This window comes from Bos indicus x Bos taurus, chromosome 17, assembly GCF_003369695.1.
Source record: "Bos indicus x Bos taurus breed Angus x Brahman F1 hybrid chromosome 17, Bos_hybrid_MaternalHap_v2.0, whole genome shotgun sequence".
Lineage (NCBI taxonomy): Eukaryota > Metazoa > Chordata > Mammalia > Artiodactyla > Bovidae > Bos > Bos indicus x Bos taurus.
The window spans coordinates 28,696,939-28,841,117 of NC_040092.1; the positions used below are offsets into that span (position 1 = coordinate 28,696,939).

General features: G+C 41.0%; 2 protein-coding genes across 22 annotated transcripts; one reads left to right on the forward strand and one right to left on the reverse strand.

The window, feature by feature from the left end:
- Nucleotides 1-14,651: 14,651 nt before the first annotated feature.
- LOC113907654 (zinc finger protein 26) lies at nucleotides 14,652-85,496 on the reverse strand. Of its 9 annotated transcripts, XM_027567186.1 has the most exons (8): nucleotides 85,415-85,496; nucleotides 79,733-79,883; nucleotides 79,516-79,568; nucleotides 78,832-79,076; nucleotides 61,113-61,239; nucleotides 60,780-60,875; nucleotides 57,555-58,634; nucleotides 16,904-20,237 (listed from the first exon to the last, which is right to left on the reverse strand). In XM_027567186.1, exons 1-8 carry the CDS (start codon nucleotides 85,416-85,418, stop codon nucleotides 18,778-18,780), a joined length of 3,216 nt encoding a protein of 1,071 aa, XP_027422987.1. In that variant the 5' UTR covers nucleotides 85,419-85,496; the 3' UTR covers nucleotides 16,904-18,777. The 9 variants fall into 9 exon arrangements, with proteins under 9 accessions (XP_027422978.1, XP_027422980.1, XP_027422981.1 ...); XM_027567177.1 differs by lacking the exons at nucleotides 57,555-58,634; nucleotides 60,780-60,875; nucleotides 61,113-61,239; ... (2 more) ...; nucleotides 79,733-79,883; nucleotides 85,415-85,496 and adding exons at nucleotides 22,143-22,238; nucleotides 23,506-23,632; nucleotides 37,383-37,575; nucleotides 40,733-40,845; nucleotides 42,429-42,661 and having other exon boundaries at nucleotides 14,652-20,750; XM_027567179.1 differs by lacking the exons at nucleotides 57,555-58,634; nucleotides 60,780-60,875; nucleotides 61,113-61,239; ... (2 more) ...; nucleotides 79,733-79,883; nucleotides 85,415-85,496 and adding exons at nucleotides 22,143-22,238; nucleotides 23,506-23,632; nucleotides 37,383-37,575; nucleotides 40,733-40,845; nucleotides 42,449-42,655 and having other exon boundaries at nucleotides 14,652-20,750.
- A 99-nt stretch (nucleotides 85,497-85,595) lies between these two features.
- ZNF605 (zinc finger protein 605) lies at nucleotides 85,596-117,874 on the forward strand. Of its 13 annotated transcripts, none has more exons than XM_027567167.1 (8): nucleotides 85,675-85,863; nucleotides 88,511-88,543; nucleotides 90,151-90,225; nucleotides 90,327-90,448; nucleotides 91,230-92,496; nucleotides 108,948-109,068; nucleotides 109,306-109,398; nucleotides 112,819-117,874. In XM_027567167.1, exons 5-8 carry the CDS (start codon nucleotides 92,293-92,295, stop codon nucleotides 114,612-114,614), a joined length of 2,214 nt encoding a protein of 737 aa, XP_027422968.1. In that variant the 5' UTR covers nucleotides 85,675-85,863; nucleotides 88,511-88,543; nucleotides 90,151-90,225; nucleotides 90,327-90,448; nucleotides 91,230-92,292; the 3' UTR covers nucleotides 114,615-117,874. The 13 variants fall into 13 exon arrangements, with proteins under 13 accessions (XP_027422969.1, XP_027422968.1, XP_027422975.1 ...); XM_027567174.1 differs by lacking the exon at nucleotides 90,151-90,225 and having other exon boundaries at nucleotides 91,230-91,465; nucleotides 92,336-92,496; XM_027567176.1 differs by lacking the exon at nucleotides 90,151-90,225 and having other exon boundaries at nucleotides 91,230-91,253; nucleotides 92,336-92,496.
- Nucleotides 117,875-144,179: the final 26,305 nt, after the last annotated feature.

Sequence of the window (144,179 nt, forward strand, 5' to 3'; positions counted from 1 at the left end):
ATCTGAGGTTACTGACATTTCTCCAGGCAATCTTGATTCCAGCTTGTGCTTCTTCCAGCCCAGCATTTCTCATGATGTACTCTGCATAGAAGTTAAACAAGCAGGGTGACAATATACAGCCTTGACGTACTCCTTTTCCTATTTGGAACCAGCCTGTTGTTCCATGTCCAGTTCTAACTGTTGCTTCCTGACCTGCATATAGGTTTCTCAAGAGGCAGGTCAGGTGGTCTGGTGTTCCCATTTCTTTCAGAATTTTCCACAGTTTATTGTGATCCACACAGTCAAAGGCTTTAGCATAATAATAAAGCAGAAATAGATGTTTTTCTGGACCTCTCTTGCTTTTTTGATGATCCACCGGATGTTGGCAATTTGATCTCTGCTTCCTTCAGTCGTGTCCGACTCTGTGCGACCATAGAGACAGCAGCCCACCAGGCGCCCCCGTCTCTGGGATTCTCCAGGCAAGAACACTGGAGTGGGTTGCCATTTCCTTCTCCAGTGGGTGAAAGTGAAGTCGCTCAGTCGTGTCCGACTCTTAGAGACCCCATGGACTGCAGCATACCAGGTTCCTCCGTCCATGGGATTTGCCAGGCAAGAGTACTGAGATGAGTGCAATTGTGCGGTTGTTTGAGCATTCTTTGGGATTACCTTTCTTTGGGATTGGAATGAAAACTGACCTTTTCCAGTCCTGTGGCCACTGCTGAGTTTTCCAAATTTGCTGCCATATTGAGTGCAGCACTTTCCCAGCATCATCTTTCAGGATTTGAAATAGCTCAACTGGAATTCCATCACCTCCACTAGCTTTGTTTGTAGTGATGCTTTCTAAGGCCCACTTGACTTCACATTCCAGGATGTCTGGCTCTAGGTCAGTGATCACACCATCGTGATTATCTGGGTCATGAAGCTCTTTTTTGTACAGTTCTTCTGTGTAATCTTGCCACCTCTTCTTAATATCTTCTGCTTCTGTTAGGTCCATACCATTTCTGTCCTTTATCAAGCCCATCTTTGCATGAACTGTTCCCTTGGTATCTCTAATTTTCTTGAAGAGATCTCTAGTCTTTCCCATTCTGTTGTTTTCCTCTATTTCTTTGCATCAATTGCTGAGGAAGGCTTTCTTATCTCTCCTTGCTATTCTTTGGAACTCTGCATTCAGATGCTTATATCTTTCCTTTTCTCCTTTGCTTTTTGCTTCTCTTCTTTTCACAGCTATTTGTAAGACCTCCCCAGACAGACATTTTGCTTTTTTGCATTTCTTTTCCATGGGGATGGTCTTGATCCTTGTTTTCTGTACAATGTCACGAACCTCTGTCGGTTCATCAGGCACTCTGTGTATCAGATCTAGTCGCTTAAATCTATTTCTCACTTCCACTGTATAATCATAAGGGATTTGATTTAGGTCATACCTGAATGGTCTAGTGGTTTTCCCCAGTTTCTTCAATTTAAGTCTGAATTTGGCACTAAGGAGTTCATGATCTGAGCCACAGTCAGCTCCTGGTCTTGTTTTTGCATTAACAACTTGTTTTGTATTAACAACTATTGTTAGTACAGGTTTATTTGTTTTAATTTTTTTTAACTTACCACAAGAAGATATCTTGACAAGAACAAAAAAAAATTTCAAAAAAATTAAAAGACTCGTTTCCTCATCTGCCCATTTTATATCAAGATGGGTTAAATAAACAATGAACATCTGAAAAATTAATCTTACAGAAAAAAGGGTATGCTATATTTCCCCAGATAGATCCAACAAACTCACATGGCTTCCTCTTCAAAAGATATGACCCAAGGGGTTCCCGGCTTTTGAGATAGAGGCAAAACAACAACCCCCCTTCAAAAAAAAAAAAAAAAAATCCAATATGGGCCATGGTGGCTCTAAAGATCTCCAAAAAACACCACCCTTGGTGATATCAACCTTATAATCTCCCCTCTTGGAGACAAATAAAAACCCTTACTAATCAAACTAAAAATCTGGTTTCTCAACAAAAAATGCCTCAAAGTCCTAAAAGCCTCACTATGCTCACTTTGCTTGCTTGCGCCTCCTCTGCTCAAACTGAACCGATTAATCACACTTACTGGACTTACATACCCACCCCCCCTTTACTTCAGGTTGTAAAATAGACAGAAAAAACTCCAGTCATATTAACCAATGACTCCATACATATGCCGTCACCCTAGAGCCTTAAAGGGCCCTCACACCCTATAAAAACAAAAACAAAAACTAATTAATATCTCTCTAAGTTATAAAGTCCTTTTTTTGTGTATGAGCCCAACAAAATTATACATAAATGTTAGCCGACAAACTTGGGCTTTCGTCCTGTCTCCAAAAAAAAGACTTTCAGACACTATACTTAGATTATTTACTGCCCTTTCTTTGTCCATAAACCATGTTTATACTACTAAAACTTTAGAAAAAAAGTTAGAAAAAACCCCCGAAAAACACTATACAAAAAGTTTACTAATAAAAACTTTAAATATATTCCTGTTCATTGGGACAAATGTGAGGCCAAATCAAAAAAATTAATGTTTGTGGCTAATTGTACAATTGTCAATTGGAGACCCCATGGTATGTGGTTATCTAACTGCTCAGATGATATTGACAGAACTATATATGATTATGTTACTCAAGTAACATAAAAGGTTACTAATACTACAATAAAACATTACCATGACAAAAGACTTCTTAGATGGCTTGATGGTAAAATGCACCCCCCCCCCCAATCATTCTTGATAAACAGATTGGGCTTGAACAATGAGACATCTAAAAACTTGCTACAAACACTGAAAAACTTGAGACTTAGACCAGACATTTCACAAAAACTGCTACTGCTGCTGCTAAGTCGTTTCAGTCGTGTCCGACTCTGTGCGACCCCATAGACGACAGCCCACCAAGGCCCCGCCGTCCCTGGGATTCTCCAGGCAAGAACACTGGAGTGGGTTGCCATTTCCTTCTCCAATGCATGAAAGTGAAAAGTGAAAGTGAAAGTGAAGTCGCTCAGTCGTGTCTGACTCTTAGCGACCCCATGGACTGCAGCCTACCAGGCTCCTCCGTCCATGGGATTTTCCAGGCAAGAGTACTAGTCATAGCCATAAAAATTATTTCTTTTGCTATATTCAATCATATTTTATACAAGCCTGTGTTTCACTTCCTTTTGTTATAGCTATAAAAATTTTACAATTCAATAAGACTTTATGTTCTGTAACTTACATAAATTGTAAATTATGTACTTGTCTTAACTCCTCTATTTCCTTAAAAAATGACTCCCTTTTGATTCTTCAATCTCGACATAATCTGTTCAGTTCAGTTCAGTTCAGTTGCTCAGTTGTGTCCGACTCTCTGCGACCCCATGAATTGCAGCATGCCAGGCCTCCCTGTCCATCACCATCTCCCGGAGTTCACTCAAACTCACGTCTGAGTCGGTGATGCCATCCATCCATTTCATCCTCTGTCGTCCCCTCCTCCTCCTGCCCCCAATCCCTCCCAGCATCAAGAGTCTTTTCCAATGACTCAACTCTTCGCATGAGGTGGCCAAAGTACTGAAGTTTCAGCTTTAGCATCATTCCTTCCAAAGAACACCCAGGACTGATCTCCTTTATAATGGACTGGTTGGATCTCCTTGCAGTCCAAGGGACTCTCAAGAGTCTTCTCCAACACCACAGTTCAAAAGCATCAATTTTTTGGCGCTCAGCTTTCTTCACAGTCCAACTCTTACATCCATACATGACTACTGGAAAAACCATAGCCTTGACTAGCCAGACCTTTGTTTTGGTTACCAATAAATCTCCAGCGGCCCTGATAAAAAGGTCCCATGGCTAGACTTGCTTCCTGGTTACTTACTAAATTGCTCTGATGATCTAAACAATTCATTAGATGGCCGATTTTGACATTTTGAAATTAATAGCCATTTACACCACTGCTGCTGTCACTGGTGTTGCTTTACAAACCTCAATTCAAACACATGATTTTATTCAAAATTAGACTAAAGATGCTCATACTATGTGGGCCACTCAGGCTCAAATAAATAAAGATATTAAAAAAAACAAAACTAAACTAAAAACAGCTATCACATGGGTTAGTAATCAATTAACAGATATACAAAAACAGGTGATGCTAAAATGTGATTAAAATTCTACTCAATTTTGTGTTACTCCTATTCATTTCAATAATGGTGCCTACAACTGAAAACAAAGCAAATTTCATTTACAAAACATACATGATAATACCTCTCTAAATATACAATTGTTACAAAAAAAATTAAAACCTTTTCTAATAATCTGCCCTCTTCCACTAATTTAAAAACTCTAACTAAACAACTAACTGATCAATCATAAGGGCCAGACCCACACAGATGGTTTTAAAACATTACTCACAACATCAAGTCTTAATTTTAGTGATTGTCTTGACAATTATATTTCTTATTTACCGTTGCCTTCATACAAAGATTGTTAAAACTAAACAAACTCTTATAGCCAAAACTCTTTTTACAAATATTATAAATAAATTTTAAAAATGGGTAGAAGTAAGGGTAAATATAATGGGCTATTCTCATGTGTTTTAAAAATCACATTTGAATGTTGAAACAAAAAATTACACCACCATCTGATATGGAAATCCAATGTATGCACTTCACTCAAATGGGAAAATGTCAAAAACCAGTAGACTATGTTAAGTTAGGGTGTGTAATATCTAATGAAACCACTAACAAAAAAAAAAAAAAAAGAAAGAAAGCTGTAAAGAGACACTCAAAAATACTTTCAATAATTAACAGTAGAATTCTAAAAAATATTCAAGTAACCCACAGAAAAGCATGAAAATTGGAAAAGAGGTATGATAAACAAGGAGCAAAAAGTTTTAAAGTCCCAACTCATGTTTATGTACAAAACCAGTACACATTCATATTTAGCTATGATTATACTGTATTTTTGTTGCTATTTTTCTTCTGTTTCTCAAACATACTAAGATAATTCTTACCGATTTCTCTTTCCTCTGCCTATGACATTCTGTGGTCTCCACTCAAATTTATCTTCTCAAAAGGTTCTTTAAAACTACTCCAATCAAGAGCAGCTTCTCTCATACTCAAATTATTCTATATCATATTGACCTGTTTTGTTTTTATCATAGCATTTATTTATACTAGATAACTTCTTCTGTTTTTAAAAATTTAATGATTATTGTCTATGTTCCTTCATTAGAATATCAGATCCTGAGAAGAGAAACCTTTTCTGTCTTATTTGGACCTTTACCTCATTGCCTAGAACTGTGGTAAATGGTATGTATAGGCTCATAAATTTTTTTGCATAATTGAATATATTCAATAAGTATATTTTTGTAAATGTGCATTCCTTCAATGTATCAATTTACTGTAAATTAGTCAAATAGACAAAAGATTTAAATGTTAAAAATAAAACCATAGTCAAGTAATAGAAGACAATTTTATAGCCTATGACATTGAATTTGTGAGGTGAAATCTATGCTTTTTAATTGATCTCCTTAATATGCTTTAAAAATCTTTTTCATCCATAATATTATAAGTATCCATATGATTGTATATGATGCTTTTGTTGTTTCTTATATTGCAACTACAAATTACACCTTTTGGAATTGATGTTTTTTAGTGTAACGTAGGGGTGCAATGGGGCTTCCCAGGTGGCTCAATGGTAAAGAATCCTCTTGCAGTGCGGGAGACATGGGTTCTGTCTCTGGGTTACGAAGATCTCCTGGAGAAGGAAATAGCAACCCACTCCAGTATTCTTGCCTGGGAAATCCCATGGACAAAGGAGCCTGGTGGGCTACAGTCCATGGAGTGCAAGGGTTGGACATGAATTAGAGACTAGATGACAACAACAGCAAGGAATGCAATGCTGTTATTTTGTCCAAAATGTTTGGCTGAAGGTCCCAACAACATATATTTAATGAAACATCCTGCTCTTAATTTTTAAATTTACTTTCTAGTTGGAAGAAAATTGCTTTACAATGTTTTGTTGGTTTCTGCCATACTATTTAAATTTAAGTGACCCAGAGATTACATAAGGACACATCAGAAGTCTTATGTTCACATGGGCTCCCAGACTCTGTCACATGAAGGTAAACTCCTGAACAGATTTTTAAGAATAAGAATGTATAGGTACACCCCCTCTGGTTTCTCCTTGTATTGACTTTTTCTTATTCTTTGACCTTCAGATCATAGTTTCAGCAACAGAGACCAGAAGCAAAGACAAATCAAACCTTCATTAAACTGATCTTATGAGCAGGGTATACAAGCTTTTATGGATATTTTCATTTCCCTTGGCCATATAGCTAAAAGGAGAATTGCTGAATCCTGTGGTCAGTTCATGTTAATCTTTTGAAGAAACTGCCAAACTGTTGTCCACAGTGGTTGCATGTTGTTTTATATCCCCACCAGCAGTGTATGAGGGTTTTGCTTTCTCACACCATTGCCAACATTTTGTCTTGGAGTCTGGCCATTCTGAGTATCATGTTGCATCTTTGGTTAATTCTTAAGAGTTGAAAACATGAAACAGTCCAAATGTCCATCGATAGGTGAACGGATGGACTAACTGGTGTAACCATAGAATGAACTACTCAGCAATAAAATAACAGGCTACTGATGCCCACAAATTTCAAAAACATTCAGCTGACACAAAGGATTACTTATTGTATAATTCCATTCATATGAAATTCTAGAAAAGATAAAAATAATCCACAGGGTTGAATGTGAGATCAATGGTTGCGGTTAGCAGTAGGAGTGAGATCTGACTGGGAAGAGGTATAGGAAACATTTTGAGTGCTGGAAAGTTGTACATCTTGGTAGCAGTGGTGGTTATATAGACTCAGACATTTATCAAAATGCATGGAACTCAGGGCTTCATGTGTTCCAGTGGTTAGGATTCCATGCTTCTACTCCACGCAAGGTGCACAGGTTTGATTCCTGGTCGAGAACTAAGATTCCACATGCTGTGTGGTGAGGTGCCTCCCCACCCCCCAAAAAGGCATGGAACTTGAACTTTATGTTAAAATAGATATATTTTATCAATAAAATTTATTTTTTAAAATGTGGTTCTGAAGAAAGAATGAAGATAGGTAGACTAAAACTTGTTAAAGGAACAATTTAAAAATTTTCGATTTATTTTTGGCTGTGCTGGGTTTTCATTGCTGTGCAGGCTTTTCTCTAGCTACAGTGAGCAGGGGCTACTCTCTAGTTGCAGTGCATGTGCTTCTCATTGCAGTGGTTCCTCTTGTTGCAAAGTAGAGGCTCTAGGGCTCTCAGCCATCAGTAGTTGGGGCTCCTGGGCTCTAGAGCACAGGCTCAATAGTTGTGGCTCAGGGGCTTAGCTGCTCCATGATATGTGGGATCTTCCTGAATCAGGGATTGAACCTGTGTCTCCTGGATTGGCAGGCAGATTCTTTACTACTGAGCCTCCAGGGAAGCCCTTAAAGGAATAATTTTTAAAATAGCAGGTCTAACTCCATTAGAAAGCAGCAATTGATCAGAGCCTGGGCCCTGTGGAGGACAGCTCTATCACTATTTTGTAAAGGGTAGCAAATACAGATGCACTGGTAACACACATATGCCCCAGAAGTGTAAGGCAAACCCCACAAAGATTTAGAAGCCTGATATCAATGATGTTTTTAGAAGTTTAGTGAACTAGGAATGCTGAGACAGCCCTGTAAAGTAAGGGACAAGTTATTTAAATTCACACTTGACACCACAAAGAGGTATAACACTTAGTGGAGCTCTCTGCATTAGGAAGGCATTTTGGAACACACTTGAAAATTCTACTGTGAACAGTTTCCAATTTTGAGTGAAGCTCAAATCAAGAGCTTGGCAGCAGGCCCAGCGCAGGTGCAAGATTTCCTCCAGATGAAACTGTGAGATGCTTCACTCTTGCTGTTAGGACAGGAGGGAGATGGGATACTGTGTGGAGTGGACTTCAGTCTCTAATAAATTTACAAAGGCCTCAGATTTGGGAGGAAGACCTTGACTTCTGTGGCAGAGAACTATTTCACTATATCACTGGAGAAATAGATTCTGTGGCAACACACTCTAATAGAGATCAACCTTGTCACCACCATGTGGTCCTTGACCAGTGAGAGCCATCCTCAGATGGAGTATCAGGTTTGTTGACTGCTGCTACATCTCATCATATTGTGGAAATGATCTATTTGGAATTGGGCCCTGGAAAGTCCATAAAGTAAAATGGATAAATGGGGAGTCCAGAGCCCTATGTCATTCATGGGGACCTCCCTATGACCACTGGCTGAGGAGGAGACAACTCAGGCCTGGTTCACAGATACATCAGCACCATATGAAAGGCACCACTGATACGTGGAGCCCCCATTTTGTGAAGACCTTCCTAGTGGTCAAAGCTATGAGCAAGATACTTGGAAATCTGCTTTATGTAGGAGGAGGGATGCCTGGGAACATGGATATGAATGTTTCTTGGCAGAAGGAATTCACTTGTCTGGTTGTTAGAATCCCAACAGGACACAAAACTGGGACACCAGCGACAAGAAAGTGTGAAGGAAAGGTGATGTGGTTGAACTTGGTACTTTGGTCATGGACATGAAGCGTGTGGAGTTTTGTGTTTCACACTGATGCCTAAAAGAGACAGAGAAAGCAAACAGGACAGAGAGGCTCATTTTGTGCAAATGCAACAATATATTTTAAGGCAGAGAAAGTGTAGTGATGGAATCATGATCATGGGTAAGTCCACTAGTATTAACATTTATCTGCTACCTAGAAGCAGTCAGTCTGACACACAAGAAAGAGGCCCGTTGACTGTCCCTAAATTTTACTGTATGTACTTGTGAACCAATGACAGGGTCTGTCCTCAATGACATCCAACTTCTATATTTTTGATATTACAAAGATAAGTCCTTCATAAGTTGTCCCTCTATTTTGGTCCTTAAGATCCCATAATCAATTAACCACTTCCAAAGACTTCTGTAGGTCAAGCAATTCTGATTACCACAATGACCTTGAGCCCACTGTAGTTGTAACAGATGAGGTAGGTGGACGGCCACCGGAACATGATCATTACCACAAGGCCCTTAAGGAGGGACCATTAACCCAGCAGTTAGAAGTCCTACTAGGTCAATAGTCAGACTTGCAGGGGTCCTGGGTCAGAGGGAGTTCGGTGAGAGATGGATTGGTGGCCTTCTCCCTGGGGCCCTTCAGACTTTCTGGCCTTGGGACAATGGGTGAAATGGGGAGCCCAGGGACAAGTTGGGGGCCAGCTGGGTCCTGGACACCTGGCTCCTTCAGTGATGATTGCTGGACAAAACCTGGGGACCTGACTCTAAGGGCCCTTCCAGCTGAGATCTGCCTCCTCAGTCAGGCATGGGCACTGGTGGGAGGACCCAGACTAGATGCTGGACAAAAACTCTCAATCAGGGTGACCAGTCCACACAGGGAACCCCTGTTCTTAAGCAGGGTCTGGACCTCAGAGGGTGAAAGTCAAGGCTCAGGACCTTGAACAAATAAAGTGAGGGATAATGATGCTGCTTTGCTTACAGGGTTTGCCAGTGTTAAAAGCTGCAAGGAGGAATGGAGACAGAACTAAATGCCTCCTCTTTTCTTTCTTCTTAACAGAAAATAACATTTAAAAACATATATTTATTTGTTTTTGGCTGCTCTGTCTTTGTTACTATGTGTGGGCTTTGTCTAGTTGAAGAAATCAGGGGCTACTGCCTAGTGGCAGTGTGTGGGCTTTCCATTTCAGTGGCTTCTCTTGTGGAGCACAGGCTCCATGATACATAGCCTCAGGAGTTGCAGCTCACAGGCTTTAAAGCACAAGCTCAGTAATTGTGGTGCTCCGGCTTAGTTGTCCCAAAGCATGTGGAATCTTCCCTGACAAGGGATTGAACTGGTGTCCCCTGCATTGAAAGGGAGATTCTTAACCACTAGGCCACCAGGGAGGCCCTAACATTTGTTTTGTTAGACGTTTATAGGCTCATTGTGACCTGACCATGATCTGACCATGATCTGACCTCAAGGACTCACATTTTCCTAGGATGCTGGGGATCCCATCACCCAGCAGTTTCTCAGGGCCCTGGCAGAAGTGTCTTCTAGTCCCTCTTGGAGGTCAAAATTGGGGAAATTGGTGAGTAAATTACTCATGATAAATCTACATCAACAACCATATTTCCTTCAGTATTTATATTATGGCAGGGCATTTCTGATATCTTAGTATTGGCCTCTGCCCAGTTCAGCTTTCAGCTAATTAACTAAACAGAAACAAAGGTACCAATAGATCAACAAAATCAAAATATTGCTCACTGTAAAAGCTAATAGACATACTTCTGCCAAGATGGAATAAGAAAACAGAATTTATTGATATTATTAATGAACAATTCAATGTAAGCACAGAGAAGATTCCAGTTAGTAAGAAAATACCTATAACTTGATGTCAATACATCATATAAATTACTAGAAAACCAGCCTACTCAAACTTCCTGGATAATCTATGAAGCAGGGGCTTCCCTTGTGGCTCAGTGGTAAAGAATCTGCCTGCCAATGAAGGAGATACAGGTTCGACCCCTGATCCCATATGCTGTGGAGCAACTAAGCCCATACACTACAACTACTGAGCCCGTGCTTAAGAGTAACTCTGAGCCTATTAGCCGAGGCTACTGAAGCCCACATGCCTAGATCCTATTCACCACGAGAGAGGCCACCTCAATGAGAAGCCTGCGCACGGTAACTAGAGTAGCCCCTGATTGCCACAACTAGAGAAAGCCCATGCAGCACTGAAGACCCAGCACAGCCAAAAATAAAACAAATGAAATTATTTTTTTAAAAATTTAACAAAAACCTATAAAGCAATGTGCAGAAATGTGAGTCCTATGGTATCTTCAGTGCTGCTACTGCTGCTAAGTCACTTCAGTCGTGTCCGACTCTGTGCAACCCCATAGATGGCAGCCCACCAGGCTCTGCCATCCCTGGGATTCTTCAGGCAAGAACACTGGAGTGGGTTGCCATTTCCTTCTCCAGTGATGAAAGTGAAAAGTGAAACCGAAGCTGCTCAGTCGTGTCCGACTCTCAGTGGACCCAGGGACTGCAGCACCAGGCTCCTCTGTCCATGGGATTTTCCAGGCAAGAGTACTGGAGTGGGATGCGAGTTGCTAATCTTTTTCAGGGTGTTGCCTAGCTTCTGGAATGCATGTGGTGCATCAGGTCTCCAAGCTACTGGCAACTTCCTGCACAACTTGTTTGACTGGCATGATTTCACTGCTGCGGTGGAGCATGCTTCTGTGCATGTTCAGATAGTCTGGATCTCTTCAAGCTATATTATAACAATCCAGGAGTAAAACTGAATGTGTAGTGCTGTCTGCTCCATGGTAATGAAAATTTTTCCTTTTTCCTAAGAACGATACAAAGAATGCATTTGTGAAATCAAAGGCTGCATATTATGTATCTAAAGGCATGAAAATCTGCTTTAGAAACAATGCCACGTGTGCAAATTGGATCACTACTTGACTGAGCTTGTGTCCAGTCTATAGTCATTCTCTAGGCCTCGTTAGGCTTCTACACCATCTATGCTACCTAATTAAACAGGATTATGATAGGAATGGTCACCTTGCCAATCTTTAAGAACACACTAATCTCTGCCACCCTCCCTGCTGAGCCCTTTACCTGGAATGCAATATATATATATTCATTTACTATCTTATCTGGGGAGTAAGTTTCAGAGCCATCCATCTGGCCTCCTCACCATGGTGGCCCTTAACCAAAGACCAGGGATCCAATGCAGGGGTTACTCTAATGGCCAAGAATGTCAATCCTGTCCAACAGCAGTCTCTTCCACCAGGGCTGATTTGGCCACTATTGAACATCTAAAATAAGAGACGAAGACTGAGTCCCCAGTATAGTACCATTACTAGGAAAGACCAACTAGCACTTGACTATTTTGGCCCTCAAAAGGCCAGTGTTTGTCCTCACAGGAAAATCTAATATTCCAGGCATGTGTTTTCTTTCCTGCCCCCAGGGCCTCAGCCAGCACCACTATCCAAAGGCTTACAAAATGTCTGGTCAGCCAGTATGCTATCCCACATACACTGCATCAGTCCAGAGGACCCACTTTGCATTAAAGAATGTGCAAAACTATGTCCAGCACAAAAGGACCCACTGCATGTACCAGAAGCTGCTTCTGCAAGAGAGCTTTGGAACAGCCTAGTGAAAGCACAGTTGAAGCCCCAGCTCAGAAGCAATATTTTGCCAGGACAGGGTGCTGCCCTTCAGAGTCCAGTCTACGAAATGGACAAAAGCCAGTGCTGTGTTCTCAGAGTGGAAGAACCCAGCAGTGAGGGTAGGCCTCACCAACCACCACTACCAAAGGCCCTCCAGGGGCCCTTGTGCTTCCTGGACACCCCACTCCAGGCTGCAGAGTTAAGAGGTCTTGAACCCCACAGGAGACATACATTTCACCAGGGGCAGAGCGTTTTCCACTTAATTAATAAAGACAGAAACGACTTGAGGATTGTGCTCCTTATAACCAGGGACCAGCAGGAAAGAGGAGCTGTTGTCTATGCAGGGTGTCTGATACATCATGGGGAGAATGGGCTGCCATCATACACAGGGCAGGGAGTCTGAGTTGATGCGGGTAACACACTGAGATCCTTCTTGGAGTTTCCTTGCCCACTTGTGATGGTAACTGGAGAAACACAGCAGCTTGGGTGTGTGAAGGGCATGGTGACCAGGGCTCAGAGCCCTTAGGAATGAGGATCTGGCTCACGCTGATGTCAGCAATGGTGGTAGCTGTGAGAATCTGGAATGCATAAAAGGTGAGAGCAAACAGTTGCAACAGGAGGGCTGTAGTTCTTCCTGATTTTCCTCTTCTTAGTCTCTCTCTAGGCAAACCCAACCTTGGAAGGGATGCTCTGTGCAGTTGTGGAGCTGAACCACCCAGATCCCTCTTCCAGGAACAACCTGATGCCCAGAGGCAGGGACTTCCTCCACTTGCCAGCTTATCCAGAGTTGGTCTCAGGGGAAAAGGGCTGCTTCACCTGAGATCACTCTCTCCTCAGGGCAGCCTGCCTCTACTGACTGACAGCTCAGGATTGTAAGGGCCTGAATGTCATGGCCAAATATGTGACACTTTTACGAGTGATTCTCTTCAGAGCCTTTGCTGGTCTGGCCAAGGTCTCCACAACCTACAGTGCAGTTGTGATTTTCCTCTGACCAATCCATTCCTTTCTCTTCTCCCATTACTTCATGTTGATTCTCAAAACACATCTTGCACCTCAAAGTTCACCTCTGCCAGGAGCCAGCGTGAGGAACTCCGCCCATGGCAAAGGTCATGAGGAAGGAGGCTTGACATACGTAAAGGCAGGATTGAGCTTCAGGAGTCCCCCTGGAAATTCTTGAGCATCTACCTCCAAAACCAGAGTCTGCCTACTTTACTGCTTTGTGCTCTCACCTCTGACTTTACGGGGGGCTATCCCCCACCACCATCTCTCTTTCTGAAAAAGAGTTAACTTACAGCTCCAGTTAATAAAGTTCCTGGGCGCGACAAGAGTGTTTTCGTTCACAAACCCTTCAGATGGCTCTCTAACTTGCCTGACAGGCTTACCCGGACTCCTACAGCTATGCATACAATTGTTTACAGTCTCCCAGCCGCGAGAGGCATGGGAAGCTTAAGATATTCAAATAGTATAGAGCCTCTTGGAGAGTTAGAAATTGTTAGAATAGAGCTAGTAGAAGATTTCATTGTTGAGCCAATGCTTGCTGCCAAGCTTCCACATCCCCTGTATTGTATCCTTGGAAGTGTATTAATTAATATAGTTGGTATGTAGAAAAAATAAGTAGTGGCCTTGGTGTTAACAACTTTATACCCTTAAGGTAATAAATTCTTTCCTTTGTTGTAAACCCACTGCACATCTGCCCTGTAGGAATGCAACTTTATCTAACACCTTCGGAGGATGGCGCCAAACTTTAAAATAATTACTCTTAGAGAAAATAAGTCTTATGGTTGACAAACCTTTATCAGAGTCATAAAATGTTAACAGGCCTTCTGGCCAGAAGATGATGTAAATCACAGAAACTATTTGTATACGATAAGTTTGCAGAAAAGAAACACTGGTTTCGATAAGGATCAAAGACTGCTGACTTTGCATGATTTCACACCCCCTATTATCCTCTATGTGCAACTTAGGGTATAAAAGCCCCTGTTGAAAATAAATCTATGGGCCTTGCTCACCGAAGCTTGGTCTCCCCGTGTCGTTCTTTCTTGTTTCCTTTTCCTCCTTTTCTCCTCTGTTCTTCCTTCATGCCAAAATAATTTGGAGCACGGGGGTCCTCTGCAACCACTTATTTGCCTGGGCTTCTAAGACCCACTCGAGAAGGTGTCTAAGGTGGGGCACCTTCCGCTATTTGAGAGGGCGCCTGCAGCCTCTGTGGTCAGAGCAAGTTTGGTGTCACGAACTTTATTGATTTCCCGTGTAAACCAGTTATTATTGAGCATCTAATAAATCTCTCAGCCTTTGCTATACCTTAATCGCCAACGCCGTCATCCTGAGGGAATCCCTGGATCCAACCGGGGCTGGACCCCGGCACACCTCAGTATCTGCTTCCAGAGGCCCCAACTTATGATACAGTCTGATCTTGCTGTCAGTGAGGAGCAGCACTTGGGTTGTAATAATGAACACAACTTGAACCAGCTGAAACAAACATGGGGATTTATTATAAGGATATTTGGGATATCTCACAGAAAAAAATCCAATAAGTCCAGGCAGGAAAATGGCAGAGATGAACCCAGACTTCAAGACAAGAACCAGATCCTGGAACCCAGCCAGGATGCTCATGACTTGGCTTCCATGGTGGCTTCACACTTCTCTCATTGCAGCTATGCCTCCTCATGTGGTAGAGAACACAGCCACTGACACCACTCACATTTATGTACCAAAGCTTCAGTTGTTAAAATTATATAGACAAACAAGAGAGTCCTAGCTTTCCAGAAGCTTCCTAATGGGAAAGATAAAACATGCAACGATTTTATCACCAGTGAAATACATGTACAGGTTCACATAGGTTGAATAGGTATTTAACAAGGAACAAAGGCATTTCAGTGGCAGTAGATCGACAAAAAAGCACACACACACAAAAGTGTAAAATGAGAGATTGTAGAACTCTCAAATAGTTTAAGAACGCAAAAACAAAACAAAACCAAAACTGTAAGAGGAAAGATAAAGTATTCAGAAATTATGAACAGGTATGGTTTTGTATAAAAGTCCTCATATACCATGAGGATATTACAGCTTAAGTCCACAATTTGTGTGTGTGTGTGTGTGTGTGTGTGTGTGTGTGTGTGTGTGTGCATGCACACACATGTGCTCAGTCATGTCCAACTCTTTGCAACCTCATGGACTGTAGCCCACCAGGATCCTCTGTCCATGGGATTTGCCAGGTAAGAATACTGGAGTGGGTTGCCATTCCTTCTCCAGGTGGATCTTCCTGATCCAGGGACCAAAGCCATGTCTCCTGTGTCTCCTGCATTGGCAGGTGGATTCTTTACTGCTCAGCCACTTGGGAAGCCAAGTCTACAATTAGCCATATGGTATTTCAATACAAGAGTGTATAGTCAGAATTGCATCTTAAAATAACTAGTATATATATAAGTGCAAAAAATGGACTGAAAGGATGAAAAGGGCAAAAAATATGCATACAGCTGCAAAAGTCATGGATGAATTAGTTAACTGGCATGCAGGCCAGCACTAGGTGCTCAGCATCTGAAAACTTGTTGGTATTATGTTTGTAGGCTAACAAACTCAATGAAATTGACAATCTGGGCACATACTGGAGTAAATGACCAAATGACTGAGATCTTGAGTGTAGAGTTCAAATATCTATGGATGTATACTTTGCTATGTAATGCAGATATTGGTAGATATGTCTGGTATTCTTTGGGTTCATTTCATCTCAGGGTTATACATGTGATCAAAATGTCAAAGGAAATCAAAATATCAGGAACATATAGACCCATACAGATAATGGTGTCTGAAAATATCAAAGCCCACAAAGAAAAACTGAACACAAGGCAATCCTGGTATAGGTCTCAGAATTCATAGATAGGACCTCCAGAAGATCCAGTACTTAGTGTAAGGAATATAATAGAAAGTATGCCCTGCAGGATTGTTTCCACACCAGGGGAGGAACCTGGGTGGTGAAAGAGGAAAGGGAAAGAGATGCTCCTCCTCTCAATTATTGAGCTTCACAAAACCATAGGTAAATCCAGCCTAACTTTAAAATTGGCTTTCTTCTTGATGCAGCATTTGTAGTAGAATCAGTGAGGAGAAACATATTTTTGTGGTTTACCAAGGTGTCTTAAAAATGTAACACTAAGAATCTCTAATTTCAGAATCAGAGGCCTCTTGTGGCCCTTCAGAAGACAAAATGCCAGGTGAGTTCTACACCACACACTTGGGATGTGGAACATCAGGTATTTTGATAAACAAAAGCCCTGCTGCCAGCATCAGCCCTGGCACGGGATGACTGACATCAGACCCTTAGGAATCACATTCGCCCTTGGGATTCAATCAAAAGGCCAGTGAAGTTTCATCATCTCATAAAGGAAGTTCTACGATTAACTGCTTAATAGTTCAAAAATAATCTAGAACAGGAGTGAGAAAAACTTGGAAGTTTTTAGACAACAGACTCCTGGGCCCAATCCAAGACCCAACAAGTCAATCACTGGGCTGAGGAAAGAGACCCAGGATAGATGGAAAAGAAAAAATGGAAAACAACAACAACAACCCACAAAGTAAAACACCACACTGTAACTACTTGTTCTTTTACATAGGTCTGTTTCACCAACCTGGTAAAATGACCTTAAGGTATTAGTGAGAAAAGTCCATACATTTATGTATGAATAAAAATTTGGGAAATAGGATTTTGTTGAAATTCTGGTACAATAGTTCATGAAATTACCCTCATTTATTTAATATTCCAATTTTACAACAATGATGTAAAATTGTAGGTAAAGAAAAAAATGCTGCTAGAATCAAAGTTACCAAACACCACACTGTTAAAACGACTTGCACATGAGAGAAGACCTGATTTTTCCAAGTGTGGAAACTAGACTAGACTTTTCTGATTTTCACCATCATACAAAAAACATAGTTGATTTTGTCGAACAACATTATAGAGAAATTACTACAAAAGTCTAAATAGACGTAGGCATGGGTCATGCATTTCCAGAAGGAACACCCTTATAAAATGGTAAGCACACATGGGAACTTTCTCTTGTGCATGATATGACAGTTGAAAGGCAAGTGAAACACAAATATTTCCAATGATGAAATAATAAAAAGCTTGTTTTCTGATACCTGTCTGGTAATCACAGAAATCTGCAGGAAGGCAAAATAGGCTTCCTGGGATACATAAAAAATATGGTTCTCACCACAAAATCTTCTGTCCTTTATATTCTCTGGATAGTGACTCTCAAATAACTAGTTTCTTCATCTAATTTTTACAGGATATTTTAGAAAACACCAAAAACATAATAGCAGCACACAATATTCATGACAATTCATCACAGTAAATTAAAATACAAGTTGTTCTTGGGTGACATAACACTTAAGATACACACACTGGATGCATGGAGGTACCTCGTTACACAAGGAGGGCATTCTGCTCCAAGTTAATGCCACTGAGCAGGAGTGCAGAGCCACAGTGCTCACTCCTCACAATTCACTCGTACCATTCTGCAGTTCTACACTAGAATACTTATTAACAAGGTTTTATATAAACTGTTTCTCAGAGTCTAGGATCCAAAAGACTTTATATAATGTTGGCTTTTGCTACTAAAGAGAAAGGTCACTGACAACAATAGAGCCTTTTATAAACTAACAAATCATAAGGAAATGTGTTGATATTACATGCTACTTACTGAGCAGTAAGACATGTCCTATGAGTTACCATTTTTATAGTATTATTAAAATAGAAAAACCAGTGGCACATAGTATGTCTTGATAGACATCAGAGGCACTACAAGGCATGTACATCTCATGCTCCCAATTACATTACCATCTGTAATTCCAAAATACAAAACACAACCTGTGACACAGGAAAATAAGCCATAATTATATACCATGGAGAAATTTTGTATTCCAAAGACTCAATTTATTGACGTTTTTAGAAACTTCATACTTGAGCCTTAATATAATTTAGAACCAGTTATTTTTGGTACCCATGTCTATAAAGAGTGCATGGCTTTCTATTATAGCATTATTTCAAGGGGCATGTATTTCTAATGTCTTTAAACTGTTAGGTACACCCACAGGACACAATATGGTGGGGTTACTTGCCGAAGATTGTCCTATATTTAGTATTTTCAAAGAATTCATTCCTGAGGGCATCTTCTTATGTACAATGAGCTGTTATTTCTTGATGAAAATATCACCTCACTTGCTGTATTCATGAAGTTTTCCTTAACTCACTGGAATAGGGTTCATTTTCAGTGGTAATTTTTCCAATGGCTAATGAAATTTGATCTCTGGAAAGCTTTCTGATAGTCACAGTATTCTTTTGTACTGTTAATTTTCTACTGTAAAAGGTTTGATGACAGTTTGAAAGCTTTCTGAAATCCACTGCAATTCATAGGGTCATTCTCCCTCTAAGGAGTCTAATATAATAAACACATTAGTCTGCTGAAAGCTTCCCTGACATAACCTATTTAGAGTTCCTAACTTAAAAGTGTATTCAGACATATAAAGTGATGTAACTATTATCTGAAAGATTTACCATAACTGATGAAGATCTCTGTCAAAGACTAACATTAACACCATTCTTAGGATTTCTTTACTGTATGAGTTCTCCGATGATTAATGAGCTGTGACTTTTGGGAGAAGGCTTTCCCACATTCACTGCATTGAAAAGGTTTCTCTCCTGTATGGATTCTCTGATGATTAACAAGCTGTGACTTCTGAGAGAAGGCCTTTCTACATTCACTGCAACTGTAGGGTCTCTCTCCCGTGTGTGTCCTCTGATGTGGTATGAGGTGTGACTTCCTAGAGAAGGCTTTGCCACAGTCGTTGCATTCAAAGGGTTTCTCTCCTGTATGTGTCCTCTGATGATTTATGAGACTTGACCTCTCCCTGAAGGCTTTCCTACATTCACTGCATTCATAAGGTTTTTCTCCTGTATGAGTTCTCTGATGTCTAATTAGTTCTGATTTTTCAAAGAAAGCTTTTTGACAAAGACTGCATCCATATGGTTTCTCTCCTGTATGAATTCTCTGGTGAGTATTGAGCTGTGACTTCTGGGAGAAGGCTTTTTCACAGTCCCTGCATGCATAAGGTTTTTCTCCTGTATGGGTTCTCTGATGTGTTGCAAGGCTTGACTTTTCACCAAAGGCTTTCCCACATTCACTGCATTCATAGGGTTTCTCTCCTGTGTGTGTCCTCTGATGTGATATGAGATGTGACTTCTGACAAAAGGCTTTCCCACACTCACTGCACACATACGGTTTTTCTCCTGTATGAATTCTCTGGTGATTAGTGAGGCTTAATTTTTCACTGAAAGCTTTCCCACATTCACTGCACTCGTAGGGTTTTTCACCTGTATGAGTTCTCTGATGCCTGACAAGCTGGGATTTCCTACTGAAAGCCTTCCCACACTTAGTGCATACAAAGGGTTTCTCTCCTGTGTGTGTCATCTGATGTGATAAGAGGTGAGATTTCTGGGAAAAGGCTTTCCCACACTGGATGCATCCATGAGGCTTCTCTCCTGTATGGGTTCTCTGATGGTTAATAAGACTAGACCTCTCTCTGAAGGCTTTCCCACATTCACTGCATTCATAGGGTTTCTCTCCAGTATGAATTGTTTGATGTCTAATTAGCTCTGATTTCTCAAAGAAGGCTTTTCTACAATCGCTACATCCATAGGGTTTTGTTCCTGTGTGGGTCCTGTGATGTGTGACAAGCTGTGACTTCCTGCTGAAGGCTTTTCCACATTCTCTGCATTCAAAAGGTTTCTCTCCTGTATGAATCCTTTGATGATTGATGAGATTTGACTTTTCACTAAAGGCCCTCCCACATTCAGTGCATCCATAGGGCTTCTCTCCTGTGTGTGTCCTCCAATGTGATATGAGATGTGACTTCCGGGAGAAGGCTTTCCCACACTCACCACATTCATATGGTTTCTCTCCTGTATGTGTCCTCTGATGGGATGTCAGCTGTGACTTTTGGGAGAAGGCTTTCCCACACTGGCTACAATTGTAAGGTTTCTCTCCCGTATGAGTTCTATGATGTGTAATAAACTGTGACTTCTGGGGGAAAGTCTTGCCACATTTACCACAGCCATAGGCTATTTCTCTTATATGTCTGCTCTGATGTTTAATGAGACTTGATTTCTTACTGAAGCGTTTCCTACATTCACTGCATTCATAGAGCTTCTCCCCTGAACGACTTCTGTGATATATGATGATCTGTGACTTCTTATAGCTAACTTTATCACATGCATAGTATTTTAACCAAGTATCAGTTTCCTCAGTCTTGGTATGGAGAAATAATTTATCAAATATGTTTAAGTCAGCTGGTTCCATTCTTCCATAGTTTGCTTTCGGAATAAGAAAATCTAAATGATGTTTTAAAATTAATCCATCTATGTCACCTTCTTTGTTTGATTTCCTTAAAGGAATAAAGTTCATGCTCAGATTAAACTTTTTTCCAAGTGCATCACATTCATGATCTTGTTTCATATTTTTAAACTTCTTGTTATCCTTGTGCCAAGTCATGTGACCATTTACTTGAAAGACTTGATCTATGAAGGAAAAAAAAAATCCCATAAGTCTTTCCATAGTCGTGTTTATTGAATAAAAACCTAGAAATGCTATTTGAGGGAACTAATGCCTTTTAATGTTTAGTTTCCTAGTATGACTGCAATGTCTAACCTCTAGGTATTGAAAAACACTTTAAACACTGTAAACAAGAACAGAAAGCAGACAGTAGATTAAGTTTAAATGAAACTGACCACCAACTTGGAGCAAAGGGAGTAACTGCTGAACAGGCTACATGGGCTCACTCCACAGGTCCTCAGTGTCATCTGCCCCCCTTCAGCCACACTCAGAGGACACTGCAGCTCAGGCCAATTGTGGGGCCCAACCAGCGTGCCCACATCGCTCCACCATGAGATGGAGAGATGGGCTGCAAGTGCATTTTGGGGCCATGTGCAGGGATGCCAGATACTCTGGAGCCCTAATATTCCCTGGGGCAATACTCAGTCACTGAGGGACAGGAGGCAGAGTGTGGTACTAGCTTTCTGGTTCCTCAGAGGGTTCCCAGAAGCACACTGTTCATGCATTCCTCTCTCACCCCATCTCACTTCCCCTTCTCCCACTAACACTGTGGAGATCACAGTCCCACTAAGTATCTCAGGGTCTGCTTTTGAGGCACCTTGAATTAAGTCAGTGTCACACAATAGGAAACGAGGAGGAGGGCCCAGCTGATCAGAGCAGTGCTGGATGCTTGGTGGTGCCACGTAACTCACAAAAGAAGGTGAGAACTGGGATCTACACTAGCTAGTAATTTGGGAAGTTCAGACTAGCCTTAGTTTTAAGTGGGAATAGAGAAGTCTTTCAAAAGATGTTTTCCAAAGGTAAAAAACTTAGTAAAAAAAAAAAGGTAGAAAAGAGGTAATTCCATATACTCCATGTCTAAGCTACAGAAAAAGCACAACAGAACTTGACCAACTAGGGGAGAAGTGGACCAACAGTTTGGGAGGAATGATAATCCACTTTCTGACATAATAAGGCTGAACAGAGAGGGTTTCACATCAGAGACACCCAAAGCGAGGAAAAATAAAGCCCTGATGGTCAAGCACAGGTGTCTTTGACCACAGAGAGAAGGGAGGACAAAAGGAGATTAACCACATCAGGAGACAGAATACCTAACAAGAAGTCAAAGTCCCAGATGTGAAAGACTGGGAATAACGTCATGGGCCAAACCAGCTGGAAACATTTCACTTCAAGCTACGAGCAAAGAAGCCACATGTAATGTGATTCACTTCAGTAGCTCATGTTAACTGTCCTGAATCACCGCTAAGGGTTTGAGATTTTGAACAGAGCCCTCTAAGGCACATTTCAAGGATGCCAACCACCACCCTGCTGAGAATGACTTCCACCTTCTCTCCTCTGTCTGGTCTTCATACACTCACCTATTGAGCCTGAACTTGGAATTTCTCCATCTCCTGTCCATGGGTCTTCTCCTTGCTCCAATTTAAGGATGACACCAGGTTTCATAACTTCATACCCTGTTCAGGGAAAATCACAAAGACCTTGGCCCCTACTGCATGGCCTTTGAGGCCTCTGAAGAAGGAGCAAGGTTTGGAATTAGTTGACCCAGTGAAGCCACCCACATGAATACCAACAAAGTAAACAATCCTCAGAGGAATGGTAACAGTCTTCCCAGTGGATAATATGGTCTAAGAATCTTTGATTTCTATAACTCAAGTCCAAAACCATAAACCCTTCAGAGTCTCTGTAGTTGGTCTGCTCTGGTTCAAATTCAGGCTCATTTCCTAGCTGTCAGGCCTTGGGAAAAATACTTAACTTTTTTCTTTGTCTCAATTTCCTCATTAGAAAAAAAAAAAGAAAAAAAAAAAAAAGAGTGCAACACATCTGCCACACAGGATTGCTCTTACAATTGAGTCAATATAAGAACAATATGTGAAATTCGGTAAATTACATGCCTCAGGAGCTTTGTTGTTGTTCAGTCACTCAGTCATGTCCGACTCTTTGTGACCCCATGGACTGCAGTATGCCAGGCTTCCCTGTCCTTCACCATCTCCCAGAGCTTGCTCAAACTCATGTCCACTGAGTCAGTGATGCCATCCAACCATATTCAATCTTTCCCAGAATCAAGGTCTTTTCTAATGAGTTGACTCTTCACATTAGGTGGCCAAAGTATTGGAGCTTCAGTTTCAGCATCGGTCCTTCCAATGAATATTCAGGATTGATTTCCTTTAGGATTGACTAGTTTGATCCTCTTGCAGTTCAAGTGACTCTCAAGAGTATTCTCCAACACCACAGTTCAAAAGCATCAATTTTTAAACACTCAGCCTTCTTTATAGTCCAACTCTCACTCACATCTATATATGAAAACTAGAAAAACCATAGCTTTGACAATATAGACCTTTGTTGGCGAAGCCTCAGGAGCCTAACTACAACTATTACTATTAGCTTCAGAGGCGGCACAATGAAATTAAGACTTCATTATTGGAAAGTGAGGTTCAAATACTTTCCCTGGGACTGTCATAGTCCAAGAACTTTGATCTCTAAAATTTAGGTCCAAATCATTAAAAATTTTGCAAGTCCCAGAACTCTCAGAAACTAAAGAAGAACAAGCAAGGTACTAGATACAATATGAGGTCTTCTGGGAAGTTTTTCTTTTTTTGGCCATGCCACAAAGCTCTCAGGATTGTAATTCCCTGACCAGGGATTGAACCCAGGACCCCTGAAGTAGAAGCACAGAGTTCTAACTGCTGGACTGCCAGGGAAATCCTGGGTAGCTTTTCTTACCTAGTGACACGAGACTGCTATAATTCTCCAACATGACATCCTTGTATAAGTCCTTCTGATGGGGGTCCAGTAGCTGCCATTCCTTCTGGGTGAAGTCCACAGATAAATCTTCAAATGAGAATGACCCCTGTAAGAGCACAATCCTAGTGAATCAGAAGCAGGAATCACCAGGTGATGTAGGAAACAAGTACCAGAGCTTAAACACATCATTCTTATCATGGCAAGTTACAGAATGTCTATTGGGTCCCAACTTTTGCACTCTCTTTTGTGAGATAAAAGGCAATTATGCATTCTTTCATCCTCTCATTTACATGAGAGCTGAAATACATGACTTTAAATTTTCCAAACCACCAACAAAGTTTTCATTGAATGTCAAATTTGGCACCAGAAGAGGCAGTGACAAAAGAAAGATAATAAAACAATATCCTCAAAAACTTCTTAGGTTGTAGACATACACAAATATGTACACTTATAAATAAAGCAAGCTGCTTTAAGAGTTGAGGCAGAAAGGCCAGTGAGGGCATGACATGGGTCAGAGAGGGAGCCCAGCACTCCATCTATGGTCATATCAGTCTCTATTGAAGAGATGATACATGAAATAAAGTTTTAGGAAATTAGTAGTGGTTTCCAGAGAAAAGGGGGTACAAAAGCATTCTGAGTGACAGCAGATCCAAAATGGGGACCCAAACTGCTAGGGGTAACACAGTATAAACAGTTCAGTCAGACAAGGTCACAGGGTACATTGTAGTGACTGGACTGCAGGCCACAGTGGGAGCAAGGCAGATGTGGTTACCACACCTTATCACTGCTGACAATTAGCCATTAGAGCTTTTACAGGATGGAAGTGATATAACTTAATTTAGGTTGCAGAAAGATATCCAGATATTTTAAAAATTAATTTTATTTATTTATTTTTATTTTTGACTGCTCTAGATCTTTGTCGCTGTGCGTGGCCTTTCGCTTGCTACAGTGCACAAGCTGCTCAGTGAGGTGGCTTCTCCTGTTGCAAAGCACAGGCTCTAGGGCATGGGCTTTTGGTAGTTGTGGCATGCAGGCTCTAGAGCAAGCAGGCTTAAGTAGTTGTGGCTCGCAGGCTCTGGAGTGTAGGCTCTGTAGCTGCATGGGCTCAGTTACCCCATGGCATGAGGGATCTTCCCAGATTGGGGATCGAACCCCTATCTCCTACATTAGCAGGCAGATTCTTAACCAATGGACCACTAGAGAAGTCGTGATATCTGGATTTTAAATCAAGATGGATTTCTGTCCCAAAGTCTTCTAAGATGACAAGAAAGCATAAACATACTCTTTTAAAAATTCAAAATACCACCAGAAAATAAGAAACCTGACTGTAAACAGCACATCACACACTTTGAGAGTGATGAAAGGGAAAAATCTACAATCAAGAATACTCTGCCTACCAAGGAATCTTGTTCAGATTTGACAGAAATCAAAAACTTTAAAGACTAAAGAAAACCTAAAAGAATTCAGCACCACCAAACCAGCTTTACAACAAATGACAAAGGAATGTCTCAAGGTGAAAAAGAAAATTAAGAAACGAGAAAGTCCACCAGTAAAGGCAAACACACAGTAAAGCTGGTAATCCACACATAAAGCTGGTAAGGTTAAAAGACAAAGCTTAAAATCATTTATCAATAAGCAGTTAAGGGATCATAAAATAGATGTAAAATATGGTAACAACAGTAATTGTGAGGGGAGGAGAACACAAATGCAGGCTTTAAAAAATGCATTTGAAATTAAAAAGATGAGCAACTTAATCACTTATATATACAGATTGCTATACAAAGACCTCATGGTAACCACAAATCAAAACATCTGTAATAGATATACACACCAGAAAAGAAAAAGGGATACAAGCCTAACATTAAAGAGAGTCATCAAATCACAAGAGAAGAGAACAAAAGACAGGAAAAAGGAGACCTACAGAAACAAATCCAGAACTTCTGTGTCACAAAAGAGGGCACTATATAATAATTAAGGGATGAATCCAAGAAGAAGATATAATAATTGTAAAAATGTGCACCTAACATAGCACCTCAATGTATAATGCAAATGTTAACAGACATGAAGGGAGAAACTGACAGTAACACAGTAATGTGCTGTGCTGCTGTGTTCAGTCACTTCAGTCATATCTGACTCTTTGCAACCCTATGGACTGTAGCCCACCATGCTCCTCTGTTCACTGGATTCTTTAGACAAGAATACTGGAGTGGGTTGCCATTTCGTTCTCCAGAGGATCTTCCTGACCCAGGGTTTGAACTTGCCATCTCCTGTGTCTCCTGCATTGCAGGTGGATTCTTTACTGCTGGGCCACTGGTTTTATATATTACACACACACACACAAACACATAAAATAGGGGACTTTAACACCCCACTTACATCAATGGACAGATCATGTAGACTAAAGAATCAGTAAGGAAACACTGGCCTTAAAGAACACATTAGACTAAACTGGTTAATATAAACATAGAGAACATTACACTCAAAATCAGCAGAATATACAATCTTTTCAAGAGCATGTGGAACATTCTCCAGATCACTGCAAAACAAGCCTACATAATTTTAAGAAAACTGAAATCATATCAAGCATCTTTTGCAACCACAACATGGTTGAAGAAATCAACTGCAAGAAAAAAAAATGCAAAAAATACAAGCACATGGAGGCTATAATATGCCAGTGATTTAATGGACCACTGAACAAATCAAGGAGGAAATAAAAAAAAAATACATAGAGCCAAATGAAAATAAAAACATGATGACCCCAAACCTACGGGATGCAGCAAAAGCAGTTCTAAGAGAGAAGTTTATAGTGATACAAGCTTACTTCAGAAAACAAGAAAAATCTCCAATAAACAAGCCAACCTTACATGTGAAGCAACTAAAAAAAGAAAAACAAAATCCAAAGTTAGTAGGAAGAAATCATACAGATCAGAAGAGAAGTACTTGAAATAGAGATAAGGGAAGAAAAAAAAAAGGAAAAGATCAATGAAACTAAAAATTGGTTTTTTGAAGAGACAAAACTGACAAACTTTTAGCCAGACTCATCAAGAAAAAAGGGGAGAGGGCCCAAATCAATAAACTCGGAAATGAAATTACAACAAACACTACAGAAATAGAAAGGCTCACAAGAGACCACTACAAGTAACTATATGCCAATAAAATGGTCAACTTGGAAGAAATGCAAGAAAAAGACATACAGAAAGGAAAAATGGTTGTCTGAGAAGGCCTTACAGATAGCTGAGAAAAGAAGAGAAGCTAAAGGCAAAGGAGAAAAGGAAAGATATACCCATCTGAATGCAGAGTTCCAAAGAATAGCAAGGAGAGATAAGAAAGCCTTCCTCAGTGATCAGTGCAAAGAAATAGTGGAAAACAATGGACTGGGAAAGACTAGAGACCTTTTCAAGAAAATTAGAGATACCAAGGGAACACTTCATGCAAAGATGGGCTCAATAAAGGACAGAAATGCTATGGAACTAATAGAAACAGAAGATATTAAGAAGAGGTGGCAAGAATATACAGAAGAATCATACAAAAAACATCTTCCTGACCCAGATAACCATGATGGTGTGATCACTCACAAAGAGCCAGACATCCTGGAATGCAAAGTCAAGCAGCCCTTAGGAAGCATCTCTACGAACAAAGCTAGGGGAGGTGATGGAATTCCAGTTGACCTATTTCAAATCCTGAAAGATGATGCTGTGAAAGTGCTGCACTCAATATGCCAGCAAATTTGGAAAACTCAGCAGTGGCCACAGGACTAGAAAAGGTCAGTTTTCATTCCAATCCCAAAAAAGGGCAATGCCAAAGAATGCTTAAAGTACTGCACAATTGCACTCATCTCACACGCTAGCAAAGTAATGCTCAAAATTCTCCAAGCCAGGCTTCAATAGTACATGAACTGTGAACTTCAAAATGTTCAAGCTGGATTTAGAAAAGGCAGAGGAGCCAGAGATCAAATTGCCAACATCGGCTGGATCATCGAAAAAGCAAGAGAGTTCCAGAAAAACATCTACTTTTGCTTTATTGACTATGCCAAAGTCTTTGACTGTGTAGATTACAACAAACTGTGCAAAATTCTTCAAGAGATGGGAATACCAGACCACCTTATCTGCCTCCTGAGAAATCTGTATGCAGGTCAAGAAGCAACAGTTAGAACCAGACATGGAACAACAGACTGGTTCCAAATTGGGAAAGGAGTATGTCAAGGCTGTATACTGTCACCCTGCTTATTTAACTTCTATGCAGAGTACATCATGTGAAATGCTGGGCTGGACGAAGCACAAGCTGGAATCAAGATTGCAGAGAGAAATATCAATAACCTCAGATACGCAGATGACACCACCCTTATGGCAGAAAGTGGAGAGGAACTAAAGAGGCTCTTGATGAAAATGAACGAAGAGAGTGAACAAGTTGGCTTAAAACTCAACATTCAGAAAACTAAGATCATGGCATCTGGTCCTATCACTTCATGGCAAATAGATGGGGAAACAATGGAAACAGTGACAGACTTTATTTTGGTGGGCTACAAAATCACTGCAGATAGTGACTGCAGCCATGAAATTAAAAGATGCTTGTTCCTTGAAAAGCATCTTTTCAAGAAAAGCTATGACCAACCTAGACAGCATATTAAAAAGCAGAGACATTACTTTCCCAACAAAGGTCCATCTAGTCAAAGCTACAGTTTTTCCAGTAGTCATCTATGGATGTGAGAGTTGGACTATGAAGAAGGCGGAGCACCAAAGAATTGATGCTTCTGAACTGTGATGTTGGAGAAGACTCGTGAGTGTCCCTTGGACTGCAAGGAAATCAAGCAAGTCAATCCTAAAGGAAGTCAGTCCTGAATATTCATTGGAAGGACTGATGCTGAAGCTGAAGCTCTAGTACTTTGGCTACCTGATGCAAAGAACTGACATTAGAAAAGAGCCTGATGCTGGAAAGATTGAAGGCAGGAGGAAAAGGGGACAACAGAGGATGTGATGGTTGGATGGCATTACCAACTTGATGGACTTGAGATTGAGCAAGTTGCAGGAATTGGTGATGGACAGGGAAACCTGGAGTGCTGCAGTCCATGGGGATGCAGAGTTGGACATGATTGAGTGACTGAACTGAACTGGAAGCAATGGACAAATTCTTAGAAAAGTATAATCTCTTAAGACTGAACCAGAAAGAAATAGAAAATATGAACAGATCAATTACCAGTAATGAAATTGAATTAGTAATTTAAAAACTACCAACAATAAAAGTCCAGGAGCAGATGACTTCACAGGTGAATTCTACCAAACATTTAAAGAGTTAATACCTATCCTTGTGAAACTATTCCAAAACTTGCAGAGGAACACTTCCAAACTCATTCATGGTGCCATCATCACCCTGATACCTAAACCAGACAAAGGTATCACACACAAATAAAGAGAATTACAGGCTGATATCACTGATTAACATAGATGCAAAAATCCTCATCAAAATACTAGCAATGTGAATCCAACAATATAGTAAAGGGATGGATCATACACCATGATCAAAAGGAGTTTATCTCAGGGAGAGAAGGATTTTTCGGTATCTGCAAATCAATCAACATGATATACCACATTAACAAACAATAGAATAAAAACCATATAATCATCCTAATAGATGCAAAAAAAGCTTGTGACAAAATTTAACACCCATTTATGATAAAAACTCCACAAAGTAAGCATAGGGGGAACATACCTCAACATAATAAAGGCCATATATGACAAACCCACAGCTACCATCATATTCCATGGTGAAAAGCTGAAAGTATCCCTTCTAAGATCAGGAACAAGACAAAGATGCCCACTCTTGCCACTTTTATTCAACAGTTTTGGAAGTCCTAGCCATGGCAATCAGAGAAGAAAAAGAAATAAAAGGAGTCCAAATCTGAAAAGAAGAAGTAAAATTATCAGTTTGCAGAAGATATAATACTATACATTGTTGTTTAGTTGCTCAGTCATATCTGACTCGTTTGCAACCCCATGGACTACAGCCCACCAGGCTCCTCAGTCTGGGACCACATGGGATTTCCCAGACAAGAATACTGGAGTGGGTTGCCATTTCCTTCTCCAGGGTATCTTCCCAACCCAGGGACTGAACACTTGTCTACTCTTAAGTCTCCTGCAGTGCAAGCAGATTCTTCACTGCTGAGCCACTGGGGAAGTCCCTGATACTATACACAGAAAGTCTTAAAGATGCCACCAGAAAACTACTAGAACTCATCAATAAATTTGGTAAAGTTTCAGGATACAAAATAAATACACCAAAATCCATTGCATTTCTATATACTAATAATGAAATATCAGAAAGAGAAATTAAGGAAACAATCCCATTTACCACTGCATCAAAAAGAATAAAATACCTAGAAATAAACTTATCTAAGGAGGCAAAAGACCTGTGCTCTGAAAACTACAAGATGCTGACGAAAAAAATTAAAGGTGCTACAAATAGATGGAAAGATACACTATGTTTTCTTGCATTGGAAGAATCAATACTGTTAAAATGACCATAATACCCAATCTACAGATTCAATGCAACCCCTATGAAATTAGGGCATTTTTCACAGAACTATTAATAGAACAAATAGTATTAAAATATGTATAGAAACATAAAAGACCCCAAATAACCAGTAAAGAATCTTTAATAGAGCTGGATGAATCATACCCTCTGACTTCAGACTATACTACAAAGGTACAGTAATCAAAACATTATGGTACTGGCACAAAAGCAGACATATACATCAATGGAACTAGATAGAAAGCCCAGAAACAAACCCACACACTAGGGTCAATTAATCTTCAACAAAGTAGGGGAAAACATAAAACAAAGAAAAGATAATCTTGTCAATATGCAGTGCTAAGAAAACTGGGCAGTTACACGTAAATGAATGAAAGTAGAACCTTCTCTAACACCACATACGAAAATACACTCAAAATGGATTAAAGACCTAACTGTGAGACTGGATACTATAAAACTCCTTGAGGAAAACACAGGGAGAATACTTTTTGATATAAACCTCAAAAACAGTTTTTTGGATCTGTCTCCTAGAGTAATGGAAGTAAAGCAAAAATAAACAAATTGAATCTAATTAAACATAAAAGCTTTTGCACAGCAAAGGAAACCAGAAACAGCATTTAAAGACAACCTACAGAATGGAAGAAAATATTTGAAAATGATGTGACTGACAAGGTCTTAATTTCCAAAATATACAAACAGCTCATAAAGTTCAATATCAAAAAAACAAACAATGCAATCAAAAAATGGGGCAGAAGACATTAGTAGACATTTTTCCAACGAAGACATATAGATGGTCCAAAAGCACATGAAAAGATGTCTAATTATTTTTTTTTAAAGTGCAAATCAAAACTACAATAAGGTATCACCTCACAGCAGACAGAATGGCCATCATCAAAAAGTCTAAAATAATAAATGCTGGAGAGGGCATGGAGCAAATGGAACCCTCCTACACTGTTGGTTGGAATGTAAATTTGTGTAGCCACACTGGGAAACAGTATGGAGGCTCCTTAAGAAACTAGTAATAGAGTTACCACAGACTTGGCAATCTCCCTCCTGGGCATATATCCAGAAAAGATGAAAACTCTTATTTGCAAAGATACATGCACCTCTTAAGTTCACAGCAGCACTATTTACAATAGCCAAGACATGGAAGTGACCTCAATGTCCATGGAAAAATGAATGGATAAAGATGTGGTACACAGTGGAATACCAGTCACAAAAAAGAATGAAATCATGCCATTTGCAGCAACATGGATGGACCTAGAGATTATCCTGCTGAGAAGTAAGTCAGACAGAGAAGGACAAGTATTATATGACATCACTTATAAGTGGAATCTAAAAAAGTAATACAAATGAACTTATTTATAAAACAGAAACAAACTCACAAATATAGAAAACAAACTTATGGCTACCAAAAGGGAAAGGACGGAAATGTGAAGGGATAAATTAGAAGTTTGGGATTAACATATACACACTACTATATATAAAATCCCATTGACAATCAACAAGGACCTGCACAGGGAGCTATATTCAATATCTATAATAACCCGTAATGAAAAAGAATCTGAAAAAGAATATATATATGCATATAGATATAAACGCTATAACCTGAAAGTAACACAACATTGTAAATCACCTATACTTTGATTAATAAAATACTTATAAGTGATTGTTCATATTAGTACTACTGATAAAAATTATATTTATATAACAAATGTACCAAAAAGTATAAATATTCCAAGTGTCCATCAAGTGGTGAATGGATAAATAAAAAATGATATATTCAACATAATGGAATACTATTCAACAATAAGAATGTGTTTCTGACATATACTAAAACATAGATGAACCTCAAAAATACTATGCTAATTGAAAGAAGCTAGAAACAAAAGATTACACTTTTATAAAAATCCATTTATATGATATTTCCAAAAAGAAAACCTGTATAGACAGCAAGAAAATTAGTGGTTGCTTCAGGCTGGGGATGGGAGGAGGAACCGACTGCAAATGTCACAAAGATTCTCTTGGGATTATAGAACCCTTCTAATACTGGATTGCAATGATGGTTATACAATATAAAGTTACTAAAAAAATTACTGAGTTATACACTTGTCAGTGATGTCAGTGGATACTACTGACATAGTTCAATAAAGGTGTTAAAAAGATAACAATATTAATCAATTTATGCCAACATACATGACAACTTAGATAAAATAGATATATTTCTTGAAAGACAATGTACTCAAAAGTGACAGAAGAAAGAAGGTCTGAATTAGTCCTTTAACTATTACAGGAATTGACCCTCACAATTTAAAACCTTCCTTCAAAAAAACCACAAGTTTTAGATGGTTTCAGAGGTGAATTCTTCCCAACATTCAAGGAATAAATAAAATGATCTCATATAAATTCTTTCAGAGAATAAACAGTGCAAACTTCTCAATTCATTTTATAAGGCCAGCAGACCTCTAATCCCAAATCAGACATGAACACAACAAAAGAACATTACAAGCTCTTAGAGAATCAAAATTCCTAATAAAGTGTTAGCAAATTGAATTTAGCCATGCAGAAAAGGGGCTTCCCTGGTGGCTCAGACAGTAAAAAATCTGCCTGCAATGCAAGAGACCCGGGTCTGATCCCTGGGTTGGGAAGACCTCCTGGAGAAGGGAATGGCTATCCACTTCAGTATTCTTGCCTGGAGAATCCCATGGACAGAGGAGCCTGGAGGGCTACCATCCATGGGGTTGCAAAGAGTTGGACACGACTGAGCAACTAACACACACACATGCATAAAAAGTATAATGTGGCCTGACCAAATGAGGTTTCTTTCAATTATGTAAGATATTGATTCTGAAATCACTATTATATTAACAGAATAAAGGAGAAAAGCCATTATCATTTCAAAATGCAGAAAAGGCATATTGTGAAAATCTGTTCATTGTAAAATACTATCAACAAACTAGAAATAGAAGGAAATTTAATCTGATAATCATAATCTATAAAATATGTACAGCTAGCATCATACTTAATGGTAAAACACTGAGTGCTTGGTCTCTGAGGACTAGAACAGCACTGTCCAACAGAATTTCTTGTGATGACAGAAATGCTCATATCTATACCATCCAATAGGAGAAGGCAATGGCACCCCACTCCAGTACTCTTGCCTGGAAAATCCCATGGATGGAGGAGCCTGGTAGGCTGCAGTCCATGGGGTCGCTAAGAGTCTTACACGACTGAGCGACTTCACTTTCACTTTTTCACTTTCATGCATTGGAGAAGGAAATGGCAACCCACTCCAGTGTTCTTGCCTGGCTGACGTCTATGGGGTCGCATAGAGTTGGACACGACTGAAGTAACTTAGCAGCATACCATCCAATATAGTCACTGACAGCCACCAGTGTCTACTGAATATGTCAAAGGTGACTAGAAACTGACTTTTATATTTTATTTAATTTTAATTTAACAGTATGTGAAGCTAATGGGTATAGGTTATACAACTGGTTTTTGTGCCATTTTTTTGGGATGGCAGATTTCTGTGCTATTAGTGGTGGGTCCCTCCTGAGTTTATGGAACAAGGTAACTCATGGTGGGCTGCTGGAGTCTCCAGGTGGGCACTGGCCATGCTGGAAAACCAATCATTGGATTGGAGGGTTGGGGCTTTCAGAGAGATGCTATCAGTCCAACCTCCATGGAGCAGACAGGGCTGGAGGCTGAGTTCCATCAAATGGCCAGGGATTTAATCAATCACACCTACACAGTGAACACCCAGTAAAAACTCTGGATATTTCTGCCTCAGGTTAGCTTTCTGGCTGGTAATCAGACATAGGCCAGGAGGATGATGTATCCTGATTCCACAGGGAGAGGGCACAGCAGCTCTCTGTTTGGGACCCTGCCAGACCTCACTCTGTGTCTCTTCATTTGGCTGGTCCTAATTTGTGGCCTTGTAATAAAACTAGTTTTAGGTATAGCACTTTCCTAAGTCTTGTGAACTGTTCCATCGAACCTGAGGGGGTCATAGGAACCCCCCAAATTTGCAGCCAGTTGGACAGAAGTGTTGTGTGTGGCCTGAGGACTCTCGAACTTACAGCTATCAACTAAAGTGAAGGCACTCTTGTTGGGGATGGTGCTCTCACTCTGCAGAGTCTGTGCTAATTCCAGGTGGCTGGTGTCAGAAGTGAGCACCTGTGATGTGCTATGTAGTGGACAGTGCAGGCCTGGGTGTTCCTAATGAGACAAGGGTGTTCCTAATGCTACCTCTAGTCTACAAAGTACTGCAGGAGGTCAGAACAATACAATGCGAGGAACAAGTATAAATATTGAAAACAACATGTAAAACTGTCATAGATGGCATGACTGCATAAAGAAAATCCAAAAGACCCTACAACAATTAGAATTAGTTCATTGTGGACATTCTTCTTGGATATCACATCAAAACTAATCAACTGGTCTCACAAAAATGAGCTGCAATGTAGAATCTTCATTCATATTGGTAAACTTTTCACACGGTCACATTAAAATCTACTGTTTTATCTTGCTTCTTAAATGGATCATTTACTCATTTATGATTTTACAAATCATGCATTGGCCATGTGGAAAACTGGTTTCCTGAGTTTAAAACTCACAAAAAAAATGGCTTTACTAGTTAATTTTATAAACATTTAATGCTGAAGTAATTCCAATTTTGCTAAACTCTTATATAATGTGGAAGAAACTTTTGATAAACTTTTTGACACCTGCATGATCTTGATAACAAAACTCAATAGGGATACTGCTAAGAAGGGAAAAGCAAAGGCCAAGTTACACATGAACACTGATTTGAAAATCCTAAACAACATCACCAAAGTACTATACTGAACAAAATATAAAGAGGAAAATATATCAAAAATAAGCTGGAGTTTATCCCCCAAATTCAAGGTTGATTTAATATTTAAAAAATAATAATTGATATTTACTATATTAATAGATTAAGGAAAAACATATCATCATCTCAGTAGATACAGATAAAACATATCTGTAAGTGGAAGAATGTACATCACAGGAGCTACAAATAACAGAAAAATCTAACAGCTTTAAAAAAGCACATTTATGTTTTTCAAAAAGAAGGACTAGATTTCATAAGGGAGAATATAAAAGTATGAAAAAGAACAAACAGATGAAACAACACACCAAAAATTGAAAAGTAATCAACATTTATTTGTTATAGAAAGTCTTAGCAAACTAGGAAGTCAGTGGAATTTCTTTTTATTAAAAAAAAAGTATTGCTGATATTTTTATAAACATGGAAATCTAACCAAATCTAAAGAAAAATGATTAGTTAGTTTAAATGGGCTTATGAAGTTCCTGAATACCAAGACAATATGCAAAAATCTAGTATATTTCTATGTTTTGGCCATACTTTAAAATTATAACAAAATTTTATGATAACTAAATTTTAAGCTACTAATTGTAGGGCAGAAGATGTACAAACTGAGCCTTGATGTAGTTTGTGGTACTAGAGAACAGCATTCTAGTTAGTAAATAAGAAAAATGTTACAAGGAGGGTGTTATCGTTTTGCAGCTTCTAATGAAATGATCCATACAAGCAGTGATCATTTAAAGCCATAGCAAGACAAAGAGAGACCTGTGGGCATCGTGCAACTCCTGAAAGAAGTACCACAACAACTTCTGAAGCATTCTTGCCAAGAAGTCACACTTGAACCTGATCAAACCTCAGCGTGGAACTTGCTGTGATGATGGAAACGTTCTTTACCTGTGCTACCCAGTTCATGGCTGTCCAATCTGTGGCTACTAAGCACTTGAGAGGGGACAACTGTGACAAAAGGATTTAACTGAATTAACTTAAGTTCAGTCGTATGTGGCTGGTGGCTTCAGTACTGGACAGCACATCTCTGAATCTACCAATTTACAGGAAACCCGGGTGACAACACACCAGTAACAGCATGGGGATGTATTACCCACCACATCACTTATTCAGAGCCTTCAGATAGTGAGAAACTACAGATCAATGGCCTGGTCTCTTCAACACATGATTTGGATAGAAAAAAATACGCAGTGTCAAGATTAAGAGACAGATTAACTGCACTGTATGAACTTTACTTGAGTCTGACGCAAACAAATGACAATTTTTATGAGACTAATGGAAACTTGATAATGGCTGGATTTGATGATATTAAGAAGCTGCCTTCAGGGACTTCCCTGATGGTCCAGTGGTTAAGAATCTGCCTTGCAATGCAGGGGACAAGGTTTGAGTCCTGGTTTGGGAACTAAGACCCTACATACTGTGCAGTAACTAAGGCCATACAACGCAACTACTGAGCCCATGTGCCACAACCAGAAAGTCTGTGCACTGCAATGAAAGATCCTGAAAAAATGCAGGAAGAACCTACATGCCACAACTAAACACCGACACAGCCAAATAGATAAACTTTTTTTTTTAAAGCTTTGAAAAAAATAAACTGAGGAAATTGAATGTATATTTCTTGAAAAAGAAGAAGCTGTCTACATTGAAGAGCTTGCAAATGCAATGAATCTCAGAAACAAATGAAAGTGAAAGAAGCAAAACACAAATGAGCATGCACAACAGCAGACAAAACCAACTGCAGTGTTAGCGGATAAACACTTAGGAGTAAAACTAAACAGACAAGCCAGGAAATGGTTACAGAAGCTAGAGTCCTGGTTCCCTCTGTCAGGAAGAAGCTGTGATTGGGATTGAAACTGTGATTTCAATTTCTTGAAATGAAATGGTGGTTTCATGGGTATTCATTTGATAACACATTAAGCTGCACTTTAATATTTTATGAACTTTTCTCCATGTGAATTCTGCTTCACAACTAAAGAGGTAAATAAATAAATAATTATGGTGATTAAGTTCGGCTTTGGCATACTACCCTTGGGTCACATTCTGTGGAAAACCATGAAAAATGGCTACAATACTCTTGTATTTATTACAATGTTTCTCCTGAGGACATTACCACTATATCATTTATTTAAAGGCTTCCCCAGGGAGTGACCAATAAATACTTACTTTCCATGAAGAATTTTGCTTTTTCATTTAGATAGTACAATGCATATGTTTATTACACTTGTCAAGAATTTGAGAAGTTTATAGCTCATTCAATAATTATGTAGGACACTAAGGCTTATAAAAATCGAAACTTTAAGAACTTCTCAAGGCCCTATAGTTATTGCATCACTGCTTTATTTTGTCCCAGTTTGGATCTTCCATTCTGAGGGTATCTTCCCCTGACTTCTTAACAATGTAATATTTCGTTTTTCACTCTTACATACTCCTTCTAATCCCCTGGAAAAATAATGAGGAATAAACACAAACTCACCTGTAACATGGTCATTTCTGCAGCCTGTGTGAGATGGTCAGCAAGTCTGAGTTTTGTTCAGTCCTGTGGCCTCTGCTTCTACCCTGAAGCTCTGGAGTGAGGTCTTTAACACCAGGAATGAATTTCTCTGCTGGGAATGCCTTTCTTGTCTCACACGAGCAGGCTTATTTGTGGGGAACCAGGATCTGTGAACCTGGGGACCAATGCACTTCAATTGGTATATTCATAGTGCACCTAAAATCCCTTCCTTTCTTGCTGGGAAATAGGAATTGATAATCATCTAATGCCAGAGTGTCTTTTCTGTATAACTGACACAGGACTACCAGGGATAGAAATAGAATGTGATACAAAAGAATGGCAGAAGTGCATGTCTCTGCACACAGATAAAGATTACTCAGCAGAAGTAATCCTGAGATTCAGTTAATGTCCACTGAGGACACTGAGGGACAGTGCTGGGAAGGACAAGGCAGCTTTGTGTTACATAGACTTTTGGAAAGCTTATAGATCTAAGTTTTAATCAACTTTTTCCTTTTCCTGGCTTTGTGACTTTGGGTAAGAACAAATAGAAAACTAAGGTTTAAAATCTATAACCTTCCTAATTTATGTCTGCCAATCATATCAATTTCTAAAGGAAGTATGTTAAATTCAGATTGGCCAGTTTTTCCTTGTACTTCTGTTGATGTTTTGATTATATGCTTAAAGTTATGTTGTTTGAAGCACAGAGATTATATATTTCTGGAGAATTAATCTTTAGTTGCTATGTAATGCCATGGGGATTCTGAGGAATAAATGAGATATTAAAGGGAAAGTGACTAGTTTCTGGCAATAACAATAGCTCTCACATCTGAGTGTTTTCAGTATATAAGACAAAATACTAAACACTTTATAACAACCCTCACAGACAACCCAAAAGGCATTTGACAAAAAAGCATTAAAAATCTCCATTTTATAGAACAAAAAATGAAACTTAGAGTGTGCCAATGACTGCACAACTATTAAGTATCAGCAATGAATGCTATTCTCTTTTTTGCTATGTTCAGGGTTGTTGACATTTAGTTGCTTAGTCGTGTCTGACTCTTTTTCAAACTCCATGGACTATAGCCCTCCAGGCTCCTCTGTCCGTTGGATTTCCCAGACGAGAATACTAGAGTAGGTTGCCATTTCCTTCCCCAGGGATCTTCCTGACCCAGGGATCAAACCTGCGTCTCCTCAATTGTCAGGTGGATTCTTTTATGACTGAACCACCTGGGAAGTCCTACATTCAAGATATTTACTTCCAAAATCATACAGTTATTGTGTGTATTCATGTACAGATATGTTCACACACTCACCCTACATCTCAGAATTAGCTCTTATTTCCATGCACACATTCTGTCACCTTAGTTCCACAGAAACACAAATGAAGAACAGCCTGCTCATCCCTATGACACACTAAAGCAGCACTTCAAACACCAGCCTCTTCCCTTTCATGTCTTCCTGTGATTCAGCCCTTGGTATCAACTCAGAAATACATATTGAAGTTCTTTCCAGTTACACAAGAAATGATTCCTTTACATACCCTAAATTGTGAAAATATATTCATTTTAGAACTGGAACTGGCACACATAAGAACTAAACAAAGAGAGTCATAATTATTACAGAAGTAAAATATGATGACAAAACTTAGAAATGTATATAAACTAAATAAGAAAAATTTCTTTCTTGTGACCAAACATAACCACTCTTAAGAGGTGGTATAAACAATCTGGATATTTTTAACAAAAATATAAGGTCACATTTAAAAACTGTTTTTGCTTTCTTCCCACTATGCAAACCATCTTTCCAGGTCAACAGACATAGTACTGTAATATCAACAGCTTCTTATTTAAACAAATAAAAAGGTAGAAAAAAAATATGTATATCAGGAAAAAATACATAAAATATAGAAATATACATGACAAGAAATGTATACAGTTCATAGGCTAAAGCAAACTAAAACCACCGATGGGGACTATAAAAACAGACTTCCTCACACACAAATTGGTCTTTCTAGGACAGAAAAACTTCATAATTCAGCCCTGAATGATTTATATTTTTAGTCAATTCCAATCACAATCTCAAAAAAAATTTTTTTAACAAGCAATTCTAAAGTTCACCTGGAAGAAAAAAAGGTACAGGAACAGCTTTGGACATTTTTGGGAAACACAAGATAATGAGTGTAAATAGGTCCATGTAATATTAACATATATTGTAAAATTATATTAAAAAAAGTATTTCATACTGTCTCCACAAAAGATTTACAGCTAAATAAACCATAACAGCCCCAATATGTAAATCTCTCACGCAATAAATGTGGCACTTCACACCCAAAGTAAAACCCGATTACTTAATGAATAGGAGAAGTGATTAACACTTGAAAGAAAATAAAGCCAGATATCTATCTCATATATTACAACAAACTACAGTTGACCCTTGAACAATTTGAGGGTTAGGGACACTAACCCACCTCACCACCCATGCATTCAAAAATCCTCAAATAATATTATAGTCAGCCCTCTATATCCAAGGTTCATATCTGCAGATTCAACCAACCTCTGATCATACAGTACTGTGGTATTTATTGAAAAAAAACTGCATATAAGTGGACCCACGCATTTCATACCCCTATTTTTCAAGGGTCAACTGTACTTTCAGAGGGATCAGAACTTAAAATAATGAAAACCATGATAGTGCCTAAAGAAAACACAAGTGAGTATTTGTGTAGTTTGGGGGAAAATGTCCCTACACATGCTACAAAGGCAAAAGTAAAAAAATGTTACTTAAAAGCCAATAGATTTAACCATTAAAAAAAAGTAATAACCTCTGTGTGGTTCAAGAAAAGTCAATCATAATACAAACATACACACATACCCCAGACAAGGATGATACACCTCTAGTAAATAAATAGGTCATTTCCTTTGTGTTACACTTTCACTTTATTTCATGGAATAAAAATTAAGCAGGCAGCCAAATTCACAATGTGATCTTTAAATTTCCTTTGTCAGAAACTACTTGGCAAAGTTTAGTTGGGTTTCAGAGAAAATTTATCAAGAGTAGAGAGAAATGTTGAAATGAGGCATAAGAATCTGAGGTGGAAAAAGTGTGATAAGCCATCAGTGTGGTAGTTTTTAAAAATTTGATATTAACTGCTCAGCACAATAGATTCGACCTTATTTTCATTTAATTTATACAAATGTTTTTGCAGGTTGGCTCTTGAGAGAGCTCTCCCTGAGTGCTCTTCCCCTTGACTTCCATGTATTCCTTCAGCAAATGGAAGCCTACCCCCTCCGCTATAGAATTTGACCCTTTTAACTTCATGGGTTTGAGTTTACCTCAGCAGTTTCCTGCACAGCACTGCAGTTCTCCCCATGACATGCTCACGTTCACCTGCAGGAGGAAGGGGCACCTTCATCATCATCCCAAAGTTCCCACTCAGCATCAAGTCCTGTGGAATTACAAGGGAAAAAGAACAACGAAAAGTGACATTTACTCACACCTATCATGTGCCAGGCTTCCCTGGTGGCTCAGTGGTGAAGAACTTGCCTGCCAATGCAGGAGACACAGGTGGGATCCCTGGGTTGGGAAGATCCCCTAGAGAAGGAAATGGCAACCCACTCCAGTAATCTTGCCTAGGAAATCTTGAGGACAGAGAAGCCTTGCCCACCTGCAGTCCATGTGGTCCCCAAAGAGTCAGACACAATGTAGCAACTAAACAACTATGTGCCAGATATTCTATATACCACGCTGTCTTTTTCGATGCATTCAGCATTCATTACAGAAGTAATACTGCACAAAAGTTCATGTGCCCCAAACAGATGATATATGCAAGAATGGTAGATTGGGGCCACTGGTTCCATGCAGTCTACCCCAGGGCCTGTGACCAAAGATCCACAGCAGCAGTAGAAAGAGGGATGGGCAAATGTCTTGGGCGTCCCTGTTTATATTCCCAGTATATGCATGATAGAGTCCCCTGTCCAGGGATGATGGCAGCAGGGCAGACTAAGGAGAAAAATAAGAGAAAGAAAAGATTTCAGGGGCAAGTTGAAAGAACTCCCCCGGAAAGGTCAAACTCCCCACTTGGGACAAAAAATATCCCACTTGGGATCGTAAGGGCTTTAAGCAGGATATGCAGCATATTCCCAATTTTGTTGTTTTTTTCTTAAAGGGAACAAATAAGGTTATTAACAATATACACACATTTATTGACTAAAAGATGTACAAAACGTTAGCAGTGACTATTTTCTGTTGATGGGATCATGAATGATTTTCATTTGAATCTGTTTATCAATACTCTAAACTGACGACAGTGAACATATTTTAAAATCCTTAATCCAAGAAAACAGGCAAGCAAAGTAGTTTCAGTCCAGCACCATGTGGTTGAAATAAACAGTAAGGAATCAATAAGTAATCAATAAAATAATGTGTTTTAATGACTGCAAAAAGCTTCCAAGCTAGGGAAGAAAAGGTCATTTCTTGCCACTCCCTCGGTTTCAGATGAAAAGCCTGAGACCCAGGAACTGTGAGTTGACTGTTTCAAGTGGCAGTTGTGGGTCAAAGTCAGAGACAAGGCTTGAGGCCAACGCTGTCCTCACCGCATTAGCAACTGTCAAAGTTGTCTGGCTTTTTTGTTAGTAGAGACGCCTCGGAAAAAATCCTACTGATAAAAGCAGAGGCAAGCTGGGTGGAGCCGGGATGGAGGCGAACAATCGGGTCGCCCCGCGTACACGCCCAGGGTGCCCCCACGACTGGCCGTGTGTCCCGAAGGTCGCGCGCGGCCGGGCACGCGCGTGGGAGACACCACCTGTACGAGCCGGTCTGGAAGGAAACGTCAAGATGCTCAGCACTGGCCGCGGCGGAGGAAGGGCCTCCCCCCACTGCTAAAGCCCACCGGTGCCTACCGCAACCCAGCCACTGAGATCCAGGCCGAAATGCGGACGCCCACTTGCAGCCCTGGCACGACCCCCAACCCGGCCCCCACGAGCCCTCTCAGCCCCCGCCGCCCGCCCCACAGGGATCCAGCCCCGGAACCTGCAAAAAATGCCTCGGACCACGGACGCGCCGGACGGGGACCTGGACCCAAGTGACCGCCCCGCCCCCGGGCTTTGCGCGACCCGGGCAGATCCGCGGGATTCCCGACGGCCTGGAGCCTAGCTGGGGAACAGCGCGCGCACGAGCACGCGGACACTTGCACAGTGGCCTCTCGCGTGGTGGCGAAGGACAAAGAGAGGGTCCAAGCCGGCTGCAGAGGGTTGCGCGTGCGCGCGGGAAAGGCCCTGCCGAACTACACTTCCCAGGAGGCCCTGGGACACGCAGCGTCAGGAGTCGCTGGAACGCGGGTCGGTCTTGGAGAAAACAGAAAAATAATTGTAACACATTTATGGAAAACAGATAATAAAGCACAAAAAAAGCGAAGTTAATCTATAACTCAAGTGCAGTGGGGTAGGTTATAATTTTCACTATTTTTTTTTTTTTTTAAAGAGAGTAAAAGGCAGGATGAAAAAAGAAAATGCAGAGCCACAGACACTTAAGAGATTGAGAATCCACTCTGTATTAATAAATTCTAAATTCTTTATGGTTCTCAAGGAGTAGATGTGTCAGATTTGATCCGAGAAACGAGAAAACCTGGACGTGAATAAAAATGAAGACAGTATCAGGGAATCTGTGCCGAAAAGTATCCATTATTGCGTTTCCAATGAATTCTTTCAAACATCCAGTGATCAGAGAACTCTTATATTTAAATAGTTTTAGAGGAATTAGAAGAAGGAGAAGTTTCTATTTATTAAATAGCATAAAGGTACCAAAATGGACAAATCATGATTTAAAAGGAAGCACAGACAGAACTTGATTATTGCTGCCCATGCAAAAATACTGAGAAGTTATCAACAGATAATTTTTTGTAGGATATTTTGTTAATATTTTGTAGAAATAGAAATATTTTCGTAGACTGGAAACCAAGTGGATTCTATTCTAGAAATATAAGGGTAATCAGGGTATATATTAACATAAGTAAATAAGTTAAAGGGAAAAACTGATATTACCTCCACGAGATGAAAAAAATGTTTAACTGAAAAAATACATTATAGGTTTTAAAATATAAATTAAAAAAATTGTTTCCTAATTTAGCCTAATTGAAAAAATATCCATTTCAACTATTAAACCACTATGCTGCTTAAAGGTGGAATATCATTAGGAGTTAGGAACAAGGGATCCATACTCAGGATTCAGATTTTTTTTTTAACCAGGCTAATACTGGTAATTTCCTGGTGCTCCAGTGATTAGAACTCCTTGCTTCCACTGCAGGGAGCTCGGGTTTGATCCCTGGTGGGGGAACTAACCAAGATCCCACAAGCCTGAGTGGCATTGGGAGCAACAGAGTCTTAATCACTGGACAGCCAGGGAAGTACCCCCTACCATGCTGTTCTGAAGAGAAAACTATTCGAACTAATAAATGAATTCAGTATAATTGCAGTAGAAGATTGTAGATATCCTTTATCACCTTAAAAGGAAGTTACTTTCCATTTTGAATTTGTTAAGGACTTGGTCCTGAAGAATGGCTGGAATATATTGAATATTTTTCTTTAGCTGTATAGGTAAATAAATATGTATTTTATAATAACCTATTTCTGCTTTAAGATTAATAAACTTCAATATTAAATTATCTTGTGTTGGGAGCCGCTTTAGGCATTACTGACAAAATGGAGGCACAGCCCCAACTCCCTCTCCTTGTCCCGCAGGCATGGACCCGGGATGAAGGAGTTAGGCCTTGTGATCCTGACTTGTTTTTTCCTCCCCACAGCTGAGTTGACTGAAAAGAATATTAAGGTGCTTATTGTTCTTGAGAGGAGCATGAGAAGGCACAAAGCCTTCTGCAGCTGTGCTCAGAGAATAATTCATAAAGTTAATCTTTGACATTCGTTCAAGGACCTTTACAAAAGAGTGTTCCAGGATGAGCACGTAGGCCGCAGCTTGAGGCTATGGGAGGGATTGCTATCTGAAACCTATTTGTGAGGGAAATGTTTATGGCAAAGGAGTTTGCTGAATTTAGGGCTTAGGAATAATTAAAATAGTTAGAAGCTAAAGATTTAAGGAATGTTGTAATGTTAGCATATTTTACTATAGCTTCTAGAGATTAGGAATTTTGGAGATATTAGTGGTTAGAAGCCTTTTAGAGAAAGTGAGCTCAGGATACTAGGGGCAAACAGGATTTAGAAAGATAAGAAATAAACTGAGGAATGTGGTATGCAGCTCAGACATTAGCATGAGTTACTATGTATTCACAAGGACACATGAGAAGTAGATAAGAGAATTGCTGAGGCAGGAACTCCTTTTGAGGGGCAACAATGATTTATGGAGACAACAAATCTGGGTCAGGGGGAACTGAAAATGTCAAACCTCTGACCTGATGCTTTTGTAAAAGTATAAAAGAGAATCTTAAGCTTGAAATAAATATGCAGTCTAAGAAAACTGAGAGGCTGCTTCGTTTCTCGCCGACACCGCCCATCCCTTCAGGCCGATTCCCTGGCTGCTGGAGCTGGACTCTGGCAATCTTGAACATATTATTTACTTATAAAGTTGAACAATACTGTCCTTTTTTGTGTTGGTCCAGTTGTCGTTCAGTTGCTATGTCCAACTCTTTGTGACCCTATGGATTGCAGCATACCAGGCTCTTCTGTCCTCCCTCCAGTATCTCCTGCAGTTTGCTCAAATTCATGTCCATTGAGTCAGTGATGGCATGCAAACATGTCATCCTATGCCACCCTCTTAAATCTTTCCCATCATTAGAGCTTTTTTCCCCAGTGAATTGGCTCTTATTGGAGCTTCAGACTCAGCATCAGTCCTTCCAATGAATATTCAGGGTTGATTTCCTTTAGGATTGACTGGTTTGATCTTACTGAAGTCCAAGGGACTCTCAGGAGCCTTCTCCAGTGCCACAGTTAGAAAGCATCAATTCTTCGCTGTTCAGCCTTCTTTATGGTCCAACTCTCACATTCATACATGATGACTGGGAAAACCATAGCTTTGACTAATGAACCTTTGTCAGGAAAGTGATGTCTTTGCTTTTTAATATGCTGTCTAGGTTTGTCATGGCTTTCCTTCCAAGGAGCAAACATCTTTTAATTTCATGGCACCTGTCACCATCCACACTGACTTTGCAGCCCAAGAAAATAAAATATGTCACTGCTTCCACTTTTTCTCCATCTATTTGCTCTGAAGTGATGGGACTGTATGCTATGATCTTAGTTTTTTGAATGTTGAGTTTCAAGCCACCTTTTTTATTCTCCTCTTTCACCAAGAGGCTCTTTAGTTTCTCTTCACTTTCTGCCATTAGAGTGGTATCATCTGCACATCTGAGGTTGTCTATACTTCTTCCAGCAATCTTGATTCCAGCTTGTGATTCATCCAGCCCAGCATTTTGCATGATGTACTCTGCATGTGTGTGTGCTCAGTCGCTCAGTTGTGTCCAACTCTTTGTGACCCCATGAACTGTAGCCTACCAGACTCCTCTGTCCATGGGATTTTCCAGGCAAGAATACTGGTTTGGGTTGCCATTTCCTTCTCCAGTGAGTACTCTGCCTCTAAGTTAAACAGGCACGGTGGCAATACACAGCCTTGTCATACTCCTTTCCCAAACTGGCATCAGTTTTTTCATGTCTGATTCTAACTGGTCCAGTTACTCTTCTACATAATAGATCATGTCACAATTTAGTGGCTTATTATATCTCACACTTTCCCGGGTCAGAAATTCAAGATAACCTCAGCTAGGCAATTTTTGTCTTAGGATCTTTCATGTGATTGCAATTAGTTGATAGCTGGAGCTAGACCAGCAGGTGCTGTAACACTTGGGGTGGTGTAGGCATCTCTCACTCTTCCAGTAGTCTCAGGCCTCTTTAGTTCATCTCTTTGTGTGAGCTGTTTGCACCTCTTCATAGCACAGCAGCCTCAGGGCAGTTGGACTGCTTACCTGGCAGCTGAAATTCTTCATCAGGAAGAGCTTCTGTGAACAAGGTGGGAACTGCATCTCCTTTTATGACCTGGGCTTGGAAGTCTCACAGCTTCATTTCTGCTGCAATCTGCTGTCTATGAACAATTCACTAGCCCATCTGGATTCGAGAGGCAGGGGACACAGACCTCTCCTCCCCATGGAAAAAGTGACAAAATCATATTGTCACACTGAAAGAGGTTGCTGTGTAAGAGGTGCTCTTGTAGTCATCTTAGGAATACACAACTTACCACAGTCCTCTGGCTTTGACAGTTGATATCTGCAAACTATAACTATCTTCTGTTCCAAGACCCCAAATGTCTCATTACATTGTGGCATCAGATTGATCAGTCTCATTCCAGAAATCAGGCCCTGCCTGGGGTGAGGCTCTTCAGGACTTCTCCCTTGGATACAACTCTTACGTGCTATTTCTCTCAATCAAAGTACCTGTTATCTTCATCTTACACACATGTAATGCAATAGTAAGACACTACTATTCCAAACTGGGGACAACAGGAGTCCTCATACAGCAGTTGCTGGGGATAGAGCAGCCACTGATCCATAGAAATTCCAAATCATGCTAGGTATATGTTACCAGTTCACTGCTCATGTAGAGTTCTCCATACCTCTTAGCAGCACCTTAGATCTTGGTTCTGCTGAGTCATCCTTCTTTATTCATAAAATGTGATCCATATTTGCCGTTGAGTATCTTTTTCAGCCTCCTTCCTGTCCAAAAATGATTGGGAGCCCAAAGATCTCTTTTTTATTTTGTCCAGCATTTGTCTTTTTCATTTCAAGGTAATTTGGCTGTTTTTATTTAGTTTTCATTAAAACATTTTTATTTAGTTAGTTATTGTTTTGGCTGTGCTGGGTCTTTGTTGTAGCATGGGCTTTTCTCTAGTTGTGGTGAGTGGGGACTACTCTCTAGTTGTGGTGCACAGGTTTCTCATTGCAGTGGCTTCTCTTGCTGCAGAGCATGGGCTCTAGGGTCTGGGGGCTTCATTAATTGTGGCTCCTGGGCTTTAGGACACAGGCTCAATAGTTGTGTCACTAGGGCTTAGTTTCTCCACAGCATGTGAAAACTTCCCAGACCAGGGATCGAACATGTGTCTCCTGCATTGGCAGGCTGATTTTTTACCACTGAGTCACCAGGGAAGCCCCAGTATGGCTGTTTTTTAAAACTTTGTGGTGTATATGTATATATTTATACTATCTTTCTGTTTACAATTAGCTTTCACTTGTTCCTCTTCTTGCTGGGAACCCTACAATTAGCCATTGTTGTTTAGTCTCTAAGTTGTGTCTGACTCTTTGGGACCCCATGGACTGTAGCCCACCAGATTCCTCTGTCCATGGGATTTCCATTACTTGTGGTTGGAGGCATGCTAACTAAAGGGATAAAATGAGTGTCTAATAAAGAAAAATGGTGAAATTGGAACTTGTTTGAGTAGAAAGAAAAATACAGGACAAAATTACATAAGTATGGCTAATTGTAGGGCTTCCCAGGTGGATCACTGGAAAAGAATCCACCTGCCAATGCAGGAGACACAGGTTGGATGCCTGGGTTGAGAAGATTCCCCTGGACAAGGAAATTACAACCCATTCCAGTATTCTTGCCTGGGAAATTCCAGAGGAAACTTGTGAGCTACAGTCCACTGGATCACAAAAGAGTCAGATATGACTGAGTGACTGAGCAGGCATGCATATATCCTCAAAATATTATTTTAGGGATAAGACTTTGTCTTAGGGATAAGTCTTTGTTATCCCTTTCTTTGTCATGGAAGGTCTGTTTTTTTTATGAGAAATTTCACAGAGGCTTTCTTGTAAGATCTTTTTTTCCCCTCTGAAGAGGTACATGAGGTACCCTCTGAGATTTTCCTGAAATCTTCCCTAAGGATCTTTTGATCCCTGAGAACCTTTCTTGCTTTAAGAATGCTTTCCTGGAATAAAAGACTGTATTGAGCCACTGATAATTCCTCATGGAGTGGTTCGTTTTTCAGTTCCTCTCTCCACTCTCATATTGTTATGAAAAGTGAAAGTTTTTAGTCGTTCAGTTGTGTCTGACTCTTTGTGACCCCATGGACTATAGCCTGCCAAGCTCTTCTGTGGAATTCTTCTGCAAGAATACTGGAGCAGGTAGCCATTCCCTTCTCCAGGGGATCTTACTGACCCAGGGATTGAACCCAGGTCTACCTGCATTGCAGACAGCATTCTTTGATGTCTGAGCTACCAGAGAAGTAGCATGAGAATAAGGCAGGTAGCACAGTAACACTGTGCATAGAAAACTCTCAGCTCTACCATTAGAGGTCATTATGTTATTGAACCGAACTTGGGTCCACTTGCTACCACCCAGCAAAGCCAAGCTACTGACACCAGGTTGTGGTGAAGGGAAGTGCAGTGTTTACAGCAGGTGCCCAATGTGGGGCCAAGCAAGGTGCATGGTTGGCTATTGCTTGATGGCTTTCAGGGAAAGTTTTTAAAGATAGGGTGAAGGAGAGGGATTACAAGGTTTGTGATCAGCCTGTGGACATTCTTCTGATTGGTTGGTGGTGAGGTAATCAGGGCTCAACATCATCAATCTTCTGGTTCCAATCTGTCTGGGGCCTGCGTCCTGGTGTTCAGCATATACTTAACTTTTCCGTCTGCTGCAGGTTTCAGTATCTGCAAAACATTTCAAAGGATATAGCTCAGAACATTATCTATAGCCCCTGAAAGAAAGAAAGAAAGTGTAGTCGCTCAGTCGTTTCTGACTCTTGGTGACCCCATGGGCTTTAGTCTGCTGGGCTCTTCTGTCCATGGAATTCTCTAGGCAAGAGTACTGGAGTGGATTGCCATTTCCTTCTCCAAGGGATCTTCCTGACCCAGGGATTGAACCTGGGTCTCCAGCATTGCAGACAGATTCTTTACTGTCTGAGCTACAAGGGAAGCCCGTGAAGGGGAACTAAAGGTCTTTGACTTTAGCAGCTAAACTATTATTATTTAGTCTTGCTTGACTATTTTCCTTTCTTTCTGCATTTTCTTACTTCTCTGACTAAATTTCTTCTTTGGAACTTGGGGAAGGCCTAGGAGGCTAAGGGGCTTACCTTGTGGCTCACACAGTAAAGAATCGGTCTGCAATGTAGGAGAGCCAGGTTCAATCCCTGGGTTGGGAAGATCCCTTGGAGAAGGAAATGGCAACCCACTCCAGTATTCTTGCCTAGAGAATCCCATGGACAGAGGAGCCTGGGAGGCTACAGTCCATGGGGCCGCAAAGTGTAGGACACAACTGAGCAACTAACACACACACATACACTAAGAGGCTGAAGTTTTTGTACAGATAAGAGGCAGGGGGAGGACATGGATGGGAGTGGTGTTCTGTTTTGGGAAGACCCCATAGGGTCCTGCTTGATTCATTAAATGACAGTACTGAGAAACGTTCTGTGGCTTATAACAAAACACCTTTTCTCCCATGTTCCCATAATGCTTTCCTCATATCCCTTTAAGCCTCCATCAACAACCTCCTTTAGGATCTTTAGGCTCTTCTAATATCCTTCCAAAGGGCTCTTCAGTCTTTCACTAATATTTGCCTCAGAAGTCTGCCACATTCTTCTCACCGCCCAGAGCCAAAATCAGTGGCAGATGTTTTAAGATTTTGTTTCAGTAGTATCCCACTTCAAAGAACAAATTTCTATTCCAGTCAGTACTGCTGCCTAAAGTGTCACCCCAAACTATAGCATAGATAACAACAAAGGGGTTACATCTCTTGTGATTTCTGTGGATCAGGAGTTCAGGGAGGTTTCCTCATGCATTTGCTGTCCTTACGTGGCTGGAGCTGGGGAGTGTGGTGCTGGAGGATGTGGGGGATGAATGAGCATCTTTTCCTCTCCATGGAGCCTGAGCCCAGTCTCTCTCCCGGGATTCTCTGAGGTTTCTCCATGATGGGCTGCTCACAGGGCCACATAAGCTTCAAGAACATGTGTTCCAGTGAGGAAAGCAGAAGCACTTTCTCCACTCTCTTTTAGCTACAGACTAATCACCAGCCAACAAGACTCTAAGTGGGAGGACTGGCACAATCACATTGTAGAAGAAGATGCAAGATGGGACATATTGTTACAGTTAACTTTGGAAAATAAAATTTGCCACATATGTAAAAAATGGTTCATTTTTGGTAATTTCATATAGTTCAACCTAATATAGACATGAACAAATGTGTGGGGAAAGAAACAAACTCGAATTCCATTTTATTCAGAAGTTTTAAATCTATTAGGCTGTCCTCTAATTTTTTTCTATTGTGTCTATCCAAGAAACATAATTTTCTATTGTGTCTATTTTTTGGTGTGAAGGTTATGGAGGATTGTAAAATGAATTTGAGAGTAATCTATTCTTTAAAAAATTTCTAGTACTGCTTGTATAACATAATGGTGATCAAGTGTTTCAATGTTTGGTAACAGTTTACTGTTCAATAATCTAAGCTTGTTACATTTCATTGAGGGAAGTTTTTGACTGCAATTCAGTTTCCTTATTTGCTATTTATTCATTGTTTTAGTTTTCTGCTTTGTCAATTATGGTAATGTATAATTTGCAAGAAAATTGAAAATTTTAATCTAAAATGTCATATTTAGTGGCCTGTGGTTATCCTTAGTATTTCCCTATTATTTTAAAGAATCTAAATTACCTGTATTTATGTCCCTTTTTATGTAATTTTAGTTAAAAGGCCTTCTCATGAATGTTCATGAATCTATCTGAGAAACAGAAAATTACAAATTATTAATATTTGGAATCTTTGTTTGCAGTTCCTCCTTTTCAACTTACCTCTTCCTCACAAAGGCAGACACTATCCTAAATATTTTGGTTATCATTATCTTGCTTTTTAATTCATCATCTTATCACTTACACATATGTGCCTAAGTAATATATAATTCCATTTCACTTTATTGGCCTTTAACTATGGTGTTATGTTATACACAGCCATCTGAGAATGACTTTTCTCAATACTGTATATCTAGGACATAAACATATTGTTTATTCAATTGTAGTTTATTTCATAGTTATATAATATTCCACTGACTATTTCATTGACTGTACATAATAGTTTATTCATTCTCCTTTTACATCTTTATTAGATTAATTTTGTTTTAATTGAAAATTTTATTGAGATAATTGCAAATTCACCTGCAGTGTAAAAAACACAAAGAGATCTCTTATACAATTTCCCCAGTTTACTCCAATGTTAACATTTTGCAAAACTGTAGTATAATATCACAGCCAGAGTGTTGACAGTAATACAATCCACAAGACTTAACTGTTTTCCAGTTTTACTTAACACTCATTTGTGTGTGTATTAAGTTCTATTTTATCACCTGTGTGTTTATGTAGGGTTTCACAGGTAGCATGAGTGATAAAAGAACCCACCTGCAAGATGCAGGAGATGTAGGTTTGATCTCCGAGTTGGGAAAATCCCCTGAAGTAGGAAATGTTTATGTATTAATGACTACACTTAAGATACAGAGCAGTTCCAACACTACAAAACTTATTTTGTATTTTGATACTTTTGAAAATGAATTCAGTGTATTAAATCCTATTTTATGAAAACTTTGTGGTGTGTAATAGAATTGATGTGGATAATCTGACGTGACATCCAAAGACCTTGCTAAATTCATTTTTCTCTTCCTAACTGTATCATTTACAAATAATTTCATGCTATTAAAAAGTTGAATAAATACTACAGAAACACAGAATTTAAAAAATTGTAAAGAATTCCTAAATACCTTTTATCTATATTTACACAACATTTACATTTGACCACATCTACTTTCTCTATAAAAGAACATATTTTTCTTTAAAGGTATGAGCATGAGTTGCAGGTGTGAGTTCTCTACACTCCCCAAAGCTTCAGTGAGTGTCTCCAACAAGTTCGTTCTATTATCTAATGACAGTAAAATTATAAAATTGAGGAAATTAATGCAAACACAGCACTATTATTTAGCATACAAAACTTATCCAGATTCCATCAGTTGCCCAGAAAATGTCCAAGAAACAATGTGGGTTCATTGTGCAGTGCCCTGTCCCTTTAAGTGTTTAAACTGGAGCAGCCTTTTAGCCTCTGTCTTTTACATCCTCAATATTTTAAAAATTGCATGTCATTGTCATGGTAAATGGCCCAAACTTGGTGTTTGGTATTGCCTCATAATTTAGATTCAGGTTATGCATTTTGGGCTGGAATAATATATAAATGATGTTGTGCCCTCCTCTGAGAATCAGAGCAACCAGTTCCCTGATATTTGATTGTACCAATAGTTGCAATATTAGTTTTGTTTAATTAAGGTGGTAAATGCCAGATTTCTTGTTTTCCAACTATAAGCAGTAAGCATTTTGTGGAAAGATGTTCTGAAACTAATGAAACTGTCACCTAGTTTTAGCATTCATGGATGACTCTTGCCTTAAAGAATCACTGTGCTGGCTACCAAGCTGTGAGTTTCTAATCTGTCATTTCCTTTTGTATTTATTGATAGTCAATTTTTAAACGAGTTTTCCCTTCTTCCCTAGTTGTTTATACATATACAATTATATATCAATGCAGATATATGCATTTTTATTTTATTCTTTTGAGTTGTAACCTGTTATTATTTGGTCCCAGTTTTGACCAAAGCCTTAGAGCTGTTTGTGATACCCTTTGGGGCTTGTTCTGTGGCCTAACGTGTGATCTGTGCTGCACAATATTTCACAGTACTTGGAGAGTATGCATTCTTCTGCAGTGGAGCCGAGTGGCTCACCTGTCTGTTAGGTCCAGCTGGTTTAGAGTATTGTGCAAGTTGCCTGTTTCCCTGTCAAGTGTTATGGGTTCAGTTGTTCCACCACAAAAGAGATATGTTGGAGTCTTCACCCCCCATCTCAGAATGTGACTTTAGAGACAGGGTCTTTATAGGGATAATCAAGTTCAAATGGTCATTAGGGTGGGCCCTAAACCAATGAAACTGGTGCATGCATGTGTGTGTTCAGTTGTGTACAACTCTTTGCAACCCTGTGGGCTGTAGCTCACCAGGCTCCTCTGTTCATGGAATTTTCCAGGCAGGAACTGGAGTGGGTTGCCATTTCCTTCTCTAATATGACTGGTATCTTTATAAAAAGAAAAAATTTAAACACAAATTAGACACACATAGGAGAAAATGATGTGGAGAGACAAAGGGAAAAGATCAATATGCAGAAGTCAAAGAGAGGCTTGGAGCAGATTCTTCCCTCAGAATCTGCCAACTCTGTTGGCACCTTGACTTCAGATTTCTGGCCCCCAGAACTATGAAATATATGAAAAATAAATTTTTGTTGCTTAAACTACTTGTTTTGCAGTACCTTGTTACAGCAGTCTAGAAAATGTGTAAGATTTTGGTTGCAAAATAAGGTGTTGCTTTAGCAAATACGTAAAAATCTGGAAGTGGCTTTGGAATTGGCAACTGATGGAAGAGTTTTGAGGTACTTGATAGAAAAAGCCCAGATTGCTTTGAGGGCATTATTGGTAGAAATACGAGAATGTTAAGGTACTACTGGTGAGATGTCAGATAAAAATGAAGGACATGTTATTGGAAATTGGAGAAAAGTGGGAGATAACTTGACTGACATGTGTTTCAGTGGACAGAGGACAGAACTTGTGAGTGACGAATTGGGATATTTAGCTGCAGAGATTTCTAAGCCAGGTGTTGAAGTCATGACTTAACTTTTCCTTGATGTTGATAGTAAAACATGGGAGGACAGAGATAAACTGAGACTGTATTGTTAAGCAAAAGGAACTAGACTGCAAAGGTTTGGAAGACTCTCAGCTTACTCATATTGCAAAAAGCAAGAAAGCAAGCTCTGGAGAGAACACCAAGCATGTGGCCAGACACTGTTTGCTCAAAAGATTATGGGTATGTGACTTATGAATCCAATCAATCATTTCGGTAAAAATGCTACCAACTTGGACTCAAAGGAATAGAAAGGTTAAAATGAAGGAACTGTCAAACTTCTGAGATTCTACAGGCAGGAAACAGGTTGATAGAGCTTTCTAGCTGTGGACACAGACTGAGGGTGGGGCCACTTTCTTGGTTCCAGAAGGCGAAGCCTCCTTTTCAATTCCAGAGAGCTGCCCCACTATTCAGAATTAAAGATTCAGGGCCACCATCCTACTGGGCTTAGAGGACAGAACATTTAGCCACAGATGATTATTCTCAGACCTTAACATCTAATGGAATTTACCCTGCTAGTTTTGGGGCTTCTCTGGGACTCATAACACCCCTTATCCTGACAATTTCTTCCTTTTGAAATAGGAATGTCTATCCCATGCCTATCTGATTATTGTATTTTGGTAGCAGATGACTCTTTTGGTTTCATAGGTTCACAAATGGAGAGGAATATTGCCCCAGGATGAATCATATCCCAAATCTCACCCATATCTGATTTGGATGAGATTCTGGATTTAGAGTTGATGCTGGAGTGGATTAACATTGGGTGGGGAGGAAATGTTGGGCAGGGGTGAATGCACTTTGCATGTGAGAAGGACATGAATTTGGTGGGGTTGGGGGGCAGGAGGGCCGACTGTTATGGATTGAATTGCATCCTGTCAAAAATACATTGAATTCCTAACCCCCAGTATCTCAGAATGTGGATTAGAGACAGGGCCTCTACAGAGATAATTAAGTTAAAATTAGGTCAATAGAATGAGACCTAAGTCAATATGATCAATGTCCTTATAAAAAGAGTACATTTGGACACAGCTGGTAACTGAGACATGGGGTACTGGCAGAATAAGCTTCCTCCTACAAGCAATGATCCACTTTTTCAGGGAAGGAAGGGCCTCTACATCAGGAGTTAGCAGGTTCTGGGGTAACACTGTATCTGCCACAACCACTCAACTCTACCACTGTAGTGTATAAGCAATTTACAGCCAGGTTATGGCTGGCTGTGTTCCAATGAAACTCGAGTGATGGACACTGAAATTTTAATTAAATAATTTTGTCATTTCATAGTTTGGAAAAATTTTAAACCATTTAAAAATGTAAAAGCTTCTTAACTTGCCATCCATAAAAGTATCATCAATCTGTATTTGGACCATGGTCTGCAGTTTGCAAACTTCTAGGCTGTATCCCTGAGTGACAAGCATGCAAAGTGTATCATGAGTTTGCTAGGTTGAGTCCTCAGATTCTTCACAGGATCCTCTACTCAAATGATCGATTATCAAGAGACACTTTTTCTAACATGTATACATAAGGGATTGGTGCACTTAAGGTAGATGACTCTGTACCTCAGCAACTGTGTCTTTGATTTCCATCATCTCAACCCTACAACTCTTGAGTAAGCAATTATTTCCACAATGTCAGAGAACTGCTGACAACACTCTGCGCTGAGATGAGATTTAGGCCTTCAAGTCTGGCCTTGTGTTTAAGAGCTGATGGAACCAGAACTAGCCATTTCATCTGATGTTCCAGATTTCCTCATAAATTTAAAAGTTTTCTAGGACAATAGCTCCTGAGTGTTGCCAGAATCTTACCAACAGAGTCCATGAGGTTCTTGGTGTACATAAGCAACAACACTATTTCATACTATGAGCTAAAAAATCCACTTTGGAATATAAGTAGAAATCTGAAAGATTTTATTCTTGTCTTAGGAATAAACCTAAACCACAAACCCCACTTTTCTTTAACAGTTTACTATCCAACAGTTTACTAACAGTTTATTCCAGTGACACTATTTACCAATTAAAGCCTTTCAGTTACAAGAAATAGAACTCATTCTTCTTAACATTAGCAGAAAATAATATTTTTATTGCAAATATGAGGAAGCGCACAGAACACCAGAAAATTAGGTTCAGAATATCCAAAGTTATCCTGAGAAATTGAAATAGCAGGAACTATTTGATGGTCTTAAAACTGTGGTACAAGAATGAATTCTGATATTTCCCTTCTGGTTCATGTGAGACTGAATTAGAGACTCAAACTCCTGGAAAAGATGTCATCATGACTCAACCGTGGCAGAATGCTCACCTATGGCTGGTGGGAAGGACACCCTGAGAGATACACCACAAGGATGTGCACAACATAGGAGGAGTATCTCTCCAGAGAATTCTAAGCCACTGTTATCAATAAATAGGGAGCAGACACCGAATTGCTAAATACAATCAATCTTCATTACCATGAGTGCTCTTGGAAAGCAGCCCTGTAAAAATGGACAGACCCACTTATTGAATAAGTAAAATCATTTGGAGTAAGATAAAATCCTTTCATTTATTAAAATTCAAACTATTTTAGTTATATTGCTAAGAAATAAAGAGACAATACTGATACTTAGCATTTAATATAAAGAATATTGGAAGATGTTATTCCACAAATTATCAAATATAACAAGTTACATTTAAAAATAAAATACCAAAATTAAAAAAAATGCTATGCAGTATTACTCAGGAAAGTCACACTCCATGCCCCTGAACCTTCAAAATACGTTCTTTGCTATTTTCCTATTAGTTACATATTAAAAAATAAAACAAAACTACTTTATCCTCCACCAAGGACTTTCTTCACTCAAAAACAGCATCAAATCTGGAACATGACTCCCCATGTAACACATCTTCTGTGGAAAAGTGCTTTCCTGATTTATTAAATTCATATGGACTTAATATGCATTTCCCAAATTAAATCTTCATAATTATGCTACTGTATATGATACCATTACTGCTCTTTATTCCTTCAACCATTCTCCTGTGTATAAAGATTTGCATGACTTATTTCTGAAAGCTTTTGCATATTCATTCCAAATATGATTGGTCTCTCTCCCACATGACTAATTTGATTAGAATGTACTTTTAGGTGTTCCTACTTATATATCCTGTTTCTATTATCATCTGAATTCTCTTGAGGATCAACTTCTGTGAGTATGCATCCAAATTTATTCTGTTCTGATTTCTCACTTATGAGTTTTTCGATGTATACGAAGCCCTGAATTCCAACAGAAGGATTTCCCACACTCAGAGCATTTCCATGGTTTCTCTCCTGTATGAACTCTTTGGTGTTCACTGAGAGATGACTTTTGAGTAAATGCTTTCCCGCACTCACTGCATTTAAACGGTTTTTCTCCTGAATGAGTTTTCTGGTGTATCTGAAGTGATGCCTTTCTGGGATAGGCTTTTTCACATTCGCTACATTCATAGGGCTTCTCTGTTGAGTGAGTTCTTTGATGTATAATTAGCTGTGACTTCCCACAAAAGGCTCTCTCACAGAAACTACATTCATAGGGTCTCTCTCCTGTGTGTGTTCGCCTGTGTATAACGAGGTATGATTTGCTGCTGAAAGCCTTCCCGCACTCACTGCATCCATAAGGTTTCTCTCCTGCATGAGCTCTCAGATGTGCAGTGAGCTGTTCCTTCCTGCCAAAGGCTTTCCCACACTCACTGCATTGATAAGGATTATTTCCTGTATGAATTCCCTGATGCACAACAAGTTGTGTCTTCATATTGAAAGCTTTGCCACAGTCACTGCATTGATAGGGTTTTTCTCCTGTGTGCATCCTAATGTGAACAAGGAGGTATGACTTACTCCTAAAGGCTTTCCCACATTCACTGCATTTATGAGGTTTCACTCCTGTATGAGTTCTCTGGTGCACAACAAATGGTGACTTCAAACTAAAGGCTTTCCCACATTCACTGCATTCATATGGTTTCACTCCTGTATGGCTTCTCTGGTGTAAAATCAGTTGTGATTTCCAGCTGTAGGCTTTCCCACATTCACTGCACCCGTAAGGTTTCCCTCCTGTGTGAATTTCCTGGTGGACAATAAGTTGTGACCTGAAAGAGAAGACTTTCCCACATTCGATGCAAGAGTAGGGCTTTTCTCCTGTGTGGACTCTTTGATGAGCATTGAGGTTTGACTTGGCACTGAAGGCTCTTTCACATTTAGTGCACTCATATGGTCTCTCTCCTGTATGAATTCTGAGATGTACAATGAGCTGTGATTTACAACGAAAAGCTTTCCCACATTCGTTACATACACAGTTTTTTTCTATACTATGAGTTCTTTGGTGCTTAATAAAATATGATTCTTTATACCCATGAAATTGATCAGTATTCTTTCTTAGACAGCTTGTGGCTGAAGCTAAGTTTTGTGTCAAACTTTTTCCATGTGTTTTATATTTAAGGAGTCTTTGTCTTGAAGAAATGTGGGTTTTGCTCAGATGAAGTTTTCCAAATGCATTACAAGCATAGCTTCTCTGAACACTTTCAAATTCATTATGATTTTTCTGGTACCATTCTTCCCAACCGTCTAAGAAAAAAAAAACAACATAGTAATTTAAAAATCATAAATAAACCTGATTAGAATTAAAACACTTTAGAACTGCTATTTAATGAGTGTTTTTCTTCTGGTCCAGGCCTCTGACAATGGTTCAAAAGAAATAATGGCCAAGTGCACACACACACCATATAACCAAGTGTGGGGGCAAGGGGAAGTGAATCAAACCACAATAAATCCCTCTACAGAAATGGGTAGCTGATAAGCAGTGATGAGAAGTATTTTTTATATAGAAGTTTAAAAAATTTAGCCTGCACTTACTGATAAAATCCATTGCCAACTATTTATGCCAATTTTATCATTTCAGGAGTTTACTCAAATGGTGAATCAACAGGGTACATAATAGCTAGGTACAACATTTAAGATGGTACAGTGAGATATTAAAACAGGGATTGAGCCATAAGAAAATTAAGGTAAAAACATTTTAGACAGAAGCAAGAGAAACTCCTAGATTTGAGACTTGAGAAGCAGGGGGTACTGCTCTTTGAGACTGAAAACACTGGGAGAGAGACATGTTTGGAGAAAGACAAAGGACTTTGTTTTGGATCTTATTATACTGGAGATCTTCATTAAATATTCAAACATAGAAGCAGGTAGGCAGTTACACCTAAGTTCTGCTGCTGTTACTGCTGCTAAGTCGCTTCAGTCTTGTCTGACTTTGTGCGACCCCACAGATGGCAGCCCACCAGGCTCCGCCGTCCCTGGGATTCTCCAGGCAAGAACACTGGAGTGGGTTGCCATTTCTTTCTCCAATGCATGAAAGTGAAAAGTGAAAGTGAAGTCGCTCAGTCATGCCCAACTCTTAGCAACCCCATGGACTGGAGCCTACCAGGCTCCTCCGTCCATGGGATTTTCCAGGCAAGAGTACTGGAGTGGGGTGCCATTGCCTTCTCTGCACTTAAGTTCAGTGCTCAGTAAAAATTAGGCATCAACAGCACATACAAGGTATTGAATGACATGAGGGAAAGAGCCCTGGAGAAGGTCACATTTAAGGTTGGACAAGAGATGTAGAGAAAATGGGAAAGTCTATCTGTGAAGCCTGAACACTGTGATGATGAGAGTTATAGAAAGGCAAGGTTAAAGGAAAGCAGCAAGAACAGGGCAAGGTCTCGACAGCAGCCATCAGACACAAGCCTCAGTCACCCTAGGACATGACTGCTGTACTGGGGACCTCAGAAGCTGTCCTGTTTCCTCAGGACTGCTTGCTAAACATTTTCTTCCCCAAAAAAGAAAATGGTGGGAAAACTGAAGAGGAAGAGCAATTTCAGAAGTGTCTTCCAATTTCTGCCACTGAGAATGCAGAATGGGAGATCAAGAGCTCTGTCCTGAAGCATATAAAGCTGGAACCAGAGTGCAGGAAGAAGAGAGGAGGGGATGACAGCTCTGCTGTTACAACACTGGGCAGAAAAAGTTCAATTTTCAGGATGGAAGAGTCCTTCCAGAGTTACGATATAGAGGAGAAGCTCAAACTTGGACAACTTGAAAGGGAAGAGAAAGAGTAATCAGGGAAACAAATATAAGGTGATAAAAACCACTTAAGGCTAGGTTTCAGAATTCTTTTCAGAAAAGTGCCCAAGGGACTTCCCCAGTGTCTGGTGCTTAAGACTCCATGTTTCCACTGCAGGGGGTATGAGTTCTATCCCTGGTCAAGGAACTAAGATCCTGCAAGCCATGAGGTGTGGCAAAAAAGAAAAAGAAAGAAAAGTGCTCAAGAAGGTAAGAGTTGTAATTTCCAAATGACTAGTGTGAGAAGAGTGAAGGAAGCAATGAAACCTCCTAAGATGGTCAAGAGGAGAGAAGGAGAAGACTGCAGGTAAAGTTGAGGGAATTAACTGCAGAGGCAAAAGGGAAAATAAGGCCCATGACCACAGTAAGGAATGTGCTTGAGGGAAGGAAACTAACCCAGAAAGCAACCTTTGAGCAGTGTGTACAGAACAGCCCACCAGCCTCTTGGAGTCATGGGAGGAAAGTGATAGCCCTCACCTGAGGACTCTTGGGCTCATCTTGAGCTGCTCCAATGGTACAAGAGGTTAGAGAACAGTTCCCACACATGACACTGCCTGAATGCCAACATGGTTTACTCCCCACCTCCCATCTTCATGGTATCTGCTCACCCACCTGGACAGCTCTGATGGGAAACCTCGAAGTTTATGATCCATGGCTCTTCTCCTTGCTCCAACTTGAAGATTAAATCAGGTTTGGTACCATGATACCCTGTTAAGGGAAAGTCATAGAGAATGTAGTCAGACTGCTGAGGACTAAGAGGTCAGGAGGGAGGAAAGAAAGCAGCTTGTTTGCACTTGGGGAAGATGACAGTGAGGAGCTGAGGGTTCAGTAGGGGCTAAAAACATGTGACCTCCAGAGGCTTCAGGGTAGATCAACAAAAGAAAAGGCAATGGTGACTTATGACTCATGATCTGGGCTTGTACAGGCTCATGAAGCTGTACTTACCTACAGACACCAGGTTACTATAGTTTTCCAGAGTCACATCCCGGTACAGGTGTTTCTGCACAGAATCAAGCAGCTGCCACTCTTCCCAGCTGAACTCCATAGATATATCCGTGAATGACAACAACTCCTGTAACAACACACACATTACTCAATAGGCTGCAATTACAGTTGGAGACATGGAGAAGCTGTAGAGGACCTAGGAAAGGAGAATATCCTCCACAGTCTGCCTCCTGTGCCCAGGCCACCACTTCTTTTGAGAGGGAATTAAAAATACTACTAATAATTGAGCCTCCATGTGCCACATAATCTTTTGGGTTCTGAAGATTTCAGGATGAGTGAAACCCATTCTGGTCTCAAGAAGGTTTTAGTCTTGTAGAGGGAAACAAACATCTATGCTGGGGCTGGGGTGGGGGTGGGGGAAGCAGTCAACCAGGAGCCCTATTTTAAGCCTTTTACTATTTTTAAGCTTGATAAAAATAAAATACAAAAGAACTACTAAAATTTTTTTAATGGGACAAGCATAATCAAGAAATAAGGATAAGAAAATTATTATGACCGCATAATCAAGAAATAAGGATAAGAAAATTATTATGACCAAGACTATGTGCATAAAATCTAGGATATAGAAGCGATTTTAAAGTTTGCAAGCAATCACTATACAAAGGCAGTTCTGCTATAATGTGGTATGTATTTACAAAAAAAAAAAAATCACCACTATGAAAGTCTCAGGCTTATGGGAAGAACAGGGCTGGGGTGTAACACCTTTATCACCACACATGAAAAAAAGAAAATAAAAAATCTTAATAAAAACAGTAGAGTTTTGTACATGTTTAATGGTTAAGAAATATATAAATACCACCACGAATATGGCACTGTACCTTATAAAAGACCCGATGTTTGTGTCAGAAGCACTGTAGTTTATTATAAAATGGTGAAAATAGGCTTGCCTGAAATCAGAAAGCTCACAGCATTCCCTAACATATTGAAACAAATTTACATTTTTAAAGCAAACATGACAGCAGAGTTGACTGTATTTATACATTTGTTCCAATAAATATGAAAACTTAGAAGAGATAGAAACTTTCCTAGAAAATCAAAGTAGTCAAAATTTTCCCAGAAAGAATTAGGAAGACCAGACTGATTAGTCCATGATCATAAAATATACTGAAATAGTAATCAGAGGTATAGCCTCTCCATAAAGTAAACAGCCCCACACTACCTATAAAAGTAAGTTTTATCAATATCCAAGAAACAGAAAATTTCTCCCATAGATGTAGAGCCAGGAAATGATGGTAAACTCATTATATAAACTTGTATAATCTCACAGAGAAGGCAAGACAGCACAACTTGCACAATTTCACTTGTTAAAAATACTTAGGGCTTCTCTAGGCGTCCAATGGTTAAGACTCTGCCTCCCTATGCAGTAGACACAAGTTCAATCCCTGGTCTGGGAAGATTGACATGCCACAGGGGAACTAAGCCCACGATCAATAACTACCGAACCCACACTCTAGAGCCTGTGCTCTGCAACAAGAGAAGCCACCTCAGGGAGAAGCCCAAGCACTGCAACTAGAGAATAGTCCCCAATTACCACAACTAGAGAAAGCCCGAGAGTGGCAATGAAGACCTAGCACAGCCAAAAATAAATGAATAAATAAATCCTAAAATAAAAACCCAAAACCTAACGGGGACTTCCCTGGCAACCTAGTGGTTAAGATTGCACTCCCAATACAGGGGGCCTTGGTTCAACTCCTGTTCAGGGAACTAGATCCCAGTGGTGCAGGGCTTCAGAGAACAGTTCCCACACATGACACTGTCTGAGTGCCAGTGCAGTCAAATAAGTAAAATGAATATTTTTTAAAAACCTAGATAAAAATACTAACAAATATTTAGATAAAAACATTAAAATGAATCCTATACGTGCATAAACAATAGTTTACGAAAGAAATTATTCCAAAAAATTAAAGGACAGTCCAAACTTTACAAAAAAACAAAACTGTAACAAAAAAATAAGTAACATTAGTACATTAATGGAAAACAATTATCTCAATAGAGAAACAAAGTACTATGATGAAACTTAACACCTTCAAAAATCAGAATTCAGTTCAGTACAGGTAAAAGTAATTTCCCTAAGCCTATAAAAAATATCATACTTTGTGTGAAACATTAGAAGTGTTCCCTCTAAAATCAGGAACAATTTGAAATTGTTCTTCAGAAACAAGTTGAAATCTTCATATCAACTCTACTAGTCAGTGCTGTCCAAGAAGACCTGGCACAGTGGGCACAAAGCAAAATACCAGTGATAAACATTAAGCAAGGAGGAAAAACTACTCTCATTGTCTAAAAACATGATTTTCTGACTAAAAAACCTAAGAGAAACAGCTGGCATAACGTGAAAATCAAGAAGACACATCAAGAGGGCAGCAATTTTTTAACAAAATCAACATGCAATAGCTATTTGATACATCAACAGTAACCAATTTGAAAATGTAATAAGAAAAACCACAACACAAATTGACATAAAGTATTCAGGAATAAAACTTAAAAATAGAGAAAAACATAACCAAAAATACATGTGATAAAATACATAAATGTAGAGAAAAAGAAAACACAATAGGGAACAAGATGGTGGAGGAGTAGGTGGATGTGGAATACATCTCTTTTCACGGATACATCAGGAATACACCTTCAGACACAGAAGTGCTTGCAGAACACGAGCTGACAGCAGACAGGAGTACCTGACCACTGGAAAAGAATATAGAGAACCACGCAAAACTTCGTAGGATGAAGGAACTAGGGGGAGAAACAGGTGTATTATTAGGACTGGACCTGCCCTCAGAGGGTGGGGGAACTGAAGCAGGGGTCCGATCTCCACACTGGGGCAACTGTCTGGGTCAGAGGAGAAACATTTAAGGCCGAGAGTGAAACAGCTGATCTGTGGCAGCTTAAATGGAATGAAAATCAGACAGTCCTTGCCACAGCCATATGTACCCTGGACAGGGACACAGGTCCCCTAGAAGGCACAGTGGCTGGGAGCTGGTGCATAGGATTGTGGAGCAATCCCAGGGCGAGGGCTGCTGTTGACTGCAGAGAAATGGACTGAGGGGATGTGAGGGAGGAGACTGTGGTGGGAAATGCCTGTGGAGGAAAGCCAGGCAGACATGGAAGCAAGGCGATACTGCTGAGTCATGTGTAGTGGGTGAAGCCATCGCCATAGCCTCTATCTCCCTACATGCTAGCATTGGCAGCTGAACCCATCAAGCGCCTGACACACTGAACTACAGAGTAGGACCCCACCCAGGGTGCTCCTTTAAGTGACTCATGTGCCAAACTACAGAGTAGGACCCTAGCCAGGGGGACCCCTCTATGTGCCTGACGTGCCCAACAACAGAGAAGGACCCTAGACAAGGGAGCCCTGTAAATGTGTGAACAGGTGGAGCTATAGAGAAAGACTAGCGAAAAGGCCTTCTGATCACCAGCTATCAAGGTCTTGAAAAAGACTCTGATAGGGCCAATAACTCCTATGGCTGAGGCAGTCTGTGTCCCTGCACACTTGGCACCACCAGGGTACCCACTATCCAAACAGCTGCACCACCTTCACATTCAACCCTCACTGGGGCAGAGCTGCCACAAGAGAAAAAGTCTTGCGTCTATGCGCGTGAGGTCACTTCAGCCATGTCCAACTATTTACGACCCTGTGGACTGTGGCCTGCCAGGATTCTGTCAGTGGGATTCTTCAGGCAAGAATCAGATCAGATCAGTTGCTCAGTCGTGCCCGACTCTTTGCGACCCCATGAATCGCAGCACGCCAGGCTTCCCTGTCCATCACCAACTCCCAGGGTTCACTCAGACTCATGTCCATCGAGTCAGTGATGCCATCCAGCCATCTCGTCCTCTGTCGTCCCCTTCTCTTCTTGCACCCAATCCCTCCCAGCATCAGAGTCTTTTCCAATGAGTCAACTCTTCACATGAGTGGCCAAAGTACTGAAGTTTCAGCCTCAGCATCATTCCTTCCAAAGAAATCCCAGGGCGGATCTCCTTCAGAATGGACTGATTGGATCTCCTTGCAGTCCAAGGGACTCTCAAGAGTCTTCTCTAACACCACAGTTCAAAAGCATCAATTCTTCGGCGCTCAGCCTTCTTCACAGTCCAACTCTCACATCCATACATGACCACAGGAAAAACCATAGCCTTGACTAGACGGACCTTTGTTGGCAAAGTAATGTCTCTGCTTTTGAATATGCTATCTAGGTTGGTCATAACTTTCCTTCCAAGGAATAAGCGCCTTTTAATTTCATGGCTGCAGTCACCATCTGCAGTGATTTTGGAGCCCAGAAAAATAAAGTCTGACACTGTTTCTACTGTTTCCCCATCTATTTCCCATGAAGTGATGGGACCGGATGCCATGATCTTTGTTTTCTGAATGTTGAGCTTTAAGCCAACTTTTACACTCTCCACTTTCACTTTCATCAAGAGGCTTTTTAGTTCCTCTTCACTTTCTGTCATAAGGGTGGTGTCATCTGCATATGTGAGGTTATTGATATTTGTCCCGGCAATCTTGTTTCCAGCTTGTGTTTCTTCCAGTCCTGCGTTTTTCATGATGTACTCTGCATATAAGTTAAATAAACAGGGTGAAAATACACAGCCTTGACGAACTCCTTTTCCTATTTGGAACCAGTCTGTTGTTCCATGTCCAGTTCTAACTGTTGCTTCTTGACCTGCATACAAATTTCTCAAGAGGCAGATCAGGTGGTCTGGTATTCCCATCTCTTTCAGAATTTTCCAGTTTATTGTGATCCACACAGTCAAAGGCTTTGGCATAGTCAATAAAGCAGAAATAGATGCTTTTTTGGAACTCTCTTGCTTTTTCCATGATCCAGTGGATGTTGGCAATTTGATCTCTGGTTCCTCTGCCTTTTCTAAAACCAGCTTGAACATCAGGAAGTTCGCGGTTCACATATCGCTGAAGCCTGGCTTGGAGAATTTTGAGCATTACTTTACTAGCGTGTGAGATGAGTGCAATTGTGTGGTAGTTTGAGCATTCTTTGGCATTGCCTTTCTTTGGGATTGGAATGAAAACTGACCTTTTCCAGTCCTGTGGCCACTGCTGAGTTTTCCAAATGTGCTGGCATATTGAGTGCAGCACTTTCACAGCATCATCTTTCAGGATTTGGAATAGCTCAATTGGAATTCCATCACCTCCACTAGCTTTGTTCGTAGTGATCCTTTCTAAGGCCCACTTGACTTCACATTCCAGGATGTCTGGCTCTAGGTGAGTGATCGCACCATCGTGATTATCTGGGTCGTGAAGATCTTTTTTGTACAGTTCTTCTGTGTATTCTTGCCATCTCTTCTTAATATCTTCTGCTTCTGTTAGGTCCATACCATTTCTGTCCTTTATCGAGCCCATCTTTGTGTGAAATGTTCCTTTGGTATCTCTGATTTTTTGAAGAGATCTCTAGTCTTTCCCATTCTGTTGTTTTCCTCTATTTCTTTGCATTGATCGCTGAAGAAGGCTTTCTTATCTCTTCTTGCTATTTTTTGGAACTCAGCGTTCAGATGTTTATATCTTTCCTTTTCTCCTTTGCTTTTCACTTCTCTTCTTTTCACAGCTATTCGTAAGGCCTCCCCAGACAGCCATTTTGCTTTTTAGCATTTCCTTTCCATGGGAATGGTCTTGATCCCTGTCTCCTGTACAATGTCACAAACCTCAGTCCATAGTTCATCAGGCACTCTATCAGATCTAGTCCCTTAAATCTATTTCTCACTTCAACTGTATAATCATAAGGGATTTGATTTAGGTCATACCTGAATGGTCTAGTGGTTTTCCCTACTTTCTTCAATTTCAGTCTGAATTTCGCAATAAGGAGTTCATGGTCTGAGCCACAGTCAGCTCCTGGTCTTGTTTTTGCTGACGCTATAGAGCTTCTCCATCTTTGGCTACAAACAATATAATCAATCTGATTTCGGTGTTGACCATCTGGTGATGTCCATGTGTAGAGTCGTCTCTTGTGTTGTTGGAAGAGGGTGTTTGTTATGAGCAGTGCATTTTCTTGGCAAAACTCTATTAGTCTTTGCCCTGCTTCATTCCGTATTCCAAGGCCAAATTTCCCTGTTACTGCAGATGTTTCTTGACTTCCTACTTTTGCATTCCAGTCCCCTATAATGAAAAGGACATCTTTTTTGAGTGTTAGTTCTAAAAGGTCTTGTAGGTCTTCACAGAACCGTTCAACTTCAGGCAAGAATGATGGAGTGTATTGGCCAATACTGGTTGCAGTCCCTTTCTAGAGCACTATATTTCCTGCTGCCCTAGCTGCCAACCCCCCTGAGTACCTGATGCTTACAAAACCCCTGTGACTCAAGCAGCTGCACTACTTCCACACCTGGCCCTCACTGGGGCAGACCCAAGTCCTCCAAGGCAGACTCAGGAGCAAACCCCAGTGGACAACCCACATGCAGAGGTGGAAGTAAAACCACAAATGAAACCCAGGAGCAGTGTGGCTAAGGAAGAGGACCCAAAACCTTCCCACCAGCTGTACCAGCTGCAGATTAAATTCACATGATCAGCTAGGCAGACTCTGTATCTATGGTATATATAAAAGGACATTGAGAGCTCCCACAAAAGAAAACACACTAGTTCTGATAGTTGTGGACACTGGAGACAATAACACAGAGGAATAGGACCAGATTAGAGTCTGAGCTGCCCCCCACATCAGGTCCAGAAACCAGTGCAGTGTTGGAAGGCACCCTAGTGGGGCAAGGTGGACTGTGTCTCCCAGCAAGGGAAAGAATGCTGACAGCACTGACTCAAGAAAAATATTTACTATTCTTATATTTTTACTTATTTGGTAGTTTCTTTTGGATTTCTTTCTTTTTTCCCTCTGTTGTAGTTGCCAATTTTACTAGCCCTATGGAATCTAATTAAGCTTTTGAGATTTTTTTTTTCAGTCACACTTCTTATTGTTGTTACAAAACTCTGCCTCCATGTTGGCCTTTTGTGGTTCTGTGGAGTTTTGCTTTTATTCTCTTTTTCTCTCTCTTTTTTTAGTTTTAATTAAAAAAATTAAGCCTATTATTATTTTTTCTACATTTACTCACTGTTTGCCTTCCCTATTGTTCTTTTCCCCTTACAATTAATCTTTAATGTACATAAATCTTCTTTATCTACCTCTGCTTAACTTTACATATCTATTTTTTCTTTTCTTCCCTCTTTTCATATTTGTTAGTTTTGGTTTCACTGCTTTATTTCCCACTTGCACCTTGCATTAGTTTCATTTTCCAGTTTTTGGTTTAGTTAAGTTGTGTTAACTGGTAGATATCATTTTTGTTTTCTTTTGTTCACTAGGTCAATCTACTGTACTTTATTTTTGTTGGACTGTTTTGACTGTGCTTATAGGTGTGTTTGTATATTCCATTATTTTAATTATTATTTGCCTGATTTTGTAACTGCCATTTGTCTGGGGTTCATCTTTGGTTTCTTGTTTTCGGGTATTTGTTTTAATCTCACTTAATGCCATAACAAACTACCTATGGGATCTTCATTCCTGGCCAGAGATCAAACCCTAAGCCTTTGGAGTGGGAGCACTGACTCCAAGATCCTAGACTACCAGAGAACTCCTAACTCTAGGGAGTATCAAATAGTGAGGACTCACACAAAGGAAACCACTTGAATACAAGACCTGGCATCACCCAAACACCAGTAGCACCCCATGCAGGATGCCTCATCCAAACAAACAAGACAAAAATACAAACCCAATCATCAGCAGACAGGAGTACCACCTCACTCGCCCTCTGCACAAATCTCAACCTACACAAAGCTTACACAAACCACTGGACCAAACTTAGAAGGGCAGAAACCAAAAGGAAGAAAGAATTCAACCTTGAAGCCTGGAAAAAGGAGACCTCAAACACAATAAGTTAAAAAAAAAAAACAAAACACAATGAAAAGGCAGAGAAGTACTACACAAATAAAGGAACAAACTAGAAACACAGAAGTTCAAATAAATGAAGAGGAAATAGGAAAACTACCTGAAAAAGAATTTGGAATAATGATAGTAAAGATTATCAAAACCCTCGAACACAGAATTGAGAAAATGCAAGAAACAATTAACAAAGACCTAGAAGAATTAAAGAATAAACATACAGAGAAAAACAACACAATTACGGTAATTAAAAATACTCTAGAAGGAATCAATAGCAGAATATCTGAAGCAGAAGAATGAATCAGTGAGCTGGAAGATAAAATGGTGGAAATAACTTCTGAAGAGCAGAATAAAGTAAAAAGAATGTAAAGAGTTGAAGACAGTCTCAGAGATCTCTGGGACAATATCATACACACCAACATTTGAATTATAGGGCTCCCAGAAGAAGAGAAAAAGAAAATGCGTGAGAAAATTTTTAAAGAAATTATAGCTGAAAATTTCTCCAAGATGGAAAAGGAAATAGTCAATCGAATCTAAGAGGTGCAAAGAGTTCCATACAGAACACACCCAAGGAGAAACATGCCAAGACACATACTAATCAAACTAACAAAGATTAAACACAAAGAAAGAATATTAAAAGCAGCAAGGGAAAAGCAACAAGTAACATACAAAGGAAACCCCATACGTTTAACAGCTGATCTTTCAGCAGAAACTCTGCCAGCCAGAAGGGAATGGCAGCATATATTTAACGTACTGAAAAGGAAAAGTCTACAACCAAGATTACTCTACCTGGCAAGTATCTCATTCAAAATTGATGGAGAAATCAAAAGCTTTTCAGACAAGCAAAAGTTAAAGAGAATTCAGGGCCACAAAACCAGCTTTACAACAAATGTTAAATGGACTTATACAGTCAAGAAATACAACAGAAGAAAAAAGATCTACAAAATCAACCCCAAACAATTAGAAAATGGAAGTAGTAACATATATATCAGTAATTACTTTAAACATTAATGGATTAAATGCTCCAACAAAAGACAGACTAGCTGAATGGATACAAAAACAAAATCCATATATATGCTGCCCACAAGAAACCCACTTCAGACCTCAAAACACATACAGACTGAAAGTGAGAGGATGGAAAAATATATTCCATGCAAATGGGAAGCAAAAGAAAGCTGGAGTAGCAATCCTCATATCAGACAAAGTAGACCTTAAAATAAAGAAGATTACAAGAGATAAGGAAGGTCACTATATAATAATCAAAGGATCAATCCAAGAGGAAGACATAACAATTGTAAATATCTATGTACCCAACATAGGAGCACCTCAATACATAAGACAAACACTAACAGACATAAAAGGAGAAATTGACAGTAACACAATAATAGTAGGAGACTTTAACACCAATGGACAGATCATCAAAACAGAATATTAATAAGGAAACACAAGTCTTAAAATGATACATTAGATGAGATGGATCTCATTATCTTCAGGACATTCCATCCAAATGCAGAAAAATACACCTTCTTTTCAAGTGCACGTGGAACATTCTCCAGGATAGACCACACCTTGGGTCACAAATCAAACCTCAGTAAATTTAAGAAAATTGAAATCATATCAAACATCTTTTCTGGCCACAATGCTATGAGACTAGATATCAATTACAAGAAAAAAACTGTAAAAAACACAAGCACATGGAGATTAAACAATATGCTTCTAATTAATGAACAGGTTACTGAAGAAATCTAAGAGCAAATAAAAAAATTCCTAGAAACAAATGACAATGAAAACATGACAACTTAAAACCTATGGGATGCAGCAAAGGCAGTTCTAAGAGGGAAGTTTATATCAATACAATCCAACCTCAAGAAACAAGAAAAACATTGAATAGACAACCTAACTTTATACCTAAAACAACTTGAAAAAGAACAAAAAAACCCCCAAAAATCAGTAGAAGGAAAGAAATCATTAAGATCCAAGCAGAAATAAATGAAAAAGAAGTGAAAGAAACAATAGTAAAGATTAATAAAACTAAAAGCTGGCTCTTTGAGAAGATAAACAAAATTGACAAACCCTTAGCCAGACTTATCTAGAAAAAATAGAGAGAAGAATCAAATCAACAAAATTAGAAATGAAAAAGGAGAGGTTACAATAGACAACAGAAAAATACAAAAGATTATAAGAGACTATTATGAACAACTTTATGGCAATAAAATGGATAACCTGGAAGAAATGGACAGATTTTTAGAAACGTTCAATCTTCCAACACTGAACCAGGAAGAAACAGAAATTATGAACAACTCAATTACAAGCACTGAAATCGAAACTGCAATAAAAAATCTCCCAAAAAACAAAAGCCCACAGGAGATGGCTTCACAGGAGAATTCTATCAAACATTTAGAGTAGAGCTAATGCCAGTCCTTCTGAAACTCTTTCAAAAAATTGCAGAGGAAGGAACACTTCCAAACTCATTCAACAAGGCCATCACCCGGATACCAAAACCAAACAAAGACAACACAAAAAAAGAAAACTACAGGCCAATATCACTGATGAACACATGAAAAATCCTCAACAAAATTTTAGCAAACAGAATTCAACAACACATTAAAAAGCTCACACACCATGATCAAGCTGGGTTTATTCCAGGGATGCAAGAATTCTTCAATACATGCATACCAATCAATGTGATACACCATATTAACAAACTGAAGGATAAAAACCATACAATAATTTCAACAGATGTAAAAAAAGCCTTTAACAAAATTCAGCACCCATTGATGATTAAAATTCTCCAAAACAATGGGCACAGAAAGAACTTACCTCAACATAGTAAAGTCCAAATATGATAAGCTCACAGCAGACATTATTTTAAATGGTGAAAAACTGAAAGCATTCACCCTAAGATCAGGAGCAAGACATGGGTGTCTACTTTCACTGCTATTATTCAACATAGTTTTGGAAGTCCTAGCTACAGCAGTCAAAGAAGAAAAAGAAATAAAAGAAATCTAGATCGGAAAAGAAGAAGTAAAGCTTTCACTGTTTGCAGATGACATGATACTGCACATAGAAAACCTGAAAGAGACTATCAGAAAACTACTAGAGCTAATCAGTGAATTTAGCAAAGTTGTAGGATACAAAATCAATACAGATAAATCATTTGCATTCCTATATACTAACAATGAAAAATCAGAAAGAGAAATTGAGGACTCAATCCCATTCACCACTGCAACAAAAATAATTAAATATCTAAGAATAAACTTACCTAAGGAGACAAAAGAACTGTACACAGAAAATTATAAGACACTAATGAAAGAAAGCAAGAAAGATGACATAAACAGAAAACAGATGGAGAGATATTCTGGGTAGGAAAAATCAATATTGTGAAAATGACTATACTACTGAATGCAATCTACAGATTCAATGAGATCTCTATCAAATCACCAACGGTATTTTTCACAGAACTAGAACAAAAAGGGAGAAGGCAATGGCACCCCACTCCAGTACTGTTGCCCGGAAAATCCCATGGATGGAGGGCCTGGTAGGCTGAAGTCCATGGGGTTGCTAAGAGTCAGACAGGACTGAGCGACTTCACTTTCACTTTCCACTTTCATGCACTGGAGAAGGAAATGGCAACCCACTCCAGTGTTCTTGCCTGGAGAATCCCATGGACGGAGAAGCCTGGTAGGCTGCAGTCCATGGGGTCCCACAGAGTCGGACACGACTGAAGCGACTTAGCAGCAGCAGCAGCAGAACAAAAAATGTCACAATTCATTTGGAAATACAAAAGACCCTGAATAGTCAAAGCAGTCTTGAGAAAGAAGAATGGAGGTGGAGGAATCAAGCTTCTTGACTTCACACTATACTACAAAGCTATAGTCATCAAGACAATAAGGTACTGCCACAAAAACAGAAATATAGACCAATGGAACAAGATAGAAAGCCCAGAAATAAACCCTTGCACCTATGGGTACCTTATTTTTGACAAAGGAGGCAAGAATATACAATGGGGCAAAGAAAGCCTCTTCAATAAAAGGTGCTTGGAAAACTGGACAGTTACATGTAAAAGAATGAAATTAGAACACTTCTTAACACCATACACAAAGATAAACTCAAAATGGATTAAAGACCTAAATGTAAGACCAGAAAATATAAAACTCTTAGAGGAAAACATAGACAGAACACTTGATGACATAAATCAAGGCAAGATCTTCTATGACCTGCCTCTTAGAGTAATGGAAATAAAAACAAAAGTAAACAAGTGGGACCTGATTAAACTTAAAAGCTTTTGCACAGCAAAAGAAACTCTAAGCAAGGTGAAAAGGCAACCCTCACAATGGGAGACAATAATAGTAAATGAAACAACTGACGAAGGATTAATTTCCAAAATACATAAGCAGCTCGTACAACTCAATGCCAGAAAAACAACCCAATCAAAAAGTGGGGAAAAGACCTAAACAGATATTTCTCCAAAGAAGATATGCAGATGCTTAACAAACACATGAAAAGATGCTCAACATCGCTCATCATCAGAGAAGTGCAAATCAAAACTACAATGAGATATCATCTCACCCTGGTCAGAATGGCCCTCATTAGAAAGTCTACAAACAACAAATGCTGGAGAGGGTGTGGGGTAAAGGGAACCATTCTGCACTGTTGGTGGTAATGTAAATTGATACAGCCATTACGGAAGATGGTATGGAGATTTCTCAGAAAACTAAGAATAAAACCACCATATGACCCAGCAATCCCACTCCTAGGCATATACCCTGAGGAAACCAAAATTGAAAAGGACACTTGTATCCCATGGTTCACTGCAGCACTATTTATAATAGCTAGAACATGGAAGCAACTTAGATGTCCATCGACAGATGAATGGATGAAGTTGTGGTACAAAAACACAATGGAATATTACTTGGCCATAAAAAGGAATGTGTTTGAATCAGTTCTAATGAGGTGGATGAACATAGAGCCTATTGTACAGAGTGAAGTAAGTCAGAAAGAGAAAGATAAATATCATATACTAATGCATAAATATGGAATCTAGAAAGATGGTACCCCACTCCAGTACTCTTGCCTGGAAAATCCCATGGATGGAGGAGCCTGGTAGGCTCCAGTCCATGGGGTCGCTAAGAGTCAGACACGACTGAGCGACTTCACTTTCACTTTTCACTTTCATGCGTTGGAGAAGGAAATGGCAACCCACTCCAGTATTCTTGCCTGGAGAATCCCAGGGACAGAGGAGCCTAGTGGACTGCCATCTATGGGGTCGCACAGAGTCGGACATGACTGAAGCGACTTAGCAGCAGCAGCAGAAAGATGGTACTGAAGAATTTATTTGTAGGGCAGCAATGGAGAAACAGACATAGAAAATAGACTTATGGACATGGGGAGAGGTAAGGAGAGGGTGTGTATGGAGACAGTAATATGGAAACTTACATCACCATATATAAAATAGATAGCCAACAGGAATTTGCTATATGTCTCAGGAAACTCAAACAGAGGCTCTGTATCAATCTAGAATGGTGGGATGGGGAGGGAAATGGGAGGGTGGTTCAAGAGGCAGGGGGTTGATTTATGTTGAGGTTTGACAGAAAACGACAAAATTCTGTAAAGCAATTATCCATCAATTAAAAAATAAAAAAAGAAAACACAATAGCCCAGATACAGGAAGCAATGTATCTACTGACAGATGAATAGATAAACATACAACACACAGACACACACACATACTAGAATATTACTCATCCATTAAAAGAAAACCCATAATCTTGCCATCTGTAACAACATGGCTAGAACTAGAAGGTATTATGCTAAGTGAAATAAATCAGACAGAAATACAAATACCATATGACCTTACATGTGGAATCTAAAAGATTAAATGAACAAATAAACAGAACAAAACCAGACACATAAATACAGATACCAAAAAGGTGGTCGCCAGAGGTGGAAGGATGGTGAAACAGGTGAAGGGGATTAAGAGGTACAAATCTCTAGTTATAGAACAAATTAGCCATGGGGATTCAGCATAAAGAATATGGTCAATAATATCATATGGGGACAGATTACTAGACTTGGGGCGGAGATCATTTCATAATGTATGCAAATGTCAAATCACTATGTAGTACATCTGAAAATACCATAATATGGTGTATCAACTATATTTCAAATATATTCATATTTTTTTAAAAAAGAAAAAAGAAACCTGAGTTTACAAGGACCTGAGTAATTGAGTAACATTTATGATATATAGATTCAATATGGTATAAATATCTCAACAAATTAATTTATAATTTCAATGTATTATCAAAATACGAAGATATTGCATTTTATTTCATCTAATGGTAAGTATTTTCTAATACTCATTCACGATAAATAAAATTATACATTTGGACTATAGCTGCTACAACTAGAAAATTAATGGTAAATTACAATCCATGAACATCGAGACCCACGGATGAAAGGAGAACTAAATGAGCCAAATTCCAAAGAGGGGAGAGCTCTTCCGAGATAAGCTAAGAGTGCTCTGGCTGTTTACTTCGCTGAGGGCATTTGTCCAGCCTGAGAATAGGCAGGGTGGGCTCAGCTGAGACAGAGGATGACACCAAGAGAAAAAGAAACCAGTAGACCCTGCGGTGCCCACCCTGGACAGCAGGCTCTTCCCACCAAGTGTTTGCTGAGCGTGGTCAGTGCAGGAACTGAGCAGGAAAGGCAGACTGATTCTCCCATGGTTTCGAGGCACCAAGGGCACAAAGTACGCGAGGAAGGAGCCTGCGATCAGCACACCCTTGAAAACAAGGTGATTCAACTAAAGCAGCAATCCAGTCCCAAACCAGCTTGATGCCTGTTTAGATGAAATGATCAGTCACTCCCCATCTGTACAACAAAGCAAAGGGGAAACCCACTCTGGTAGAAAGTAACATTGAACTTCAGTCTCTGTGGTTCTTTTTATATCAATTCACATACACAAACACACTCATACACAAGTAAAGAAAGAATAACAGAGCTAACTTGGCAAAATAACAATGGGGGAATCTGAGTGAAGAGTGTTTTTTTTTTTTAATATAATACAGGAGGTTATTTTATTCTACTTTTGCCACTTCTTTAGTTTTGAAATCATTTCAAAATAAAACATAAAATACAATAAACTCCTTGGGCTCTCCAGATGATCGTTTGCACACTTAAAGGGCCCTTCACAAGCTAGCCCTGCTCTCACATGCTCCCCATTCTGGCCATATGCCTTCTTTCCACTACACAATGCATCTGCTGGTTCTCACGGCAAGGCCACCAACTTAGCTGCCTCCAAAGCCTGGAATGCGTCATGTTCTGTGCCTTCATCTGCCCATGATCATCAAGTTGTCAATCAGATTCTGCTTAAATGCTGCCCCAAGACAAGTAGCCACCCAGCCACTCTCATGTGCACAAACACCCACAGTTTTGTTCATGATGTTCCTCTGATATGTCTTACCACCTCCCACACCCTCCATGGGGTTATGGGCCCTGTTAATCTTGTTCATCCCTACACACCCTAGAAAATTACCTGGCATAAGAGTCAATAAATGTTTGCTAAATACATGCACTCAAAAATAAGGAAATACAGTTTACATTTGTCAAAGTCTCTTAGGTCCTAAGGGCAATAAGAGCACTGACTCTGAAGACACTCTGCGTGGGTCTGCATCTTAGCTCTGCCACCCTCGTCTCATTTCCCTTACTAGTTTGGGACTGTGGGCAGCCTCACCAGTTTCCTCAGCTGTACAATGGGGACATACTTGTCTCAAAGGGCCCTGAGACTTTAATGATGTCACACACACAAAGTGCCTAGGCCAAGAGTGGTGTCTATTAATGTTATTCAATAATTGTAAAGTCTTCTTTATTAATAGGTCCTGTACACTTATAATGGAGAAGGCAATGGCAACCTACTCCAGTACTCTTGCCTGGAAAATCCCATGGACGGAGGAGCCTGGTAGGCTGCAGTCCATGGGGTCGCCAAGAGCCGGACACGACTGAGCGACTTCACTTTCACTTTTCACTTTCATGCATTGGAGAAAGAAATGGCAACCCACTCCAGTGTTCTTGCCTGGAGAATCCCAAGGAAGGCGAAGCCTGGTGGGCTGCCGTCTATGGGGTCGCACAGAGCTGGACATGACTGAAGCGACTTAGCAGCAGCAGTACACTTATAATGTTCATTTATTTTATATTTCTTAATTGCTATTGCAAATACATTCTCTCATTGTACTTTCTGTATAATTATTGTTTAAAGACAAAAAGTTAATTGGTTTTTGAGGTTAACTGTATCCCTCAGGCCACCTTAATGAAATCCTTTCCCCCTGACACCAAAACCCTTCCTGTCATACTTGATCACCTAAAAAAAATACTATTACTGTACTATTACTAATTGCTTCTTTACATCCTGCTGTCCATGTGCTAAGTCGCTTCAGTCATGTCTGACTCATTCTGACCCCATGGTCTCTGGCCCACCAGGCTCCTGTCCATGGGATTTTCCAGGCAAGAATACTGGCAAGGGTTGCCATTTCCTTTTCCAGGGGATCTTCCAGACCCAGGGATCAAACCTGCATCTCTTTTGTCTCTTGCGTTGGCACTCAGGTTCTTTACCATTAGTGCCACCTACACTCCTAAAGGAAATCAACCCTGCATATTCACTGGAAAGACTGACTGATGCTGAAGCTGAAGCTCCAATACTTTGGCCACCTGATGTGAAAAGCCGACTCACTGGAAAAGACCCTGATGCTGGGAAAGACTGAGGGCAGGAGAAGGGGGTGACAGAGGATGAGATGGTCGGATGGCATCACAGACTCCACGGACATGAATTTGAGCAAATTCTGGGAGATAGTGAAGGACAGGGAAGCTTCGTGTGCTGTAATTCATGGGGTCGCAAACAGTCAGAAATGACTGAGTGACTGAACAACCACCACCACCTATACTATTACTAATCACTTCTTTACATCCTGCTGTCCACAGCCTAATGCAATTCCTTCACCTCTTAGGAGGTGAATATCTGTAGCACACCCGGTATTCTGTTTGCTCTGGAAAAAGTGCTTTAGACCTATAAATTCTGAAATCCAAGAAGCACCTTTTGGCCTTATGAAATACTTTCAAGGAATTTCACATCATGGCTTCTAAGAAGTTCTCTTTTCTCAAGTTTGTAGGGGAAAAACCACTCTCCAAATGTTCTCTCACCTCTCCTGCACCCCAGCCCCTCTTTAATGCAGCCCTTGTCATTGTCCTGAGGCCTCTATTTGGTCCTTTTTGGTGCTCTACTCCTATACCTATAACTCCTATTGTTAAAGGCACTAACATAGGTGCCTTTAATCGGTACATGTTAGTTGAAAACTCCCACCTGAGCTACAGACTCAACTGTAGGCACCACATATTAAAATACCTACAAAGCTACACTCTGAGGTCTAGTGGTAAAGAATCCACCTGCCACTGTAGAGGACATGGATTTGATTCCTGGTCCAGGAAGATCCCACATGCCTCGGGGCAACTAATCCCTTGCACCTCAACTACTGAGCCCCTGCTCTAGAGACCAGGGACCATAACTATTAAGCGCACATGTTGCAACTACTGAAGCCCGCTTGCCCCAGAGCCTGTGCACCACAAGAGAAGTCACCGCAATGAGAAGCCCAGACGCTGCAACTAGAGAGTAGCCCCCACTCACTGCAACTAGAGAAAGCCGGAGCAGCAAGGAAGACCTACCCCCGCCGCCACCACCCCCAGCCACAGGCAAAGATAAATAAATCTTAAAAGAAGGAAAGGGAAAAATAAAAAAAGCTACATACACTCTGTCCCTGGATACTTCTTCCAACAGTGTTCTCAAGACCGGACACATCACCGGTGTACCAACAGCTCAGGATTTCAGCATTCGCTGTTAAGTCTCCCTCTGGTTCAGTCCTCCAACCACCTGCACGGTCCAGAGGGTCCACTGGCTCTCTCCTCTCACAACACTGCTCCTTCCCGCTTTGAATCCTTAAACTCCTTCCCCGCCATCCTGCCCAACGACTCTGTGCGCCAGACCACAGCTCCTCTAAAACAAGAAACGTACGTGATTTCTTTGCACTGCCAGCATCAATCTCTGGATCCAGCTCACGAGGGTACTCAGTATACAAACATCTGAACAAGCTAATGAACAAAAAGGAGATAATTTCCCTGCTGATGCCCTGAAATCTGGACGCGAAGACAACTCTATACTTGTGTGTGGAAAACCTGAAACGATAGAGGATCATTTCCTTCACAAGGGCCCTCACTGCCCTCAGAATTCAGGGTCCGCTGTAGACAACAAAGCAGAGTAACTGCCCACGGACAAGGCACCGGACACCAAGTGCCAGAAGACAAGGAACGTTTCTGGAGACTCAGGGGGATGGCGGGGAATATGTGAGTTCAGGCCCTGGTGTGACCGTGAAGGGATGAAGAGGTCCGCCCTCACGGCCGAGTCAGCTTTCTTAAGTGAAAAAGTCCCTACTTACCGAACACGAAGCTGTAGGGAACCTGGTGGCCATCCCGGGCTGTTTCGTGCAGGCTGCGGAGGAGAGAACCGAACTCTGAGGATATCCCTGCTGGTCCCACCCCGCCCACCAAGAGGGGGTCCGCGGGCACCAGGCACCTGCCCCTCCGGGGCTGAGTCCCTCTTAGGGAAGGGGCTTCCGGGCCCGGGCAGAGGGAACTTGGACAATGAGTTTGTACCGCTCTGTAGCTCTGATGCAGGAGGGACCGAGGCCGGGCTGGCTGCTTCTACGCCGGGATCGACCGTGGGGGCTCAGCTGGTCAAGATCCTGTTTCGCACAGGACGTTTCTGGGCCAGGATAACTTCGCGTCTCAGCTAGCTCCGCAGTCTCTGTAACAGAACGCCCCCGCCCCGCCCCTGAGCACAGAAGCCCTGACGGATACAGCCCGTTAAGCGCGTACTCCTTCACAGCCGCAGGGCGGCGCAGGCGGAAGTACGTCACGTGACGACCAGCGGCGGGCAGAAAACTACATCTCCCAGAATCCTCTGTGCAGGAAGAGGACCTGGATAGACGGGCGAGGCCTCATGGGAAAGGTGGGCGGGCTCTAAGAGAGTCGGTATAGGTCGTTTCCTCCGCTGCTCAGAGAAGAGCTAGCGTCTGGACAGTGGCCGGTGGTTCGGTCTTGAGGCCAAACCAGGTAGAGTTCGTAGAGGAAGGCACAGCAGAGAACGACACCGTGTGAGACTATGAGGCGCAGTGCACAGGGTTATAAAATAGTATATCAGTGTTATACTGAATATCAGTGCACGAAATAATAGTTACCAACTTTATAGAGGAGAAAGTATAGTAGATGAGAAGTAGAAGTACATCAATATTGGGACACACAAACGTGCGGTTGTCTAAGACAGAGCAAACAATAGTCAACTGGAAAAAAATGCACAACCTGAAAGTTAGTGTTCTGTTTGATTCTGTGGGCAAAACTGAGGACTTAAGCCTGGGACACAGCAGCTCAGATAACTCTGAGAGGGGACTGCTCTGAAGAGGCAAGGGGAAGTCAGGATAGGTAGGAGTTTTTGCAACAAAGATCTAGTCGTTGGAACATCAAAAGACTATTGATTAAAGAAAACTAGATAGCTCAAGTTAAGGGATTTACTGCTTTTCCATCTATGGGAAGATACAATAATCTGTGCTCACTGAAATCATTCCTTTGATATGCACCTCAGCTATCTGGGGCCAGTAGTCTGTGTTTTCTCATCCTGAGACCCCCTCAAGGCTCACAGTCAGGTAGCTGTAATGTGATGGCTTGAAGGCTGCAATATCCTTTGTTTACTGATATGCTAGGCAATATTAACTATAAATTGAAAGCATAATTTAAAAAGGTCTTTCTGTCTGAAAAAAAATTGTTTTTAAAAAGTCTTATCTTCAACTGACAGCAAATAGGGAAATACAAAACTGTAGACAACACTATGCATTAATTTGTGGGAGAAACTACGAGCAATGATGACAGGAGATTTCATAATCTTAAGTAATTATATGGAGTAGGAAATGGCAATCCACTCCAGTATTCTTGCCTAGAGAATCCCATGGCCAGAGGAGTCTGGTGGATTATGGTCTATGGGATTGCAAAGAGTTGGACACAACTGAGTGACTAAGCATAGCATAGCATAAGTAATTATAGTAGTTATAACAGTAAAAACAAAACAATAAGAATTGAATTCTCAAAAAGCTAAAGAACAAAGTAAGCCTAGGGCTTCCCTAGTGGTCCAGTGGTTAAGAATCTGCCTTGCAATGCAGGGGACATAGGTTAGATCCCTGGTTTCAGGAAGAGCCCACATCCCTCGGGGCAACTAAGCCCAGGTGCCAGAACTATTGAGCCTGCACGCCAAAGGAGGTGAGCAGCAACTCCTGCCACCACTTGGGGAAACTGCTGAAGCCCAGGCACCTACAGCCCGTGCTCTGCAACAAGAGAAGCTAGTGTAATGAGAAACCTGTGAACCACAACTAGAGAAAGCCCCACACAACAATGAAAACCTAGAGCAGGCAAAATAAATAAATATATATATTAAAAAAAACCCCAAACAAGGTAAACCTAAAAAAGGCAAAGCAGAGGAAATAGTAAAGATAAAAGAAAAAAAATTATCCAAAATTAGCAAGGACAGAAAAAAAGTGAAATAATACTGTGAATCCACTCAAAGTAACTGACATATATAGAACACTGTAACTAAAGATATTAAATATACATAACTTTTACATGCACATGGGGCATTCTCCAAGATAGTCCTATGTTGGATCACAAAATAAATCTCAATAAATTTGAAAAGACTGACCCATTAAAAGTATATTTTCTGACAATGGTAGAACTAAATTAGAAATAAACCCTAGAAAAATGTAGGAAGTCCCCAGGTTTTTGGAAATGAAAAAACACAGTTTCAAGTAATTGCTAACTCAAAGAAGAAATCACAGGAAAATTAGAAAATACTTTGAACTGAATTGAAGTGAAAATGCAATGTACTGTAAATGTCTACATCACTAGAAATCCAAATCCTGAGCTCTTTTATTCCACTTACCTTCAATTTAATCTTGCCTTTCTATCTGAACCCAGAACTGCTCAGTCGCTATTATGATCTCATAAAATTCCCAAACAAACTGTATTCTTAACAAATCCCTAATGCTCTATGCCCTGTTCTCTGATGGAAGGAAACTCAGCACTTAAGATCTTTCTTAGGCTGTTCTCCCATTTGAATTGTCATTTTATGTCATTTAAGTAAATTTAAATGAATAATCCCTAATCCTACTGTCTTTTGAGATCTTACCATATTAGACCTTAGTCTAATTCTAAGGGGAATTGGATTAATTCCCCTTATTCATAATTCTGAACCTTTTGTTATAATATAAAACTGCTACTGCCTTAAAACAGTGCAGAACTATTTTTAGGGACGAGGTCCTAGGATTGATATTGGTTTATAATGAAATGGCAGGAAGTCTTGGGAAAGTGTGTGACAGAAATAGATAGCTGTAAGAATAATTAATGACAGTGTATAGCAAAGAGGAAACTAAGGAGAACATTAGAGTGTGTAAGGTATGATAGAATACAACACAGAGATAACCATTCTATTCATAGAAGATTAGGGACAGTGATCGGGGCAACTGCATGCAAAAAGGAAGTAAAGCTACAACAATGAATAAATGCATACCTATTTGTTTCTGTATTTTTCAGCGATTTAGCTTAGGTTTTTGTTGTCATTTGTTTTAATTGGCATGGGAATTGATGCTGGAAATGAAGTACAAGGTAGATGGGCTACAGGGCTGAGCAATTGGAATTTGTCAAGATGAGTAAATTGAAGTTTTGTTTTCCTTGACACTAAAAAGCAAACAGTTTAAGGCAGGAGCCGAACTCTGCTGAAGAAAATAGATAAGACGACCACGTCTATCACTTTTGAGATCAAGGAGACCTGCCCTGACCGCGCATGCACAGAAAGGCTCCTCAGGGGTCAAAAAGGAAGGGGGTGCTATCCCATAATAGGCCAAAAGATGTACATGCAAATTGGGGAGAGCTCTGGTCCAGGTCAGATGGGGAGAAAGAAGCGAGATAATTGGCCAGAGAAAAACAAAGACCCAGAAGAACCACCCTCGGATGGCACACTCCTTGTTAAGCAGGATGCCCGCCCTCTTCTCTGGGTGCATGTTTCTGCCCTGTTTTTGTCTTAAATAAATAAAATGCTTCTCTGTGTGCTCTCTCACATGTTATGCTGTGTCCCTAATAATAAATTTTGTGCCTGTTTTCAAGTTTTTGTCTCCCTGAAACACTTGTTTTTCAACAGGGACAAGAGCCAGAGAAGCTTCAAATCTAGCCTCTAACCTCTGGTGGTTAGAATTCCTGGTTTTCACCCCAGCTACCTCAGGTTCATTTCTTGAACTGGGAACTAAGGGAAGCAGGGAACTAAGATTCTGGTTCAAACCACCACTCACTGTTGTCTCTGTGAGATCAGAAAAACCATGCTTAATTAATGCATTAAAATTTTTAAGATTCGTTTGGATGCAAATGCCAGAAATATAGCTCAGATTAGCTTAAACTAATAGAGAAAATGTATTAGCTCTCATATATAAATGTATATATATAATATATAAACATATATGTAATGTATATAAATGTACTTTCTTTCCCCCTCACCACCTGGGAAGATATCATAAATGTATATAACATAGGTATTATATATCGCTCAGTCGGATCTGACTCTCTGCGACCCCATGGACTGTAACCCACCAGACTCCTCTGTCCATGGGATTTTCCAGGCAAGATACTGGAGTGGGTTGCCATTTCCTTCTCCAATATAATGTGTAAATTATAAAATAAATTATAGCTCTTATATAATAACTGAAAGGAACAGGCAGTAGTCTTCAGGAATGACTTGACTCAAAACTTCAATCAGCATTACACTACTTTCTCCCTTTCTCCATTCTTTCTGGTTGGCCTCATTTTCAGTCAAACTTTCCTCATGAAGTAGCAGAGGAAAACTGACACTTCTTTCATAATAGTTCTGGAAAATATATGGGGATTGACTCTCACAGAGTCAGTCTCCTTTCCCTGAACAAGAGTCACAATGACCAATGATCTAGCCCTTGGCTTATTGTATAAAACCAATACTTCCTTGTCTGGAGCTCCACTGAAACCACATAGATCAAGCATAGGAGAAAGCTTGTTTCCTAAAGAGAAATTGAGATAAATTATCAGAAGAAAAGGAATGGATGTAAGGAAGGCAAAAATAAAATTTCTTAGGTCCTCTATTTCTAGAATTACTGATTCCCCTGATACATGAATTCATCCTGGGACAGTCACAGCATGAGAAAGCACTGTGTGACATTTTCAATGCTCAAGTCATATTGCAAAGCCTCAAAATTCATTCTTGTCTGTCCCAGTGAATTTTGATCTCACCATATTTATGAACTGCAGTAGGACTTGTAATCTGAACCATGTAAATTATTCTTATGGCCTTTATAGCACGTCATTCTTTGTTTCCTCCTTGCATGTCTAATTTTTTTTTTCTACTTAAGTTCTAAGCTTTGGGTAGAAAAGTACTCCTATTTATTTTATTCCCAATCTTGGAAACAGATCATTTTAGATATTGAATTTGTTCATTGATTTATATGGAATATGCTTAGAAAAATTATTTCTCCATTTAAAAATTGTCTTTTTTATAACAATTTCTTCTCAGTCTCAGCTTCCCTGATCTTCCATTCTCTTTCTGTGGTTTTGAAATGGAACAGGACCCTAGAGTCCTTACCCACCATGTCCTCTGCCTGCCTTTTGTCTGTGGAAAACTTTAGTCAAAGAATAAGTTTAATTGGAGAAATGAGAAATGCAGAAACAAAGGAAAACAGTCAAAGGAGATCAAATAATAATAATATAGTCATTAAGCATAGTCAAGGACCTTCAGTTCTTTCTCAAGGGCTATAGATAATATTCTGAATCATATCCCGGGAGCAGTCTTATAGATACGAAAAACACCAGGGTGAAAAAGTTAACTACATGATGACCAGACTGTACCCACAACATAATGGGTCCTGTTGCCAGAGTGCTGAGAATTGGCCTCAAAGAAATGGGAACAAATGTACCCTGGAACTGAAGATTAACTGTACCTAAAGCAACCAATGGAGAAGGCAATGGCAACCCACTCCAGTACTCTTGCCTGGAAAATCCCATGGACGGAGGAGCCTGGTAGGCTGCGGTCCATGGGGTCGCCAAGAGCCGGACACAACTGAGCGACTTCACTTTCCCTTTTCACTTTCATGCATTGGAGAAAGAAATGGCAACCCACTCCAGTGTTCTTGCCTGGAGAATTCCATGGAAGAAGGAGCCCGGTAGGCTAAAGACCATGGGGTCACAAAGAGTCAGACATGACTGAAGCGTCTTAACACTTACGCATGATCAAAAATGAAAAGGACTGTGTGCAGATTATGAAGGAAGCGCCCCCTGTACCTTACAGCTCAGCCACAAAGCGTTTTGCAACAGGAAAGAGCACACCTGTCCCTCAGGGGGGCGCGCCGCAAGCCCCTCTGGGAAATGTAGTTCTAAAGCGAGTGGGACTCTGGGAAATGTAGTTCTGCGTGGACACTGCCGAGGCCCAGCCGCGTCCGCCTCGGTTCTGTAGACCAGAGGGGTAAGGTTGTGGGGGGCTGGGGCTGGGGCGGGGACGGGGCTGTGGGCTGCTTGTGGCCTCTGCGTCCGACTGGGGCCGTGTGATGACCCCGGCGCGGACCGGCCTGGGGCGACGCCGGCGTGTGTACGAACCAGCTCCGGAGCCGGGAACTGGGGGAGGCTCGGAAGGATTTTCCTGCTGCGCAGGCTTCGATTCCGGTGCAGGTGCGGGGGTACGTTGCGGGTGAGGCTGTGGGGGAGGGGCATAGGGCGGCATAGGGGGCGGGGCGGCGCGGGGTAAGGGCTAGAGGTGGCAGAGCAGAGCGGAGCGGGAGGGAGCGGGATGAGGGGCAAGGTTTGGAGGACTGGGGTCTGTAGGGTTGGGTGTAAGTGTCGGTGGTGTGGGAGTCTGGAGGGAGATTTGGGGGTCCGGGAGAGGCCTCCGGTGGTGGTGGGCGATGAAGGGACTGTGAAGCAGACCATGAAGCTGATTAATTTGGGGGTCACTTGAGGGTTGAGATATTGGAATGTCTGTGGAAATCAATAATTTGGGGTTAGGAAGGGATGAATTGTTGTGAAACCAGTGGAGGGAAGGATTTTTTTTTTTGGAGGCGGGGAGCCGGGGCGGCGACAGCAGGCGCTGGGAGAGAGGGAGCCCAGAGGTCACCCTCTGGAGTGAATGAAGGGCTGCTTGGTGTCACTGTGCACTGGGAAAGTGGATTGAGGGTTTGTAGGAATAGTTAAGGCTCTAGTGATCCATGATTTGGGTGCCTTGGATTGGGGACTGGACCCAAAGGGATGAATGATAAGGCCCTTGAGGGGAGTCTGTTTGGGCAGCGTTGAGAGGGCTCCGAGTGGTTGAACTGAGGATTTCGTTGACAGGCCTTTTGGTTGCTGCAGTGTTAGACTTTGTTCCCTGTGCTCCTGGAAAACAGGAAGGTTAAGAAGTCTTCCCCTTCCCAGGGTTCAAGGAAACACCTTCTTGCAAAGAACCCTGTTCCCCTCACAGGACTCTCTTGTTTACCTGTGACAAGGCCATGGATAAATATGATACCAACTCCTGTCATCCTTTACCTCATCAATGATTAGCTGAACTGTTGGTCCTCACACATCAAAGCAGTTATTAACCAAACTTCTTTGGTTCAGCTTCTCTTCTTCCCACAGTTTCCTGAACTTTGGTGCACTGCAGCTTGAGCAGCCTTACAGCCCTGACACCCCACCCCACCACCCCCGGCCGCCCGCCCATTGAGAAATGGCCAGCCTCTGGTGAAATGTCCTGTCATCTGCCATCTGGTCACCCTGCCCTTTGATCCGGCATCCTGACACCTTGCCGAAATGCTTCTACCTCTTAGGGCCACAGCGTTTTCCCTACTTCAGCACCCTGCACCACCCATGATAATAAATTCTTGGAGTGAAATATTTCTTTGCCAAGTCTGCATTTTTTAAAAGATTCACTTATTTATTTTGGCTGTGCTGGGTCTTCGTTGCTGCATGCAGGCTTTCTCTAGTTGTGGCAAGTGGGAGCTGCTCTTCAGTTGTGCTCAGGCTTTTCCTTGTGGTGGCTCGTCTTGTTGTGGAGCCTGGGCTCTAGAGCATATGCTTCATTAGTTGTGGTGTGTGGGCTTAGTTGCCCTGAGGCATGTGGGATCTTCCCTGACCAGGCATTGAGCTGGTGTCCCCTAAATTGCAAGGCAGACTCTTTAACGACTGGACCCCCAGGGAAGCCCTTTATTTGTTTTGGCCTGACAGTTTAGTGGTAGCTTTTTTAGTGGAGGGGAGTGACTAGGGTGGCCCGGGCTGGTGAGTGGTCTGGGTCTGTGTTTGGGGATCTGGTGACCGAGATGTCAGGTTGGGGGCTGTGTATCAGTGTTGGGGGTCTGCGCTTAAGTTGATAGGTGGCCTGTTGGGGGTTATGAGTGAGTGGAAAACGGGGATGGTATTTGGCATTGTTGGAAGGGCTGGGGGTGTTGGTGTTTGTATGGCTCTGGAGGCCCTTGCAGAGTGATGAGCTGTGGGGATATCAGCAAGTGGTGGGTGAGCACAGGGTGGACTAGAGAGTGGATATCAAGGAGGTGAGTGGCTGGCAACCCTATGTGATGAGGGGCTGGGGACCACTGTGGGGGTTAGTGACGGGGGCTAGTTTAGGTGGTAGGTGGTGATGGGATTTAGCAAGCCTGCACCTGTGAAGGTGAGTGGGTGGGTACCCATAGAAGGGAGTGATGGGAGGTCTGCAGGTGTCCTTTGGGACTCAGCATGTGAGATTCCAGTGACAGTTTCTAGTCAACGAGGAGCCTGGAGATTTTTGAGTGGGATTTGGAGGAGCCAGTGATGGGGTTTCTTGGTGACACTGAGAAACCTGTGGGAATCGGAGGTAAGGGGCTCTGGGATTGTAGTCAACTAAGGGGTCTGTTGGGATACCTGTGGCTATGCGCAGGGCTGAGTGAGGGAGAGCCTGCTGTGACCAGGAGCAAACGGTTCTGTACTGTCTGATTGGGGATTAAGCTGTGGTGAGAGACTTTGGGATTCATTGATTCACATACTTCTGTGGATTGGTTTTGTCACTGGTTGTTGGTGATTGGGAGCTTTGCAAGAAGAGTGTTGGGGACCCACAGTGTGTCTAACTGATGGCCCAGACACCCTGGAGGGATGGTGGACACGTGAGGGTCAGTGGTTTGTGTTCAGTTATTGGGGCTGGGGAATTCTCAGGTGGTCAGTTAGTGTGATTGAGGTGGTCTTTGGAACGTGTGTTTTAGGGGCTGTGGGTGTTGGTGATTGCAGGGCCTGTGAGCGTGGTGTTTTGGGGTTTGGATGGATCATGTGTGGGCAAGACTCTCAGGTTGTGACCTCTGTTCAATAACTATGTTGTCTTTTGTTCTTTAGCCCCTCTCATCCAGCACCTGTGTGGCCTTGTTGGTGAGTGATGGCTCCTTTTACTTGAATGTTTTCTTAAGAATTCTCAGTGACCCCATTGACTCTGAATCCTCCCACTTGTGTCTGATGCACCTACATGGGTGTGGTTGGCCTATGGCCTTCCAAAGGGGGCTCTACCTCCTCAGGGCTCAGCTAAGAGTCATCTCCAAGGAGTATCCTCCATGTACCCACTTGTCTGTCACATTTGAAGTTTCTTCTGAGCTCTCTGACAGTCAGAAATTTTTTTGATGTTTGTATCCCCCCTGAGAGGGCAGGGATCATCTGTCTTATTTTGTGGTCTCTCCCATGTGTCCAGAGCAGGGCCCAGTAGTAAGAGACCCTTAACAAATTGTTGCTTTCCTGAGCCATAAATGAGACTGTGAGTGTGTGTGTATGCACTGGGGTGTGTGTGTGTGTGTGTGAGAGAGAGTGTGAGCATGAGTGTGTGAGTGAGAGAGATCTGATGTGGATGTGAGAACAGAGTGCAGGAGTATGTTGGATCCTGGGGGAGAAACAGAGTGACTGTTTTGTGTGTTAGTACAGTCAGCACGTCCCCTTTTCCAGAGAAGCTGCAGGAGGGCTCCTGTGCATCAACCCAAAAGGGGTCCAGATGAGATAGATGCTTCCAGGGCAGGTGGGCCTGCATCTCAAGGAGCCCAGGTTTGGAAAGCATTGACTCTGGAGTCTCTTCCCTCAGCCTCCTAGACCACTGGGACATTCCCTTGCCCAGGAGCCCCAAAGAGCTCCCTGCATGTCCCAGGAGGAGGTGCTTTTCCCTTGGGTGTCACTCTCTGCTCTCAAAGGAAGTTTTTCTTGAGAGACCTGTTCTCAAGCACCACGCTTTTCACACTGGACTGAGGAGAGTCCAGTCTCATTGGGGGACATTGATCTTTGTGTCCGCTGCACCCACATGTGGGCAGAACCCATGGCATTACTCTCCCTTCCCACCAGTAGGAGTTCTTCCTGCCCTGGATGCCCTTGTTCTGCCCTCTACCACTGTTTCAGTCAAAATTCAAAATCCAGTCTGTCTTTCCAGCCTCGCTGGTTCTTGACTCACTGCAGGTCCTCTCTGTACCTGGTCCACACTGGGACCTGCCCTCCCTCCCTGGCCTGTGTCTTCTCTTGATCTCTCAAGGCCCTCGATCGACGATGCTGGGAGCTGGTTTGTGGTCTGGCCGGCATTGAGCAGTGTTCCTGGGTTTCCTTTCTCTTTCCCTTGCCGACTGAGCAGTTTGGGGCTCCTAAGCAGGTGGTGATGAAAGCAGACTTCCTTTGTCTGATTCCAGCCCTCAGCCCAACCCTGAGGGTGGCAGGAAGGACCTCAAAGGGGCCAATGTTCTTTCCACTCTTGTTAGTGGCCCTGGAGCAAAACCTGGCAGTGTGCTGACACCCAGGCATAACTTTCTGCCCTCACTTGTGAAGGATGAGTCCACACATCTCTCTCTCTTCAACTGGGACACTCAGGATGCCTCCTTCCCCTTCCCGCCATTCTTAATAGAACAACAGGCTCCTGCTCTGGATCTCCTGTAGGAATTATGTTCTCTTCTTTCTCAGTTTACTTTCTGGAAAAGTGTCCATTGATTGTCCATCACATCTGGTCTTCCTTGCAGCCTGTTAGCCTTTGGGGACCAAGCCAGGAACACGAACATCTCAGCGGGTGCCCAGCAGTCACTCCCAGACCACAGGTTTGGACCACAGCACTGGACAGATCTCAGTAAGGAGACAGAGTTTGTCCCTCGTGTCCCCAGGTTTACCAGGAACTGTGTTTTTGGACACTTCCTTTCAGGTGTACCCTCATGAAGGAAATCACATCCCTGTGTGACCCCGCCCCTGTGGCGTCCTTGGCTCTGATCTGGTGTCTGGCTGATGTCAGTGACCTGGCTCATGAGTGGTGGAGAAATTGAAAGTGTAAGTATTTGTGTGCATGAAGATGTAGTATTTTATTTGTGATCATGCTGATCTTAACTGTTGGTCCATCTATTCCGATAATTCTGCCTAAGGTGATCTCTGTTTTACAGTTTGTGATCTTTTAAAAAGTTTTTAAAGTAGTAGTTGTATTTATTTATGTGGTTATTTGATTCTTTGTGGATACAGTTTAACAAACCAATCCAGAAAACTTCTCCACAAAAATAGAAGAGAAAGAATAGTTTTATTATTGAATAAAAATTAAACCAGAATGTGATGTCCACTTTAGACAATCTGCTAAAAATATTGCAAGAGACAGGAAGAGATGGTGTTCTTTTCTGTAGCCATGCAGGTACAACCTGCTAGACAGACCTGCAACACAGTCTTAAGGGATCATCTGTCACACACAGTTCATCCTAAACTTACCTGATAGTTGGAATGGCTACTGTTTTAGCTACTTGCTTTCACCCAAAGGAAAAATACACTTCTCATGTCTTTATGATGGGAGTTAATTTTCCAGCTTGGACCTGGGTGCCACAGTCAGGCCAGTCAGGCTGCTATCCTCCCAGAGACCAGGAGATAGGGATGTGTCTACCTGGATGATTTCAGAGACACCTCCTAGGTCCATAAGAAAGACACTGATGAGTTATTAAACTTAGTTTTAGAAAAGATTTACGTACATCCCAAAGGGGCAGAGAAAGATTTTGTAATTACACGTTTTCTACAGTAAATGCTCTTGAAATAGGGATCTGAGGGGTCTTTTTCTTTTTGTTCACCCTCACAGACTCTGAGCTGGATCACCCTAAAGGTGTTATCTGTCTACTCTCCTGCTCCAGTAATTGTATTAGAGAAGGGCTGAGACCAGGCCTTGGAAGCAGAGGGGAGGGAAGGGGCCCCAGGGCCAGCAGTGTTGACCTCAGAACCATTGGATAGCCCCATATCACCCCCTCTGCAAGCAGCTCTTCTGAGCAGGGACCAGAGACCTTAGAAAGAAGCAGGCTGTGGAGCAGTTTCTCTAGGGTACATGGGAAGGTGGGAGATGCAAATGTCCCTGAAGGCAGCTGGGAGCCTTGCCAGTTCTATGATGCCTAAACTCAGCAGAGATTTTGATCTGTCTCCTGTCACCCCTTGGGAGCCCATGGCCTGGGCTGTTGTGCTGGTTTCTGAGGGAGGAGCAGGCAGTGTTTGCCCGAGCGTGAGGTCAGAAAGAAAGGATGGTAAAGGTTCCTTTAGGCCTCTCTTCTTGTGGTGTCTACTCTGGGTTGTAACCCTGTGGATCAGCTGCAAACCCACACCCAAGTGTCAGCTTCCCCAAGGCCTGTCTCCCCTGAGGTCTCATACCTTCTTTTGGCCATTTCTTTTAGTTCCTCTGATCTGTGCTTTCCTTTGGCTCCAAGACTGATTTTGGAGTAGAGGGCCAGCACCCCAGGATGCTTCTCCATCTTGATCTAAAAGCTCTTTCCTGTCCCCTATCTTGCCTGGAAGTGAGTTGCATTTTATTCTGTAGCACCAGTGCCAGGCATTTCATTTAAGTGCCCTCGGGAAAAGATGCTGCAGGGTCAGTGAGCCAGGACTGTCTTTCCAGACTTTATTGCTGCCCCTGCAGAATGGTTTCAAGTGTTAGGCTCCCCTGGAGCCTTTGGTTGAACCAACAAGGCAGGTGGCTCCCGTCAGGCATTCCCAGGTGGGAGCTGGGCTGCAGAGCACAAAGTGTGCTGCAGGCCTGGCCTGGCTGTGGTTGGCTCGATTGACATGTGCCAGTAGCTCACTCTCCATCTTGTTCCTTAGCGCTAGCAAATAGCCCGTCTGAGTTCCCAGTTATAGAGAACCAAGATTGAGGTCCCCAAATGAATGACATCATCTCAAATAAGATTCCCATTGCAACTCTAGGCCATGGGTCTCAGGATCAAGACTTGTGTGAGATAAGAAAGAAGAGGCCTCAGGACTTGGGGTGCATTCCTATCTTTGACCAGAGGGTCAGAGTATCAGGACAGAGAGAAGTCACAGAGAGAACAGATTTTCCAGAACTGGGGAAGATGATGAAGTCACAGGTAAGTTGTTTGTCCTCCAGTCGTTTTACCTGTGGGTGGATGAGGCTTCCAGGTATTTCTTTTTTTTAAAATTTTTTTATTTTTAAACTTTACAATATTGTATTGGTTTGCCAAATATTGAAATGAATCCTCCACAGGTATACATGTGTTCCCCATCCTGAACCCTCCCCCCTCCTCCCTCCCCATACCATCCCTCTGGGTCGTCCCAGTGCACCAGCCCCAAGCATCCAGTATCGTGCATCGAACCTGGACTGGCAACTCATTTCATACATGATATTATACATGTTTCAATGTCATTCTCCCAAATCTTCCCACCCTCTCCCTCTCCCATAGAGTCCATAAGACTCTTCTATACATCAGTGTCTCTTTTGCTGTCTCGTATACAAGGTTATTGTTACCATCTTTCTAAATTCCATATATATGCGTTAGTATACTGTATTGGTGTTTTTCTTTCTGGCTTACTTCACTCTGTATAATAGGCTCCAGTTTCATCCACCTCATTAGAACGGATTCAAATGTATTCTTTTTAATGGCTGAGTAATACTGCATTGTGTATATGTACCACAGCTTTCTTATCCATTCATCTGCTGATGGACATCTAGGTTGCTTCCATGTCCTGGCTATTATAAACAGTGCTGCGATGAACACTGGGGTACACGTGTCTCTTTCCCTTCTGGTTTCCTCAGTGTGTATGCCCAGCAGTGGGATTGCTGGATCATAAGGCAGTTCTATTTCCAGTTTTTTAAGGAATCTCCACACTGTTCTCCATAGTGGCTATACTAGTTTGCATTCCCACCAACAGTGTAAGAGGGTTCCCTTTTCTCCACACCCTCTCCAGCATTTATTGCTTGTAGACTTTTGGATCACAGCCATTCTGACTGGCATGAAATGGTACCTCATAGTGGTTTTGATTTGCATTTCTCTGATAATGAGTGATGTTGAGCATCTTTTCATGTGTTTGTTAGCCATCTGTATGTCTTCTTTGGAGAACTGTCTATTTAGTTCTTTGGCCCATTTTTTGATTGGGTCATTTATTTTTCTGGAATTGAGCTGTAGGAGTTGCTTGTATATTTTTGAGATTAGTTGTTTGTCAGTTGCTTCATTTGCTATTATTTTCTCCAATTCTGAAGGCTGTCTTTTCACCTTGCTAATAGTTTCCTTTGTTGTGCAGAAGCTTTTAAGTTTAATTAGATCCCATTTGTTTATTTTTGCTTTTATTTCCAATATTCTGGGAGGTGGGTCATAGAGGATCCTGCTGTGATGTATGTCAGAGAGTGTTTTGCCTATGTTCTCCTCTAGGAGTTTTATAGTTTCTGGTCTTATGTTTAGATCTTTAATCCATTTTGAGTTTATTTTTGTGCATGGTGTTAGAAAGTGTTCTAGTTTCATTCTTTTACAAGTGGTTGACCAGTTTTTGACCAGTTTTCCCAGCACCACTTGTTAAAGAGATTGTCTTTAATCCATTGTATATTCTTGCCTCCTTTGTCAAAGATAAGGTGTCCATATGTGTGTGGATTTATCTCTGGGCTTTCTATTTTGCTCCATTGATCTATATTTCTGTCTTTGTGCCAGTACCATACTGTCTTGATGACTGTGGCTTTGTAGTAGAGCCTGAAGTCAGGTAGGTTGATTCCTCCAGTTCCATTCTTCTTTCTCAAGATAGCTTTGGCTATTCGAGGTTTTTTGTATTTCCATACAAATTGTGAAATTATTTGTTCTAGCTCTGTGAAGAATATTGTTGGTAGCTTGATAGGGATTGCATTGAATCTCTAGATTGCTTTGGGTAGTATACTCATTTTCACTATATTGATTCTTCCAATCCATAAACATGGTATATTGCTCCATCTATTAGTGTCCTCTTTGGTTTCTTTCACCAGTGTTTTATAGTTTTCTATATATAGGTCTTTAGTTTCTTTAGGTAGATACATTCCTAAGTATTTTATTCTTTCCATTGCAATGGTGAATGGAATTGTTTCCTTAATTTCTCTTTCTGTTTTCTCATTATTAGTGTATAGGAATGCAAGGGGTTTCTGTGTGTTGATTTTATATCCTGCAACTTTACTATAATCATTGATTAGTATTGACTAATCATTGATTAGTTCTAGTAATTTTCTGGTGGAGTCTTTAGGGTTTTCTGTGTAGAGGATCATGTCATCTGCAAATAGTGAGAGTTTTACTTCTTCTTTTCCAATTTGGATTCCTTTTATTTCTTTTTCTTCTCTGATTGCTGTGGCCAAAACTTCCAAAACTATGTTGAATAGTAATGGTGAAAGTGGGCACCCTTGTCTTGTTCCTGACTTTAGAGGAAAGGCTTTCAATTTTTCACCATTGAGGATAATGTTTGCTGTGGGTTTGTTATATATAGCTTTTATTATGTTGAGGTATGTTCCTTCTATTCCTGCTTTCTGGAGAGTTTTTATCATAAATGGATGTTGAATTTTGTCAAAGGCTTTCTCTGCATCTATTGAGATAATCATATGGTTTTTATTTTCCAATTTGTTAATGTGGTATATTACATTGATTGATTTGCAGATATTGAAGAATCCTTGCATCCCTGGGATAAAGCCCACTTGGTCATGGTGTATGATCTTTTTAATGTGTTGTTGGATTCTGATTGCTAGAATTTTGTTATTGATTTTTACATCTATGTTCATCAGTGGTATTGGCCTGTAGTTTTCTTTTTTTGTGGGATCTTTGTCAGGTTTTGGTATTAGGGTGATGGTGGCCTCATAGAATGAGTTTGGAAGTTTACCTTCCTCTGCAATTTTCTGGAAGTGTTTGAGTAGGATAGGTGTTAGCTCTTCTCTAAATTTTTGGTAGAATTCAGCTGTGAAGCCATCTGGACCTGGGCTTTTGTTTGCTGGAAGATTTTTGATTACAGTTTCAATTTCCGTGCTTGTGATGGGTCTGTTAAGATTTTCTATTTCTTCCTGGTCCAGTTTTGGAAAGTTGTACTTTTCTAAGAATTTGTCCATTTTTTTCACGTTGTCCATTTTGTTGGCATATAATTGTTGATAGTAGTCTCTTATGATTCTTTGTATCTGTGTTGTCTGTTGTGATCTCTCCATTTTCATTTCTAATTTTATTGATTTGATTTTTCTCCCTTTGTTTCTTGATGAGTCTGGCTAATGGTTTGTCAATTTTATTTATCCTTTCAAAGAACCAGCTTTTGGCTTTGTTGATTTTTGCTATGGTCTCTTTTATTTCTTTTGCATTTATTTCTGCTCTAATTTTTAAGATTTCTTTCCTTCTACTAACCCTGGGGTTCTTCATTTCTTCCTTTTCTAGTTGCTTTAGGTGTAGAGTTAGGTTATTTATTTGACTTTTTTCTTGTTTCTTGAGGTATGCCTGTATTGCTATGAACTTTCCCCTTAGGACTGCTTTTACAGTGTCCCACAGGTTTCGGGTTGTTGTGTTTTCATTTTCATTCATTTCTATGCAAATTTTGATTTCTTTTTTTATTTCTTCTGTGATTTGTTGGTTATTCAGCAGCGTGTTGTTCAGCCTCCATATGTTGGAATTTTTAATAGTTTTTCTTCTGTAATTGAGATCTAATCTTACTGCATTGTGGTCAGAGAAAATGCTTGGAATGATTTCAAATCTTTTGAATTTACCAAGGCTAGATTTATGGCCCAGGATGTGATCTATCCTGGAGAAGATTCCATGTGCACTTGAGAAAAAGGTGAAATTCATTGTTTTGGGATGAAATGTCCTATAGATATCAATTAGGTCTAAGTGGTCTATTGTATCGTTTAAAGTTTGTGTTTCCTTGTTAATTTTCTGTTTAGTTGATCTATCCATAGGTGTGAGTGGGGTATTAGAGTCTCCCACTGTTATTGTGTTATTGTTAATTTCTCCTTTCATACTTGTTAGCATTTGTCTTACATATTGGGGTGCTCCCGTGTTGGGTGCATATATATTTATAATTGTTATATCTTCGTCTTGGATTGATCCTTTGATCATTATATAGTGACCGTCTTTGTCTCTTTTCACAGCCTTTGTTTTAAAGTCTATTTTATCTGATATGAGTATTGCTACTCCTGCTTTCTTTTGGTCCCTATTTGCATGGAAAATCTTTTTCCAGCCCTTCACTTTCAGTCTGTATGTGTCCCCTGTTTTGAGGTGGGTCTCTTGTAGACAACATATGTAGGGGTCTTGTTTTTGTATCCATTCAGCCAGTCTTTGTCTTTTGGTTGGGGCATTCAACCCATTTACGTTTAAGGTAATTACTGATAAGTATGATCCCGTTGCCATTTACTTTATTGTTTTGGGTTCAAATTTATACACCATTTTTGTGTTTCCTGTCTAGAGAGTATCCTTTAGTATTTGTTGGAGAGCTGGTTTGGTGGTGCTGAATTCTCTCAGCTTTTGCTTGTCTGTAAAGCTTTTGATTTCTCCTTCATATTTGAATGAGATCCTTGCTGGGTACAATAATCTGGGCTGTAGGTTATTTTCTTTCATCACTTTAAGTATGTCTTGCCATTCCCTCCTGGCTTGAAGAGTTTCTATTGAAAGATCAGCTGTTATCCTTATGGGAATTCCCTTGTGTGTTATTTGTTGTTTTTCCCTTGCTGCTTTTAGTATTTGTTCTTTGTGTTTGATCTTTGTTAATTTGATTAATATGTGTCTTGGGATGTTTTGCCTTGGATTTATCCTGTTTGGGACTCTCTGGGTTTCTTGGACTTGAGTGATTATTTCCTTCCCCATTTTAGGGAAGTTTTCAACTATTATCTCCTCAAGTATTTTCTCATGGTCTTTCTTTTTGTCTTCTTCTGGGACCCCTATGATTCGAATGTTGTAGCGTTTAATATTGTCCTGGAGGTCTCTGAGATTGTCCTCATTTCTTTTAATTCGTTTTTCTTTTTTCCTCTCTGATTCATTTATTTCTGCCATTCTATCTTCTAATTCACTAATCCTATCTTCTGCCTCTGTTATTCTATTTGTTGCCTCCAGAGTGTTTTTAATTTCATTTATTGCATTATTCATTATATATTGACTCTTTTTTATTTCTTCTAGGTCCTTGTTAAACCTTTCTTGCATCTTCTCAATCCTTGTCTCCAGGCTATTTATCTGTGATTCCATTTTGATTTCAAGATTTTGGATCAATTTCACTATCATTATTTGGAATTCTTTATCAGGTAGATTCCTTATCTCTTCCTCTTTTGTTTGGTTTGGTGGGCATTTATCCTGTTCCTTTATCTGCTGGGTATTCCTCTGTCTCTTCATCTTGTTTAAATTGCTGAGTTCGGGGTGTCCTTTCTGTATTCTGGCAGTTTGTGGAGTTCTCTTTATTGTGGCGTTTCCTCGCTGTGTGTGGGTTTGTACAGGTGGCTTGTCAAGGTTTCTTGGTTAGGGAAGCTTGTGTCGGTGTTCTGGTGGGTGGAGCTGTATTTCTTCTCTCTGGAGTGCAATGAAGTGTCCAGTAATAAGTTATGAGATGTCTATGGTTTTGGAGTGACTTTGGGCAGCCTGTATCTTGGATCTCAGGGCTGTGTTCCTTTGTTGCTAGAGAATTTGCTTGGTATGTCTTGCCCTGGAACTTGTTGGCCCTTGTGTGGTGCTTGGTTTCAGTGTAGGTATGGAGGCGTTTGATGAGCTCCTGTCAATTAATGTTCCTTGGAGTCAGGAGTTCCCTGGAGTTAGGGTTTGGACTTAAGCCTCCTGCTTCCAGTTATCAGTCTTATTTTTACAGTTGTTTCAAAACTTCTCCTTCTATACAGCACCACTGATAAAACATCTACGTTAAATGTTAAAAAAAAACGTTAAAAAATCTACGTTAAATGACCACCGTGAGGGTCACCCAGAGAGGTTCACAGTGTTACATGGAGAAGAGAAGAGGGAGGAGGGAATTAGAGGTGACCCGAATGAGATGAGGTGGAATCAATAGTGGAGAGGGTGGGCTAGCCAGTAATCACTTCCTTATGTGCACTCCACAACTGGAGCACTCAGAGATGTTCACGGAGTTATACAGAGAAGAGAAGAAGGAGGAAGGAGACAGAGATGGCCAGGAGGATAAAAGGGGGGAATGAAAAGGAGGGAGACAGATCCAGCCAGTAATCAGTTCCCTAAGTGTTCTCCACCGTCTGGAACACACAGAAGTTCACAGAGTTGGGTAGAGTAGAGAGGGGTTAGGGAGGAGACACAGGCAACCTGGTGGAGAAAAAGGAGAGTCCAGAGGGAGAGAGAGCAGTCAAGCCAGTAATCTTGCTCCCAAGTGAAAAATGAGTACTGAAGATTGGGTTCTTAAAGGTACAAAAATTGGTAACAAATACATAAAAGCAGAAATTAAAAATCTAGAGTAGAGTTTGGAATTTCAAAAATACAATGTTAAAGAAAAGAAGAAGGAAAAGAGAGAGAAAAAAAACAAAAACAAAGTCACAAAAATTGTAAAGAAAGTATAGGTACAAAATTGATAACAAATACCAAAAAGCATAAATTAAAAATCTAGAGTAGAGTTTGGAATTTTAGATATACAATGTTATATAAAAGAAGAGAAAGAAAAAGAGGAAAAAAAAAAGTCAAAAAAGTTATATAAAAAAATATAGGTACAAAATTGATAACAAATACAAAAAAGCTAAAATTAAAAATCTAGAGTAGAGTTTGGAATTTCAAAAACGCAATGTTAAAGAAAAGAAGAAAAAAAAAGTCAAAAAATTATAAAAAAATATATAAATGAAGTTTGCTTTAAAAAAAATAGGGTCTTTTTTTTTTTTTTGCTAAGTAATAGTAAGTTATAAAAGTGAAAATTAAAGGAATAATAGAGGACTTAAAATTCTTTAAAAAAAAGAAAGAATGATTGTAAAAATAGTAAAAATATATCTAGGACTTTCTCTAGTTTTGTTGTGGGTATTGTGGGTTCAGTTCACTTTCGGCTAGTTCCTTGGTCCGACTTATATTTCTCAAGATCTATAGGCCCCTTCCTACATAGTCGGTACTAACCACAGAGTTTTAATCTTTGCCTGTAGCTTCCAAGGCGGTTCCCTCTGTTATAGATTCTTCTGTTTGCTGGTCTCTTCAGTGTCTGGTTTCTGCCCTGACACAAAGGGGATGGTGGAGGACATTTTTTTTTTTTTTTAAGGCTCACTTGTTCAGTCGCGCTGTGGGGAGGGATGCTGCAAACAAATAACACTGGCATGTGCTTGCAGTGCCTCAGCCACACTGGGTCTGCCCCCGCTCACGGCGCGTGTAGCCTCCCTGCCCACACTGCTCAGGCTCTAGGCTGCTCCGCCAGGAACCATCTGTGGCAGGCTCTGGGCTGCTTGCACCTCCCAGGTCCAAGCCGCTGAGGTTCGGGCACTCGGGTAGTCCTCAGAGGCGCAGACTCGGTTGGGCCTGCGTTTTGTGCCTTTCCCAGGTCCGAGCAGCTCAGGTGACGAGGTGTTTGGCGAGCGCGATTGCTGTGACTTATCGCCTCCCCACAGCTCAGTTATCTAGGTGTACAACCGGCGCACCTTCTCAGACAGATGTTGACCATCCAGACCCCCAAGAAGTTTTAGTTAGCAAAGAAGCCTGCTTACAGTTTTATAGATAATGTCTCTCTGGGGCTGCGAATGCCTCCTTCCGGCTCTGGCTGCCTGTCACAGGAGGGGGATGGTCTGTAGCCGGCTATCTCTGTTCAGTCCTTTGTTCCGTGTGTGGGCCTGGCAGTGTCTTAGGTTAGGGCTGGCTTTTTGCATGGTAGATATCCCACAGTCTGGTTTGCCAGCCCAAATTATTTCACTCAGATAGTGCTCGGGGTGTTCAGGCCAGGTCCTTACACTAAGCGATGCAGCCCACGCTGTGCCTCCCTGCCCAGCCCCCGCTTGCTAGTGGCGTGTGCACGCGTCTGTGCTGCTTCTCCGCTGAGAGAGTTACCGTAGGGCTCGTAATCTGCGGTTTTTAATTGTTTATTTATTTTCGCTCCCTGTTATGTTGCCCTCTGCGCTTTCAAGGCTCAGCACAGATTCGGCAGTGAGAAGGTTTCCTGGTGTTTGGAAACTTCTCTCTTTTTAAGACTCCCTTCCCAGGACGGAACTCCATCCCTCCCTCTTTTGTCTCTTTTTTTGTCTTTTCTATTTTTTCCTTCCTCCTTTCGAAGACTTGGGTTGGTTTTCTGGGTGCCTGATGTCCTCTGCCGGCATTCAGAAGTTGTTTTGGGGAATTTACTCGGTGTTTAAATGTTCTTTTGATGAATTTGTGGGGGAGAAAGTGTTCTCCCCATCCTACTCCTCCGCCATCTTCCTTCCAGGCATTTCTGCAACCAACAGGAAAGGTTTAAATACATTTAAATTAAAGCCAGAGAAAACGTAAACTTGGAAAGGAAGGTGGTCAAAAGAAATACAAGGTGGACCATAGAATCATACAAAAATCTTGAAGTTGGGACACAGACATGTGAGAAGTAAGGCCCTGCACTGTTGGAATTGAGCCGCAAGCTTCCTTAAGTGTCCCCAGAAGCTGCCATAGAAAGAGAAACAGGAATAGCTGCATGGTTTTCTCTGTCAGAAAGCAGACTATTACTGACTTAGCAGAAGCAAACATTTCCTGATGATTACATGTAAAGAAAATGCTTGGATAACTGTTTATGTAGATGTCGTGGTGAATGACGTCCTGGAATGGGTGAACATATTTCCGAGGGCTATTCCTTGCGGGGATCCTCAGTGTAGGTGGAGGACATGGGAGTGGACAGCAGGCCTGGGCCCACACCCTACTTCTGTTCTGCTTTTAGGGAAGAAAACCTGAATCATCTTGCAGAATTGGTTGTTACAAAACCTTAAAACGGCCTCCATAAATATTCTCTCAGTTGGAATTTCAATACATTTTAAAAAAAATTTTATTTATTTATTTTGGCCTGTGCTGGGTTTTCATTGCTGCATAGGCTTTTCTCTAGTTGCGAAGAGTGGGGGCTGCTCTCTAGTTGTGATGCACAGGTCTCTCATTGCAGTAGCTTCTTTCATTGAGGAGAAGTGGAGTGGCTACTGTATTAGCTTTTTTCCTTCACCCAAAGGAAAAATACACTTCTCATATCTTTATGATGGGAGGTAATTTTCCAGCTTGGAACCAGATGCCCCAGTCAGGCCAGTCAGGCTGCTGTTCTCCCAGAGAACAGGAGACAGGGATGTGTCTTCCTGGCTGATTTCAGAGACACCTCCCAGGTCTATAAGAAAGACATTCTTGAGTTATTAAACTTCGTTTTAGAAAAGATTTGGTTGTTAACAAGAAAAAAAGATCTGGGGCATGCGGGCTTCAGGAGTTGTGGCACATGGACTCAGTAGTTGCGGCTCCCAGGCTCTAGAGCACAGGCTCAGTAGTTGGGGCATATGGACTTAGCTGCTTCACAGCATGTGGGATTTTTCCTGATCAGGGATCAAACCGATGTCTCTTGCATTGGCAGGTGGATTCTTTACCACTGGGCCACCAGGGAATCCCTCAGTACACTTTAGCTAGGAGTTTTTTGGCTTCTGTTGGCAAAAGCTGGACAGGAAGATGTCTGCTTTTAGCTCCTTTTCCTGACTTTTTTTTGATCTGTGTATAGGTGATTTACAGTGTTGTGTTAGTTTCTTCTGTACACCAACGTGAGTCAGTTACACATTTATATGTATGTGTGTGTATGTGTGTATGTATGTATGTGTGCTAAGTCGCTTCAGTTGTGTCTGATTCTTTGTGACCCTGTGGACAATTGCTTGCCAGTCTCCTTTGTCCATGGGATTCTCCAGGCAAGAATACTGGAATGGGTTGCCATGCCCTCCTCCAGAGGATCTTCCTGATGCAGGGATCGAAAGTGTGTCTCTTACACCTCCTGCATTGGCATGTGGACACTTTACCACCAGTGCCACCTGGGAAGTGCATACACACATGCGCACACACACACATATTTTTCATATTCTTTTCCGTTATGGTTTATCACAGGATATTGAATATAGTTTTCTGTGCTATTCAGTAGGGCCTTGTGGTTTATCTATCCTATATATATGTGTATGTTATAGCTTGCATTTGCTAACCCCAGACTCTCAATTCATCCCTCCCCAACCCCTCTTCCTGACTTTGTTGACTCAAGAAACAGGACTGCAGTGTCTCTTCAAAGCGATTCCTATCCACCTAGCTAACCTCCATGCTCTTTGCCTCCCTCCCTTTCTTTTCTTCTTTTAAAAATTCTGTTGTTTAAACTACTGTAGGCCTTTCCCTGTTCCTGCTGTGTTCTGAGTCAGGAGTTCAACAGAGCTGAGAGGGCTGAGCTGCTGATAACTGCAGCATCAGGGTGATGGTATCAAAGCCTCTAATTGCTGTGATGGCACAGGTGAGAACCAGATGCTGATGAAGGTGCTAACTTCCCATTACCTTTTCCTGAGGAGTGAATGGTGCCTTGACCGTGTGTGGATAGCTCAGCACGGTTGTAGAGGTGTCTTGTCCTCACTGCCTGGGAGCCGTGAACAAAAGGTTCTGGCAGGTTTATGGACTTGGGGGTTAGAAGGAGGGGAAGAGGAGGTGGGAGTGGAAAGTACAGGATACTGGGTCAGAGTAGGGACAGTGTCTTCAGGTTCCCTGCCTGCCATCCCACTCTGCCCTGCCACCACAAGGGGATTTTAGCGAGGTACCCAAGAAAGGCCTGTGCCAGAAGCTCCAGGTAGACATAGTACACCCCTCACCCCTCGAGTCTTGGGGAGAGCACAGGTTGTGCTTCAGGTCTGGGGGTGGAGGTGGGGGCAGCATCACCCAGGAGGCCTGGAGATAACCCCTTGTGACTTGTGGTGAGACCTGAGGATTCACATGTAGGTTTTTAACCAGGAGCCAGACTCCTCTGTTCCACCGCTTAATTTTTTCAGGACCTGAGTGAGAAACAGGCTCCCCCATCATGAACCTGAGCAGGTCAGACTTGGAGGGACTGAGACAGGAACCAGGGAATTAACCTGGGGCAGCAGCAGACAGGGCCCTGAGGAAGACCCTGGAGCAGGATGATGAGGACTGCCTCCCAGGTGGTCTTAGCTGTTTCTGAATCAGGAAGGCTTGTCTCAGTCCATCAGGAGGCTTCTGGAGTTGCTTTGTGAGTCTTTTGTGATCTGGCACAGGACAGTGGTTCACTTAGCACAGCCCTGGAAGCAGGTAGAAGCTGGCTGGAATGCCTACCTGCCGGGGCTGAGACAGTGGGGTTCCCATAGCTGGGGGTACACACTAGGAGTGCAATCCCAGAGTCCCCAAGCAGGATACATTTTCATCAGGCAGTGAGGTTAAACAGGGCCTTTCTGTGGGCCTCCCAGGACATCAGCCTGGTCTGAATAATTTAGTTCAGTCCTTGGTTTGTGAGGGACTGCCTGGGGTGCTTAGTTCCAAACTGTTTGTCCAGGACCTCCCACCTCATGGGGTGGCAACAGCACCCAGGCGGTGGTGTCTGGGAAGTGCATGGGCCAAGGCCACCCTGTGCTTCTGGCCAGCAGCCCCATAAGGACAGGAAGGCCGGAAAGGTGTCAGTCTGCATCCAGACAGAGCAACACAGGAGTCGTTTCTTTTGTTTCTTGTTTTTTTTTTTTTTTCCCCAGGAGAAAGGGAAAGCTCTAGGAGCAAGTCTGAAAAACAAAGATCATTTATATACTTCTCCCTCCCCTGTGCCTCTCCTGGTGCTGGGCTTTATTTTCTTTTTTCTGTTATCATCAGTGTGTCTCATTTGATAATCAAAACTTTGAAAGAAATCATCTTCTGTTTTTATCCAGACTCTATCTGGAAAGACTCTTTGTCCCTACACAGAGGGGCAGATATTTTTATGTAATTTAAGTGGAGCGATCATGTTTAAGAATTGGTTAGCAGAAACTCCTGAGATTTTAAAAGATTTAAAAATGGTTTTACATGGGCACTTCCCTGGCAGTCCAGGGGTTAAGAAGTCATGTTCCCAATGTAGGGGGCACAGGTTTGATGCCTGGTCAGGGAACTACTAAGATCCCACATACTGCACAGCATGGTGTAAATTTCTTAAATAATGTAAAATTTAAAAAAAATTAAATAAAATGGTTTTACATGATCTCCCACTTGTTGAGTCTTCAGGACGGTGTGGCAGGGAGTGGAAGGCTCTCACAGTGGCTCCCACAGAGTCTGAGGTATCAGTGACTGTGAAAGGAGGACTGTGATTGCAGACAGCCTTTCCAGGCATCCAGCATAGTGAGAAGGGCCCTCATGGGAGCTGCTGCACTGGGTCCCAGGCTGCCTTTCTGAGCTCTGTGCTCCAGACTGGGGTTACCTTGACCTCTCATCAGCCCCTTATGTCTCTCCTTAAACTGTTAATTAAGACACTCACTGAACCCCACAGCAAATCTGGGGCTGTGATCAGATGCAGTGAATTCAAAACCCAAAAAGGAAGTAAATGTGGTCAGGTGGAGCCTGAGAGTGTGATTTGCATTGGGGGAACCCACAAGGATGGCCAGAGCAGACCCCAGGAAAGTGTCAGGGTCCAGTGAAACCCTTTGGATGGGATGAGAAGCCCAGCGAGGTCCACCTGTGGAGTACATCCTGGCACAGGAGCCTGTCCTGGGGCAGTGTTTTCCATCTTGTCCAGCATCTGGAAGGTGGGACAGCTTTCCTCAATGTTTTGGCCCGTTCTGACAACATGGCAGCACACGCATGTGGGCCCAGCCTGGGACAGTGTCCGTCTCCACAGCATCCTGTCCTGGATCCAGAAGGGGTTGAACATGTCTCTTGCTTTGGACGGGGGCAGTTCCAGACTCTCTTTGGTGAGCATCCACACAGCTGACATCAGTCTTGTTAGGAACAGAACTTGGTTTCGTCCAAATGTGTCACCCCCATGGGGGGCTTGTTTTATGTGGGTTTGAAGCTTGCTGTGGGGTCAGCTGTAGCTCATGAGGTGAGAGACTCAGCGTCCCCAACATGCCTCTGTGTTCCAACCCTGACCATGGCAGTCTCCACAGTCTCCATCACGGCTGGGGGTGGAGGCCAGCAGGGGCACACAGATACTACATCAGTGCCAGTTGCACACTCAGTAATGGGGCCCAGTATAGTTATCTTTGGAGCTGGTGGCGCCCTTAAGGCTGGGTGTCGGGTTTGGGGTGGGAGGGCAACTTCCTGCCCTACAACCTGTCAGGTAGAGCCTTTGTAATTGCTTGTAGTTAAGCCTGAAAAATTCTGAGCCGGAATTCTCATGTGAGTTTTAAAACATGTATAAATTCATGTAATTAACCTCACAGTCAGGACTCAGAATAGTTCTCTCTCTCCCAAAATTCCTGGGTGTCACCTTCTTGCATCCCTAACCTCTGGCAATAACTGATTTGTTCTCTGTCTCCATAGTCTTGCCTTTGCCAGAATGTTAGATAATGTAACCATGAGTGTATAACCTTTCATACTGACTTTTTTTGCTCATTCTTCAGTAGTTTATCCCTTTTTCAAAAGATGCAAACTCCCTGATGGATTTCAGGGAAGAGTTCTTTTTTTTTCTTTTAGCTGTGCTGGGTCTTCATTGCTGCAAGGCTTTTCTCTAGTTGTGGAAAGTGGGGGCTACTCTCTAGTTGCAGTGCAAAGACTTCTTATTGTGGTGGCTTCTCTTGTTGCAGAGCACAGGCTCTAGGCACACAGGCTTCAGCAGTTGCAGCTTCCAGGCTCTAGAGCACAGGCTCTATAGTTGTGGTGCACGGACTTAATTGCTTCTTGGCATATGGGATCTTCCTGGATCAGGGATCGAACCTGTGTCTCCTGCATTAGCAGGAGGATTCCTTACTATTGATCCACCAGGGAAGCCCCAGTTTGTCCCCTTTCATTTGCTGAATGGCTTCATACAGTAGGTCCTATATGTGGAGACACTGCTTTGCTTCTCTGTTTGCTGGTGCAGGACGTCCTGGTTGCCTCCAGTTCTTAATAGGCTGTGTTTATCTGCATATAGGTTTGAACATAAGTTTTTGGGTGAGCATAAGTTTTTAGTTTATTTGGGTAAATACCTACAAATGGTCTTGCTGGGTAGGTGTATGTTCAACTTTATGAGAAGCTATGAAAGTGTCCAGAGTCCCTGCCCTGTGTTCCCACAGCATGAACGGGAGTTGCTGTAGCTCTGCGTCCTCACTGTCATTTGTCAGTTCTGTTCTGTTACTTTTTCATTTTAGCCATTCTGATAGGGATGTAGTAGCAACTCTATTGTTTTAATTTGCATTTCCCTATTGACAGATGATATTGAGCATTTTTTCATATATTTTCAATCTTACATCTTTTTTGGTGAAGCATATGGTAAGATCTTTTGCCCATTTTTTAAATGATGTTATAGTTTTAGTGTTGTTAAGTCCCGTTAACATGCTTTCTCAGATAAGTGATTTGCAACTATTTCCACCTAGTATGTGCCTTGTCTTTTCTTTCTCTTAATGGTGCCTTTCATAGAGAAAAAAAAAACTAATTTTGAAACAGTTCAGTTTTATTAATTATTTCTTAAATGGACCATGTGTATTCAGTGTTGTATTTAAAAACTCATTGCAAAATCCAGTCACGCAGGTTGTCTCTTGTTTTCTTCTAGAAATTTCATTGTTTTGTGTTTCATATTTAGGTCTGTGTTCCTTTTTTTTAAAAAATCTGTTTATTTGTTTTGGGCTGTGCTGGGTCTTTGTTGCTGTGTGGGCTTTTTTCTAATTGTGGTAAGTCGGGGCTACTCTGTAGTTATGGTGCATGGGCCTGTCATTGCGGTGGCTTCTCTTATGACTGAGCACAAGCCCTAGGGCTTGTAGACTTCAGTAGTCTCAGTACGTGGGCTCAGTAGTTTCAGCTCCTGGGATCTAGAGTACAGGCTTCATATTTGTGTTACACAGGCTTAGCTGCCCCATGGCATGTGGAATCTTCCTGGATCAGGGATTGAACCTGTGTCTCCTGCATTGGCAGGCAGATTCTTTATCACTGAGCCACCAGGGAAGCCCTGTGATTCTTTTTGAGTTGATTTTTTGGTAAGGTGTAATGTGTATCAAGGTTTGTTCTTTTGCTTGTGGGTATCCAGTTACTTTAGCTCATGTGCTGAAAACTCCCTGCTCCGAGGAATTGTATGTGCACCTCTCAAAAGCCAGGGAGCTTACCTGTGGGGGTCCACTTCTGGGCTTTCTGTTCTTTTCTGGTCACCAACATCTGTAACCTCTCACTGATACCACCTTGTTATCATGTGCATTTATAGGAAGTCCTGAAACCAGGTAATGTGAGTCCTGCAATGTTGCTGTTCTGTTTCCAAATTGTTTTGGATATTCTGGTTCCTTTGCCTTTTATCCCCATACCCTGAATGTACTTGTATCATGGCCTCTGAAATGCCTTATTGCCTCTGGCCAGAAAAGACTGAAAAGTATAGGAGAATATGATGTTTTTCTACTCATCTTTATATTTCTAGCACCTGGCATAGTTGCAGGCCCCTTAATTGCTGGAAAAAACATGCATTCTAAAGGATAGCTAGTTCCTACTTCAGACCAGTACTGCTCAAAGGGAGCAGAGTGTTCTAGAAAGGTAGATGTGGTTTTAGTTCTGACAGTGACTAAGAACCATTCCTGTCCCTTAGGCCTTGCACCGCATGGGGCAAATGTGCCCAGCTAAGTGGTTTAGTCGCTCAGTCTTCTCCAACTCTTTGTGACCCATGGACTGTAGCCCACCAGGCTTCTCTGTCCACTGGAGTTGCCATTTCCTTCTCTAGGTAATCTTCTCGACCCAGGGATTGAACCACATCTCCTGTGTCTCCTGCATTGCAGGTGGATTCTTTACCCACTGAGCTCTCAGGGAAGCCCTTGCCCAGCTAAGAATTATTCCCAAATCCCAGTGGCACCTTCTTTGAGAAACACTGCTTGTTTAAAGACAGCCTATTCCAACTTCTTATCCTATGGGTAGATGGGTGGATAAGTTTATGAATTCATAATGATGAATATTTTAATAACTCTTTTGTTTTTCTCTCAAAGTATAATAGTGCAAGATTAGGATATCATTTTACTGTGTAGAGAAAATTATCCCAAACCTCAGTGGCTGAAGTTTAAACATTTATCTCAGTTTCTGTGAGTTAGGAATCTGCCAGTGGCTCACCCATTTGGTTCTAGTGGAGAATCTCACACGACCCTGTCTTCAAAATGTTGAGAATTGCTGTGGTATGAAGGTCACACACTTCAAGCTTACTCACATGGGTGTTGGCAGACCTCTGGTCCTTGCCACGTAGGCTTGTACACAGAGCTGCCTCACCATGTGGCCCTTGGACTTCCCGAAAGAGAGCAGGAGAGGGTTCCCAAGGTAGAAGTCATGTCCTCTTGTAACCTGGTCTTGGAAGGGAGATCCCTTACTTCTACCCTATTCCATTCAGTGGAAGTGACTTGATAAATCCAGCCCATATTCAGGACGTGGGGCAGTGAGGGTTAAACAAAAGCACATTTCCAGGAGTTGGAGATCATGGGTCCAGCTTTCAGGCCACTTGTTGCTGTAGAAAAGGAAGCCTACATTCAGCAAAGAGAATGACTTCAGATTTAACAGGGATTATACTTTTTTAGATATCGTTTGAAGATGTGGCTGTGAATTTCACATTGGAGGAGTGGCAGCTGCTTAATCCTACTCAGAAGACCTTGTACAGAGACGTGATGTTGGAGAACTATAGCAATCTAGTTTTATTGGGTAAGAACATTCTCATGTAGTACAGTGCATACCCGGTAACTGGATATGCACATACCTCTAAGATATTACTGACTTTGGATTTAAGTTTCACATGTCAAAGAGTCTTTGATTTTGACACCCAAGTGAAAAGTTTTTATTTGCTTTCTTTGTTTTATAGCCTCTGAGGTGAAATAGTCTTCATATTTAAGAGTCCCCTCAGCCCAAGCAATTGGGACTCTCTGTGTTTCCAATTGACAGGTTATCAAGTTATCAAACCTGAGATGATCTTCAAGCTGGAGCAAGAAAACCCATGGTTATTAGATGAAGAAATCCTAAGTCAAAACTTCTCAGGTGAGAAATAATCAGTTTAGTGGCAGACAGCGAAAGTTAAATCTCAGGTTTTTGATGATAGATTGGTACTTTTGAAATGTTATTTGTAAATAACTCTGGTTAAAGCTTCTCCATCTTTGGAGTTGACTCAGGACTCTGTGTCCTGATCTCCACATTGGGATGTGTCCCCTTTGGAGCTGGTAATGAAATGTGCCTCTAGTGGCACAGTCATTCAGGACCTTGCATTCTTGATCAGACCCTTCTTTGAGTTTCCCCAGTTGACTTTTTCTTCTCTCCTGCCCCAGTCCCACCTGCAGAGGTAGGCTTCTTTTCTCCTCTTTAAGAATTCATAATTTTTTCCTGTTTTAGGTGATGCTGTTACCTTTGAATTTCCTTTATTATTTTGCTTTTCTCTCCCTAATTTATCAAATTTCTGTTTCAAACTCACATAGAGTAGACTGTGAGTCCATGGACAGAGAATAGAAGTCTAATGCCTAAAAGCATTCTTCCTGCCTCCTTGCAGATAAGAACTTCAGGGTCAGCATCCAGGGCATCTTTCTGGTGCCTTTGATGTTTAGCTTCTAAAGCTTCTTGTTTATCCCTTCAAATGGTCTGCGGGGGTTTAAGACTTGCTGTGTGATATATTTTACCTCCATTTGAGTTGAGGACCCTCACAGTATGGCAGCATCTTATCTGTGAAGTTTTTTCCTGTGCCCAGAGGTCACAGTTGACTCCAGTTGAAGTAATTCCTTCCTTGTGTCTTTCACATGTTTCTCTGCATGTGGGCTTTTGTGCACACTTTTTCAATTAGATACCCTCCCCCTCTTTAAGCTCTATTTTTTCACTTCCACAGTGTTTCTTGACTCCCAGCCTTTTCTGAAATCTCTACCTACTGAGCAGTATTGTAGGAACTTGGGTCTGATCACACACTATCTATAATTATCTATAATTTCTTAACTAATTAGGTCTTGAGGTTTTTTCCCTACATAGAAAGATGGTAACTAACTTATTATTCTCTGTTCTTTATGACATTTATGCTGTGTAATTACTAAATATTTCATTAATTGGTTGTTGTGAGGCCAGGTAAAGCAGGATCTGTCTTATTTTTCAAATAATTTCTTTAGTACAAAGGTTTTCATCTAAGTAAGTGTTTCATCTTATTTGGGAAAATACTTCAAATTACAGATGTCGGCACCATTCACATGGATGATTAGGACTGGGTATGCGTAGTTTGGAAAAGCTGTCAAGATAGACTTTATGTTCCTCCATTAATTTAGAACCACTGCTATTTAGTGAAATGAGAGGAGTTGAGATAAAGTATGAGTCATGAAATAACATTGCAGGACCAGGGAATTATAATTTAGAAGATAATATAAAATAATTCAGTTTGAACATAATACATTTGTGTCAAAATGCAAAGTTAATTATCAGGATTAACTATATAGAAAGGAATTGCTTTAGAAGTTTAATGATAAGTGAATAGGGTTGTATAGAGGGCTTGTATGTACTATGTAGTGGGAGTACATCAGTGAAAAACTCAAACCTGTTCCCTACCTTCATTACATTCCAGTGGGAGAGACAGAAGTAAGGTGATTACCTATCTGATAAGTGCTATGAAGAGAATAAACAGGGTGTTTGTTAGTGTGCCCTTAAAATGATATGAAATAGGCATACTGGAAGCTGGGCAGGGAGAGGCTTTTGGGGTCACTGGGGGCAGGGAGGAGCCCAGTGTTGTGAGAGGAAGTTGAGGGCTGGAAGGAGCCAGGCATGCAGGGGTGTGTATGCTGTGTTAAAAGCCCAGATTTATCAAAGGTTTTTAAACAAGAGGTTTAAGCAAAAGGTTAGAGTACATTTTATAAAGATTGATGTGTGGAGACTAGAATTGGGAGGGCATGAGCCTGGAAGTGGGAATATCAAATGAAAAATAGGATGAAATGAAGGCTGAATGAATCAGAGTGTAACAGAAACAGAGATGTGGGGAAACAGACCTGTACCCCTACCAAGGATGATACTAGTAAAACATGGTCTATGTGTTTGCCAAAGTACCAAGATTTTTTAAAAATTTCTTTAATAATTTTTTTTGGTACAGTTTAACCTCAGTATGGTTTTATATCATTTAATTTATTAGTTTGGATATATATCTTAATCTTATTCCTTGATTTGAATTAAAATTTATTTTTCTTTACTCTTACATTTAATGAGACAATTTTTTATAAACTCTTAAAGAGTATCTCACACTTATATGTCTGTAGGACATATAAGTGTCTCACACTTATATGAGAAGCTTATATAAATGGTATCTAACTTCCCTCTCTAGTCTTTAAAATGCCCATGAACAGTGTTATCATCTTTTACTCACTGAAGCTCAAAACGTTGAATCTTTTTTTTTTCTCCTCCATATCCACAGCTCTAGTTAGCTCTTCCTCTGAAATTCTGATATATCTGAGGGTTGTTAGATGAGGCTATTTCCCTCCCCAGATAAATTATCCTACAAAAAAAGAGTGATTGCTTTATATTTGAGATCTTGCCGTATTTTTTTCATCTTGGGAGTATTATCTCACATTCTTAGTAAAGAATATCATAAAGTAAACAAGCTTAAAAGATCATTAAGGGAGATCACAGATAACTGTACTTACAGGGTAAAAAAGAAAACTGTCCTAATATTATGCAAAGTATACTTGTGGTTTTGAGTAATTTACATCATATACAGATTCAGTATATAGATGATGATTCAATTAAAGTATCAGAAACCTTAATAAAGGTGTTGATGCTGAGCTCTGGAGAACTCTTAGATAATTCCAAAAAAGTATTTCTCATGATGGTGAAATTGCAGATATCAGTGATTTGGGTGATGATTTTGAATGAGGATGCTTTTTGAATGTACTGATAGTACAGAAAACTAACATATCTCACCTTTCAGACATGAAAGTTGATATCCTGTGTTTGCTGTCATTGTATTCAGTGTTTCTTCCTGTGTGACATTCAGCACTGTGTATTAATCTTGCTGTTCTCTGCACTTTGATACTCAGTACATCTGATACTGTGATACTCAGAAGTACTCAGTCTTCCCTCATGGGAGTACCTACTTGCCCTTTTCTGATTTCTGTTAATAATGTCTGGGCATATAGAAGATAATCAGTAGGTTATTGTGGAATGAGCACAGTGTTTGATTAGAAATTGCTTGTCTTTTTTATCTCATCATGATCACTTGAATATATTTCATTTTTCCTTATTTTAAAGTTTGTGTTTATAAACATTTGTAATTTCAAAATCTGTTTTCATTTCTATTAAAAAGTTCAAAGCCTAATAAGTAGATATTGTATGTGGGAGATTTTTTTTTTTTTTTAATGGACTGGGCTCATGCTCCATTTCCGAAGATTTGTTCAATAAGCTTAATGATTAGGGAAATTTACACAGTATGGTTCATTTTTTCCTTTTTAGAAAAAGTCTGGCTAGATAATAATCTCAAAATGTGGCATCAGGATAATCAAGACAAGCTTAAAAGTTTGGAGAGAGGCCATGAATATGACATCTTTGAGAGAATGTTTCATTTAGGTATTAACTTTGATCATTTAGGAATGAGATCCCATAAATGTGGCACAGGTGAAAAAAGTCTGAAGGATCCTTTTGATTTTCTTATTCCAAAAAGTAACTGTGAAAGAAAGAAACTTGATGAGCTTAATAGGAAATTATTATTTTGTATTAAACCTGCCAGAACTTATGGTGGAATAAAATACTCTGATGGCAATACATGTAGAAAAGTCAGCAGTAAAGAGCCAGGACTCATTATGAGCCATATACCACACACAGGAGTCTGTTTGTGCATGGAATGTGGCAAGGTTTTTAATAAAAAGTCACAGCTCATTATACATCAAAGAACTCATACAGGAGAGAAGCCCTATGGATGCCGGGACTGTGGGAAAGCTTTCTCCCAGAAGTCATTGCTCACTATTCATCAAAGGACTCATTCAGGAGAAAAACCATATGGGTGTGGGGAATGTCAGAAAGCTTTCAGTAGGAAATCACTGCTCATTTTACATCAGAGAACTCACACAGGAGAGAAGCCCTATGGCTGCAGTGACTGTGGGAAAGCCTTCAGCAGGAAGTCACAGCTTAAAAGACATCAGATAACCCATACGATAGAGAAGCCCTATGGCTGCAGTGACTGTGGGAAAGTCTTCTCCCAGAAATTAAAGCTCATTACACATCAGAGGACACACACAGGCGAGAAGCCCTACAGATGTAGTGATTGTGGAAAAGCCTTCTTTTGGAAGTCACAGCTTATAACTCATCAGAGGGTTCATACAGGGAAGAAGCCGTATGCCTGTAGTGAATGTAAAAAAGCCTTCAGCAGGAACTCACTCCTCATTAGGCATCAGAGGATCCATACAGGAGAGAAACCCTATGAATGCAGTGAATGTGGTGAAGCCTTCATCAGAAAACCACAACTTGTTAAACATCAAATGACTCATACGGGAGAGAAGAACTATCAGTGCAGTAATTGTGAGGAAGCCTTCTTTAAGAAGTCAGAACTAATTAAACATCAAAAGGTTCATTTAGGAGAAAGACCCTATGGATGTGTTGAATGTGGAAAAACCTTCTTTGGAAAGTCACAGCTCCTGACACATCAAAGAACTCACACTGGAGAGAAACCTTATGAATGTAGTGCCTGTGGGAAAGCCTTCACCCAGAAGTCCAGCCTGGTGTCCCATCAGAGGACACATACAGGGGAGAAACCTTATGAATGCAGTGAATGTGGGAAAACCTTCAGTGAGAAGTCAAGTCTCATTCACCATCAGAGAACCCATACTGGAGAAAAACCCTTCGAATGTGGTGAGTGTAGGAAAGCTTTTGCCTGGAAGCCACAGCTTCTTAGGCACCAGAGAATTCATACAGGGGAGAAACCCTATGGATGCAGTGAATGTGGAAAGGCATTTGTTCAGAAAGTACAGCTCATTAAACATCAGAGAAATCATACAGGAGAGAAGACCTATGGATGCAATGACTGTGCAAAAGCTTTCTTTGAGAAGGCACAGCTCATTATACATCAGAGAATTCATACAGGAGAGAGACCCTATAAATGTGAGGAATGTGGGAAGTCTTTCACTAGGAAGTCACACCTTATGAGGCATCAGAGGATCCATACAGGGGATAAGTACTATGGATGCAGTGAATGTGGGACTGTCTTCCACAGGAAGGCGCAGCTCCTGATTCATCAGAGAAGTCATATGCTGTAGACATGGGGTGAATGTGGTGAGTGTGGGGAGTCTGCCATCAGATGTCAGGTCCCTGACATTCCAAGGACATGTATGGGAGAGAAACTCTGTCACTGCAGTGACTGTCTTACCACATAGAATTTAGAAAGAGAACCTTTTTTTGTTGTTGTTGTTAAGTAGACGATATAGGAAAGTCTTCTCCCAGGAAACACAACTTGTGGCATATTGATGGCTCCTCAGTGTGGAAGTCTTATCAGTATTGTGTTAAGTATAGACCTTTCAGTCAAAAGTGCCAGGCTATTAAATTTTAGAAGACCTAAACAGGAGAAAAAATCAATTGTTGTAACAAGTGAGTGAAAATTTCATTGGGAAATTGTAGCCCAGAGTACACTAGATAATACATACACAAAGGAAGTAACTGAGTATTATATACTATAGGTCTCATGCAGAGGAGTAGTCTTAGTACATTGAAGAATTTGATAAGCATGATCCCTGTTGAAATAATTCTTTAAGAAGGTTATGTTTATTGTATATAAATTTTTGTAAGAGAATAGGCATTTTTAAAGTGGTAGCTGTGTTTGAGGTGTGAAGACTTCTTTCTGCTTTCTGTTAGGGTGGTATAATAAGAACCACATAAACTCTCCTGCTTTAAACAGCTAGAAACTCCATTTATGAAATAGTGGTTTTTAGACATATGTCAAGTGCAGGTTTATGATCCCTGGCAGGAGGTGGACAAAATAAGGACAGCCCCACGACTGCCCAGCCTACTACCTGGGGGCCACTGTCAAGGCTGCAGGTCAGGGAGTTGAATGAACATGGTCTTGCTGAACTGAAGAGGGTTTCTGAGTTGGCATTTGAGGAACCTCGGTAGCTAGAATTTGCAGGTGAAGGGTGCTGGGTAAGAAGGAGCTCCCCAGAGAGGAGGCTGTATAAATCCTCAGTGAGTCCCTCTTTGAGTATTTGGCTTTAGTCCTTATTTGCATGTGTGTGGAAGAAAACTGAGACTCTGAGAGGAGCTGGGTAGCAGGGAGCTGAACAAGCCCTGGAGCTTAGCACAGGCTGAGACAGTTTGTGTTCCCACCAGCCACTTGGAGGCAGCTTTTTGCACAGGGGCATCAAGGGGAGTTTCCAGAACAGAGTTGTCTTGGGGACAGTGGAGAATCACTTAACCTAGATTAAAAGCTACTCTGGACCCACAGTGTTTGACATCCAGAAACTTACCTGGCACACCAAGAGGCAGGAACATATGACTTGTAACTACAAGAAAAATCAGTCAATAGAAAGAGGAAAGACTGAATTGATGGGAAGTAGTAGACAAGTATATTCAAATAGCTACTGTAAGTATAAAGTAGAAGAAAACATAAATTTGATGAAACCTGGAGTGTAAGATACACTTTTAAAAGCTCAAATGGAACTTCTTAGGTTGAGAACAACTCTGAAAAATAAAAAATAAAAAAACCCAACTGGAATTAAGAACATATTAGACATAGAAGAAGGAAAGAAATCAATGAATCTGAAGAGTAAGAATGAAAATTATCAAATGATATACCCAGAGAAAAACACTGTGGGTGGGGGGAAAGGAGGACAGGAAATTAGTTAAAAGTGGTGTAATATACATGTAATGGAAGGTCTAGAGGAGAGAGGTGAGAGGCGGCAGAAAAGGGATTTGAATAAATGATGGCTGAAAAATACCCATATATGATGAAAAGTATAAACGCACATATTCAAGAAGTTCAAAGAACCCAACACAGAAGAAACATAAAGATGCCAACGGACATCACAGTCAGTTGATGAAAACTGGAGTTAAAGAGAACAATTGTTGGGAATTCCCTGGTGGCCAAGTGGCTGGGAGTCTGCCTTCCAATTCAAGGAGTGAAGGTTCAGTCCCTTGTGGGAAACAGATCCCCCATGACGTGTGGCCCAGTCAAAAAAAAATTTTTTTTAATTGAGCAATTGTAAAATGCCTGGAGAAAAAAGGACAGGACACACCCACAGAGCAAAAAATTACAATATACTTCTGGTCAGAAACTATGCAAACTATAGGACAGCAGAATGACGCTGTTAAGTTACAAAAGAAAATAAAGAACCTCTCCTGCCCCACAGCCTGGAGTTCAATTGCCTGTCAAAAACGAAACCAAAAAGGACTTCAAAAAAGCAAAATCAGAGAGAGTTCCTGCCTTCAGGAAACATTGAAGTTTGGGGACTGCAGGAAAACACCACTCTGGAAATGAAAGGTTCTGGAAATGGTGAATGCATGGGTGAATATGAAAGATTTTTGTCTTTATTTTAAAATTCCTTAAAAAGGTAATGAACTGCTTTAAACCAAACTAATGACAGCATACCTTGGGTTAAGATCTACTTAGAAGTAAAGTGCTACAGTAGTACTTAAGTATGAATCTATAAAAATAGTTGAAGAGACTTGTGTTGTCTGAGTCAGAGATGTGGGATGACTTGTATCTTTAGCAGCTATATGATGAAAAGTGTCTGTGTTATGGATCTGTACATGTGCTCATGTTCTCTGAGTGTTCTCCATGTCCACACCATTTTCCTCCTTTCTTTGTACGCCCAGAGGGAGTGCACTGCTTCCTAGGATTTCTGCTTAGGTTTGGAGAGGCGAGGTGTGTGTCACCCCTGCTTCTCTCCTGCTGGCACACATCTGGGGGTGTCTGTCCATGTGGCTGAAGCTCCTATGTTCACCACAGACCCTCCCCCTGCTCATCAGACATAAGGGTGTTGTTAATTGCTTCTGGGGACTTCACCATCCCTGGTTGATTTTCTTAATTCTAGACACACTTCTGTAAATAGTTTGTTTATTAAATATTCTTGAGTTAATCATTTTAAGTATAACGTTTGTTACAAATGATGAACGTTTGACCAAATTTTGAGTATCAGTTACTGGTCCATGGGGCATAGGCTGACATCTTTTGAGATTTCTCACACTCAAGATCAGTATTTTCTCTTTGTGTTTTAATAATTCAGTAAAAAATTATAAATTCTTTGTGTGTTTTGTTTTGCTGCAAACATAAATGACTCTGGAGATTGTTACCATCTGCTCCATATGCCGGTGGTCTCACAGCAATAGACTGAACATCATGAGGTCTTTGTGCTACCTCTAGGTTGGTTGACCTTACAAGAAAGCATTATTATTTTTGTTAAATATGTATGGGCAAAAAAAAGGTAACTCATTACTGAGTGAAGAAAGAAAGGAATAATGTACTGTACTTCCCTGTACTCTTATTTTAAAAACTTGTGCTGTGCAATTAAAATACTCTTATTCCATATTTGGCTTTTTTTAATTCTGTATAATTCACAGTCTGTCATCTATACACATGATTTCCCATTTCAGGATTCAGAATCACCCCCAGAGAACCTCTTTAAAGGCTCCATACTAGATTCCATCACAGACACCATGCCAAATTGAAAATCAACTTTCCTAAGATTAAAACAGAGGTTCTTAAGGTATAGATTCATGTGTGTGTGTGACTCTTTGTGACCCCATGGACTGTAGCCTCTCCAGGCTCCTCTGTTTATGGGATTTCCAAGGCAATAAAACTGGAGTGGGTTGCCATTTTCTTTTCCAGAGGATCTTACCAACCCAGGGATTGAACCGGCATCTCCTGCATAGGCAGATGGATTCTTTATCACTGAGCCGCTTGGTAAGCCCTACGTGAAGCATAATAAGTTAGGCTGAAGTAGACTGTTAAAGAGGCCAGCATAGATCCAGTGTAGCACGCTCCCTGTCATTTATCGGGTATCCTTTTGCACCCGGTCATTTTCTGCTACTGCACACAAATGGCCTGTCTGTAATAGTGCTCTGTGATCTATTTATGATAGTGAAATGGTTTACCCCATTGAGATTCTCCCCTGACCCTTATTGGCCACATAGTGAAGGGAAAAGCCCTTCTCACTCTGATTATCTTAGAAAATTCTGTTTGTGTCCTGATATCTGTCTATAACTTAGAAGTAGGCAGTGTGACCTTGATATGTCATGATTAGCTCAAAAGAATGAAATGCAAGTTAAAGTATGCTTTTCTTCCACATGGGATAGATTCCTCTCAACACTGCAAGCTCAATCTCCATATCAAGTCACCTTGGTAAGTAGTGGATTTGTTCCAGGGCCAAGTCTGCAGATTTGGTGATGCTATATGATTACTCTTTATTTTCTCTGTGGGCTCTTTGTAGCTTTTTTTCACAATTACTACACAATTCATCCAGGCAGTCTTGACATCTTGTTATCAAGACTTTTAAAATGCTAAGATGAAGTACACTAGGAACAAATTTATTTAATGCCTGAATACCTACATCATTATATTTAGATATTTGTGCATGTGTGCTCAATTGCTCCTTTGTATCCGACTCTTTGTGACCCCATGGACTGTAGCCCTCCAGGCTCTTCTATTCATGGGATTATCCAGGCAAGAATACTGGAGTATGTTTCCATTTCCTCCTCCAGGGCATCTTCCTGACACAGGGATAAAACCAGTGTCTCCTGCATTGGCAGGTGGACTCTTTACCCCTGAGCCACCTGGGAAGCCCCCAAATCATTAAAGGTGCCCAGCAAAGATAATGTAGCTGTGAAGCAGTTACTGGTGAGATGAAAAGGAGAGAAACACAAATAAGGTGACGTTTGTAAATTGAGGATCTCAATTAAAGCACTACTCTCATTTAAATTGTTCATTAAAAAACATCAAGCTCAGACTCACAAAAAGATGTGCAAAGTGCATTAACTTTCACTTACTTGTTAGAGACCATGTGAAGGAAACAATGAAACCAGAGATGAGATGCTGGTACTGCAGCCATCCAAAGTGGTATGGATGTGTCCCCAAACCATGACATCACCAGACAGCTATGAGCACAAAAGCAAATCATATATTTTTGTCCTCCTGGGTATAACATTAATAGAAAGCAGAGTGCATCCAGTGATGGCGATGTCTAGTCAGGACCATGTGCTCCCGTGTGAGGGTGGGGTCAGTGGTTGATGATGAAGCCAGGCTGCTGCCCCTTGTTGAGGATCAGGTTCTGCCCTGACTTGGGGCATCCAGAGATCAGAACATGGTGGTGTCAAATCACGCCTGCTGCTGATACTTCCTCAGTGCTGCATTTGAAAGGAAAACATCTGTACCCATCTATATATACTGAGTAAACAGTTTGATGAATTCATATGTGTGAGTGTGATCATTAGGAACAGTAAACTCTAGTTTCCTTGCCAACGAGGTATTCCAAACAGTCTGAACTCACACCACTTTCCAACCTGTCATGATGCAGATACACTTGTCACAGAGAAAAAGCAGTTGGTAGTGGTGGTATGAGTTCATACTCTGCCCAGAACTTAGCTCACCTGCGTGGGTCCTGGGGTCTGTACAGAGAAAAATAGTCTGTTTCTTTTACAAACTAATCTGGGGACTCCTCTAATCCTCTTGAGTTTTAAAAGAGAAGGATAGGGCTTCCCTGGTTTCTTAGTGATAAAGAATCTGCCTGCCAATGCAGGAAACATGGGTTTGATCCCTGATCCTGGAAGATTCCATCTGCCACGCATCAAAACCTGTGTGTCACAACTACTGAGCCTGTGTTAAACACCCTGAGAACCATAACAAGAGAAGTGACTAAAATGAGAAGCCCACACATCACAACTAGAAAGTAGCCCCCACTTGCTGCAACTAGATAAAAGTTCAAGCAATAACAAAGATGCAGCCCAGCCAGAAATAAATAATTTTTTAAACAAGCATAGGATACTTAGAGATTGGCCATACCAAGAGCATAACTTTCAAGAAAAAAGAGATGAGACATATATAAGGAGGTTCACCCACACCTACCCTCCACCTTCTGAAGAGGAGGGTCTGGGTAGGGCCATAGACAATTCAAGCTGGAAACCCATCAGATGCTGAATCCACATCCCCACTGAATATAGGGTAGTCTTAGCAGAGATGTCACAGCTAGGCCCAGATCCCACATCACACGTCTGGTGCTGTCCTGTCTTAATTTCCTTGCTAAATGAAAAAAGGCAAAATGGTTGTCTGAGGAGACCTTACAAATAGCTGAGAAAAGAGAAGTGAAGGGCAAAGGAGAAAAGGAAAGATATGTCCCTCTGAATGCAGAGTTCCAAAAAATAGCAAGAAGAGATGAGAAGCCTTCCTAAGTGATCAATGCAAAGAAATAGAGGGAAACAATAGAATGGGAATGACTAGAGATCTCTTCAAGAAAATTAGAGATACCAAGGGAACATTTCATGCAAAGATGGGCACAATAAAGGACAGAAACAGTATGGACCTAACAGAAGCAGAAGATATTAGGAAGAGGTGGCAAGAGCACACAGAAGAGCTATACAAAAAAGATCTTAATGACCCAGATAACCATGATGGTGTGCTCACACACCTATAGCCAGACATCCTGGAGTGCGAAGTTAAGTGGGCCTTAGGAAGCATCGCTCTGAACAAAGCTAGTGGAGGTGATGGAATTCCAGTTGATCTATTTCAAATCCTAAAAGATGATGCTGTGAGAGTGCTGCACTCAATATGCCAGCAAATTTGGAAAACTCAGCAGTGGCCACAGGACTGGAAAGGGTCAGTTTTCATTCTAATCCCAAGGAAGGGCAATGCCAAAGAATGTTCAAATGACCACACAATTGCAGTCATCTCACATGCTAGCGAAGTAATGCTCAATATTCTCAAAGACAGGCTTCAGTATGTGAACCATGAACTTCCACATGTTCAAGCTGGATTTAGAAAAGGCAGAGGAACCAGAGATCAAATTGCCAACAGAAAAAGCAAGAGAATTTTGGAAAAACATCTGCTTCATTGACTACGCTAAAGCCTTTGTATGGATCACACAAAGTGTGGAAAATTTTAAAGAGATGAGAATACCAGACCACTTTACCTGCCTCCTGAGAAACCTGTATGCAAGTCAAGAAGCAACTGTTAGAATTGGACATGGAACAGCAGACTGGTTCCAGATTGGGAAAGGAGTACGTCAAGGGTGTAAGCAGGTCACCCTTGCTTATAACTTATATGCAGAGTACATCATGCGAAATGCCAGGCTAGATGAAGCACAAGCTGGAATCAAGATTGCTGGGGTAAATATCAGTAAACTCAAATATGCAGGTAACACCATCTTTATGGCAGAAAGTGTAGGCGAACTAAAGAGCCTGTTGATGGAAGGAGGAGAGTGAAAAAGCTGGCTTAAAACTCAACATTCAAAAAACTAACATCATGGCATCTGATCTCATCACTTCATGGCAAATAGATGGGGAAACAGTGGAAACTGTGACAGACTATTTTCTTGGGCTCCAAAATCACTGCAGATGGTGACTGCAGCCATGAAATTAAAAGACGCTTGCTCCTTGGAAGAAAAGCTATGACCAACCTAGACAGCAGAGATATTAAAAAAGCATCAGAGACATTACTTTGCCAACAATGGTCCGTATAGTCAAAGCTATGGTTTTTCTAGTAGTCTTGTATGGATGTGAGAATTGGACCATAAAGAAAGCTGAGCATCAAAGATGTGAGAATTGGACCATAAAGAAAGCTGAGCATCGAAGAATTGATAAGCTGAGCATCGAAGAATTGATGCTTTTGAACTATAGTGTTGGAGAAGATTCTTGAGAGTCCCTTGGACTGCAAGGGGATCAAACCAGTCCATCCTAAAGGAAATCTGTCCTGAATATTCTATCGAAGGACTGATGCTGAAGCTGAAGCTCCAATACTTTGGCCACCTGATACGAAGAACTGACTCATTGAAAAAGAGACTGATACTGGGAAAGATTGAAGACAGGAGGAAAAGGGGATGATAGAGGATGAGATGGTTGGATGACATCACCGACTCGATGGACATGAGTTTGAGCAAGCTCCTGGAGTTGGTGATGGACAGGGAAGCCTGGTGTGCTGCAGTCCATGGGGTCACAAAGGCTAGGACACAACTAAGAGACTGAACTGAACTGAACTGAACATCAGGTCCCATCTTTGACTCATGCCTAAGTATGGGTGTTATATGTCATTCATTTGCCTTGTTGAGAGCTTTCCTTATGGAAGCAATGAGAAACCACCTGCTCTGGTGCAGTCAGTGCTGTGCTGGTGACAGGTGAGCTGTGTCTGGTGCCTCCCTTGTTTCTCCTACATTTGTCTATTTAGTGTGCTGCTCCACACTCGCTCTAAGCTATTTTGATACCACAGTCCCACCAGGTGGCAGGATTGGGCGTGAACTCCTCCATCTCCCTAGACATGAAGTGCTCTCTGTTATACTACTGTTAATTATGTTATTTTCATCCCTGTATAAGTCAGCTAATTTATTCGGATACCTCAAAGTCCTTACTGGCATTTGTCACAAACTAAAGCTGGAAAGGTTGAGGGTCTGAAAAAATTAAGATCACAAAAGGCATATCTCATTTGGATTATTAGCCATTTTACTATTGCATAGTTTTTGACAAATTAAACTTTTTTGAGCTCTAGTTTCCTATCTGTAAATTAAAATGGGGTTGTGGAGTCTTGCAGTGTATGTCCAGTCCTTTCATCCTGTTTTGGGGCCTGGAATCCTGGCACACTCTACTTACTTTTGGGCAGCACTCTGGCCTGCCTAGCTGCAGCTGTATTCTATCCCAGTGGCGAGTGACTGCCCAGGTTTTGGGCAGGTGACTCAAGAAGTGTATTTACCAAAACCATATAAACAGGTGCTGAGAAGTGACCTCACTCTGAGTGCAGAGCTGCTCTTACCCATCCCCTCTCCTTGCAGGGAGAACCCAGCCATCAGCCAGGGTGGAGAGTTGTAAGACTTAAAATGAAGTAGAGGGCTTCCCTGGTGTCTTAGTGCTAAAGAATCTGCCTGCCAATGCAGGAAACATGGGTTAGATCCCTGATCCGGGAAGATCCCGCATGTCATGGAGCACCTAAGCCCATGTGGCACAACTATTGAGCCTGTGCTCTAGAGCTTGTGAGCCACAAGATAAGTTACTGCAGTAAGAAGCCCACACACTGAAACTAGAGAGTAGCCCCCACTCACCGCAGCTAGAGAAAAACCCACGCAGGAACGAAAACCCAGCAAAGTCAAATAAATAAGTAAAATCATTACCAAGAATCAAGCAGACATGTGACTCTAAGGAAAGTCCCTAGTGTCATTTGAGGTCTGGACCCACTTTCCCCTGAGGTAGCTACACTCAAATTCTCTGTTTCCTAAGTTTCTTTTCTGCTTTAGTTGCATTTTGTGTCTTGCAATCAAGAGAGTTTTGACTAAAATAGGTATTACGCCTGCTTTCACTGTTTCCAAGGTTCTTCATAAGACTGAGGTAAAAAATAGTGCATAGGCCTCTTACTTTTTTATGTGCAAAACTGTGCTAACATACATATAATATAAAATGCACCACCCTAACTATTTTAAGTCTGAAAACAGCAGAAGAGTTGATGCTTCCAAATTGTGATGCTGGTGAAGACTCTTGAGAGTCTTTTGGACTGCAAGGAGATCACACCAATCAATCCTAAAGGAAATCAATTCTGAATATTCATTGGAAAGACTGATGCTTAAGCTGAAGCTCCAATACTTTGGTCACTTGATGCGAAGAGCCGACTCACTGGAAAAGACCCTGAAGCTGGTCAAGACTGAGGGCAGGAAGAGAAGGGGGTGACAGAGGATGAGATGGTTAGATAGCATCATTGACTCAATGGACGTGAATTTTAGCAAACTCCAGGAGGTAGTGGAGGACAGGGAAGCCTTGCATGCTGCAGTCCATGGGGTTGCAAAGAGTCGGACATGACTTAGTGATGGAACAACAACAATTCCAGTGTGTTAAGTATATTCATAATATTTTGAATATATTACCACCATCCATCTCAATAGCTCTTATCATCTTGCAAAACTAAACTTCTGTACCCATTAAATGTCCCAAGGCCCCTTCCACCAGCCTCTGGTTACCTCCTCTCTACTTTCTACATTAGGTAACATTCAAGTGAAATGGTAAAGTATTTGTCCTTATGTGACTGCCTTATTTCACTGAACACAGTGTCCTCAAGGTTTATCCATGTTGTAGCAAATGTCAGAATTTCCTTTAAGTCTGGATAATATTCAATTGTATATATACATCCCATATTGCTAACCCATTCATCCATTGATGGACACTTGAGCTGTTTACCCATTTTAGCTGTTGTGAATGATGTCAGTGTTAACATTGGGTGTACAGATGTTGCTTTCAGGCCCTGCTTTTATTTATTTATTTTTTCGCTGTGCTGGGTCTTTGTTGCTGCATGGGCTTTTCTTTAGTTGTGGCAAATGAGGACTACTTTCTAGTTGTGGTGCATGGGCTTCTCATTATGGAGGCTTTTCTTGTTGTGGAACACAGACTTTAGGGCACATGGGCTTCAGTGGTTGAAGCTCATAGGCTCTAGAGCACAGGCTTAGTAGTTGTGATGCACAGGTTTAGCTTCTCTGAGGCATGTGGCATACTCCTGGATCAAGGATTGAACCGGTGTCTCCTGCATTAGCAGGTGGATTCTTTACCACTGAGCCACTAGGGAAGCCTCTTGAATGTTGAGTTTTAAGCCAGCTTTTTCACCCTTGTCTTTCGCCCTCATCAAGAGATTCTTTAGTTCCTCTTCACCTTCTGCCATTAGAGTGATATCATCTGCATATCTGAGGTTGTTGATGTTTCTCCAGGCAATCTTGGTTCCAGCTTGTAATTCATCCAGCCCAGCATTTTGAATGGTATACTCTATGTAGCAGTTAAATAATCAGGGTGACAATATACAGCATTGTCATATTTCTTTCCCGATTTTGAACCAGTCTGTTGTTCCATGTCCAGTTCTAACTGTTGCTTCTTGACCTGTGTACAGGTTTCTCAGGAGACAGGTAAGGTGGTCTGGTATTCCTATCTCTTTAAGAATTTTCCACAGTGTGTTGTGATCCACACAGTCAAAGGCTTTCATGTAGTCAGTGAAGCAGAAGTAGATGTTTTTATTTTATTTTATTTTATTTTTAAACTTTACATAATTGTATTAGTTTTGCCAAATATCAAAATGAATCCGCCACAGGTATACATGTGTTCCTCATCCTGAACCCTCCTCCCTCCTCCCTCCCTATAGATGTTTTTCTAAAATTCCCTTGCTTTATCTGTGATCCAGTGTAGGTTGACAATTTGATCTCTGGTTCCTCTGCATTTTCTGAACCCAAATTGTACATCTGGAAATTCTCAGTTCATTTAGTGCTGAAGCCTTGCTTGGAGAATTTTGAGCATAGTCTTGCTAATATGTGAAATGTGTGCAATTATATGGTAGTTTGAACATTCTTTGGCATTGCCCTACTTTGGGATTGTAATGAAAACTGAACTTTTCCAGTCCTGTGGCCACTGCTAAGTTTTCCAAATTTGCTGGCATATTAAGTGCAGCACTTTAACAGCATCATCTTTTAGGATTTGAAATAGCTCAACTGGAATTCCATCACCTCCACTAGCTTTGTTCATAGCAATGCTTCCTAAGGCCCAATTAACTTCACACTCCAGGATGTCTGGCTCTAGGTGAGTGATCACACTATCATGGCTATCTGGGTCATTCAGACTTTTTTTGTATAGTTCTTCTGTGTATTGTTGCCACCTCTTCTTAATATTTTCTGTTTCTGTTAGGTCCTTACTGTTTCTGCCCTTTATCATTCCCATCCTTACATGAGATGTTTCCTTGATATCTCTAATTTTCTTTCTTTTTTTTTTAATTTTATTTTATTTTTAAACTTTACATAATGGTATTAGTTTTGCCAAACATCAAAATGAATCCATCACAGGTATACATGTGCTCCCCCTCCTGAACCCTCCTCCCTCCTCCCTCCCCATACCATCCCTCCAGGTCATCCCAGTGCACCAGCCCCAAGCATCCAGTATTGTGCATTGAACCTGGACTGGCATCTCGTTTCAAGATTTCTAGTCTTTCCCATTCTGTTTTTTCTCCTCTATTTCTTTGCATTATTCACTTAAGAAGGCTGTCTTATCGCTCCTTGCTATTGTCTAGAACTCTGCATTCAGTTGGGTATATCTTTCCCTTTCTCCCTTGCTTTTTGTTTCTCTTTTTTCTCAGCTATTCGTAAAGCCTCCTCAGATAACCACTTTGCCTTCTTGCATTTTTTCCCCCCTTTGGGATAGTTTTGGTCACCACCTCCTGTGCAGTGTTACAAACTCTGTCCATAGGTTTTCAGGCACTGTGTCTACCAGATTTAATCCATTGAATCTATTTGTCACCTCCACTGCATAATTATAAGGGATTTGATTTAAGACATACCTCAATGGCCTACTGGTTTTCCCTCCTTTCTTAAACTTAAGCCTGCAAAAAAAAAGAAAAAAGAAAAAATTAAGTCTGAATTTTGCAATAGGGAATGGTGGGCTTCAATAATAGTAATAATAAATATATCAATATTAGTGCATCAAAGGTAACAAATATACCACAGTAATTGTTGACTGTTGTTGTGTGTTGTTTAGTCACTAAGGCGTGTCTGATTCTGAACGACCACATGAACTGTAATCTGCCAGACTGTTCTGTCCATGGGATTTCCCAGGCAAGAATACTGGAGTGGGGTGCCTTTCCTTTTCCAGGGGATCTTCTCTACCCAGGGATTGAACCCGTATCTCTTACATCTCTTGCATTGGCAGGCAGACTCTTACCCGTGAGCCACCAGGGGAGCCCTATACTTCAGTTATATAAAAGTGTATATATGTGTATATAAGTGTATATATAAAAGCTATATATGACAAACCCACAGCAAACATTATCCTCAATGGTGAAAAATTGAAAGCATTTCCCCTAAAGTCAGGAACAAGACAAGGATGCCCACTTTCACCACTAATATTCAACATAGTTTTGGAAGTTTTGGCCACAGCAATCAGAGAAGAAAAAGAAATAAAAGGAATCCAAATTGGAAAATAAGAAGTAAAACTCTCACTGTTTGCAGATGACATGATCCTCTACATAGAAAACCCTAAAGACTCCACCAGAAAATTACTAGAGCTAATCAATGAATATAGTGAAGTTGCAGGATATAAAATCAACACACAGAAATCCCTTGCATTCCTATACACTAATAATGAGAAAATAGAGAAATCAAGGAAACAATTCCATTCACCATTACAATGAAAAGAATAAAATACTTAGTAATATATCTACCTAAAGAAACTAAAGACCTATATATAGAAAACTATAAAACACTGGTAAAAGTAATCAAAGAGGACACTAATAGATGGAGAAATATACCATGTTCATGGATCGGAAGAATCAATATAGTGAAAATGAGTATACTACCCAAAGCAATCTATAGATTCAATGCAATCCTATCAAGCTACCAACGGTATTTTTCACAGAGCTAGAACAAACAATTTCACAATTTGTATGGAAATACAAAAACCTCAAATAGCCAAAGCAATCTTGAGAAAGAAGAATGGAACTGGAGGAATCAACCTGCCTGACTTCAGGCTCTACTACAAAGCCACAGTCATCAAGACAGTATGCTACTGGTGCAAAGACAGAAATATAGATCAATGGAACAAAATAGAAAGCCCAGAAATAAACCCACGCAACTATGGACACCTTATCTTTGACAAAGGAGGCAAGAATATACAATGGATTAAAGACAATCTCTTTAACAAATGGTGCTGGGAAAACTGGTCAACCACTTGTAAAAGAATGAAACTAGAACACTTTCTAACACCATACACAAAAATAAAATGGATTAAAGATCTAAACGTAAGACCAGAAACTATAAAATTCCTAGAGGAGAACATAGGCAAAACACTCTCTGACATAAATCACAGCAGGATCCTCTATGACCCACCTCCCAGAATATTGGAAATAAAAGCAAAAATAAATGGGATCTAATTAAACTTAAAAGCTTCTGCACATCAAAGGAAACTATTAGCAAGGTGAAAAGACAGCCTTCAGAATGGGAGAAAATAATAGCAAATGAAGCAACTGACAAACAATTAATCTCAAAAATATACAAACAACTTCTGCAGCTCATCAATTCCAGAAAAATAAATGACCCAATCAAAAAATGGGCCAAAGAACTAAATAGACAGTTCTCCAAAGAAGACATATAGATGGCTAACAAACACATAAAAAGATGCTCAACATCACTCATTATCAGAGAAATGCAAATCAAAACCACAATGAGATACCATTTCACACCAGTCAGAATGGCTGTGATCCAAAAGTCTACAAGCAATCAATGCTGGAGAGGGTGTGGAGAAAAGGGAACCCTCTTACACTGTTGGTGGGAATGCAAACTAGTACAGCCACTATGGAGAACAGTGTGGAGATTCCTTAAAAAACTGGAAATAGAACTGCCTTATGACCCAACAATCCCACTGCTGGGCATACACACCGAGGAAACCAGAAATGAAAGAGACACATGTACCCCAATGTTCATCGCAGCACTGTTTATAATAGCCAGGACATGGAAGCAACCTAGATGTCCATCAGCAGAAGAATGGATAAGAAAGCTGTGGTACATATACACAATGGAGTATTACTCAGCCATTAAAAAGAATACATTTGAATCAGTTCTAATGAGGTGGATGAAACTGGAGCCTATTATACAGAGTGAAGTAAGCCAGAAAGAAAAACACCAATACAGTATACTAACGCATATATAGGGAATTTAGAAAGATGGTAACGACAACCCTGTATGCGACCGCAAAAGAGACACAGATGTATAGAACAGTCTTTTGGACTTTGTGGGAGAGGGCGAGGGTTGGATGATTTGGGAGAATGGCATTGAAACACGTATAATATCATATATATATATATATATAAAGTGTAAATATAGGGGACACTGAAGATAGGGGATGGAGGATATAAAGGAACTCTTTGTACTTTGCAATCAATTTTTATGTAAAACTGACACTGCTCTAAAAAATGATCTAGTGATAAAAAAAATACTACACATGGGCCTTAAAAAAAGAAGTTTACAAGTTTGTCTTTGTCATAGATACAGATTTTTAAATCCTCAAAATGTGAACAGAAATTGATCAGGCAATACACATGTGATTTTATATGTACACAATAGACATTTTTATGTATTTGAATACTGCTAAGTCACTTCAGTCATGTCTGACTCTGTGCGACCCCATAGATGGCAGCCCACAGGCTCCCTCGTCCCTGGGATTCTCCAGGCAAGAACACTGGAGTGGGTTGCCATTTCCTTCTCTAATGCATGAAAGTGAAAAGTGAAAGGGAAGTTGCTCAGTTGTGTCCGACTCTTTGCGACCCCATGGACTGCAGCCCACCAGGCTCCTCTGTCCATGGGATTTTCCAGGCAAGAGTACTGGAGTGGGGTGCCATTGCCTTCATATATTAAATAAATAACATATAAATAAAGACTTTCTGAAAACCTATAAGCAAAAGTTCTTCACAGAACGTGTGAACATTGGACTAATGGGAGCTCTTATCCATTGCTGGTGAATATACATCTTTATTTAATATATTTAATATTAATATCCCTGGATACTAATTCTGTGTGATTATTGTAAACTCCTTCTGATGTGTTGCTAGTCTTTCCATTTTGCTTGTGATTTTTTGCTGGTGAATACACATTCATGGACTTGCCTGGTGGCTCAGATGGTTAAAGAACCTTCCTGCAATGCAGGAGACCAGGGTTCAATCCCTGGAGCAGGAAGATCCACTGGAGAAGGGAATGGCTACCCACTCCAATATTCTTGCCTGGAGAATTCCATGGACACAGCCTGGAGGGCTACAGTCTATGGGTTGCAAAGAATCAGACACAACTGAGTGACTAACGCACACACACAGACACACATCTACAGGAGGACAAGGAAATGTGTAAGATTGTTCCTGGAAACAGTGTTGAATCAGTTGCAAAAGTAAAATTTAGAACAAGGTGGCAGAGGAGTAGGTGGATGTGGAATACATCTCTCTCCATGGATACATCAGGAATACACCTTCAGACACAGACGTGCATGCAGAACACCAGCTGAGAGTGGACAGGAGTACCTGACCAGTGGAAAAGAATATATGGAACCACGCTAAACTCGGTAGAACAAGGGAACTAGGCGGAAAAACAGGAGTGTTAGTAGGACTGGATCTACCCTTGGCGGGTGGGGGAACTGAAGCAGGGGTCTGATCCCCACAGCAGGGCAGTTTGAGTCAGAGAAGAAACGTTTAAGGCTGAGAGTGAAACAACTGATCTGTGGCAGCCTAAATGGAGTCAGACGGTCCTTGCTAAAGCCACACATATGCCAGGCAGGAACACGGGCACTGGAAGGGACAATGGCTGGGAGCTGGAGTTTGGGATTGTGGTTCAGTCCCAGGGTGAGGGCTGCTGTTGTCTGCAGAAAGACAGATTGAGAGGATGTGAGGGAAGAGATTGTGGTGGGAAATGCCTGTGGAGGAAAGCCAGGCAGCCATGGAAGCAAGGTGATACTCCTGAGTCACATGTAGAGGATGGAGCCATCACCATAGCCTCTCTCCACATGCCAGCATCGGCAGCTGAACAATAGAGAGGCTGGCCCATCAAATGCCTGATGCACTGAACTACAGAGTAGGACCCCACCCAGGGTGCCCCTCTAAGTGTCTGATGCACTGATCTACAGAGTAGGACCCCAGTCAGGGGAGCCTGTCTATGTGCCTGATGCACTGAACAACAGAGAGGTTCCCCAGGCAAGGGATCCCTCTAAGTGCCTGAGCAGGCAGAGCTATGGAGAAAGACTGGCCAGAGAGGCCTTCTGATGGCCAGCTACGAGAGGCTTACAAAAAGACTGGTAGGGCCATAATTCCTTCCACAAAGGCAGTCTGTGTCCCTGCACATTTGGCACCACCAGGGTCCCTGCAAGCCAAGCAGCTGCGCCACCTTCATGCTCAACTCTCACTGGGGCAGAGCTGCCACAGGCCAAAAAAAAAAAAAGGTCTTGTATTTATGCGTGCAGTGTCACTTCTGTCTTGCCCAACTGTTTGTGACCCTGTAGACTGTGGCCTGCCAGGCTTCTCTGTCAGAGGGCGTTCTCCAGGCAAGAATACTGGAGTGTATTGGCCAATACTGGTTGTTGTGCCCTTCTAGAACACTATATTTCCTACTACCCTAGCCGTCAATCCTCCTGAGTACCTGATGCTGCCAGAACCCCTGCAACCCAAGCACTTGTACCACTTCCACACCTGGCCCTCACAGACAAACCGAAGCCCTCCAGGGAAGCTTCAGGAGCTAAACCCCAGTGGACGACCAACATGTAGAGGTGGAAATAAAACCACAAATTGAATCCCAAGGGCAGTGTGGCTACGGAAGAAGACCCAAAACCTTCCCACCAGCTGACAAGCTGCAGATTAAATCTACATGATCAACTAAGCAGACTCTGTGTCTATGGAATATATAAAGGGCCATTGAGAGCTCCCACAAAAGAAAACATACTAGCTCTGATAGCTGTGGACATTGGAGGCAAGAACACAGAGGAATAGAACCAGATTAGAACCTGCCCCCACAGCAGGTCCAGAGATCAGAACAGTGTTGGAGGGCATCCTAGGGAGGTAAGGTGGACTGTGAGTCCCAGCATGGGAAAGGATTCTGACAGCAGTGACTCAAGAAAAACATTTATTATTCTTATTTTTTGACTTGTTATGTAGATTCTTTTGGATTTTTTTTTTCTTTTTCTTTTCCCCCCTCTATTGTAGTTGTTGATTTTTTTGGCACTAAGAAATCCAATTAAGCTTTTGAGCTTTTTTTTTTTCCTTCTTCCTCAGTTACATATTTTATTGTTGTCATAAACCTCTGCCTTGACGTTGGGCCTTTGCAGTTCTGTGGAGTTTTCCTCTTTTTTCTTTTCTGTTTTTATAATTTTAATTTTTTAAACCTATTATTTTTTGTACATCTATTGCTTTGTTTGCTTTTCCTACTGTTCTTTCCCCCTTGCAGTTAATCTTTAATGTATATAAATCTTGTTTATCTACTTCTATTTAACTTTGCATATATATTCTTTCTTTTCTTTATCTCCTTTCCTCTCAACATATTTGGTAGTTTTCTTTTCATTGCTTTATTCCCCAGTTGGCACTTTGCATTAGTTTTGTATTCCAGTTTGTGTTTTATTTAGTTTTGTTCTGGTAGATATAATTTTTGGTTTCGTTTGCTGGGTCAATCTATTGTACTTAATTTTTGTTGGACTGTTTTGATTTTGCTTATGGGTGTATATGTATATGTGTATATCCAGTCACAGTTTCTATTGTTATAACCCTCTGCCTCTACATTGGGCTTTTGCAGTTCTGTGGAGTTTTCCTTTTTTCTTTCTTCTTCTGTTTTTTCCTCTTTTCTCTTTTTTATTTTAATTTTTAAAAACCTATTATTTTTTCTACATTCATTCCTTTGTTTGCCTTTCCTACTGTTCTTTTCCCCTTGCAGTTAATCTTTAATGTACATAAATCTTCTTCATCTACCTCTGTTTAACTTTGCATGTCTATTCTTTCTTTCCTTTCCTCTCAACATGTTTGTTAGTTTTGTTTTCATTGCTTTATTCCCCCACTTGGCACCTTGCTTTAGTTTTGTTTTCCAGTTTGTGATTAAGTTAGTTTTGTTCTTAACTGCTAAATATAATTTTTGATTTCCTTTGTTCACCAGATCAATCTACTGTACTTTATTTTTGTTGGACTATTTTCACTTTGCTCATGGGTACATATGTATATGTGTATATTCCATTATTTTATTATTATTTGCCTGATTCTGTAACTGCCATTTTTCTGGGGTTCATCTTTGGTTTCTTGTTTTTGGATATTTGTTTTACTCTTCCTTAATGCCATAGCAAACCACTTGTGGAATCTTCATTCCTGACCAGAGATCAAACTCTGAGCCTTTGGAGTGGGAGCACTGACGACAAGACCCTAGACTACCAGAGAACTAACCCTAGGGGATATCAAATAGTGAGAACTCACACAAAGGAAGCCCCGTGAATACAAGACCTGGCATTACCCAACCACCAGTAGCACCCTGTGCAGGATGCCTCATCTAAACAATAAACAAAACAAAAATACAAAGCCAATCATCAGCAGACAGGAGTACCACTTCACTCAGCCTTGCCCATCAGAGGAAAAACAAACAAACAAACAAAAACTCAGTACAAATCTTACCCTATACGAAACTCATCTAAAACCACTGGACCAACCTTAGGAGGGCAGAAATCAAAATGAAGAAAGAATTCAACATTCTTCAAGGAAAGAATTCAACTTTCCTTGAAGCCTGGGGAAAGGTGACCTCAAACACAGTAACATTAAAAAAAAAAAGGCAGAGAATTATTGCACAAATGAAGGAACAAAGTAGAAACACAGAAGTCCAAATAGATGAAGAGGAAATAGGAAAATTACCTGAAAAAGAATTCAGCATAATGATAATCAAGATGATCAAAAACCTTGAAAACAAAATGGAGAAAATGAATCAATGGAGAAAACAAGAATCAATTAACAAAGACCTGAAAGAATTAAAGAATAAGCACACAGAGACAAACCACACAATTACTGAAATTAAAAATACTCTAGAAGGAATCAATAGCAGAATATCTGAAACAGAAGAACGAATCAGTGAGCTGGAAGATAAAATGGTGGAAATAACTTCTGAAGAGCAGAATAAAGTAAAAAGAATGAAAAGAGCTGATGATAGTCTCAGAGACCTCTGGGACTATATCTAATGCACCAACATTCAAATTACACATCTCCCAGAAGAAGAAGAGAAATAGAAAGGGTAAGAGAAATTTTTGAAGAGATTATAGTTAAAAATTTCCCCAATGTGGAAAAGGAAATAGCCAATCAAGTCCAAGAGGTGCAAAGAGTCCCATACAGGGTAAATCAAGGAGAAACATTCCAAGACACATACTAATCAAACTAACAAAGATTAAACACAAAGAATATTAAAAGCAGCAAGGGAGAAGCAACAAGTAACATAGAAGGGAAACCCCATACGCTTAACAGCTGATCTTTCAGCTGAAACTCTGCCAGCCAGAAGGGAATGGCAGGATATGTTTGAAGTAATGAAAGGGGAAAATCTACAATGAAGATTACTGTACCCAGCAAGGATCTCATTCAAAACTGATGGAGAAATAAAAAGCTTTTCAGACAAGCACAAGTTAATAGAATTAAGCACCACCAAACTAGCTTTACAACAAATACTAAACGGACTTATATAGTCAAGAAATACAACAGAAGAAAAAAGATCTGCAGAATCAATCCCAAACAATTAGAAAATGGCAGTAAGAACATATATATCAATAATTACTTTAAATGTAAATGGATTAAATGCTCCAAACAAAAGACACAGACTGGCTGAATGGATACAAAAACAAGACCCATTTATATGCTGTCTAAAAGAAACCCACTTCAGACCTCAAGACACATATAGACTAAAAGTGAGAGGATGGAAAAATACATTCCATGCAAATGGGACGCGAAAGAAGCTGGAGTAGCACTCCTCATATCAGACAAAATAGACCTTCAAATAAAGAAGATTACAAGAGATAAGGAAGGACACTATGTAATGATCAAGGGGTCAATCCAAGAGGAGGCCATAACAATTGTAAATATCTTTGCACCCAACATAGGAGCACCTTAATACATAAGATGAACACTAACAGACATAAAAGGAGAAGTTGACAGTAACACAATAATAGTAGGAGACTTTAACACTCCACTGACACCAATGGACAGATAATCAAAACAAAATTAATAAGGAAACACAAGTCTTAAAATGATACATTAGATGAGATGGTTCTCATTGATATCTTCAGGATGTTCCATCCAAATGCAGAAGAATACACCTTCTTTTCAAGTGCACATGTAACATTCTCCAGGATAGACCACATCTTGGGTCACAAACCGAACTTCAATAAATTTAAGAAAATTGAAATCATATAAAGCATCTTTTCTGACCACAATGCCATGATAGCAGATATCAATTACAAGAAAAAAAACTAAAAAACACAGGGGACGTGGAGATTAAACAATATGTTTCTAAATAATGAAAAGGTTGCTGCAGAAATCAAAGGGGAAATTAAAAAATTTCTAGAAACAAATGACAATGAAAACATGAAAACTCAAAACCTATGGGATGCAGCAAAAGCAGTTCTAAGAGGGAAGTTTATAGCAGTACAATCCGACCTAAAAAAAACAAGAAAAACATCGAATAGACAACCTAACTATAATACCTAAAACAACTGGAAAAAGAAGAAAAACAACAACAACAACAAAACCCTCCAAAATTAGCAGAAGGAAAGAAATCATAAAGAACAGAGCAGAAATAATTGAAAAAGAAATGAAAGAAACAATAGTAAAGATTAATAAAACTAAAAGCTGGTTCTTTGAGAAGGTAAGCAAGATTGACAAACCTTTAGCCAGACTCATTAAGAAAAAAGAGAGATGAATCAAATCAACAAAATTAGAAATGAAAAAGGAGAGGTTATAATAGACAATGCAGAAATACAAATGATTATAAGAGACTATTATGAACAACTGTTTGGCAATAAAATAGATAACCTGGAAGAAATGGACATATTCTTAGAAAAGTTCAATCTTCCAACACTAAACCAGGAAGAAATAGAAATTAGAAACAACCCAATTACAAGCACTGAAATTGAAGCTGTGACCAAAAATCTCCCCAAAAGCAAAAGCCCAGGACCAGAGGGCTTCACAGGAGAATTCTGTTGTTTAGAGAAGAGCTAATGCCCATCCTTCTAAAATTCTTTCAAAAAATTGCAGAGGAAGGAACACTTCCAAATTCATTCTATGAGGCCACCATCACCCTGATACCAAAACCGGACAAAGACGACACAAAAAAAGAAAACTTCAGGCCAATATCACCGATGAACATAGATGCAAAAATCCTCAACAAAATTTTAGCAAACAGAATTCAGCAACATATCAAAAAGCTCATACACCATGATCAAGTTGGGTTTATTCTAGGGATGCAAGGATTCTTCTGTATACAGAAATCAATCAATGTGATATACCATATTAACAAATTGAAAGATAAGAACCATATCATCTCAATAGATGTAGAAAAAGCCTTTGACAAAATTCACCTGCTGCTGCTGCTGCGTTGCTTCAGTCGTGTCCGACTCTGTGTGACCCCATAGACAGCAGCCAACCAGGCTTCCCCTCCCTGGGATTCTCCAGGCAAGAACACTGGACTGGGTTGCCATTTCCTTCTCCAATGCATGAAAGTGAAAAGTGAAAGTGAAGTCGCTCAGTCGTGTCCAACTCTAGCAACCCCATGAACTGCAGCCTACCAGGCTCCTCCGTCCATGGGATTTTCTAGGCAAAAGTACTGGAGTGGGGTGCCATTGCCTTCTCCGCAAAATTCATCTAGTTATGATTAAAACTTCAAAAAATGGGCATAGAAGGAACCTATCTCAACATAGTAAAGGTCACATGTGATAAGCTCAAATAAAGGTCACATATGATAAGCTCACAGCAAACATTATTCTCAATGGTGCAAAACTGAAAGCATTCTCCCTAAGATCAGGAACAAGACAAAAGTGTCCACTTTCACCACTGTTATTCAACATAGTTCTGGAAGTCCTAGCTATAGCAATCAGAGAAGAAAAAGAAAAGGAATTCAGATCGGAAAAGAAGTTGAGCTCTCACTGTTTGGAGATGACATGATACTGTACATAGAAAACCCTAAAGATAGTATCAGAAAATTACTAGAGCTAATCAGTCAATTTAGCAAAGTTTCAGGATACAAAATCAATACACAGAAATCACTTGCATTCCTATATATTTACAATGAAAAGTCAGAAAGAAATTAAGGAATCAATCCCATTCACCGTTGCAACAAAAAGAATTAAATATCTAGGAATAAACTTAGCTAAGGAGATGAAAGAACTGTACACAGAAAATTATAAGACACTAATGAAGGAAATCAAAGATGACATAAATAACTGGAGAGAGATTCCATATTCCTGGGTAGGAAGAATCAATATTGTGAAAATGACTATACTACCAAATGCAATCTACAGATTTGATGCAATCCCTATCAAATTACCAATGGCATTTTTCACAGAACTAGAACAAAAAATTTCACAATTCATATGGAAATACAAAAGACCCTGAATAGCCAAAGCAGTCTTGAGAAAGAAGGGAGCTGGAGGAATCAAGCTTCCTGACTTCACATTATACTATGAAGCTACAGTCATCAAGACAGTATGGTACTGGCACAAAAACAGAAACATAGACCAATGGAACAAGATAGAAAGCCCAGAAATAAACCCATGCACCTATGGGTACCTTATTTTTGACAAAGGAGGCAAGAATATACAATGGGGCAAAGACAGCCTCTTCAATAAAAGGTGCTGGGAAAACTGGACAGCTACATGTAAAAGGATGAAATTAGAACACTTGCTAACGCCATACACAAAGATAAACTCAAAATGGATTAAAGACCTCAATGTAAGACCAGAAACTATAAAACTCTTAGAGGAGAACATAGGCAGAACACTCGATGACATAAATGAAAGCAAGACCCTCTATGACCCACCTCCTAGAGTAATGGAAATAAAAACAAAGGTAAACAAGTGGGACCTGATTAAACTTAAAAGCTTTTGCACAGCAAAGGAAACTATAAGCAAGGTGAAAAGACAGCCCTCAGAGAGGGATAAAATAATAGCAAATGAAACAACTGACAAAGAATTAATTTCCAAAATATACAAGCAGCTCATACAACTCAATGCCAGAAAAACAAACAACCCAATCAAAAAGTGGGAAAAAGACCTAAACAGACATTTCTCCAAAGAAGACATACAGATGGCTAACAAACACATGAAAAGATGTTCAACATTGCTCATTATTAAAAATCAAACTACAATAAGATATCACCACACACTGGTCAGAATGGCCTTCATCAAAAAGTCTACAAACAATAAATACTGGAGAGGGTGTGGAGAAAAGGGAACACTCTTGCACTGTTGGTGGGAATGTAAATTGATACAGCCACTATGGAAGACGGTATGGAGATTCCTTAAAAAACTAGGAATAAAAGAACTGTATGACCCAGCAATCTCACTCCTAGGCATATACCTTGAGGAAACCAAAATTGAAAGAGACACATGTATCCTATTGTTCATTGCAGCACTATTTACAATAGCTAGAACATGGAAGCAACCTAGATGTCCATTGATAGATGAATGGTAAAGAAGTTGTGGTACATATATACAATGGAATATTACTCAGCCATAAAAAAGAAATGCATTTGAGTCAGTTCTAATGAGGTGGATGAACCTAGAACCTATTATACAGAGTGAAGTGAGCAAGAAAGAGAAAGATAAATATCAGATTCTAACACATACATATGGAATCTAGAAAACTGGTACTGAAGAATTTATTTACAGGGCAAATTTATTTATTTCTCTTTACAATGGAGAAGCAGACATAGAGAACAGACTTATGGACATGGGGAGGTGGGAGGAGAGGGTGAGATGTATGGACAGAGTAACATGGAAACTGACATTACCATATGTAAAATAGATAGCCAACGGGAACTTGCTGTATGGCTCAGCAAACTCTAACAGGGGTTCTGTATTAACCTAGAGGGGTGGGATGGGGGAGGGAGATGGAGGGAGTTTCAAAAGGGAAGGGATATATGTATACCGTGGCTCAGAGGTTAAAGCGTCTGCCTCCAATGTGGGTTCAGTCCCTGGGTTGGGAAGATCCTCTGGAGAAGGAAATGGCAACGGACTCCAGTACTCTTGCCTGGAGAATCCCATGAAGAGAGGAGCCTGGTAGGCTACAGTCCACGGGGTCGCAAAGAGTCCAACATGACTGGTTGACTTCACTTTCACTTTCATGGCTGATTCATGTTGAGGTTTGACAGAAAACACCAAAATTCTGTAAAGCAATTATCCTTCAATAAAAAGTAAATTAATTAAAAAAACTAAAAAAAAGTAAAAATTACTTTGGGACTTCTGTGGTGTCTCAGTGGAAAAGAATTTGTCTGCCAATCCAAGAGATGGGTTTGATCCCTGATCAGGAAGACCCCACATGCTGTGGAGCAACAAAAAGCCCATGTGAGTCACAACTATTGAGCCTGTGCTCTAGAGCCCTTGAGCTGCATCTGGTGAACCTAGGAGTTCACATTAATATTTTTTTACAATGCTGGTTTATCTTGCTAGTCATAGGATTTTATTAAATCCCAGGGTGGCTGGCCAGACCTCCTCCAGGAGCTCAGGAATCCCAAGACCCACTCCCTATCTTATCTATTTTGACTCTTGGCTTGCACTCCTAGCTTATATGCAGTCAGGGCAGAGTCCAGGCAGGTCAGAAGCAAGATTAGAGGCCTTCTCTGCTTTCCTGTCTCTGTAGACTGAACACGATTGCTTCCACTTAATTTCCCTTACAGTGGCCCTCAACTTGTGTGCATGCTGGCCCTTTTCTGCCCAGATGACTGCTCACAGTACTGATAGGATTTAAATAACTTCAGCCTGTGTGTCATCCCCAGCTGTCATGGTTGGAGGATCCCTCAGATTGAGAGCTCTTGGACCCATTGCAGGTTCAGCAGGAAGTATGTGTGGGAGTATCCCTCTGCTAGAGCCATGTTACAGTGAGACCTGGTGTTGTGCCCTGGTATCTGACTTGGATCCATGTTTTGTTGACAGTCCCACACCCCTTGTAGCAGCATTCAATCCATTTCCCCTACTGCTTTTCCAGTGCCTATCCTCTTTCCCAGCCTTATCACCTCTCTCTATCCATCAGGTCTGCTAACTTCAGTGCCATGCCCTTCAATGCCTTGTTTCCTGGGCCCACCAAGACCCCCCTCCATGTCCATTGCTGCCTCCAGACTGCTGGAAGCATTGTGTGGGAGATGGACTGCCCACCCTTGACTTGCCTGGCTCTGGTGAGGTCTCCTGTGTGTGAGTTCAAGATGGGTTCCAGCCAGTTTGTGATTGGTCACACTGCCCACTGTCCACACAAGAGCAGTTGATATGCTGGCTAGACTTGAGGAGATGGCCTGGTGCCCCAGTCCCACTCCCATGCCATAAAGGGGCTGAGCCTGGGGATGGCACTAAGGGATTCTTCTTTTCTTCTGGGTGGTTAGCCATCCTTGCCCTGGGCAGGGTATTTATTTGGTCGGGCCACAATGTTTCCCTTCCTCCTCTCTCACCTTGAGGTGAGTGCTGCCACCCACTGCTGCATTCCCAGTGGCCTGTGTTCCATATGCCTGGGATGTTTTTGAGCTGATTCTCTGGGTCCTTGCAATGCACACGACCTGGTTGTTTCTGCTGTTAGTGTATACTTTTCTCAAAGATTAAAGCATGTATAAGTATGCATGGGACTAAAACAGTGTATGTCTCACTAAATCAGTTATGATTCTTTTGGTCACTCACTTGTCTCCTACTTGAATAATAGGCAATGCTAGAGTTCACTACATGCCAATGAGTGATGACTACTTTCACACCAGAGTAATGCATGCATTTATCAGCTCCAACAACACTCTTCCCATGGCCATGACTGGGGGATGTGTACCACTGGCTGTGGTGATTCATTCAAATGTTTGCCTAATCAGACTTTGATGGTAGTTCTCATACCTACTTATGAGTGATGGGGAATCAGGGTTTGAGTCAGGAGAGGGAGCCTGATTAATGGCTCCCACATTCAAGGAAGGCAACAGGTATGCAAGTGACAGATACCTGGCCCAGAAAAGTAGTGATGAAAGGACTCTCTTTGATTTTCCAAGTCCTATGAATGACTGCTTTAAATCATTCCACAAAAAAAGATAGATAAATTCCACAAGAATCCACTGTAGGGCAGTCAGGAATTCCATCTACAATAGGGCATATTAGAGATGTTGCAGTTAAAACACGTCTGGCATGATTTTGGGAGTGGGCAGCTAGTCCGTCATGAAACAGAGTCATTGCCCATCCCTGCCTCTTGGTACTCCTCAAACTGTTAGCCAAATGTCTGTGGGTCCAGAAAAAGCATTTGCATTGAAAAAGCTAGGGTGTTCAAAGCAGGTCTGAGCCATTGGGATATCACAGCTAGGAATAATGGAATACAACAGTGGTCCTATTTTGTTCATTTTCAAAACAGGCCACAGTTAAGAGATACTGGAGTATTCTTATTACACACTGTAGGTGAAATTCTTGAACTGGTGCGAGATGGACCAGAGAGCTGTGCCAAGAATGTTTTTATTGATCATGAATGAAAGTTGGAGGTTCAAAGAAGATCAGACACCATCATGATTCTGACCATAGCTGATGGTGACTGACAATGTGGCTGTGTTGTTCTTCCATATCCTGCTGGACAGCTGAAGGGAAATGAAACTTTTTGGTTTCTTGGGGGGTATGGTTGCAAAGCTGCAACTTTAAAGAATTGGTGGAAGGGCATCACCAGGAGTGGAGTGGAGCTGGAGTTAATGTCTTAACTTGACTCAGAAGAGGAAATCTGACATGGACAGGATTGTCAGATAGCTCTTTAGTGATTTTGTGGGTGGTGCTGCATGGCCACTGGTTGAGTGATTTCTCTGTTTAATTCCAATAATGAAAGGTACTCTGGTATGCCAATTCATTATATGATCCCTGAGCAGTGTCTTCTAAAGTTCTTAGAGATACAGGTGGCATTTAGCCACCCCAAATTGAAGAAAAACAGGTCTGTGATGGTTTTAGATCGCTAGGGCTACACACATGACACACTGAATGGCTGAAGATGTGCCTACACTCTATCAGCAGGTGGAGGTAACCCACTGAACCCTTCTTGTGATGGAGATCACAGTTATTCATGATTGACGAGTTCCCAGGCCCACACTGCTGAGTTCTCTAAGTGCAGGTTTTAAGCTTATGTTGAGTCCCTGTTTTCTGGTTCTTACCACCCATCACTACTACTGATAAGAATGTTTTGGTGAGGCCCTCCAAGTGGCTTCTCTGGGGTTGACCAATGGTCCTGATGTAGTGCCAGGTGGTGATAGTTGAACTTTAGAGGAAGTAAAAATAACAAGGTTCCCATAGCTTGTTTCCACAGGTCAACCTGTGAAAGGATCATTAGCAAGAGCATAGCAGTATCAGTGCTATCTTGGGCCACTGGGGAGCCTCCACCAGTGTTGCATGGAAAGGAGGGAATAATGTGTGGAGACTGTCCTTCCACATTTGTGGCGGTGTTAAGGGCAGGGAGAAATGGGATGGTGAGGAAGGGACTGGTGGGGGGAGGCTTCTTGCCGTCTCCCTACTGGTTTCCTCAGTGTTCCTCCTCGATTCCCATCTTAGATGTTCAGGGCAACCATGTCCATGAGGCCTTTGGTATGTCTTCTGCCAGGTCACCCCACCTACTGGGAGGTGGGTTGAGGGTTTGGGGACTGTGTCTCCTGTACCTTTGTTTCTGGCCTGGTCACCCCTGATTTTTGACTGCCCACATGTTGACTTTGGGCTTCTTAGGTGATGCTAGTGGTAAAGAACCTGCTTGCCAATGCAGGAGACCTAAGAGACCTAGGTTTGATACCTGGGTCCAGGTTTCCTTCCTGGAGGAGGAAATGGCAACCTACTCCATTATTCTTGCCTGGAAAATCCCATGGACAGAAGAGCCTGGTGGGCTACAGTCCATGGGGTCGCAAAGAGTCAGATACAACCGAAGTGACTTAGAACAAGCAGCACCAGCATGTTGACTTCAGTACTTCTTTGGATGTGTGGTACAATCCCAGAGGGCTTTGACGTTCATGTGGCTACTACTGCCTGCTGCTGTCTACCTTATACTGGTTCTCTGGTCATCAGCTCTAATGCTGCCACCCTTACATTTCTCCTCACCCTCTAAACTTCAATACTGACCCTGTCTGACTGTATTTCCCATTGTGCTCTGCGGACTTGTGACCCACTTCCTGTTCCAGTCCCCACTCTCTGTTGCAAGACTTGGGGTAGGTACAGGGAGAGCTGAGAGTTAAGTGTGAAAGATCATAGGGGCGCTTGCATTTTGGGGTAGCACTGGACAGCAGCAGGACTGAGAATGTAGTGTGATGGTGCCTCTTGGGCCCCAGTCAGCGGCCCAAAGTGCTGAGGTCCGCTTCCCTTGGGTGGCCACAGAAGCAGTGTGGTTGTCAGTGGTGAGACAGAGGTTGTGGGGTGTTCCATACCTGCCTTTCCTGACTTACTCTTTCTAATTACCTGGGACTACACAGGTGTGGAGGTTTAAAATCTCATGAGAGTTACCCTCCTTGGGTGTCAGGGAAGTTTCGCCAAAGGGCAGTGGGGAGGCCTGTCCCTGTTCCCACAGCCCATGTGCCCAGGCTGGAGCACCACACTGTACCATGGCCACACTGTGTGCACACATGCTCTCTATCTGGGGAGATGGGCCCCCGTGGAATTTGTGGGGCATCTGAGGTTTACCTGTGTGAGCAGTCCTTGTTCAGTTATCACTTACGTTGTGTGCCTTCATGGGGTTGTGGATTTGGTGGTGACTTTGCAGGGCCCATGGGCCCTCAGTCTGCATAAGTGCAGATATGGTGCCCCAAAGCACAGCACACCAAATTTTCCTTTGACTACTGCTTGCTTGAGGTACTTTTGGCAGGGAAAGCAGTGGTGCTGCTTTCAATAAGAGAACAGTCATACACACTGTCAGCCATGATCAGGGCTTTCTGTGCATCCAGGGTCCCTTGACCCCACCTGGGTGAGTAATGTTTGGGCAG

Coding starts and splice junctions, on each gene's coding strand:
- LOC113907654 (XM_027567186.1), bottom strand. Junction 79,077..79,515: donor TCCCTACAGCTTCGTGTTCG/GTAAGTAGGGAC, acceptor TTCTTGTTTTAG/AGGAGCTGTGGTCTGGCGCA. Junction 58,635..60,779: donor TTCCCATCAGAGCTGTCCAG/GTGGGTGAGCAG, acceptor TTTTTTTCTTAG/ACGGTTGGGAAGAATGGTAC.
- ZNF605 (XM_027567168.1), top strand. CDS start 92,293: ATGAATGACATCATCTCAAATAAGATTCCCATTGCAACTCTAGGCCAT. Junction 109,069..109,305: donor TAGCAATCTAGTTTTATTGG/GTAAGAACATTC, acceptor TCCAATTGACAG/GTTATCAAGTTATCAAACCT. Junction 109,399..112,818: donor CCTAAGTCAAAACTTCTCAG/GTGAGAAATAAT, acceptor TTTCCTTTTTAG/AAAAAGTCTGGCTAGATAAT.